Source organism: Elgaria multicarinata, chromosome 1 (genome assembly GCF_023053635.1).
Source record: "Elgaria multicarinata webbii isolate HBS135686 ecotype San Diego chromosome 1, rElgMul1.1.pri, whole genome shotgun sequence".
In the NCBI taxonomy this organism is placed as follows: domain Eukaryota; kingdom Metazoa; phylum Chordata; class Lepidosauria; order Squamata; family Anguidae; genus Elgaria; species Elgaria multicarinata.
In genome coordinates, this window is record NC_086171.1 from 208,232,533 (window position 1) to 208,354,428 (window position 121,896).

Consider the following 121,896-nt stretch of genomic DNA (forward strand, 5'->3'; position numbering starts at 1 on the left):
TTGCATTTAAATTGGCCCACTCCCTTATTGGTACCTATGGGACTCCAACTCCCATCAGAACGCTGCCAGCATGGCCAATGGGCAGGGATGGTGGGAGTGGTACTCCCAACATAATCTGGGGTGTCACAAGCCCCCTGCCCTACTTTACACTGGAAGTTTAGTATTTGATTGGGGAACTCCAGAAACAATCCTTTGAAAAGCAGAGTAGTGCCCGTGACGCCATTCCAATGTCGTTCCTCTACAGCCCTCAGCTACTTATCTATACAGACACTACAGTTCCCACTATCTGTGATATCGGAGGGTGCTGTTGCACCTGTGTCCTGCTTGTGGGTCCCTGGTCGACGGCTGGTTGGCCACCATGTGAACAGAGTGCTGGACGACATGGAACCCTTGGTCTGATCCAGCACAGCTCTTCTTCTGCTCTGCCTGACAGAAGAGTTGTATGGGCTGAGGACAAACTTGCCAGTAATTGGCAGGGATCAGAATCATAGAAACAACGCATCTGATCTCCATAAAATGGCCTGAGCTTATGGCCCGCAAAGCGGATCCTTTGACTGCCTAAAGCAGAGCCTTCCAAACTTTTCATGTTGGTGACACACTTTTTAGACAATGCATCATTTCGCGACATAGTAATTCGGTTTTACTAGCAAACCGGAGGTTAAACTAACCCCTTATAAGAGACACTGACACATACATAAATTGTAATAACGAAATGTATGGGGACGCAACATATCTCATGAAAACCTTTCATTTATATTTTAAAAAATATATGATTTGTAAGATAATAACATACATTTCCAAGATTGTTGTCGTTTATGAGTTAACAAAATGTAAATATGTGCAAGAATTAAATTTTTTTGAATAACACCAATAACTACTTACCATTTTAATGAGATGTATGAGGTTGAAGGGATGAACACAGCTTTTGAATATTTGGTGGAATATTAGACAAAGACACTCTCATTTCGTCATCAAGCATTTTTAAACTTCCACGTTTCAGTGTCTTTAAGTTTGCCATCGTTGAAAAGGATACTTCACAAATGTATGTAGCAGAAAACTGCAGAAAATTTTTAACACTTTTTTACCTATGTTTGGATGCATTTTTGAAACGCGAATCCAAAAGCTGTCTAAGTCACCCTCTTCATACATCATTAACAGACTTCGTTACGTTCGGGCGACACACCTACACACTGCAGCCGACACACAGTTTGGAAAGCTCTGACCTAAAGGGTTGGACAGATAGGCAACAGTTCTATATATGCAGCTATAGCAGCCTTCTCCAACCTGATGTCCTCCAGATGTTTTGGACTACAGCTCCCACCACTCATGACCATGGCCGATGCTGTGTGGGGATGATGGGAGTTGAAGTCCAAAACATCTGATGGGCGCCAGGCTGGGGAAGGCTGACATAACCCATTGCAACCAAGGGCTTGCATACAGGTAGCTCTGTCTTTTGCCCATGTCATCTGAGGCATAACCTTTCGTATGATTCCGTTTCAGTATATGCGTCGCTGGGAAGCCTGGCAAAAGCAACTGAAAAGCCAAGCAGTAAGGAGAAAGAGAGGAGCTCCTCTGAATCTGGGTCCAAAGAAGGAGCAGATAAGAGAAAGCGGAACCGAGTCACTGAGAAAGTCCTGAATGCAAACAGCAACCCTTCCAGTCCGAGCGCTGCAAAACGACGCAGAACCTAAGCAAGGGTGAAGCAAAGACGGGAGCATGTTTTAACTGTGGAGCCAAGGTAGTGAAACGTTTGTAGAGTTCTACTTTAGCACAAGGGGAAGAAATGAGTGATAAATGAACAGGCTCTGTGGGGTAGGCATGAGTTTGTCTGTCTCGCCTCAGAGCAGATGGGTTTGCTGGTCAGCAGAAAGGAGTGAACAGTGCCTTTATCCGCAGAATGTTGGGACCAGGAGGAGGCTGGAAGCTTTACAAACCTGTGCATTTACTGAGCAAGTCCGGGGGTGGCATTTTTAACATTTATTTTTGCATCCCAGTGGCTCACTTCATTTTTAACACCACTCCTGAAACAAGCATTTGTGGAAACGAGGATGAATGGCTGATTCAGCTCTGAGTGACTTTTGCATCTAGTGCCGCAGTTGCTAATGTTGGTGACAGCAGTAGGGACGTACCCAGCCATGTTCATCTGCAGCATAACATTTAGCCCTGGCAGAACCGGTTCCCTCTCTCCCCTGCAGCCCTCCAAATTTGCTCTGGATAGCGGTGGGACTCTCCAGAGCAAATGGGGAGGGGGGGGTCACAGGGTGCTTCAGGTGGGGAGGAGGAGAAGGGCAGAGTCCGTTGCATGGGCAGGCGTCCTCTGACAAGCCATTGGATGTTGGCCATAGTGTCTTAATGGATTATTGCTCTCTGAAAATTCATTATATTAAACGCCAGTGAGTATTGCTGAGAAACAATACCCATATAAAGGCCACCTGCAAATGAAGAAGGAGCATTCTCTGCTTCAATTACGATCGTTTTTGTCTCCTGGAAACTGGAAGTATAAGCTATTTTTTCCCCCAGCCTGTAGAAGCAAAACAAAGAAGGTAGTATTTCTAGATAAAATAGCTGATGAAACATCTTAAAAACAAGCTGAACACTGCTGCCTCATGTCTGGTTTACATGTTATCTATAGGAGGCTTAAAGTAAAATACTGTAAATATGAGGGAAGGTTCAGCACAACCTGGTAAGAGTAGAAGAAATGGGGCCCTTGCCTCAACTACTTGTACTGTATGAATTACCTAGTTGCAAGTGTGAGTCGTTCCATTAAAGTCAGAGAAATCACTTGAATGGGAGGCATTTGCCTGACTGAGACAATAATATAAAAATGTATTTTGTATTCGTTATTTAATTCAATTTTTTTTTTAAAAAAAGCATTATTTTTGTCAGGAGTTCTTAAATAGCGACAAGGTTGAAAATGGAAACTTTGTCATGTTACTCTACTTCCAAAAGTAGTTTTAACTTTTAAGTGTTTGGGATTTATATGCAAAGTTAAAAATAGAGATCATTTATTATTTCTGGATGATCAGATAGTAAAATTTCTCCATCTTATTTTGGTGGACTTTGAAAATGTATATTTTATAAGGAAAACAAAACAAGCAGAGGAATGAAGGTGGCTAAAACGTTGCCCAATTTTACCTTTGTGTTAATCTTTGCTATTCAATAAAAGAGATCCAACCCATGTGTGTGGTGTTGCTGTGCCTCTCCTCTTAATCAATGGGAACATAGCAGTTGCACTTTAATTTTAATGCATATATCAAGTTAAGTTCATTCCAGAGACCTACACAAACAAGAGTCAATCTTTCCCAACTTTTTGACTAAAGCCTAGGTCTTAGTAACAGCAGATGAGCTAATGAAACCTGTGCAGGCTTTTCTCCCTCGTTTATTAGAATTAGCCATATGGTAAGTAAGTATTTGCATCAGACTGTAACTGTGATGAAAGCCATAGTACAAAGAGAGGCTATCTATTATGATATTCTGTGATCTTGAATTCCAGATAGGGTCTGTCATGTCATAAGATTTAGAGTCTCCTTTGTTTCAAAACAAGTTTTCTAGCCCTGATAGTTTTTTTAGGCTGATGCCCAATCCTTGCTATTGCAGGAGCTCCAATGCAAACTTGGAGCTCCCTGTACATAAGGGGTTCCCCATTCACTTTAATAATAATAATAATAATAATAATAATAATAATAATAATAATACTTTATTTCTTACCCTCCTCTTCATTTTGATTGAGGCGAGGAACAGCAGTAAGTAGGGGTGTGCACGGAACTCCCAATCCGCTTCGTGGCCCGATCCGGAAAATCTGGATCGGGCCCGATCCTCTTTGCGCCGCTCTGCCTGTCTCCCGCTCCGCTCTGCGGAGCGAGATCTGGTTTCACCGCCGTCGCTACATGGACGGCGGCAGCGGCACAAAATAAGGCAAACACACACCCGCCCCCTTACCTGCATCCATCACGGGCTTCAATTGAGGCCCCGGTTAAAGCTGGAAGAGGCCTCGGCCTTCACTTCCGCCTTCAACCGGGGCCTCAATTGAAGCCCGCAACGGAGGCAGGTAAGCGTCCCTGCTCCCTTACCTGGCACTGCCGCCGCCGCCAGGTAGGCCAGCCCCCTTACCTGCATCCGTCACGGGCTTCAATTGAGGCCCCGGTTGAAGCCGGAAGAGGCCACTGGTAGGCGGAAGTGAAGGCCGAGGCCTCTTCCGGCTTCAACCGGGGCCTCAATTGAAGCCCGCGACGGAGGCAGGTAAGCGTCCCTCCTCCCTGCTCCCTTACCTGGTGCCGCCGCCACCACCACCACATGGACGGCAGCGCCAGATTAGTCCCCCCCCCCCCACTTACCTGCAGGCGAAGTTCCGGATTGAGGCGATCCTCTTCGCCTCGATCCGCAGCCCCCCTGACTCTCTTTGCCTCCGCCTTTTCCAGAGGCAAATTAGGCAGCCTCGCTCCTGCTTCTCTGAACCGAAGAGAAGCAGAGCACATTCCTAGCAGTAAGTATAAAATACATAAAATACTGATTAAAAACATAGTATACGTTGTTAAAACATCCTAAAAGCGTACTAAAATTCCACTGGATAGGCCTGCCGGAAGAGATCAGTCTTGATAGCTTTCTTGAATGCTAAAAGACTGTCAAGCTAATGAGTCTCCTCCAGCAGGCTATTCCACAGTCTGGGAGCAGCAGAAAAGAAGGTCCTCTGAGTTATGGTTGTCAGCCTAGCCTTTGCTGACTGAAGTAGATTCTTCCCAGAGGACCTGAGTATGCGGGGAGGATTGTACGGGAAAAGGCGATCCCGCAGGTAGCCTGGATCCAAACCATGTAGGGCTTTAAAGGTGATAACCAACACTTTATACTTCACCCGGAAACTAATTGGCAGCCAGTGAAGAGATTTTAGAACTGGCGTAATGTGGTCAACCCTAGGTGTACCAGTGACCAAACTGGCTGCCATATTTTGAACTAGTTGAAGTTTCTGGACTAGGCACAAAGGTAGCCCTATGTGGAGCGCATTGCAGAAGTTGATCCTTGAAGTTACCAGCACGTGCACTACCGTTTTTAGGTCTTCCGACTCTAGGAAGGGGCGCAGCTGGCGTATCAGCCGAATATGATAGTAGGCACTCCTGGCCATCGCATCTATCTGGGCTGTCATTTGGAGCGACGGATCCAGAAGCACCCCCAAGCTGCGAACACAGTCTTTCAGGGGGAGTGTAACCCCATCCAGAACTGGGTGGGGAAGACACAGAACACACAAAGGGATGCATGAGTAGAGCTACCCTAGTTGCATAGGAGCTCTGCATGGACATGACGTGGGCTTTGAATCGGGGGCAAAAGGCTGACTTACTGAGCTTCAGTGCTCTGACTTGTGACTTCTTCCTCGCTGATGGCCTAATTGTGCATATTCGCCACCTGCTGCAACTATCTTGTAACACATTGGCTTTTTCCTGTTGCTGTAGTGCCCCAAGTCACTTACTGGAAGGCAACCATTGATTTTTTTTTCTCCTTCAATTTGTCTAACCTCCCTTTTAAAGCCATCTAAGCTAATGATCACCATCACATCTTGTGGAAGTGAATCCCACAAATTAATGAAGTGTGTAGGTGTATCTCCTTTTGTCTATCCTAAATCTACTACCAGTTAGCTTTATTGTTGTCCCAATGTTCTAGTACTATGAAGAGGAAAAATATTCTATCCACTGACAAAGTACTGTGAATGTATGAGCCCTGTGCTGACAGTCTTTGCCCATGTACCTGTGCAAATCATGCTGGTGTCGCAATTGCCAACTGTCTAATTGATGTGAGAACCAGTCCAACCTAAACAAGGATTGCTATGCGACTAGATTGTCAGACTTTGACAGGGAGAGACCTAGGTTCAAATTTCCACTTGTGCATGAAGCTCACTGTCTGGTCTTGAACTAGACCCAACTTGTCTCACAGGGCTACGGATAAAATAACTTTATTACATGTATTATTATTATTATTATTATTGTTTAGAATATTTATATACCACTCCCCATTGAAAAATTTCAGAGCGGTGTACAATGTAAAATGAAAATAAAAACAGAAAAAAACAGTTAAAACAAAATTTAAAAAGAAGCAAAAATCAGAAATCCAAGGCTGCGTGTTAAAGAAAGGCTTCTTGGAATAAAGATGTTTTCAGGAGGCGCCGAAAGGAGTACAAGGTCGGAGCCTGTCTGACCTCCAGAGGCAGGGGATTCCACAGGAGGGGCGCCACCACGCTGAAGGCTCTTCCCCTGGTGGATTCCAATTGGAGGATGGATCTAGGTGGAACCACCAGGAGCAGGCCCTCGGATGACCTCAGTGACCGGGCAGGTTGGTGAGGGAGAAGGCGCTCTCTCAGGTATCCTGGTCCCAAGTTGTTTAGGGCTTTGTACACAAGTACAAGAACCTTCAACCTGGCTCGGTAGCGAATAGGCAGCCAGTGCAGTTCCCTCAGCAGAGGAGTTACATGCTGGAAAGGGGCAGCTCCAGACAACAGCTGAGCTGCAGCATTCTGCACTAGCTCCAGCTTCCGGAGCAGCTTCAAGGGCAGCCCCACATAGAGCGTGTTGCAGTAATCCAATCTTGAGGTTACCAATGCCTGTACCACCGTGGTCAAGCTATCCCTGTCCAGGAGAGGCCGTAGTTGGCAAACCAACGGAAGATGGTAAAAGGCACTCCGAGCCGTGGCGGCTACTTGAGCCTCCAACAACAGAAATGGGTCTAAGAGTACCCCCAAACTACGAAACCTGTTCTTTCAGAGGCAGTGCAATCCCATCCAGAACAGGCAATGAGCCTGTCTCCCGGACTCAGGAACCACTCACCCACAGGGCTTCCGTCTTGCCAGGATTCAGTCTCAGTTTATTGGCCCTCATCCAGACCATTACTGAGTCTAGGCACTGGTCCAGGACCTGCACAGCCTCACCTGATTCAGTTGTCACAGGGAGATAGAGCTGCATGTCATCAGCGTATTGATGGCATTTAGCTCCAAATCCCCTAATGACCGCTCCCAATGGCTTCATATAGATGTTAAATAACATTGGGAACAAGGTGGTGCCCTGCGGCACCCCATAGCTCAATTGCCAAGAGGCCGAGGACTGGTCACCCAATGCTACCCTCTGAAAATGACCCCGTAGGTAGGACCAGAACCACTGTAAAACAGTGCCTCCGATGCCCATCCCACAGAGTCGATCCAGGAGGGTACCATGGTCGATGGTATCAAAAGCCGCTGAGAGATCGAGCAGGATTAACAGGGTTGCATTCCCCCTGTCCCTCTCTCGATAAAGGTCATCCATCAGGGCAACCAAGGCTGATTCAGTCCCGTAACCAGATCGGAACCCAGACTGGAATGGATCTAGATAATCAGTATCCTCCAAGAGTGCCTGCAGTTGCTCCGCCACAACCCTCTCAAGTACCTTCCCTAAAAAAGGAGTGCTAGCAATTGAGCGGTAGTTGCCTAATACCATCGGGTCCAGGGTGGGCTTCTTCAGGAGTGGTCGCACTACTGCCTCCTTAAGGACAGCAGGGACCACCCCTTCCCGGAGGGAAGCATTTATCACCCCTTGGACCCACCCAGTCAGACCCCCTCGGCTTGCTTTTATAAGCCAGAAGGGACAGGGATCGAGAGGGCAAGTGGTCGGTCGCACTGCTGCAAGCACCTTGTCCACATCATCAGGCCGCAATAACTGGAATTGGTCCCACAAAATTGGGCAGATGGTGGCATCGGACACCTCAACTGGAGCTGCACTAAAAACGTCAAGCTCACTGAGGAGAGAAGCGATCTTGTCCGCAAAGTGTGATGCAAAAAGGTCACAGTGGGTCCTTGACGGAGCAATAGGCACGATTATGTGTTCTACAGCGTGCTCGGTCATCTTCGCTTCGAGTCTTGCGCCATTTGCGCTCCAGCCGACATCCAGCCTGTTTCATTGACCGCAACTCCTTAGTATACCAAGGAGCAGAGCAGGCTCTACAGGACTGGAGAGGGCACTCAGGTGCGATGAAGTCGATGGCCCTCCGCATCTCACCATTCCACAGTGAGGCTAGGGCCTCGGCTGGATCACCAGCTGTCTCCACTGGAAAATCCCCAAGAGCATTCAGAAATCCATTGGATTCCATCAGTCTCCTGGGGCGGACCATCCGAATGGGTCCCTCACCCTTGCAGGAGGGTAGTAACACCGTGAGTTCAAATCTCACCAAGAAATGGTCTGCCCATGACAATGGGGTTACTTGGACCCCCGCAATCTTCAGACTACCCATCTCACAGCTTGGAGCAAAAACCAAATCAAGGGTATACCCTGCTTTATGTGTTGGGCCAATGACAAACTGAGACAGCCCCATGGTTGTCATGGAGGCCATAAAGTCCCGAGCCGGAGCCCCAGAGACAGCCTCAGCATGAAAGTTGAAGTCGCCCAGAACCACTGTCCTGGGTTCCTCCAACACCACACTCGAGACTGTATTATTGATGTATTTCATCATAGGGCAGCATAATAAGGTTTCCAGATGGTCTCCCATCATGGCACCAACTGGAACCAGACCTGTTTAGCTTCAGCCATGTTGCTCTATCACATACCTTTAGGTTATACCCTGGAAATGCCACCCCACCCAATCTACCAACCTGAGCTCCTCAGAACCAGATAGCATATTACTTAAGTAAATATAATCTTGAGGTATGCATTGAATGCAGACAACCTCCCACCCTTTTAATTGACTGTACCGAAATGATCTATGCTGTTGGAGTGAGATCAATTGGTAAAGCAGATGCCAAATTGGATTTTTGTAAGATGTTGACTGAATGTTGCATCTGAGGCTAAAGTTCTACAACCTTCTTTCCATTACTAAAAAGAATGTTGAATAGCGTTCTCCAGAACCAGTCTTTCTCAACCTTGTCCATTCCAGATGTTTTGGATCACAACTCCCAGCATTCCTGATGATTGCAGCTAATGGGAGTTGAAGTCCAAAATGACTGGAGGAAAAGCTGTCCAAAACAGACAGGGAAAAGTGTGGTTCAGATCTTGGTTTCTAAGAGGAATTTACATTATATGTTGCGGAGAAGAGGAAAACATTAAACCTATAAAATTTACTTGACAACTTGTAAGACTCTGGGAAGCTATAAAAGTAAATTCACAAGCATCTTTAGGGACCAGCTTAAGTCATTGAGTTTTTACAACTAACCTTGTGCTGTTAGTCAAAATGTATTAAAATAACTTTGTCAACTTCAGTATTATCTACCAGTGTATAAATCCACAAAGTGTTTTTCTTTCCCCACTTAGGGCTAAAAATCATACAATAAAAATCATGTAGGTCATATCTTTGATAGTCGAAGCGATCAGATTCTGTGCTGAAACCCCCATGCATTATGAAATTATACATTGTTAAAATTAATAATTCAAATGTGTTTTTCAGAACCTCCTTGCTTCATTTATGACTCATCCTGGAATGGATGCTCAAGCACCTACAAGATTTGGTTTGTGTGTTTTTTTAGCAGGGTGATCCGCTAAGCTGCTAAGAACCAGCATTCTGGACTAGATGGGCCTCTGGTCTTGTTACATGATGTGCTCTCGTTAGACCCATGTACTGAGACTGAGCTGGTTCTTAATCTGATATAGCAAAGGAGAGTTCTTGGGGGATGATGGCTGTACTTGCTGAAAACATTATTTTAACAAAAGATGACTTTACATACTAATGACTCTTAAAGACAGGTGTCCAGGGTGGAGTTCAACAATAGGAACACATTGCAGATGCAAGACCAGATATCACTCTTGCCATCCAGCATTCACATTCTGCTCAGTTCTACCCCCACCTTTGTCTCTGGGGAATGCAATTTAGGAGGTCCATTAGAAACGGAATTGCTTGATCTAGCCTTGTGTGATGGCTCTCAGCCCCATTCCTGTGCCTTTGCCCCATCTCTGAAGCCTTGGCTTTTTGGCTGCCTCAAAATGGAGTCAGTGCTTGCAAGAGAGCTGCTTTGTAACAGTCTGTCCCTCGCAGGACTCTTACGTTCTTCAAGCAGTGTACCTCTTTGCAGTACACAATGGAAAAGGACCATAGCTCAGTGGCAGAACACATTCTTGGCACGCAGGCTCCAGATACAATTCCTAGCATAAAAAAAGGATTAGGTAGCAGGTTATGAGCCCTGTCCAAGACCCTGGAAAGCCAATCGCAGTAGAAACACCTTCCCCGACATCTGGTGCCCTCCAGCTGTGTTGGTTTGCAACTCCCACCTGCAAATGATGGGAATTAGAATCATAGAATCATAGAATAGCAGAGTTGGGAGTGGCCTACGAGGCCATCGAGTCCAACCCCCTGCTCAATGCAGGAATCCACCCTAAAGCATCCCTGACAGAAGGTTGTCCAGCTGCCTCTTGAAGGCCTCTACTGTGGTAGAGCCCACAACCTCCCTAGGTAACTGATTCCATTGTCGTACTGCTCTAACAGTCAGGAAGTTTTTCCTGATGTCCAGCTGGAATCTGGCTTCCTGTAACTTGAGCCTATTATTCCGTGTCCTGCACTCTGGGGGGATCTGTAGAGCACCAGGTTAGGGAAGGCTGCAGTAGACAACAATGGACTTCACAAAATAACTAGCCTGACAGGCAGCTCCCTCTATCCATTTTTCCATACTGTCCTAATGAAGCAGTAATAAGAAAGCTATAAATAATATGGAGCAATAGAGGATCTGTAGGGCCTTTTTGATAATAGTACAATGGAAAATCTCTCTCTCTTTTTCTCTCTCTCTCTCTTTCTCTCTCTCTCTCTAATATGAGAGACAGATTCTCCATCGCACTATTACCAAAAAGGCCCTCCATTGCTCCATATTATATATACACTGTACATAAGTACTGTGCCAAAAATTTCTCCCATGAGAATTTCGACCATTCTCATTCAATTTGATAGAAAAGAAATTGCTTTCAAAAAGAAATTCAAAGGAGAAGAAATTTCAAAGAAATTCTCATGGCTTACTTTACTTATGAAAAGGCTGAGGAGTGTGCATGAGCATCCTGTCTTACACTGCACAATCATTTCTCTGACAGCCTGTAGCCTCCTTGGCTTCCCGCACTTCCCACCCAAGGGAAGATATCATAAACTTATTCCTCCCAAAGGGCCTTTTCAGATCAGGAAGTGCAGGCAGCCTGGGAGACTGTTGAGCAATGGTGAAATGTGTAAAAGAAAGAAAAATATATACAGCACCCTCAACCACCTCACAGTGATTGTTGTTGTTGTTTATTCGTTCAGTCGCTTCCGACTCTTCGTGACTTCATGGACCAGCCCACGCCAGAGCTTTCTGTCGGCCGTTGCCACCCCTAGCTCCCCCAAGGTCAAGTCTGTCACCTCCAGAATATCATCCATCCATCTTGCCCTTGGTCGGCCTCTCTTCCTTTTGCCTTCCACTTTCCCTAGCATCAGCCTCTTCTCCAGGGTATCCTGTCTTCTCATTATGCGGCCAAAGTACAGTTTTGCCTTTAATACCATTCCCTCAAGTGAGCAGTCTGGCTTTATTTCCTGGAGTATGGACTGGTTTGATCATGCAGTCCAAGGCACTCTCAGAATTTTCCTCCAACACCACAGTTCAACAGCATCTATCTTCCTTCGCTCAGCCTTCCTTATGGTCCAGCTCTCGCAGCCATAGGTTACTACGGGGATTAGGTAGTAATGTGATTAGGTAAGATCAAAGACACCACCAGCACACATTCAACATAAATTATAAAATGCCCTGAGAATGAGGCAGAACAATGGAGGCCTCCTTCCCCTCAATGCCCTAGAGTGATGCTAGGGCTATGCGACATTGTGGAGGCTTCAAAATGGCAGCCAGGCTGCCAACACAGTTGATGTAGTGCAAAAAGGAAGAAGCTGTTCTACAACCCTTGCCGATGGTTGGTGTAGTGCAAAAAGAAAGAAAAGAGAAATGCCATGGTGGATCAGACTCAGGGTCCATCTAGTCCAGCACTCTGTTCACCCATTGGCCAAGCAGCTGTCAGCCAGGGACCCACAAGCAGGACACAGGTGCGACAACACCCTTGTGGTTATGTGGGTGAAAGGCCTGTGCTACACGTTTGTACTGGATCCTAAAAACAGGCTGCTTTGGCTCTGTGGTAACTTTTCTTGGGGTGTTTTTGAGGTTGGTTTTATATTTTATGGGTTTCTTTTTAAAGACTTCTACCCATCTTTCAGGGTACACTGCCCTCACAAGGCGGCTTACAGTATTAGAAAAGCATGATTATAGAAATTACAATTAAACACATACACAGTGCAGCAGCAGTAGCTAATGATTTTTAAGCCCCAAATGAGGCCATATGTATGGGGAGGGAGCTAAAGGCCTATTTTACCCAGTTTTTATTATTCCTTTTCAACTTGGGTTTATTGTACAGTGCTGAGCATGTAACCTCTCTAGATAGAGAGCTCCAGTGCTCTGTTCTCGACCTATCCATTAAACATTAAACACATGGGACTTAAGCGGAAACATGCTTTAGATGGTGCTGTATATCCTCTACAATTCTGTGAGCTCCATCAGACGGGCAGAAATCACACTTCCCTACCGTGGCTTCTCTGCCTCGGCTTTCCTTGCTTGATACTTCATCTTTCAAAAGAGGAAGTAAACAATGTGCCCATGGCCCATTCAGTGGGCTGTTCTGATGGCGCTGCTTCTCCTGCACACAGTAGGAGAGAGCAGCACCTTCCGTTTTTAAAAAATATATCAGACTTATATCAGACTTTCTGCATGTTCTTTTGTAGCATGAGGAAGGCCAGATGGGGTGGGAGACGCATGGGAGGCAGACAGCGACGGCCTAATCTACACCAAGCAAGATATTCCACTATGAAAGCAGTACATAAAAGGCAGGAGCCACACTACTGCTTTACAGCGGTATTGAAATACACTGACAACTGTTGGGGCCCATTGACACATGCCATATACTAGTTTCATAAGTGCAATAAATAATTGCATTGCGTCCAGTTCTGGGCTCCACAATTCCAGAAGGATGCAGACAAGCTGGAGCGTGTTCATTTGTAGTATCAGCAATACTACAAATGAGAAGGATCTTGGAATTGTTGTAGATCACAAGCTGAATATGAGCCAACGGTGCGATATGGCTGCAAGAAAGGCAAATGCTATTTTGGGCTGCATTAATAGAAGTATAGCTTCCAAATCACGTGAGGTCCTGGTTGCTCTCTGTTCAGCCCTGGTTAGGCCTCATCTAGAGTATTGTGTCCAGTTCTGGGCTCCACAATTGAAGAAGGATGCAGAGAAGCTGGAGCGTGTTCAGAGAAGGGCAACAGGATGATCAGGGGTCTGGAAACAAAGCCCTATGAAGAGAGACTGAAAGAACTGGGCATGTTTAGCCTGGAGAAGAGGAGATTGAGGGGAGACATGATAGCACTCTTCAAAGACTTAAAAGGTTGTCACCCAGAGGAGGGCCAGGATCTCTTCTCCATCCTCCCAGAGTGCAGGACACAGAATAACGGGCTCAAGTTAAAGGAAGCCAGATTCCAGCTGGACATCAGGAAAAACTTCCTGACTGTTAGAGCAGTACGACAATGGAATCAGTTACCTAGGGAGGTTGTGGGCTCTCCCACACTAGAGGCCTTCAAGAGGCAGCTGGACAACCATCTGTCAGGGATGCTGTAGGATGGATTCCTGCATTGAGCAAGGGGAGTGTGGACTCGATGGCCTTGTAGGCCCCTTCCAACTCTGCTTTTCTATGATTCTATGAAATAAATAAATATATACCGCTTTCCTTGCGCAATACCCTGCTTGGTGTGGATTACGCCACCCTGAGAGGAGCCCACGGAAATCCGTGAGCGCACAGCAACAAGCGTGCAATAAAACGCTCGTCTCCTGAGGCTGAGATCCTATATAGCGCATCCATATCTTACTCAGGTGTAAGACAGCGGGAGTCGCTTCTAATTATGCATAGGATCAAGCCGTAAAGCATCGTTGGCAGGGATTATAGTTTTGGGAGACGGGGCAAACCAGACGACCCTTCCCCAGAAATCGAAGTCGGGAATCAGCAACGGCAGGAGAGATTTCTCCTCCTGCAGCCCGGGTTCGGAACGTTCCACGATGGAACGCGGAGACTCTGCCAGCGTTCGGGAGGAACGCTCGCCAGCCAATGAGAGAGCGTAGCCGGGCCGGCTGCGGTCAGGATTGGGGGGCGGGGCCGTGGGCCTCCTCCTCTTTTCCCCCCACGTGTCTTTCGCTTTGTATCTTCTGGCCGGTGGCCGCTCGGATCCGCTTTTCTTTCGGTTTCCTTTCTTGCCGGCCATTGGAGCCGGCCTGTGTCGGCAATGGCGGCTGCGGCGGAGGCTTCCCCTTCGTTGAGGGGCATGGAGGCAGATCAAGCAAGCCAAGAGGAGGAGGAGGAGGAAGAAGAAGAAGAAGAGGGCGAGGAGGAGGAGGAGGAGGAGGGCGATTGGCAGTACGATTCCACCTGGGAAGAGGAGGAGGAAGAGGAAGAGGAAGGAGGGCAGCCGGAGGGAGATCCGGGAAGCAAGGCTTCGGAGGCGGCTCCCCCAGCAGCGGGGACCGAAGAGGCTAAAAATCGAGAGAAGCAGAGCTGGTGGTTGCCCAGCCCCAAGTGGGCCTCCTTTAGCCAGGTGAGAATCCCGGCCTTGGGGCGAGGAAGGTAACCTCTGATCTCACCCAGAGAGCGAGGCACAACCCTCCTGGCGGTGGGGAGGGGGGGGGAGTCCTGTGTGCTTCGAACACTTCCATTTATTCCGAATTGCAGGAATCTGCATTCTCCCCCGCGCCCAGTATCTGTGTGATAACGGCTCGTAGTCCTGTGGCCCAGCGGATGTGTGTGTGTGTGTGTGTGTAAAGGGAGCCGCCGCCGCCGCCCTCCTCCCACGCCTTGTTTCCAAGATCAACAGTATTCGAGGGAAAAATAGAATGCAAAAAGCCCAGTGAAGGTTGACTCAGTGCAACACAGGTGCAGTTCCCCTCCTGCCGCCCCCCAGAATGGGGTCACACTGTGACAAGATCAATGGCATTTTAAAGGGTCTCCGGGACAATGGTTTCCCAAATATGCTCCCCAATGTGTGGGGAGAGGTTATAGAGTGCGAAGTTGCATTTAATATTCTAGGACTGGTGCCTTTTTATAAGAACAACATCAGTGGTCGTTCCCATTTTGCTATTGGGGAAGAAAAGGTAGTGATTTTGCTTGCGGCCCACTTAGCAAGTCCCTGGCTTAGGTGGCATCTGAACCCACTTTTCTCAAGGGCAAGCCTTGCACGCAGAAGCCTTTCGTTCAAACTGCAGGTGTGAGATAGTATTTTCAAATGCTCAAGCATGTGTTTATATTTTGGTATAATCTTGCATGTAGAAAACTAGTACCTCAGGAAGGAAGGTTCTGGTCTAGTCTTCTTATCACTATGCCATTTTTTCATAAATGGTGAGGTTTTTTCTCCCATGAAGGAGCATTCAAAACATTGTGCCCCCTCCCCCTGCAAAGTCTGAAGGGGTACAAAGGGGCCAAGATGGACTCTACCATGTGATTCAGCAGGACATGTAGGTAAGCCTGAAGTTCTAGGTCAAGGCCAATGTTGCTGTGAGGAGACTGACCATGTGATTCTTTTTATTTTACTTTTCAAAAACGCATTTACATCCTGCCTTTCTATTGAAATAATAAAATCTTTAAGGTAGCAAACAAAATAATTACACAACAGGCTAACGAGTTATAAACGGAATATGTAAGTATGTGTGTTTAACACAACAGTCAGTCAACAGTTTAAGAAGACAGCAACCTAATATATTAGAATCAGAGAATAGTAGAGTTGGAAGGGGCCTACAAGGCCATCAAGTCCAACCCCCTGCTCAAAGCAGGAATCCACCTTAAAGCATACCTGACAGGTGGTTGTCCAGCTGCCTTTTGAAGGCCTCTCGTGTGGGAGAGCCCACCACCTCCCTAGGTCACTGGTTCCATTGTCGTACTGCTCTAACAGTCAGGAAGTTTTTCCTGATGATAAGGCCGGAATCTGGCTTCCTGTAACTTGAGCCCGTTATTCCGTGTCCTGCACTCTGGGATGATACACCAGCAACCAAAAAACAAGCACCATGCACTAGGAAAGCTAGGCCTCAGTTGTCTTACAAGTGACAAGCAAAAATAGACTTCCCTTGGAAAACCATCAGTGGAAAAGGAAGCAGCAGCCAGGCACTGCTCCATCGCGCCTTGATCTGCATGAGACTATTAGAGGGAGAGGGAAAGGAAGCAGCTGCTGAACTTAGCAACTAAGAATCTAGTGCCTGTATTTGCTTCTTTTTTCCCCCTCCTCCCTCCCAATCCCCTTTTCCTTTTGTGTCGTGTTTTTTAGAGTGTAAGCCTGTGGGCAGGGACTGCCTTAAGAAATATTATTGTAAGCCGCCTTGAGACCCTTTTTGGCTAAAGGGCGGGATATAAATAATAATCTCCATGCTTTTTTAAGGCATGACTCCGCATGTGTGGGGAAGATTGAATTTCAGGTATTCTTATTCTGTTGCGTTAACATGAGAAGAACACTGCCAGATCAGACCAGGGGTCCATCTAATCTTGCATTCTGTTCACACTTACTGCCTCTGATGCTAGAGGTACCATATACCCATCAGAACTAGTAGCTATTGATGGCTTTCTTCTCCATGAATTTGTCTAACTCCCATTTAAAACCATCCAAAGTGGTGGCCATCACCACGTCTTCTGGTAAAGTTGTGTTCCAGTTAGAGAACTTCTGCTTTGTTTATAAATCTATTTTTGAATATACTCTTGCTTTCCTTTTTTTTTAAAAAAAAAATACACCTCTTCTAGAAGCCTTGTTTTGTTTTTGCATATATATTTGCCCTCAGACTATGTGATGGGCAGTATTTTCTCTCTTGTAGCATGTTAATTGAAATACAGTTTGGCTGCTTTATGATGCTTGTGGAAAGAGCTATTAAAAAAAATTGTAGGCAGCTGTGTCTATTAGGAAAAAGATCCACTGTAAGACAATAACTTTCATTAACACCAACACACAGCCTTATAAATAGACCAGTAGTCATAGGTGACAATTGTATGCAGGTGAGCATGGGATTCCGTGCAGGTGAGTGAGCGGGCTGTGAAGATGCTCTCCAGTATAGAAATGTGATGGCCAGGAAGGGTCTCCCAATAAATTGAAAAAAAAAAAACCCTGTTTTTTCTTCCCCATTCCCCCATCCCCAGAACAAATAAGTTCTTGAAAAAAGCAGTTAAATATATATTTCCCAGGTTCTCCCTGCCCCCCAGGCCTTCACATCACTAGCCCAGCATAAAGCGAGGTGGAGCTGAGGAGCCTTATGATGAAGGTGAAAGAAGAAAGTGCAAAAGCTGGGTTGCAGTTAAACCTCAAAAAAACCAAGATTATGGCAACCAGCTTGATTGATAACTGGCAAATAGAGGGAGAAAACGTGGAGGCAATGACAGACTTTATTTCTGGGCGCAAAGTTTACTGCAGACGCTGACTGCAGCCAGGAAATCAGAAGACGTTTACTTCTTGGGAGGAGAGCAATGACAAATCTTGATAAAATAGTTAAGAGCAGAGACACCACACTGACAACAAAGGTCCGCATAGTTAAAGCAATGGTATTCCCGGTAGTAACCTATGGCTGCGAGAGCTGGACCATAAGGAAAGCTGAGCGAAGGAAGATAGATGCTTTTGAACTGTGGTGTTGGAGGAAAATTCTGAGAGTGCCTTGGACTGCAAGAAGATCAAACCAGTCCATACTCCAGGAAATAAAGCCAGACTGCTCACTTGAGGGAATGGTATTAAAGGCAAAACTGAAGTACTTTGGCCACATAATGAGAAGACAGGATACCCTGGAGAAGAGGTTGATGCTAGGGAAAGTGGAAGGCAAAAGGAAGAGGGGCCGACCAAGGGCAAGATGGATGGATGATATTCTGGAGGTGACAGACTTGACCTTGGGGGAGCTAGGGGTGGCAACAGCCGACAGAAAGCTCTGGCGTGGGCTGGTCCATGAAGTCACGAAGAGTCGGAAACGACTGAACGAATAAACAACAACATGGTTTCTTTTGGGGTCTTATTTACAAGGCTGCTAGCTAAAGTATCACAAAATAGTAAATGAGTAAGCTTTTGAATTTTCCAGGACTCTTCACCATCAAAAAAGAGGTCTTGTTGACTCCCAGTTGTCCTCCAGAAGAACATATCACTCCCTGATATAAGACAGTTGGACTGATGTGTTTGGAATATATTTGTGAAAGCTTCACTTAAGAGTTGAGAATCAGCCATAATTTACTGGGCTCGAGTGACACAGCAAACAATGGCTTGCTGAGAACTTGGAAATAAGAATTGGAGTGTAGAAGGGAACGTGAGAATGCAAGACTCAGGCCTGTGATTGTGCACGCAGCATCAGTCCATGTTTTAGCATTAGTCTGAACCACATTGCTATATATCAGTCTTCACGTTTGTTGTATGGATCTAGGTACTTTTCCCCGGTTGGCCTGTTTCTGCAGCCTAGGGAAAAAGTGCTTCTCCTGTGTAAGAGAAAAGAAGCAAATACCTTGATTTAGTTCTGTTACGTAACACTGGAGAAACGAAAGTGAGACTTGATAGTAGCATAAACAAACCCAACATAGATTTCATTGAGTCATTAGCTGCAACCGGAATATGGCTGTGCCTGGTTAGAATGTCATTGGAATCAAACGGCAGAATTGCAGATATCAGATTACCCATGTGCTGGAGTTTGACATGCAGGCGTGACTTCTTTTTCCTTTAACGTAGAGAAGAAATCTTGTTTTAAAAAGGAGTTTTCAGATAGCACGTTTGAAGTGTTACTGTGCAGGAACAGTTTGGAACATCACACTGAACTGTGTGCATTTTGTCTTCCCAAGATATTGTTTCCACGCGTACAAGTTAGTGATAAATTGCGCATGCAGTAGTACTTTAAGACACAATCCTATGCGTGTTTAACTGGGAAAAAAATGCCCCAGCTGGGAATTGTAGAATTTTTTCCCCTGTGTAAACATGTATATGATTGGACCTTTAAAGTATTAATAAGCAAGCTTTGGCGTTCCATTGCTCTTTGATGAAGTTTTAAACTTTCAGGACAGTTGTAAACTTTCAGGATAAGATAATCTGGGTAATGAGTGGCAAGTCTCTATAAACAGCCAGAAATATGAATGACCAGACAGTATTTTATGCTCTTGGCCAGTTGCCAGAATTGGTAAATGCAAAGCCAGAAAAAAGTAATTTGTTATTATGCAATAAGAGAGTCGCCTTCCCTGGAAACCATTGTACTTTCTTCTGTATTTGTCCATTGTTTTAAGCAATCATTATTTCCATGCTATTCAGTACACTGTTTAATTACGGATTTCTTGCTTAGATTTTTAACAGGTTCCTGTTTCAAAATATTCCCAAAGTTGTAACAAGTATTACCACTGAGATAACTTACCTTCTGGTACGTTTTCAGTCTTACATTTCTATGATCACTTAACATAGCTCCAAGTAAATAAAACCTAGCTGAAACAAATAAAGAGGGTTTAGTCAGTGAAATGTGTGGATTCTGATTGTTAATATCAGAGGCTGGGATGTTTCTAAAATTCGTTAAAATGTGTGTTTTGTCTTCATGAGAGGCAAAGGCAAAACTTTTCCTTGATGTTTAGAAGATATCAGGTAGAAGGGAAAATAATTTTGTGAGCGCTCTCTTTCTCGAGGTGGGCTATGAATTTTAATGATTTTCCAGACCCAGAGGGTCAACTTTGAGCTTTGAGGAAACTGAGCTTAAATGCTTTTTTCAATTAACTGATAGGCTTAATAACTTGGATGTTTTAGCATGATCACATGAGCAGTTCCGTTAATGTGCATTTATTAGTTCTAGTGTCTCTTTTAACCACTTTTGCTATGAATTGGGAAGTCCCTGGTTTAAAAACTCACATCTAACACGAGCTCGTTGGGTGGTCTTGGACAATCCACTTCTTTCTCAACCTCGGGGTCTTATCTGCAATATGAAGACAAAAATTCTGACCTACCTTACAGGGCTGCCTGTAAGAATCACAACAATAATGTTTGTGAGTCAATGAGTTGGTTATTTTGCGGGTGCTTCCCCGAAGTAACCAACTGTGAGTTTCTTGTAAGCAACTGTGAGTGGATCATTAACCCACAGTGGCTGAGTTCGGACAACACGCTAATCAACGGTTGTTTCCCATGCTGTTCCTATTAGCCCCCCCCCCAGTTGATTAGCATGTCGTCCAAACTCAGCCAGTGTGCTGACTTAACTCGTCCCCCACCCATCCTCCTCTCAGTCCTCCCACTTGTATCCCATCATGTCTTGCTGCTGAAAATAGAGTTCTGCAAATTGAGTAGAGCAGCAGCCGGCACGTTGACTGCCCTTGCTTAACGACTCTCTGGCTGATTAAAATAAACCACAGTGCCCTCTACGTAACAAGATAACCAACTGTGATTTAAATAGCCCACTCTGCATATTGTTGGTTTATTTGCATGGGCAAAATAACCCACCATGGGTTAAAATAAATCCTGGGACACATCACGATAACCGACTGTGGGTAAATAGCCCACCATGGATTGTTTAACCCATCGTAGGTTATCGTGTCATCCAAACCCAGTCAGGATCAGCACCCTAACAGTGCTGTATGGAAAAGGGAGGAGGGAAAAGGATATAGATATCTCTTAAAATGAGGAGGAATACCTTACTTTCTGGACACAGTGATCGTGCAAACTTTATTGGGATAGGGGCCTCCTCTTTCCTTTCCTAGGGTGCTTTTACCCTAGAGAGGGGATATATATAAAGCACCTGCTTAGCATGCAGAAAGCCCCAAGTTCAATCCATGGCATTTTAGGTAGGCCTAGGAAAGAATCATGCCTGAAATCCTAGAGAGCAGCTGCCAGTCAGTGTCAGCAATACTGTGCTTGATGGACCAAAGTTTTGACTCAGTATATGGGAGTGTCCTGGATACCGACCACAAAGTATGGAAGTATCATTAGACGACTTTATCGAAATAATAATTGAGGGCATGGTGAGTGCTGGAAAACCACTTGGCCTTGATGCTTTCAGGGATTCAGCAGCCCATGACGAGCAACTGTGGTTCAGGCACCACCATCCACAGAACTGCTACTTCCTACTTGCTGCGGCTTACCTAAATATATTTGAATGTAATCCTATGGTATGGTGAAATCTGCATACAACCGGAGCAGGGGGTCGATGTGCAAAGAGAGATGAATATGAGTCAGCGTGGTGCTGTGGCTGCAAAGATGCACTTTTAGATTGCGTCAGGAGAAATATAGTTTCAAAACCACAGGAAGTAATAGCTCCCCTCTGCACTGGTCAGTCCTCACTTCAAATACTGTGTCCATTTCTGGTCACCATACTTTAAGAAGGATTTAGATAAACTGGAACAAGTTCAGAGAAGGGCAACAAAGATGATCAGGGGACTAGAAACTTAAGTTCTGCGAGGAAAAATGGAAGGAACTGGGTATGTTTAGCCTTGAGAAAAGAAGACTGAGGGGGGACATGATAGCACTCTTTAAGTACCTAAAGGCTTATCACACAGAAGAGGGTCCCAGCCCATTCTCTATTGAATATTGTAGTACATGGGATAATGGGCTTAAGATACAGGAAGGCAGTTTTTGGCTGAACATCAGGAAAAATGTCCTAAGGTCAGAGCAGTCAGACAATGGAACCGCCTAAGGTGGTGGTGGGCCCTCAGTCACTGGAGGTATTCAAGCAAAGACTGGACAGCCACCTGCCAGGGATGCTTTAACCTAGATTCCTGTACCAGCATAGGGTTTGACCTGATGGCCTAAATGACCCCTTCCAACTCTGTGATTCTATAAACTGTCAAGTGTGCCAACGTTCACCCACCCACCTGGCAACTGAGCATTAAGGTCAAGCCATGCTCTTGTCAGGATCAGGCCCGGTTTCCCTGGTGTATATCCAAAAGCAGACTTGGAGCCTGAAGAAGTAAACCAGCTAAGACAGGAAACGGGGAAGGAACTTAGAATCATAGAATAGTAGAGTTGGAAGGGGCCTATAAGGCCATCGAGCTCAGTGCAGGAATCCATCCTAAAGCATCCCTGACAGATGGTTGTCCAGCTGCCTCTTTAAGGCCTCTAGTGTGGGAGAGCCCACCACCTCCCTAGGTAACTGGTTCCATTGTACTGCTCTAACAGTCAGGAAGTTTTTCCTGATGTCCAGCTGGAATCTGGCTTCCTGTAACTTGAGCCCATTATTCCGTGTCATGCACCCTAACCCTTTTCCCCATGTGCTTTGCTTTCGGTAGAAAATAATAAAACTATTGAATGCCGAGAAGAGATCCTGGCCCTCCTGGCCCAAGACTCTCCAGGAATCAAGGAGGAATCTTCCCAGGAGCTTATTGAACTGGAGCCTCAGGCTCAGAGATCATCCTCCCCGCCCCTGGGAACTCAATCTTTGTCACAGGGGGAGGTAACATCAGAATTGACAGATCCCAGAGTCTGCTGCAGGCGAAGTTGAGAGGAGGTGGGAAGCAGTCCACTAGGTTAGCCACTCGCCAGAGGTTACAATTTGAAGACCCCCCCTGAAGGAGGGGTCTAGTAAAAGTCTGTCGGGCACTGCGGGGCGAAGACTGTCCACTTAGTTGACAGGCAACTGCCTTGCTTCGTTAGGCTAATTAAGCTTTGAGGATAGCTCCTAGCATTCACACTCCCTCTAGGTGTGAAGAGATGTCTCTTTACTGCATAAAGCTTTTGTGGATTGCGCAGCAGGCCAATTTATTGTCTCGTATCTCGCCGGGAGGGCTTGGAATCAGAACAGTTCTCCAAAGACTGGCTACCCAAATTCTCTTCAAGCAAGACGCATGCATGTGTTCAGTGAATGCGTGAGCAGGGCCGTACCAACTAGCTACACCCTCATTGTTGGGGCGGACCCTGGTGCCCACATGGTGATGAGTTGAACACATGAAAAGGGCCTCTCTATTCACTGAGTTGCATGCACAAAAGGCCCCTCTCACGAGCGCCGTGGCAAGGGCAGAGTTGTCCCCCTCTCTGTGCAAACACACAAGTACATCTGCAAAGGTTTTCTCAACTTCTCAGCTTTCACAGCCAAGAATATGGGAGGACCGCATTTTTCTTTGTGCTCATGTGAATTTGTTTTGGTTAAGGATTTAGACCTTTCTGTGGCCCCCTGCCCTTTTTGACACTTGTCTCCTTCTCTCTTCTAGAGCCCATACAGACGCAACTGGACGGCTGCAAAAGATATGCAGAAATATAGGCAGCATTATCCGGTATGGGTCGGGTGAACTTTGTTCTTAACAGAGACTGTTAGCTGATGCAGTTTATTCCTGCAGTGAGCAGGGGGTTGGACTTGATGGCCTTATAGGCCCGTTCCAACTCTACTATTCTATTATTCCATAGAATTCCTTGTTCTATGTATATCAGTCTTGTAAATACCGCCCCCACACACACATACACAATTATTAGGGATGTGCACGGACCCCCCCGATCCTCTTCACGCCCGATCCGCAAATTGTGGATCAGGCCCGCTCTGCCCTGCCTCGATCCGCCTATGGTCCGCTCCGCTCCGCTGCGGAGCTCCGGCTCAGCGGCAGGGAGTGGCACCAGGTAAGGCCCTCCTCCCCCTTACCTTTGTCCGTCCCGGCCCATCCCAGCTTCACTAGAGCCCACAGCTCAACCAGGAAATGTAGGCCCCGATTGCGGCCTACACTTCTTGGTTGAGCTGCGGGCTCTAGTGAAGGTGGCGACAAGCCGCGACGGACGCAGGTAAGACCCCCTTCCCCCTTACCTGGCTCTGCCACCATCGCCGCACGGGCGGCTACAGCTGCAGGGCCAGGTAAACCCCCCTCCCTCCTCCCCCTTACCTGCGTCCGTCCACGGACCCATGGCTGCTTCAACTCAGCCTGAGGACTCAGTTGAAGCAGCCATGGGACCGCGGGCGGATGCAGGTAAAAACCCCTTACCTGGCTCTGCCACCGTCTCCGCATGGGCGGCAGCGGCAGGGCCAAGTAAACCCCCCTTACCTTTTTTGCAGAGCTCCGGATCGAGGCGAAGGATCCACCTTCACCTTGATACGCTCCGCTGCTCCCCTGATCCTCTTCGCTCCGCCTTAAGGGGAGGCGAAGCCCCCCCCCCGATCCGCTTCTGCTTCTCCAGTCCGAGGAGAAGCGGAGCACATCCCTAACAATTATTAGCCTTCCCCAGCCTGGGGCACTTCCGATGTGTTAGACTACATCTCCCAGAATCCCCCAGCCCTAAACACCTTTTAGCAAGCCAGCCAAGAGGCTTTGTAGCCTATGTTTCCACGCTGGACATGGAGGAAGGGAGGCCTCTTCCTCCATGGCCAACATGGAAATGCAATAACCCTGTTCAGACGACACGTGGTGGTTAAGCATTTTGAATTAAATATTATGGCTTAGCATGTCGTGTGAACCATTCTTAACCCTGGTGGCTACATAAACGATGGTTTAAACACGCTCACTAACCGTTTTGCTGCAAAAGGGTTCTTGGCCTAGCCATGGCTTAGTGCATTGTGTGAATGGACCCAGTGGGTTGGAGGAGGAGGAGGAGTTAGAGGGAAGGCGTGCCTGCCCTCTTCCTCCTCTGCCAGCCCTCACTTACATGGAAATCCTTTGTCGCCTGTGGCAGCCAGGCAGGCTTTTAATACAAGGCTGGTCTACATGATAAACCAGTTTCCTGCTTGACAGCTTTCAGCCTGCAAGCTAGGCATAAAGGCCAAAGTTAGGAAAGAAACTGTTAACATGTCAACCTGGGTCTGATACCCTAGAGGATGCAAGTTGCTTTCTCTTTGTGATTTGGCTTACTTTCTCGAGCTATCTTCCCCAAAGTGTCCCTTGGGGGAATGGAGTGGCAAGACCCATCCCTTTAGGGGCTACAGGGTTGCACCAGTTTAGGGAACGTGCAGTTTTCTCCTCACTCGGACGGGGCAGGCACAAAAATCCCACATTCATGATTTTAAGTTTGCTTGTAGGCTTTGCTGTTATTCAGCTAAAGACTGTTCCAACCCATACTAGTCCATTTGCTAGTTTTTATGATCAAGGTCCAAGAGGTCGTGCTTTCTGTGGCTTTGTGTACCTTTCTCTTTAGAGAAGGAGATAAATTAATCCCGTCCCTCCTAAGTGGTGGTGGCCAAACCGATAATGACCAGGCCTGAGTTGGGTTCTCACCTACTTGTGGGTCTAGACTCGCCAGCCGAAGCCCAGTGGGCTGGTGGTGACTATTCTAACTCTGCAATTGTTTGATATTTCTAAATGTATTTATATGCTGCTATTTAGCCCTAAAAATCCCTCCCAGCAGCTTACAAGTTATAATACCAGCAACAGCCACAGCTCAATTAAATGTAGAGAGAAGACATTTAAATCCAAATTAAAAGCTAGGCCATGGGGAGGGAGAGTATTGACAGTTTGGCCAAAGCTTGAGGGAGAGGGGCAACCGTATGTCTTTCTAGAGCGGGAGTTGTGCAACCTGGGTGCCACGACAGGGAAGGCCCTGCCTCATGTGGTAACCACCCAACCTGCTGGGAATGGTCGGACCCACAACAAGGGCATTGGAGTTGAGCACAGCAGGATGGTTTGGGTGGAGCTGTGCCTTCAGTCATCCTGGTCCCAAACTCTATAGGCAAAGAGTAGCGCTTTTAACTGGACCTCATTATTAATGGAGCTGCCTTTTCAGAAAGCAATTTCTGCTGTTCACTGATGCCTCTCTCTCTCTCTCTCTCTCTCTCTCTCTCTCTCTCTCTCCGCTTCAGGGTTTGGAAGAAACTGAAATCAAAGAGGAGGAAATGTGGAATCTGAGCTTTTACAAAAACGAGATTCATTTCTTGCCTCGTGGTACGGCTTTCGATATTGTTTTGTTTTCAAAGGGAAGCAGTAGCTGTCAAGATTGGTTTCCACCACCGGCCCTTGACATGGGATTAAATTGCATTTGGTTAGAAAGTGTTTTCCTTTTTCTAACCAGACACAAAACGACTTGCAGGAACTAACCTCTACAAAGGCTGCCTGTCTCTCTCCCGACAGAAATACCTCAAGGCCTCTACGGCCCCTATAGTTATTTTCCCCTGGGAGGCAAAATTAAACTGCACAGGGAAGCCATTGTATTCGGATGCTGCAAGGAATAGGATTAATTCTCGTTTCCTGGGCCCAAAGATCTCTTTCTCTCTTTCATGTGTGTATACAGTAGTGGCCAAAATTATGGCCTATTTCTGGGGGGGGGGGGGACTCATTTCCCCCAAATTTTTTCAGTTTTTTTCCCGGGCCTTCATATCTCTATGTTCTGTTGAATATTTGATCTGTTTGGCTTGACCATACCTTTTCAGGCCTCTATAAAAAGACCCTCAAGAGGGAGAGAGGGAGGGTGTGTGTGTGAGAGAGTGAGAGAGAGAGAGAGATTATATGTAATGTATACAAACTTTCACATAACTACACATGTTTTGTCTGTAAGCACTCATATGCCCGCAGACATCTCTTGGTACCCGCCAGGCTCTCTACTCCTCCTGGCTTTTATTTTCACCGGGAGGCTGGCGTTGCCCTGTGGCGCCATCTTTATTTCGGTTTCCAAAGAGCGGCATTGTATTTTGGCCTCTGCCTTGTATTTAGGTTCTTTGTTACTTTTCTTCGCAATGAGCGTTTGTGACCAGCCATGGCCACTATGGCGGCCATTTTATTTTCTCCCCCTCCCCATTGAAGCCATTTTGTGAAAGCACCCGCAACACTAAGACAAAATCCAGATACACCCAAGGGCCAAAAATGCTTTGGGACTTCCGCAATAGAGTAAGCAAGAGGTTAAGAGCACAGAAGATTCATGTCTCTTGTACCTGTTAGTCAAAGATAATTTAGAACTCTCCTCCTTGCTTTCATTTTGTTACACGACTTGGGACCACAATACCTGACGGAACGCTTCTCCCAACATGAACCTACCCGTACACTGCGCTCAACATCCAAGGTCCTCCTCCGGGTGCCTACTCTGAGGGAAGCTCGGAGGATGGCAACAAGAGATAGGGCCTTTCCTGTGGTGGCCCCCCAATTGTGGAACAATCTCCCTGACGAGGCCCAACTGGCGCCGATATTGCTTTCTTTTTGGCACCAGGTCAAGACTTTTCTCCCAGGCATTTAGCAATATGTAATTAGCATGGGTTTGTTTTTGTATGTTTTTGTGGTTTTAAATTGTATGTTTTTGTGATTTAATTTTTTTGTATATTTTAAGTCTTTTTATCGTATGTAAACAGCCCAGAGAGCCTCGGCTATGGGGCGGTATACAGATGATGATGATGATGATGATGATGATGATGATGATGGTGATGATGATAGGATCAGGATTTTTCAAACAGTACTTCCTTACTGTAGAGCAAAGGGTGGGCAACTCATGGCCCTACAGACAATGTTGGACAGCAACTTCCATCAACAGGCAACATTGGTTGTGGTGGCTAGAGCTACTCAAGAGTTACAATCCAACAACATCTGGAGATCCACACTCCTGGTGTTGAGCATTCAGTCCTCAGTGAGACAAGTTCAGGTCCACAAAAAGCTAGATGTTCTGTGCTCAATAAATGAAGCAAATTTCCATAGATTTGCTTATTTTGCATAATGCTACTTTTGTGTAGCATGATGCCAGGTGTGGAAGAACACGACTGAGCACTTGAAGCTTGGAACTGAAGTTTTGTTTGTGTTTGGAATCGGGCACTGTCACTGTGTTCAAGCTCTTTTTCCATTGGCCTATGGGCTAGAAACTTGGGTTTCTGTTCTGTTTTTCTTAATTGAGGAGCTGAGCTTAAATTGCATAGCATGATTTCAAGATCACTTACAAACCAAATCTAGTCCACAAACTGGGAAAACAAGGGTTCTAATCCTCTCCCCGCTGCTGTTCGAACTAAAACAAAATTAATAGGGGTAATTTTGATTGGTAGTGGTCACTCCAGTGAGCTTTGCAAAGCTGTTCAGCTTTCCAAAATCAGTGGAAAAGGAAGGGGCGCAAAGCCGCCTTCTCTGCTGCCTCAGTTGGGAAAAATTTGGAGTAAGCCAGAAAGTTGGGGACCAGCTCTGATCAGTAGGAGAAATTGAGATTCTGGGAATAGATAGCATCTTCTGAGATTTGTATGTGCTCATGTACATGCCATTTATTGCATGTATCTTGCCTGTTGGATTTATGGACCTGAATTTAGCTGCTAGGATTAAGAAGCTTTTGTTTTTATGTGAGATCACAACTTTCCTGCAGACAGGAGAATTGATATGCATACTTATCGCCCAAGGTCATCACCTGAAAAGCTTGCCATTTTCAAGCATATCCTGCCATGAATGTGTGAATCTTTCTATCCATCCATCAATAACTTTGTTCCATTTCTTCTAGGCCTCTATATTGAAGACCTCCTTGAGATGTGGCAGAATGACTATGCAACTCTGGAGGAAAACCATTCATATATTCAGTGGTAAACCGCCTACATCACCTTTTCTAAGGGTACATGGGAAGATGCTTGGGCTGCCGGAGACTCTCCAAAACCTGAGCCAGACCATCTTCCCAAGAAGCTGTAATCCACTTTGTTTTGATAGGCCTGTAATGAAAAATGAGGTTATCTTTAGTTGTATTCTTTTACTGGTCAAATCCAACTTGCATTCTAAAAAACAACAGACATGTCCCTGGCTACCATTGTAAGCCCAATCATTTAATTATTCTTCCATTTATTAACATCTCTGTACTACACAAGAGCCGAAGCTCTCTGGGTGGTTTACAAAGATTAAAAACCATTAAAAATAATATTTAAAAAATCCAACTAAATGTAATAAGGGAGACCCCCTGTCTTGCTCCTGGCCTTACAGACCTGGTTGCTGCTGTGATCTCTACGGAATATATACTTTAGGATAGGAGCGGGGACTTTTTTCTGCCAAGGGTCAGTTCCTTAAATGGTCATCTGTTGGGGACTGCACTCCAGCAGTGGGCAGGACTAAAGCCAGCAGTGGGTGTGGCCAGACCCAAAATTGGTTGGGGCCAACCCTCGCCCGCTCTTTCTCTTTCCAGCAGGCTTCCAGGGGCAGGAGAGATGACTTACCAGAGATCTGACCTGATTGATTACAGAAGGCGGTTGGAATAAGGTTTAGAATCATAGAATAGTAGAGCTGGAAGATCTACTAGATCTACTAGATCCTCCAGTTGACCCTATGGCCATCCAGTCCAGCTCAATGCAGGAATCCACCTTAAAGCATCCCTGACAGACGGTTGTCCAGTCCAGCTGCATCTTGAATGCCTCTAGTGTGGGAGAGGCCACGACCTCCCTAGGTCACTGGTTCCATTGTCGTACTTCTCTAACAGTCATGAAGCTTTTCCTGATGTGCAGCCAGAATCTAGCTTCCTGTAACTTGAGCCCATTATTCCGTGTCCTGCACTCTGGGAGGATCAAGAAGAGATCCTGGCCTTCCTCTGTGTGACAACCTTTCAAGTACTTGAGGGGTGCTGTCATGTCTCCCCTCAGTCTTCTCTTCTCCAAGCTAAAGATGCCCAATTGTTTCAGTCTCTCATTATAGGGCTTTGTTTCAAGTGCTGCCTGCTACTTCAAAAAGTTTGTGTGGGCCTCCATGGTGAGGCAAATCTCAGGTTATGAGTTCTGGCCATTAGATGTTAATTTATATATTATATTAATATATTATTAACTGTCTTTGAGATATAGTGGGGCATCAATATAAATCAGTTGACCTATTTTCGGACTTCTCTAACATTGCCTCGGGTCTGTCTACGAAAATTTAAAATTTCTATGCAACGTGGAAGAACCCTGAGTAACTTCTGCCACCCTGTGCCAAACATGTGGTACTTGTCCAGCTGACCCTTGACAATCTCTGCTACTCGCCCTGAACCAGAGGAATTGGCTGGGCTATATGTTTAGCAAAGCCAGCCTTTGCCAACTTGGTGCCCACCAGATGTTTGGGGACTACCATTCCCATAACTCCTGTCCATTGGCTAGAGCTGGTGGGAAATGTAGTCCAAAACAACTGGGTAGCACCAGGTTTGGAGAAGCCAAGCTAAACAGTCCAGGCTTCCATCTGTCCTCGGGGTAAATGCTTTCCAAACTTTTAAGTCTTGCTCTTTTTGTAGTGCCAACTTGCTTTAAGCAGACCTCCTTTCTCCGCTGCATTTTGTTTGACAGGCAAATGTCCCTTCCTTCCTTCTAGGCTGTTCCCTTTGCGTGAGCAGGGGATGAACTGGCGTGCAAGGCTCCTGACATGCCAGGAAATAGAGGTAGGAGGATTCTTTCGCTCCTTGAAAATGGACTTTAAAAGACCGCTCCTTCCCCTAGGTTTATATTACTCTGTTCTCTTTCCCGTTCCTCTATGAAATGAGAACTCCTCTGGCTGTGAGAGTTTGGTTGTGGTGCCTGCTTGGGGCCCACGTCCCTACAGAAGGGTGAATTAGCCTGGGTCCCCCATCCCTCCCCCCTCCAAAGCACTGACCGCAGAAAGTGTTTTGAAAGCTGACAAGCTGCGTCGGCTGACTGGCTTGGGGTCGTAGTTGGATCAGGGCAGCAGCACTGGTGGAAGGAAGGTGACGCCTGTTTCCCTCTTCCATGCCGTGTCTCTTTTGGGCATTTTAGGCCTTCAAGAAATCTAAGCAGGTCATGGATCGGTTTGTCCGGGCGTACAAGCTCATGCTGGGATTTTATGGAATCGAGCTGGCCGACGAGGAAACGGGAGAATTGAGGCGCGCGGAGAATTGGCGCGAGAGGTTTGAGAACCTCAACCGGTGAGTTGCGCCGTTGACAGGCTCTCTGGGACAATTCAGGAAAGGGGGGGGCAGGGGAAGGGGCCGTCTGCGGACTCCCGGATGGGTGAATTGGTTACCCCAGTTCTACTTAGTTCTTTTTCTCTCTCCCCCTCCAGATACAGCCATAATAATTTGCGGATCACTCGCATTTTGAAATGCTTGGGAGAGATGGGCTACGAACACTACCAAGTGCACTTGGTAAAGTTCTTCCTAAGACAGACCCTGGTTTGTCAGGAGCTCCCGAGGGTGCGGAGAAGCACCTTGGACTACTTCATGTTCACTGTCCGAAGCAAGGAGAGGCGGCGGGAGTTGGTGCACTTTGCGTGGCGACACTTCAAGCCGAAAAGGGAGTTTGTCTGGGGGCCTCGAAGGAAGCTCCGGAGATTCAAACTTCCGTCCCCAGAGGTCTTGAGCGACCGGGGGCTCGGAAGAGACCGAGAGCCTAGCAGGAAGGACGCTGGAGAAGCAGAGGAGAAAAACGAGACTGAGACGCCAAATCAAGTATGCCAGAGACTCGACGAAGAGCCTACAAAGGAAGGAGTTGGAGAAGGAGAAGAGGGGAAGGATGGAGCTGAGCTGCAAAACCAGACAGAGAGCATAATGGATAAGAATCCAAGCAGGCAGCCTGTATCCGAAGCTAGCTCCGAGCTGAGCGTTTCGTCCAATGACTCTGCACCAGATGAAGTTAGCAAGAGTGAACCTCTCTCCACTATAGAAGGTGATGGGTTGCAGGCTGGAGATGCTACAGAGCCCCAAGCGGGGCCGGCAAGCGAATGTAGGCCTTCAGAAAAGACACGCCAACCTAGCCCCCCGTCAACGGCAAACGGCAAAGTGGAGAAGGGCAGCGGTCAAGAAGATGCGGCAGTTTCGCTCCTTCAGTCGGAAAGAAAGGATGTCGCGGACGAGTGCGGGAGCGGAGCAGATGGCGAGGTTGGCAAGGAGTCCAAGAAGAGGAAGTTGAAAGTGGAGAAGTTGAGTGGGGAAAGCGCCGGGTTGTTGAAGAGCCCCAGCGACATTGAGAAGATCTCGGTCAATCTCGGAGAGGTTGTGATTGATCAGGAACACTTGGAGAAGGCAAAACCGCCGCTGCCCGAAGGAGGCGGCGGAGATGATCGAGGTGCAAAGGAGGCCGACTCCGTCGATGCGGTGGCGAAAAGGCGGAAAGTGGAGGCGAAGGCGCCGGAAGGCGGAGCCTCAAACTCGCCTGCCAAGGCGGGCGTTGAGGTGGCGCCCTCTGAGGGCCAAGTAGCAAATGACATCATCCCCACCAGTGAGAGGACAGATCGCGTCTGCGGAGATGGGATCGAAATAGCCGGCGAGGCTTCTGTACACGCCCTGACTGGGTGTACAGCGTCCAGTGTGGATTTACTGGCGAATTCCAAAACTAGCACTGAGCCTGGCTTTGCATTGGCCGGCGGCGGGCCAGACAAAACGAAGGAGCCAGAAATGGCCTCTGCGACGGAAGGCATGGGAGCTCCGCCCTGTGTGACCCTGCCAGCCAATGAGAGGGAGGTGGAGGGTAGCGCAGGAGAAAAAGAGGGGGGCACGGAAGGAGAGGTGGAGGATGCAGCAGATAGGAAGGAAGCGGCTAAAGTGGAGGAGAGCGCAGACACCGTAGCGAGGCCGGAAGGCGGAGAATAGCTGCGTCCCAAACAGTATGTAAGTGTCCCACTGGTCCTAAAGGCAGGTAATAGGGCATATCTTCTAGCAAACTGATCAGAACGGTTCTTTTCACTGTGTGTGTGAGTGTGTGTTTGCTTGGTTGGTTCCCCCCTCCCTGTTTTTTTTGGTGTGTTTTTTTGTATGACTGTTTATAAAGCCAAGACCCCAACGGGGTTACCTTAGCTAAGATGAAGGCTTCAAGATGAAGAACCCCCAGTTTAAGTTGGTGACTTGCATACCCGGGTTTTCTGAATTCTAACAGAATGTGTGTGTGTGTGTGTGTGTGTGTGTGTGTGTGTGCGCGTGTGTGCGCGTGCGTGCTTTTTAAATGATTTCAGACAGCTTTGGTTTTAAAGAGAGTTGGGGATGGGTTTTTTTTTTTAGCAGTTGAATACAATTTAAGCCACTTTGTGGGCGTATTTTTCAGTGTTTACTAGATGATCCAAAAGAAACTCTTTGTTAAATTAACTTTGTTTTTGTTAAATAAATGGCTTAACTTTTGGATGCAAAGCTTCCGGTCTCCTTTCTTCATCTTTGAACTGCGCATGGTTGAGAGAGGAAAGCCGGGGGGTGGGGGGTGGCTAAACAATCCTGCAGAGCTCTTCGGAGGGAAGAATATTTTGAGATATCTGATGTATATTCTTAAATATACAGCAGCTTAAAACAGCAGCTGCTTTCTTCTTTGTAGCCCAGTCTTTGATTTTGACCACATTTTGATTTTCTTTCCTGTGTCATCTTGTGTGCATACATTAATAATAATAATAAGAGTAAGGGCAGCAGCATTTAGGTAGTGATTTCAGATGGTGAAAGTGCTTAGTGTACAATAGCTTGTAATCACAACGACACTGAAAGTTAACTTACTATTTATTTTATTTATTTATTTCATTTTTATACTGCCCAATAGCCAAAGCTCTCTGGGCGGTTTACAAAAATTAAAGCCGTAAAAACCATTCAAAATATAAAACAGTATAAAAGCATAACATAAAATACAATATAAAAACACAACCAGGATAAAATCGAGCAGCAATGCAGAAATTAATACAGATTTAAAATGCAAATTTTAAACAGCAAAGTCATCATCATTATCCCCCATTATAAAAGGAGCTCTGGGGAAATAGTTGCTTATAGAATCATAGAATAGTAGCATTGGAAGGGGCCTATGAGGCCATCGAGTCCAACCCCCTGTTCAATGCAAGAATCCACCTTAAAGCATCCCTGACAGATGGTTGTCCAGCTGCCTCTTGAAGGCCTCTAGTGTGGGAGAGCCCACAACCTCCCTAGGTAACTGGTTCCATTGTTATACTGCTCTAACAGTCAGGAAGTTTTCCTGATGTCCAGCCAGAATCTGGATTCCTGAAACTTGAGCCCATTATTCAGTGTCCTGCGCTCTGGGATGATTGAGAAGAGATCATGGCCCTCCTTTGGGTGACAACCTTTTTAGTATTTGAAGAGTGCTATCATGTCTCCCCACCAGCCAATCTTCTCTTCTCCAGGCTAAACATGCCCAGTTCTTTCAGTCTCTCTTCATAGGGCTTTGTTTCCAGACCCCTGATCATCCTGGCTGCCCTCTTCTGAACACGCTCCAGCTTGTCTGCATCCTTCTTGAAAAGTGGTGCCCAGAACTGGACGCAATACTCTAGATGAGTCCTAACCAGGGCCGAATAGAGAGGAACCAGGACCTCACGTGATTTGGTAGCTCTACTTCTATTAATGCAGCCCAAAATAGCATTTGCCTTTCTTGCAGCCATATCGCACTGTTGGCTCATATTCAGCTTGTGATCTACAACAACTCCAAGATCCTTCTCGCTTGTAGTATTGCTGAGCCAAGTATCCCCCATCTTGTAACTCTGCCTTTGGTTTCTATTTCTTAGATGTTAGATGTAGAACTTGGCATTTATCCCTATTAAATTTCGTTCTGTTGTTTTCAGCCCAGCGCTCCAGCCTATCAAGATCACTTTGAAGTTTGTTTCTGTCTTCCAGCGTATTAGCTATCCCACCCAATTTTGGGTGATCTGCAAATTTATCTAAGTCCCTCTCCTCCCCACCCCACCCCCCCGCCAAGTGAGTACATGAGAATTGAATTGGGCCCTTAGAGATTCATGGTTAGCTGTGTAATCCTATGTGTGTCTACTCATAAGCAAGTCCTATTGAATTCAAGTACACTTCCTCCCAGGAAACACTATACCAAGTGGGCTTTTGCATTATGTGCAGTTGTACATAAAGGGCTTCCTGTGATCAAGGCTGAGTGTATTCTGTGGGAAGACCGAGGCAGTCATGAGACCTTTATTTAAAAATCTTACCTTGACCCAGGAGATGTGTCTAACTTATAGGCCAATCTCAAATGTATCATGGTTCTATAAGGAGATTAAGAAGGCGGTGGCATTGCAATTCCAGCTACATCTGGGTAGCACTGACTATCTGGACCCATTTCAGTCGGGCATCTAGCTGGGCCATGGCACTGAGACTGACCTGGACTGGGGAGCTCAACTTGATTTCCCCAAGACCTTTCAAAGGCTTATGATGCCATCAACCATGGTATCCTTCTGGATTGCCTGATGGAGCTGGACATGGGAAGGGTTCTGTTGCTCTTCGTCAGCTAACACCAAAGAAGCCACAGAATGCTAGATTAGCTGCAAAAGACTCTAAAACGAAAGCGGAAATTCCTTGGGAATCTGAATTCTTCTCAAATTTAGGGTGCATGTGGAGACAAGGCAAGTTTTTAGCTCCGCAGCAGCAGCCACATGGAAGAATAACTGAAAACTACAAGGTTTGAGTGCCCCATGCGCACGAACTGAGAAATGCTCAGAATGGAACCCCCAGGATTGTGGGTTTCTGGGTGTTTAGCAGCAGCATTTCAGTGACCCCATTGTCCTGAGTGGTGAGTACTTCCAGAGGCACAGCCCTTCACAGGATTGCTTAACTTGTGAGAACAGAAATTTCTGGAGACCTTGTGATCTGCTTTAAAGTATACAAGCTGAGCATGGGGAGAAGAGCCAGCCAGCTGTAGACTCTGTATCAGCATCTACTCTCTAAAAGAGAATGGCAGGACCTCAGGATACTTCTTGCCTACCAGCTGTGTGTGCGTGTTTCCCATTCCTAACCACGGGGCTTGGTGGAGGGACATGCAGCAGTAGCCGTTAGCCAGCAATATTCATCTAAAGAAACGTTGCCTAGCCATCTGTCATTTGTATAGGCAAAAAAACTAATTCAGTCGTCCCCAATCTGGTGGTATTCAGATGTGTTGCCCCACGAGTCCCATCATCCCCATCCAGCTCAACCATAAAAAGGCTGCTTCTCTCACTTGAATATTCTGAATTGCATCAGCCAAGACATCTACCCCGGGGGTCCACAATGCTCACCCCTCAGGGACCTCCACTGACACCTGTGGAGCTCTCTACTCCCTTCAACAAAATTATTTTAAATTTAAAAGAACTTGAAAAACATCAGGTTCTTCCTGTTCCTGAACCTGCCACCAGTCAGCTGTTCAGCAAGTAGGAAAAAGGGGGGGGGGAGAGTTCTTTCCTTGCCCCATCCAAGCTTCTGACCACACAGACCTTTCCCCTATGCTCTCCCTATCTCTCCAACCCCTTTCCTTGCTAATTCCCTTCCTTGTCCCTAGCCTTCTTTGTCTCCTTTCCTAGCCTTGCTCTTTCTCTCCTACTTGCCCCTTCGTCTTGCTGTTTCTCTCCATTAGCAGCCTCTAGCCTTGCTATTCCTTCCTGCCTCTTTACTTCACTGTTTCTCTCCACTCCTAGCCTCTAGCCTTGCTAATTATCTCCCTGCCACCTCTTGAGTAGCCAGGTCCCAATTTCAGCCATTATGCAACCAGTGAGATCCTCTGGGGGCCATTTTGTGGTGGTGCCCACAGCTGTTCCTCAAATTTCCAAATGTGCCCATGGGTCCGAAAAGGTTGCAGACCCCTTGGTTTATACTTTCCCCTTCCTGTACCTTGTGGCAGGTACAGAAGAACATGCTGGCAAGGTGCCACACCCCAAAACAGCATGACTCAAGCTTTGCAGTCAGAACTTCCTGTAGTATGGATTCCCTGGTATGGCGCTCAAGGGCACTGTGGGTTTCCCAGCAAGGTTGATCCCCTGTATGAAAGCCCAACTCACAAAAGGTGTTCTTAATGGGTTGGGGAACACAACTGAGACGCATTTGTTTTAAGGATCAATCAACTTGAAATCAGTAGCTTTTGGAAAGACCAGGGCTGCTTTTTCTGTCTTTCACCTGGGATGAGTGCTTGTGTCAGCAATAAGAGGAGAATCGTCTGTGACAGATCAAGAAGCATAACATCCTTTGAATGATCTGAGAACAGATCTACATGAGTGATTTATTGCATGGTCGCGATTACTCATGGAAGTTTGCAGGTCCTTTAGGTGATGTCGTCAATCTCCAGGACATCTCCCACGCTTTCCCCAAATCAGCCCCGTGTAAAATTAGCCCCATTGGCATTGTGCTAAAATGCCACCACTAGATGGCACTGTTTCATTGAAGTGAATGGAGCTCACAGAGAGGAAGTATTCAATTCAAACCACATGGCTGCCCATGTAATGGTGCTGATCATAATCCCAGAAAGAAAGCAAAAGCAGAAAGCCCCAGTAAGGCAGTGGGATTTTTTAAAATGTAGAGAAGTTCTCTGTTGCCAGAAGTTAAATGATTTAACAGATTCACCTGATATGCTTCATCTGTTCTTTTAGCTTGAGTTACACAATCTTCTGAACTTGGTGCCCTCCAGATGTTTTGGTCTACAACTCCCATCATCCCTGGCCATTGGCCACACTGACTGGCAGTCATGGGAGTTGTAGTCCAAAACATCTGAAGGGCACCAGTTAGAGAAGGCTGCCACATAAGAAATATGTGCAATTTCTTCTAAGAGGACATGTTAAATTCCAGGAGTACAACAAGCTAGCTGAAATTTTAGCTCCTTTTCCTTAATGATTTTAGGCTGGTTCTCACATGATGTATACATCAAGTCTTGGGGGTAGTTGCACATGATACCTTATAGTGAGTTTGACCACTTGTCCGTGTAGCCTAGAATTGACCGTTTTGACTTGTCCGTGACTCCTGTGTATGTCTGGTGAGTTCCATGTGTGAATGGACCATCACACATCTGACACTCCAGGGAGAACCCTTGTGCATTCAGGGAACTTGAGCAGCATACAAGCATGTGCGAAACCAACTCCTAGCGCTGGACATGTTGAAAAGGCTCTTGTGAGAATTACTGCATTAGAATTTTTTGTATCGCTGGTCATCACCCGCAGACCCTGGCGGTTGATCTCCAGTGAATCTGGCTGATTCACACATGCAGCTCATCACTGTTCTTGCCATCATATGGGGATCAATCAACACAAGACAAACTCTCCCTTGCTGCCTGTTTGCTCAGCCTGCCTTTTCTTCACTCAAGCAGACCTGATTATCCGTTCTCATGAATGAGCAAGATGTGTGCGTTGTGCCATTACAGATAGGGCTGGCAGTGATTCCAATCACTGTGATCGCAGGAATTGACGCCATGACTTTCTGTGAGTTGATGTATTACTCACAGTGTATTACTGAGATGTATTACTCACATGAATGTATTACATTCATCTGTGTGAACAGTGTCAAACAAAGATCTGCATGGAGAAACAGATCATCTTTCTGTAAACCGCCCGGAGAGCCCTGGCTATGGGAGCGGTATATAAGTGTAATAAATAATAATGTCTAGCTCCTTCCTATCTCTCCTCTCTCATCTCACACTATTGCCCCGCTCGTGCTCTTCGCTCCTCTGATGCCATGTTTCTCGCCTGCCCAAGGGTCTCTACTTCCCTTGCTCGGCTTCGTCCATTTTCTTCTGCTGCCCCTTATGCCTGGAACGCTCTTCCAGAACATTTGAGAACTACAAGTTCAACCGCAGCTTTTAAAGCTCAGCTAAAAACTTTTCTTTTTCCTAAAGCTTTTAAAACTTGATGTTGTGCAGACTTTATACTGTTAGTTCTACCCTACCCTGTGCCTGCTTACCCTACCCTGTGCCTGTTTGCATTCTCTTCCCCTCCTTATTGTTTTACTATGATTTTATTAGATTGTAAGCCTATGCGGCAGAGTCTTGCTATTTACTGTTTTACTCTGTACAGCACCATGTACATTGATGGTGCTATATAAATAAATTAATAATAATAATCTTGTGTGGACAGGCTATATGTCTGCAAAGTCAAACAAATCCTCCTTCTCTTCCTCTGCGCGTGGGCCCCTGCTCCTCTCCGGCTGGAACACAGCAGGCTAACAAATCCCTTGAGCTGTGAATGTACACTTACATTCATTGCTTGTCACTCTACAGTCTGTCCAGCCCCTTCCTCCTCCTTTTTCTCCATGACCTGGTCTCTTTCTCCATCTGAGTGCTGTACCCTGAGCCTGCTGGCTGGTCTGTCTCTCCCCATTTAGCCAGGAGACGCAGGTTTCTCTGGAGGTGGAGGGGACCTGTTTAGGAGTGGAGATTTGAGAAGCTGAAGACGGGCGAATTGCTACCCGGTGGAAGAAGGACAGGAGAAGCTTTCTGCTTTTTCTTTTTGGAGCTGAGAAGAATTAAATTGTGACAACTATGGCTGGATTCTCAGCCCTTGGATTACTTTTTCTCTTCCAACTGCTGGCCACCTCCTCGGCTCAGGTAAGGATTTGTCCTCCTATGCTTTTCAAAAGAGCAAACTTTTACAACTTATGCATTGGAGACATCTACCAGGTTGCAGCAACTCCGTTGTCGAGAACTAACATCTGCATCTTGCACACACAAAACAGAGAAGGCATCACTCTTAACTTCTGTGTATCGGTATATGAGGCTGCAATCCTACGCACAATTGACCAGGAGCAAGTCCCCCTGAAAGCAGTGGGGGTTACTTCTGGATCAACATGAAAAGGATTGGCCTGTAAGAACAGAGACTTCATTAAATAGCAATTAATCTGCCATATTCTCCTTCTTGTACACACAATTGGATTAGTAAAAGAACAGGAGTGAACTTATTCTTCCAAGATACACTTATGGTTATGGCTGAAAAAGTAGACCGTGGTAGTATTGTTGGGTTTTCATGTATTTCATTTATTTTGGCATTGATGTTGGATGGTATGTATTTAAATCACAGGCTACATCACAAACAAACTGCATTATAACTTTCACAGTCCACTCACCTCTATTTTTTCTTCTTCACTAGGCAATACAGAGGGAGACTGAAAGGAGGGGGGAATTGACTTGAAAGGAACCATTTTTGTTTAACATAGAAGCGTAAGGTTTCACACTGAACAAAAACTCCAGTGTTCTGTATTTTCAGACCTTCTCCCCTCCACACACACAGAGCTTCCTTTCTCATCAAACCATATACTTTGAACTCCCATTTAAGGGGAAGAAAACATTCTATCAAGTCATTCACCCTGTGAAAAGCGCAGTTGATCTAAATACATACCATCCAATATCAATGCAAAATAACAGCTGAGTAGCGGAGAAATTATAAGGATCCTTTTCTCTTAAAGTTCCCCGGTGAACTTTTTCCGCAGCCAGGTTGAGGAATCTGTAGCTGCCCTACCTCAGCTATGAGCAAACCTTGCGGTACAATGAAAGCTCTGTTACTCCCAACCTGGTTGCAAGTTACTCTCTGGGGCTTCCTCCCCCGCTCCCGCCCCACATAGAAAGACATTTATAGAGTTTTCCCTCTCCTTGAAACCGAAAATCAAACACTGCCTGCATTCAGGGTTTCCATCCCCGTAGAATTCAACGCAGCTCATTGGCAATTAATGACATGCCTCTCCTGCCTCCTGGTCTTATTTGTAAGAAGACAATTTGCACATTATTGTAATTTTAGGTGTACCCCGTTATTCGAAGGTGGCTACTTTAAGTTCACCGTCTGTAAAAGTCGACACAATCCGGCTTAAAGTGTCCAATTAAAAAGTAATTGGGACTTCAGTATCCTCTATTTTTTTCTGCATTGCAAGCCTTGTTCTAGCAAGGAGGCCCCTGGCTTATTATCCAGGATGGGGAGGGGAGGGGCAGTTTTTGAATCCCTTTGAACCTACTGAGACAGAAACCAATCTAAACAGGGATGGATGAGCAGCCATACCGATGAGAGATGGGGACTAAAGGAAATCTTTTGAGGGCCCATGGGGGGTGGGGTGGATAGTGTGTTGTGCTGCACTGGCAAGACCAGGGTTCAAATCCCCGCTCGGCTACAAAGGTTATTCGGTGGTCCTGGGTAAATTGCTGGCTCTCTTAGCCTGACCTACCTGCCGTGGTGGTAATTTGGCTAAACTTGGTGGAAGGGCAAAAATACAAGTGCCATAAATTCTAACTGGTTGGGCAACTTGTAGAGTAGCTTTTCTCATTTCTGGGGAAAAGTTGGAGGGGTGGCAGTAAATGTAAGGTCTGGATTTATGCGTGGGTGGCATGTGTGCGTCTGGATTAGTGTGTGCATTTTAAAGCATGATGTCTGTTTCAAAGATGACTCCCCTTAGTAAAAACTAACCACCTATAACAGTCTTCCCCAACCTGGTCTCCTCCAGATGGTCTGGACTTCAGTACCCATCAGCCCCAGCCAACATGGCCAATGGTCAGGCATGCCGGGAGTTGTACTCCAAGACATCTGGAGGTCACCAGGTTGTGGAACGCTGCCCTAGAAAAGGAGTAAAAATGGGTGCAATAAGTTTTATCAAAAACTGGAAGCTGGAGTTTCCTTAGGATCTGAACACGTTTGAGGATCTAGAATCCCCCGGTGCCTGCCCCAAACCGGGAATTTGAAGTCTCTTGTTGCTTCTGACATTTCCAATCTATTTCCATGTTCCGTCAGTTGCAAGACCTCACTCTTCTTCTCTCTCACTTCCCAGAGGCCAGGTCCACGAGGCCCTCCTGGACCACGAGGACTCCCGGGAACACCTGGCAAGGATGGCATAGATGTAAGTACTGGGCAGCTCAGGATTGGACCAAGCTAGAGGGAGAAAGGGGTGGAGCACTGGCTGGGCAACCTAATAGGTTGATTAGAACTGCTGATGGTTGTAGAAGGAAGGACCAACCCCCTGCCTGGCCCGAGGACTTCTGTGTGATTGTGTAGAACTCGTCTCTTTCATTTCTCCTTTCTGAGAGAACCTGAAGCCATTTTTCTTCAAGCACAGAACATCTCGCTCATTTCAAACATACCTTCCGATCAAGACATCTCCCTTGGGAGAAAAATGGCCACAGTTTCTCTGATGGTCACCTGCTTTTGTTGACTAAATGCAAGAATGGCGATCAACAATTCTTTACAACTCAAATCTGCATCTTCACAACTAGGTTGGACATTTTCAAGGGTGCACTTTGTGAAAAGGGCTTGTTTTAGGTTTTGATCACCCCAGATGTGGCCTAATTAAACCACATTTGCCGTCCCGGTTGCGACAGCAAGCAGTGCGCAAAGCTCCTCCTTGCGCCAGCCGAATCGACTCCCTTCATGCTGGAGGAAGTGAAAATGGGCAGAGGGGCAGGACAATGATATCAGTGGGCAAGGCCATGCCCACGGATGTCATCCGGCCCATGGAAATCCCATGAGGGGCAATTTGACCTGCCACCAAAAATCAGTTCTGCACCCCTGATCTCAAGGGCCAGGTTTTGGAGCTGTGCATAAGGAGGAAAGAGCAGCTCTTTCACCCATGTGAGTGGAATTGAATTCTGCTTGGGTGATGGGAAATTGGGATCCAAGCCTGAGTTTCTCTACTTCATTGGCTGCCACTTATTGGGGTGAAGAAGTCCAGAGCATCACAACAATACGTTACTGCATGGATCACCAGAGATGACCAAGAACTGGGGTGGCAGGGGAGAGTGCAGGGGTGCTGTTTCCAGTAGCAGGTGGCTACCAGGAGCAGGGCCTTCTCTGCCGTGGCACCCCGGCTGTGGAATGAGCTCCCTAACGAGTTTGCCCGGCACCTACGCTATACTCTTTTAGAAGCCAGGTAAAGACCTTTTTTTTAATTTTCTCAGCATTTTAACAGTTAAGCAATTTAATTTTAACTTTGCTGTTTTAAATTTGTATTTTAAATCTGTATTGATTTCTGCATTGCTGCTTGATTTTATCCTGGTTGTGGTTTTATATTGTGTTTTATATTATGCTTTTATACTGTTTGTTTTATATTTTGAATGGTTTTTATGGTTTTAATTTTTGTAAACCGCACAGAGAACTTCGGCTATTGGTTGGTATAAAAATGCAATTTATTTATTTATTTATTACATTTCTATACCGCCCAATAGCCGGAGCTCTCTGGGCGGTTCACAAATAAATAAATAAATAAAAGGTGCCTGAAAGCACACAACTACCCAACACACTAGTGAAGAGAGATGATCAACAAGAAACCCATTTATTATTATGCAAAAGTTATAAAAAGGCTGATGTATCCCACATTTGTTTAACAATAGTGGTGTTGGGTACTATAATACAATAAACCAATAATTGGAATAATATTCCTACTTAAAGACTATACAAGTCTATAATATAGCCCAACAAAATCACACTAACACACTTTAGTATATTTGACACATATTTGTGGTTTTAATTTTTGTACACCGCCCAGAGAGCTTCGGCTATTGGTTGGTATAAAAATGCAATAAATAAATAGCCATTTCAAATTAGTAGGAAATAAGAAACATGTATTTATTTATTATTTATCTCTTGTCTTTCTGCCACAAATGGCAGACAACAATAACAAAATGCAGGTTAAAAACAAAAGCTTAATTAAAATATGATATAAAACAGATCCATAAACCGCAATTAAAACTCACAACAAAAGAGATAGAAAGCACTCAACCAATTAAAAAACAAACTAGCAACAGGCCAGTATACATACCAAAGGCCTGCCTCAATAAAAGCATATTTGCCTGCTGGCGGAAGGACAACAGAGAGGGGCCAACCTAGCTTTTCTCCGCAGGGACTCCCAAAGTCTGGGAGCGTTCACCAAGAAGGCCCTGTCTCGTATCCCCACCAGATGCACCCTTAATGGCAGCGGTACTGAGAGAAGAGCCTCTCCCAGTGATCCAAAAACCCAGGCAAGTATGGGAGATATCAGGTAGCCTGGTCCCAAGCTGTGTAGGGCGTTAGAGGTCCTAACGTGCACGTTAACTGAGCCCAGAAACAGGCTGGTAGCCAAAGAAGCTGTTGTAACAAGCGAGTCATGTGCTCCCTGTAACTGACCCTTGTCAACATTCTGGACCAGCTGAAGTTTCTGACTTTGCAATGGCAAACCACCACGTTCAGCGCATCACAGTAGTCCAAACAGGCTGTAATTATGGCATGCATGGCTGTGGCCAGATCAGACATCTCCAGGAATGGGCCCAGTTGGCTCATGAGCCTCAAATGCACCCCTAGCCACCACCAAGACCTGGGCATCCAAATTCAGGACTGAGTTCAGGAGTACATCCAAACTGCCAGCCTGAGTCTTCGGGGAAGTGTAACCTCTGATTAACACACTCGTTTAGAAAAGCTGTTATTTCCTTCATAGAGAGCCTGCTCTAGCTAAAAAGGAGTTTGAATTGCAATGGAATTATATGTTTTTGCAGGAAGGTTTTGCATCTCTTATGACTGTAAATATATCCCCATGGTAATCCACTTAAAATATATTCCAGCAGGGTGTTGGACTAGATGGCCTTATAGGGCCCTTCCAACTCTACTAGACCGTTTTACTGCTTTTTAGTTGGAATAGGATCTCTCTAGATGAAATAAGAGTTTTTCTACATGAGGCTACTCGGCTGTTAATTCACTGTACTTTCAGTTTCATCACAGAATTGAGATCTGAGCACTACACTAGGAGCGTTTCCTTTCCTGCTTTTATCACCACATAAGCTCTAGGTGGCACTGTGGTATAGTGGAATATTGCAAATACATAAGAAGAAATCACACTTTCTTTTGCTTTCACAATTCCATGCTGCATTTTCCCCATGCTAATGACATTTGCCAAAAGTGATGCTTAGACACAGAAGTGAAAATAGAGAATCACTTAGTTGACTAAAGAACCTGCAAACATCTGTGAGTAGGGCATGGCAAGCACACAATAAATTTATTTATATTATTTATTTATTTAAGGATTTTTATGCCGCCACTCAGCCAAAAAAGGCTCTCACGGCGGCTTACAAAAGTATTTCTTGACAGTCCCTGCCCACAGGCTTACAATCTAAAAGACATGACACAAAAGGAAAAGGGATTGGGAGGGAGGAGGAGGGGGGGAAAGCAAAGCAAATTCAGGCACTACAATCTTAGTTGCAAAGTTCAGCAGTGACAGTTGGCAGCAGGAGGGAGGGGGCTCTCAGCTGGAGCTGGACCCAGGCACGATGGAGAGGTGCCTGGCTGCTGCTTCCTCCTGCACTGGTGGCCTCTGCAGAGACAGTTGGCAGCAGGAAGGAGGGAGCTCTCAGCTGGAGCTGGACCCAGGCACGATGGAGAGGTGCCTGGCTGCTGCTTCCTCCCACACTGGTGGCCTCTGCAGAGACAGTTGGCAGCAGGAGGGAGGGTGCTCTCAGCTGGAAAGCCTTGTGTAAATGCCTTGTGTAGCAAAGCCCTATGTCTCTGAATAAGTTGTCCCAGGTAACATAGTAACATAAATGATGCTCTGGTATTTCCTTAAGTTTTAACCCAAAATTTGGCATATAGACATGGTCCAAGCAGCTGCAAAGATGAGTATGTATTTTTCCTCACTTCTGGATCAGAGATGAGAAACCAGCAAGCAGTTATGAGCAAAGGGATAATTCCAAAAATGCTTACATTAGTAAATAAAATTAGTAAATTAATTTTTGTGAACCGCCCAGAGAGCTCCAGCTACTGGGCGGTATAGAAATGTAATAAATAAATAAATAAAATTGGAGAGCCACCATTTTGGTGAACCCAACATGCTCCATCTTAAGCACTTTCTTGTCTCAGTGTTGCCTTTGAGAACAGAAATACTTTTATGACTTTGTTTCAGCCCCATAAAGTTTGGGACAATAAACCCCTAAAAAAAAAAAAAAAAAAAGCTGGTGTGCTTGACATAATCTAACAAGGTAATTGCTTAGCTCTTAAGAACAGAAAGGCTCTGCTGTCAATCAAATGGGAATTGATTTAACTGACTTCAAAGATTTTAATGTGTCTGAGGGTTTTTAAAAGTCTATTTTAAAAAAAAGAAAGATAAAAAGGAGGAAGCAATTTTTACCTTTTATGTGAACTGAAGATAAATTTCCTGGGAATAAAAGGAATTTGTGCTGGGATCCCTTAATTGCAGTCTATTAATGGATGATGGTTATGACCTGACTTCTTTCTCTTAATATGTTTTCCTGTTCTATGAAGCATAAGAAGGATGGATTCGAGGCTAAAGTACACGTTAAATGTGTTGGATGTAGGTGATCCTAATTTTTTTTTGTTTTACTTTATTTAGTGTAGGTGCATGGGCCCATGTTCTGGATCAGGAGCGCTGTGCACTGGTGGGGTTTTTTTTAAAAGCCTTCCCACTTATCCACTTTCTCCTTCTAAAATGAAAGCCAGGGTGGCGCAATGGTTAGAGTGTTGGACTGGGACTCGGGAGTTCTGTGTTCTAACCCCCACTTGGCCATAAAGGTTTGGGCCAGTCATAGACTCTCAGCCTAACCTACCTCACAAGGTTGTTGTGAGCGTTATATATGCAGCCTTGGTTTCCTTGGAGGAAAAAAAGGTGCAGGATATAAATGTAATAAATAAATAAAAATAAATAAATAAAATTACCTCCTCCTCTCACACACACACGGAAGCTTTGGGGGGAACCTCCATGGGCTCCAATAGCCTTAAAAAAAAAGGACTCTCTCTATCAAAGAGGACACCTCACTACCCTACGGTTCATCACTTCAGGAGATCTGACAACCCTACTATCTCCTCTTCCCAACCTGCAATGCAAGTAAAGAGTACTCCATCTTTTGTGTCAGCATTGCTGTGAATCATTGGGACAACACTTCTGTTTGAAGGACATTTGGCTTCCCTGACATTCCTTCTTATGTCATGCTGTCAATCACTCTTTTCTTTGATCCCCATCAGAAGAACTGTGCTGAATTAGGCCAAAGGCCTATCTGGCCCACCATTCTGTTCCCTCAGTGGGCAACCAGATATCCCTGGGAAGCCCACAAACGGGACATGAGCATAATTGCCTCACTCTATTGTTACTTCCCATGGAGTTTTCCAAAAGCCACCATGGCTAGTAGCCCCTGATAGATCTCCCCTCCTCCATGAATTTGTCTACTCCCCCTTTAAAGCCCTCTAACTTGGTGGGCCGACTTAGCTTGTTCTTGGCAGCTTAAATGTTGGTGCTTGGTGGGCTTTGAGGACAACTTTATGAAATCCTCAAAAATGATGATGGTAATAGCTGGATTAACATTATAGAATCATAGAATAGTAGAGTTAGAAGGGACCTATAGAACTGTGCAGGGCTCATGATCCCATTGTTGATGCACATAATAACCTAGAATCATAGAATAGCAGAGTTGGAAGGGGCCTACAAGGCCATCGAGTCCAACCCCCTGCTCAATGCAGGAATCCACCCTAAAGCATCCCTGACAGATGGTTGTCCAGCTGCCTCTTGAAGGCCTCTAGTGTGGGAGAGGCCACAACCTCACCAGGCAACTGATTCCATTGTCGTATTGAAATTCTTATATGCTCGATTGGTCTTTGGGGATGAGGTAGGGAACATATTCCCACATGGAGAAAGCCATGGAATTTCTAACATTCAAAATCAGTAGTGTTTTTCCCGAGCAACATCCCAAAATTTAGCTCATGGTGTCATATTGCCACTGGATGTAAATATGGCAACTATATAGAGGCAGTAACCTATGTATTAATTCTACTGTCTTTTATTACATATTTAGGGAGAGCCCGGTCCCCCTGGCTTGCCTGGTCCAGCGGTAAGTATTTCTCTCATTCATTTTGCCCATGGGAGAGTTCAACAAGGGTACTGTGTACACATGGGGAAAGCCCCATGGTGGCTGTGGATCTGAGCCCCATCGGTTAGACAATGCAGGCACAGCTTTGCAGCTGCATTTTGAAAAAGTTGGGGATTTACCCCAACTTTTTCAAGGGGAGCGACATCAACACAGGGCTTTCACCATGTAATATGGCTCCACAGCCAATCCGGGGCCAACCCAGGGGCGGAGACACAAGGAAGAGGGTGGGAGCGACTCTCCGACCTGGACAGCTGCCCAGAAACCCTGCGTTCCCTCCTCGGTGTGGGATTATTCATGCCACAGCCTTCCCATGGCCCATTGCTCTCTGCATGACTCAAGAGGAGAAAAAGGGAATTTTGTAAATTCATCACACGTTGTAAAATGTTGAGGTTTGAGTGAATTTATTCTAAGCAGCTCTTTGTCAGATGTTACTATAGAGTTAGTGCCTTAAGAAAGTATTAACTCTGTATGCCAAATCATCGTGTTATATCTCTGCAATTGTTATATTAACAGTGCCTGCCTAATTAATCTGGTTTAGGGGCCTAAAGGGGCACCAGGGAGACTCGGGAAGACGGGGGATGCAGGATTACCTGGCCTTCCAGGAGTAGATGTAAGTATGAAAGTTTCCCCCTTTCCCCCACATTCATGAGAGTATTTTCCATATTTCCCAGAATGCTTTGTTGACCTATCAGGGCTGTATTCTAGTGTTCAAATTATGGACAGGATGCGGGAAAATAGAGGGACACATATTGAAAACCTCAAATGTCAAATATTGCCTGACTCACCCCACTTTTAGCAAAATCATGCCTTCCATAGTCTTCTAAAAACAATAGAAAGGGGGCTGCCCCCGTTCTTCCTGTAATTTGAGCATGATTGCAATTGATGAGTAATGTTCGATTGTGCTTTTGCATTCCCTGCGTCTGCAATTTGAGTGAACACATCCTCTCTATTCATTCATTTTCCAAGTGTGGATGGTTAAGGAGCCAAATTGGCATCTGCCATTCACAAAAGGGGAACTACCAGCATGTTCTGGGAAATCCCAAAGTTTGCAGAAATAGAATAGAATATTTTTGGGGAGGGCTTAAAGGGGGCAGGGGAGAACACCCCCCCCAAAAAAAAACAGTCCAAGGAGGACTGAGCATATTCAGTGGATAAGGGATGTTAATTGCTTATTGACTATTGACTGGGGGGATGGGAAGTGGGGAGGATGGAAAGCTGTGGGGGTGGGTGAGAAATGGACTAAATTGGAAGAGGGCATGGCTGGCTGGCTGGAAACCTGAATAGGAGAGAACTCTGTACTGCAACATTATGTTGCAGGTCCCACTTATTGTCTAGAACAGGAGTGGACAACCTGGTGCCCTTCAGATATTTTGGACTACAACTCCCATAATCCCTGACCATCCCTGGGAGTTGTTGGCCAAAAATCTGGAGGGCACCAGGGTGCCTTATCCTGGTTTAGAATGTGCATTTGGGTTTTATTTTTGCTTTTTTCGTCTGTCCTAGAATCTAAATGAATTTGAGCAAATACACAGCTCAAAACTCTCATTTTGTGAATTTGGGCAAGTCTTTTTCATTTTCTCAAAAGTACCTGAATTATTCCGAGTGATTATTGTCTAGAACAAGTCTCCCTTGAGAAGTAGCTAACCCCAAAGGGTGCCTATAAATACTGAATTAAAGAAATATTTATAGACAATTGAGCTAGAGAAGGTGTCAGTGCAGGGCTGTGTACTGCTAAGCATGTGGGCATCTACCTGAAGCCTGAGATCCTGGCAGGGTTGGGGCTGGAATTGGATGGAGCAGTGAGGGTCAATGCAGAGGCTAGGTCTGCTGCAGGCCTAAAACCAAGGAATCTCTCCAAAGGAGGGCTGGAGGAAGGATACAAGTGAGAAGTAGCAAAGTGGATAGCGAAATGGAAAGACGGAGCTTTTCTCCACGAGGCATTTATTGTGCGCTCGTGATTCCGTACAGTTGTTTACCAGTTCTTAAAATGACATCTTTCAGGTTCACTTCATTTTTTTCAGAGCATTTTCCCAGTATTTTTTTTTTTTCAGTACAGAGGGGGGGGGGGAAATGGGGTATTATTTCTGAGAGCGCTGTTTCTACTGGTGTATTTGCGCTATGGCACAGCTCCACCTAGAGGTTATGTAGCAGAAAAGCAGCGAAGGAAAAGCTCTTTTTGTGCAGAGCTCGGATTTGCAATGAAATACTGCAATGAAACCGAAAGTAGATACAGAGTTTAACAGCCTTGGGTAAAAATGCTCTGGGACAGGGACCAGCAAGCAGGGGAATGCAGGAAGAGGGTTGCATCTTATGTCAGTCCTAATGTTAGTCCCGTTCATTTCAATGGGTCTACTCTAATCAGATACAACCCAGAATAAACAAGCTGGTAGCAAGAGGTATGCAGAACAAGACTGTGGAGGTACACAACAAGGAAAGTCTGAGTGTTGCAAAGGCTTCACCCAGGAGCATTTATAGCCAGGTCAGTTCAGGAGGAACCAATAGCTTGTCTCGAGAGTTGCAGGGGTGGAGCTAGGAGGCCATTACTGCCCCTTCGTCCTTCTGTTCTGCAGCCTGGAGTGCCTTACCATCAGAATGCACAAGCGCAGTGCCTGTGAGGTTCTTGGTTTGAATCCTGGCCAGTCCTGACAGACGACTACTATGACATGATAAATACTTATTCCCTTTTTTTAAAAAAAAATGTTATTTTAGATCAGCTTTCCCTAATCTAGTGCCCTCCATATGTGTTGGATTGTAACTCCCATTATTTCCAGCCAGCATTTGGCCATACTGCCTGGGGATGATGGGATTTGGAGTCCCATGCATCTGGAGGGCACTACGTTGGGGCAAGGTGTCCTAGATGGCCATTCTTAGATCTGTCGTTTTTGTTCCTAATCGTATTTGATCTGCTGCTCTGCCTTTTTCTTAGGGTTTAACAGGATCTGATGGCCCACCTGGGCCAAATGGACCACCGGGAGACAGAGTAAGTACCAGAACTTTAAAAACTAGGAGGCGGAATGAGCCATAGCACCATCAGTGGCAAAATGTCCCTTGATTGAAATAGTATTGTAACAGTACCCTATACTAGGGATGTGCTCCGCTTCTAATCGGACCAGCGAATTAGAAGCGGAGCAGGGTGCTTCGCCTCCCCTTAAGGCGGAGACGAAGAGGATTGGGGGGCTGGCGGAGGGTGGCGAAGAGGATCGAGGTGAAGGCGGATCCTTTGCCTCGATCCGGAGCTCCGCCGGAAAGGTAAGTGGGGTTTACCGGGCCCTGCCGCTGTCACTGTCGCAGATAAGGCCCCCCTCCCCCTTGGTCCCTTACCGGGCTCTGCCGCCGTTGCCGCACGGGCAGCGACGGCGGCAGGGCCCGGTAACCCCCCCCCGCCCTCCTCTCCCGGCCTTACCTGGTACCACTCCCCTCCACTGCGGAGCTCCGATTCAGAGCTGGAGCTCCGCGGCGAAGAGGAGCAGAGTATGGGCGGAGCGGCGCAGAGCGGGCCGATCGGAAATTTTCGGATCGGCCCGCAGGGTGGAGCGGGGGGTCCGTGCACACCCCTACCCTATACATTATTGCACAGAAGAATGTATCAGTGGCACTACAGGTGGTGCAGCCAGTGAAAACTTGTGGCACCAGGAGCCGTGGCTCCACCTGTGGTAGAGGCTTGGTTCTCTCTGTGATGGTAAATCTTGTCTGGAGGGGACTGTACCACTTCAGACTACAGGTGGAGGTTCAAATCCTTCCCCGTACAAAAATATTTCTTGTATATAGCAAACTTAGCATGTTAGGGAACAAGGTGGGTTACAAATGTTTCCCCTGAAATGCTAGTTTTATGTATGGAGAGTTTGGGGTTGATATATATATGGTAGAACATTCGACACGTAAGCTACCATCTCAAGTGGTACAGTCCAGCCACAAGTTTACCACGCCTAATAAGAACTCAGCTTCCTCGAAAGGAACCCAAGATGAGGAGTTACCCTGGTTCTTCTTCATAACAACCAGTAAAGGGAACCACGTTCAAAGCTTTCCACTAACTGTCATGATCAAACAGGGATTTGAATCGAGATCTCTCCGAAATCCAAGACTACACTGGTTCCCCTGTCCTATTTGCTTTTTCAGAAATTATAACTCCCGGTGTAAAAACAACAACAGCGCATGGTGCAATCGGTTTTTGATGGTAGCATCAGGAATGTAGCTTCAGGAAGCATAAATAGCTATGGTCAGAACCCTGAATTACCTTAGGTTTTGAGGATTAATCCAGCCTTAGTGATGTCCACTGACTTTTAAAGTCCTACCAACTTTCTCTAATAGGACATTTTCATAGCAAAGAACATCAATTTACCCTCTGCATATTAAAGGATTAAAGAGATCTTCTAAAATTCCATCACTGGTTTCTTGTGAGAACTAGCAGCTTATATTGGGGGACTTTTTCATTTATTCAACCATTACAGAGGAAGGCAATGCAGACAATTTCCGAACTAGCCAGGGATGCAATCAGTTTAGGATCCATGAGAAGTAGACCAGGGGGAAAAACAACAACATGAAACCTGGATAAAATAAATAAATAAAATGCTAAGCTGGCATTTGTAAACAAAGTTAATCTTTATAGGATTACAGCCTGATCTTAACCGGGTGGGATTAATTATGCTTTTGAACTCTCAGAATCTGTCCGTCTGATTAAAGAGTTTTCTTTAAATTTAATAGAAAACAAAACCATTCTAATCTGGTTTGGTATGCAGAATGCCAGGGTGCCTTCCTTCTGATTTCCAAATAAATCATCCAGTATTCAGATGTTTCCCAGATCTAAGTCTCTCTCTGTCCTTCTAAACGCTTGATATAATTTCCCAAGATCCAAAAGAGCCCCAGAGAATATCTTCCAATGCTATCGTTAAAATATTTTGCACTTATAAACTTGAAAGGCGTCTTCAAAGTTGTTTGGAAGGCCTTCTGTTGTGTGATTGATAAACTCCCCCAGTGGAGGGAATTTTCTGAGGGGGGCAGGGGGTCATTTTCTGTTTTGTTATTGGAGCCAAATTGCCTCATGCATGAGTGAAAGTCTCTTCAGTCCGTAGAAGCAGGGCTTGCCAGTTTCACCCCCAACTACTGCCCACCCCAGCTCATCACATGCCATTCTGGAAGTTTCTCCCCACCCCACATTTGTGGAGTTTCAGTGAGAAGGGCAGCAGGAATGCACCCTTGTGTTCCTGGAATGCCACCCACTTCCCTAGGGTGACCCTATGGAAAGGAGGACAGAGCTTCTGTATCTTTAACAGTTGTATTGAAAAGGGAATTTCAGCAGGTGCTGCATGCATACAAATGACACCTGAAATTCCCTTTTCGATGCAACTGTTAAAGATACAGAAGCCCTGTCCTCCTTTTCATATGGTCACCCTACACTTCCCCTCCATTAATCCAAACTCCCCTTTCTCTCTGGCCTGGTTTGGGCATAACACCAAGCAGGTGCCCTTCAGATATGTTGGACTACAACTCCCATCATATGGGGGTTGTAGTCTGACATATCTGGAAGGCACTGGGTTGGGGAACACTGCATTAAACCATGGTGGGCTTGTTCAGACAACACTGAGGTCTCTGTGGTTAGCTTAACCATGCTTCTCTGTGGTTAGCGCTAACCACAAGCAGTACGCTCACACACGACGCCATTAACCCTGTCCAGTTCCTGATTTCCTTAACCACATGCTAACCACAAAGCAGTTAGATGAGCTCCTGAGTCCTCTGAATGCTCTTCCCCGTATCCCATCAGCCCTTGCGCTAAGAGACGATAGTTGCATGATTTAGGCTATTTAGGTCGCTCTACACTGCTAGCTCTATGATTTTGGCCCTTAATTTATTTTTATTTTATTTTATTTTATTTATTACATTTTTATACTGCCCAATAGCCAAAGCTCTCTGGGCGGTTCACAAAAATTTAAAACCATAATAAAACAACCAACAGGTCAAAAATACAAAATACAGTATAAAAAGCACAACCAGGATAAAACCACGCAGCAAAATTGATATAAGATTAAAATACAGAGTTAGAACAGTAAAATTTAAATTTAAGTTAAAATTAAGTGTTAAAATACTGAGAGAATAAAAAGGTCTTCAGCTGGCGACAAAAAGAGTACAGTGTAGGCACCAGGCGGACCTCTCTGGGGAGCTCATTCCACAGCCAGGGTGCCACAGCGGAGAAAGCCCTGCTCCTAGTAGCCACCTGCCTCACTTCCTTTGGCAGGGGCTCACGGAGAAGGACCCCTGTAGATGATCTTAAGGTCTGGCCAGGTACGTATGGGAGGAGTTGCATCGCATAAAACGCCTTAAGCCAAAGTTAGTGTCACTGTCCCTGCTGCAGAACAGAGTTGGTGAAGCCAACCACAATGTGCTTAGCGGAGGCACCTGGTTAAGGAAATCTCATATCAGACAAGGCTTTTAATCCTGTTGCTTAAACTGAAACCCTTAACCAGCACGATTAATGGGGTCGTCTGAACGGGGCCGGTGTGGTTTGTTGAAAGCTGGCTTGTCAGTGACTTGGTTCACACTTGACCACAAAACCTTGCTCCAAGACGTTCACGCTCTCAAAATAGATCCATCCCTATATTTGCCGATATAATAGGAATGCAGGGAGGAGACATTTGCAAAGGATGGGCAGGTGGGGTACTTAACTCCTCCTGGACCTCTTGATTCTCACCTGCACAACCATCCCAGCCTCCCTCCCCACCCAACGTATTCACACCGTTTGCTTATTCAGCCCCCACTCCCACCAGCCAAATTTGCAGCTCTGGCTGGCTGCTTTCCGTGGTAACGGCACTGAATTTGCAACATGAAAGAGGACTTCGTTCCGTTTTTTTTTTGTGTTGTCCACCTCCGTTTTTTCAGAGCTTTCAAACCTGTGATTCGTTTTACAATCCGCTTGTCGCAGCCTCATTTTTTTTAGCACAGCCAAAGTATTATTAAAAGTGCACATCTGCCTCCCTCTCCCCCATCCCTCCACCATTAAAGCTTTTAATTAGGCAAAATCGAAAGGACCCCGACAGCGATACAAGTTCAGAGTCCAATATAAGAGTGCCAAGTGTGCTCTCCGAAGCAGAACTTACATTTGAGAATTTGATCAAGGCGAAAGAAGACAAAGCAGCCCAGAAGCTCCGGCTATTGGGCGGTATAGGAATGTAATAAATAAATAAATAAATAAACCTGACGTGTATAGATGTACCTGGCAAAATTAATAGTTCGAGATGCAGGACAAGTTAGTTAATTTATTATTTACTTTAAGTATTTATTTATTTTAATCCTCGCTCTTCAGCCAAAAGTGGCTTACATGCAACCAGTAAAACATGTCACTCCCAGACTTACAATTTAAAAAGATACAACAGAAGAGGAAAAGGGGATGGGGCCAGAAGAAGAAAAAAATTAAGCCATGTTTTTAGCAGGGGTGGTGGAATGTACAGTGACCCTATGAAAGGAGGACAGGGCTTCTGTATTTTTAACAGTTGTATAGAAAAGGGAATGTCAGCAGGTGTCATTTGTATGCATGCAGCACCTGGTGAAATTCCCTCTTCATCACAACAGTTAAAGCTGCAGGAGCCCTTCTCTCTTTTGTATCTGGTCAACAGGACAGGGCTCCTGCAGCTTTAATTGTTGTGATGAACAGGGAATTTCACCAGGTGCTCCATGCATGCAAATAACGCCTGGTGAAATTCCCTTTTCTGTGCGACAAACAGAAACCAGAAACTGGCTTTTATATATGCCACAGTGAACGATGGTTTTCCATATGAATGCTGACATTCCCAGATGAATGCCGTGACTGTCCAAAAGCTTGGAGGTGGACCACTGAACGTTCGTAGGCACTGTTGGCCACCATTCGTCCACCTGAGAAGTAGGGAAATGTTTAAATAATTATTTCAGAGCAAAGACCAAGTCTCCATGAAAATTTGATGTAGCACTAATTTTATGTTTCGTTCTGGCAGGGTGCCATGGGACCTGCGGGGCCAGCTGGACCAGCGGTAAGTGGAACTCTGGTTTTATATTCCTTGTGGGTAATTATGGTGTATTACTCTGCAGTACGATGTCAGTAGGGATCTTTCAAAGTCCCGTTTCTGAAATCATAGCAATAAAGTAAGACCATTAAAAGGTGTCAGGTTCAGGCATGGTCTCTCTGGTGTGTATCTCGAATTGGGCGAAGAGGAAGAGGAGGATTTTAAGCCCTCTCAGCAGGAGGGCTTAGAATCATGACAATAGGTGGCAGAGCACATATTTTACATTTATTTATTTATTTATTTATTGCATTTTTATACCACCCAATAAACGAAGCTCTCTGGGCGGTTTACAAAAATTAAAACCATAAAAACCATTCAAAATATAAAACAAACAGTAGAAAAGCATAATATAAAATACCTGCAGAAAGTTCCAGGTGCAGCCCCTAGCATCTCCAGTTAAAAGGGTCAGGTAGGACCTCTCCCTGTGACCTTGGAGGCCCACTGCCAATCAGAATAGACAATGTTTTCTATCTTCTCTGTAGTACGTTAGATCGCTTTGATGTAAATTACTATGTCAACTGAGATACTGCTGCTTAGAAAGATTTCATATGAGAATATATACTGAATTGGATGAGGACTTGACTGTTCATGATTAACTGTGGTTTATCATGAGCTCGTTCCCATCGTAATTGATCATGGTTTATCATGATGGGAATGAGCCCAGGCAATCACATCCTCTGTCCCCTCTCCTTCAGTGCAGCCATGAGGAAGAATGTAGAACCTTTCATTTTCACTGCAGCCTACCATTTCATCCAGAGCTGACAAACTGTAGTTAATCTAAAGTATGGTTTATTTGAAACTAGCCAACTTCAAACCATGGATTATGAAGCTGGTTGGTTTCAACAAACAGTAGTTAAGTTTAAACGCAGTTTAGGGTTTGGTTGTAACGCTAAACTGTGGTTAATCAAAAAACGGAAGCAGGCTTTTCCAGTCTCCTCCTTGTGGGCAGAGATGGGCAGAGGAGGATTGCACTTGAGCCCAAGGCCTGCCTAGGTTCATTCCCATCACGATAAACCAAAGTTTATTGTGATGTCTCAATACAGCGAATGTGTATGCAGTCTGGTGATGTATGCACAGTTCCTTCCCCAGACAGCTGCTATGGCTGTGCATTTAGCTGCAGTTGGGTAGTCTGCAATGGCATGCATCAGCCCTTCTGGATGAAAAGCTGTTGGCTAGATTTAGTCGTCTCCATCGAACAGCTGATCTGTGCAATTGCTGTTCTTCCTGACGGGGCCTGCACTGTCAGATATTCCCTTGATTCTGTGTGACCGTTCTCACTTTCCACACATCCGTTTTCCATTCTTCTCTTCCCAAATAAAAAAACCCATCTGTGTTGTATGGTGAAATACTTACCTGGGAGAGGATAGTTTGCTAAACAGGATTAAATATATAAAAAATGTGAATGAAACGCAGGAGAAGGGTGGAGGAAAAAGATTTTCAAGTTTTGATCTGTTTTAATGAATTATTCATTTAAAAATAAAAATGTTGTTTTGATCTACTTTTCAGGGCAAAGGACTTCCAGGACCTCCAGTAAGTAAGATCAGCTCTTTAGGAAGAAGAATAAATAGCGGCAACACTGTTTTAGAAATATTTCATTCATACAGTTTTTCTTTAAAAGGGACCTATTGATACAAAACATGGCAGCCATCGTGATCGGTCCTTGTTCTCAAGTTGAGATAACACCATGGCGCTATTCTCATCTTCTCAATCGCATAGAATCATAGAATAGCAGAGTTGGAAGGGACCTACAAGGCCATCGAGTCCAACCCCCTGCTCAATGCAGGAATCCACCCTAAAGCATCCCTGACAGATGCTTGTCCAGCTGCCTCTTGAAGGCCTCTAGTGTGGGAGAGCCCACAACCTCCCTAGGTAACTGATTCCATTGTCGTACTGCTCTGTCAGTCAGGAAGTTTTTCCTGATGTCCAGCTGGAATCTGGCTTCTTTTAACTTGAGCCCGTTATTCCATGTCCTGCACTCTGGGAGGATCAAGAAGAGATCCTGGCCCTCCTCTGTGTGACAACCTTTTAAGTATTTGAAGAGTGCTCTCATGTCTCCCCTCAATCTTCTCTTCTCCATGCTAAACATGCCCAGTTCTTTCAGTCTCTCTTCATAGGGCTTCATAGGCATGTACTGAACATGTGGAGCAGAAAGCAGGATTGCACCCATTGCCTTTGCTCTTGGCCTCTGCGCACGCAGTGGAAGGTTGTGAACAGGGCCCCATGGGTGTGCACTTGCATGCGCAGTCCACGCCCTGGATCACACAGGATTTCCAATTGCATCTACAAATGTATGCGCATATACAAAGTTGTACTGGCATAGAGCCCTGTTCACACCAGTTGTAATGCATGCAGATTGTGGAAGGGGTGATCCTGTACTCCCCTCCATGTTTGTTTGTTTATTTATTATATTTATATCCTGCCTTTTTTCCTACTTAAGGCAGCATACATAATCCTCCTCCTCTTCCTCTCCATTTTATCCTCACAAAAACAACCTTGTGAGGTAGGCTGGGCGGAGAGTCTGTGACTGGCCCAAAGTCACCCAGTGGGTTTCCATGGCTGAGTGGGGACTAGAACCCGGATCTTCCGACTCCCAGTCCAACACTCTAACCACTACACCACACTGTTCTCTGTCAACATGATTTAGAACAGCTTTCTCCAACCAGATTTATTGGGCACTGGTTGGGGAAGGCAGTTTTACAAGATGAGAATAGAGCTTCGAGAAGAGTCTACAGAGACCAGTGGAGGCTCGTGGCTCTGATATCAGTGGGGTTGTGAATCCATTCTGGGTTTCAGTCAGAACTCTAAAAGATCTATCCAGGGTGCAAAACATCCTTCTTCAACATGTGAAGCACCTTGGATAGCTCCTGACTGGCTCTGACTGAAACCCAGAGAGGAGTCACCACCCCAATGACACGGGAGCCACCAGCCTCTGCTGACTGAGACAGAATATTTGGTCTGCTTTGCATTCAGATGATTTTTCAAGGCTGCTGCTGCTGCTGCTGCTAACCCAGTGCTGCCCCCTTGATCCTTTCACAGAAGTTAGTTTGTCTGTTTAAACCCCACATTTTCAGATCAGTAGCTGCAAAAGCTCAGACTTTTCCCCTATTCAAACTTACCTGCAGCAGTTCCATAAGGAACGGTTTCTTATTTGTATGTCTTAGCCAATGTTTTCATGAAAACAGTCTTGAGTTCCTTGGTGGATTTATTATCTGTCCTTCTGTTATGAAGATATCATATAATAAATAATACTCGTAAGGTTCCTAAGGTTTCTTGGTTCAGGCGCAGTGTATCACTGAATGCCATTTATTATTATTATTATTATTTATTTATATAGCACCATCAATGTACATGGTGCTGTACAGAGTAAAACAGTAAATAGCAAGACTCTGCCGCATAGGCTTACAAGCAGCACTGGCAGAGACCTATTACCGTATTTCTCCGATTCTAAGACACACTTTTTCCCCTAAATTAACAGCTCTAAAAATGGACTGCGTCTTAGAATCGATGGCGTCTTAGAATCGAAGCAATACGGTATTGTCCTTTGTTTTAGTACGTCCCGTCACCGATTTGGATGGCTCAAAAGCGGGTTTGATAAATCCTCTGAGGAGAAGGCTACCCAAAGCTATTTAGTCCTGGTGGTTAAGTTCCTCTGCAGGGGCGTTGCTTTTCCTTCCTGGAAACCTGCTGCTGCTTTAACCTCTGAGCTCCAACGAGGGTTAACGACTGAATCCACCCCCCCTATATGAGGGTTTGGTGGGGGGTGGCGGCACTTAGGAGGACCTTTTGCTTGAGGCGGCGCAGAAGTCACTCCGAGTCAATAAAGGAAACGGAGCCATTCGCGTCTTCCCCGCCCCTTCTCCCTCCCTTCTTAGGCGCGAAACCAAACTCTGGCGTTTCCCACCCTGGATGCAGCGGAGAGCGGCTGGAGGCCTTTCGGGGTTCGTCTCCCCCTCTGTGCTCAGGACCCCCGAACCTTTCAGGCCGGCCCCCTCCTGCCCGCAGCTCCTTCCTGCCGCGACCCTGGGCTCAGCGGGGAGGAAGCAGAAGGGTGGCAGAAGGGCTCTGGCTTCGTCCTGCGTTTGTTGTGGGGTTTTGCTTTGCAGCAGAAACAAAACTCCGAGATGGAGGGCAGACACAGACAGGAAATTCAGGCAGCTTTTGACAGGAAACAAACTCCCGTATTTCTTTGATTCTAAGATGCCCCTTTTCCCCCCAAATTAACATCTCTAAAAATGGGGTGCGCCTTAGAATCGATGGCGTCTTAGAATCGAAGAAATACGTAGTATTAGCAGTAGTAGCAATAGTAATATTTAATTAATTAATTAATTTCTTTACCACCCACTAGCCGAAACTCTCTGGGCGGTTCACATTAACCACGCGGACATGCATCCATTTGACTCCATGCCCTACATGCCGCTGTTGACTCCATGCCCTACAGAGGGATCTAACTGGTTGGTGTGAGGAGCAGGATGTTAGAGAAGAAGGGCCTTTGCAGAGCCAGCCCTGCCATGAAGCAGGATGAGGTGCCTGCATCAGGCAGGAGAGTGCTGGGAGAGGCAAATTGCAGTGGTGCATGTTCTCCCTCGCCTTGGGCGGCAAGCGAGCTTGCACTGGAGTTGACTTCTGCTCTGATTCAGCAGGGCTGCACTGAAGCCCTTATGATGTATAGGGATGGACGGACTCACCTGCGTCCGATTCGTCAGACGCTTCCCTTGCCATCTCCTACCTTTGCCCATGGTGCTGAATGAGCTTCTGATGACGTTGCGAGCCTGTCCACCCTTCATCTGGAGCCTCCATTGTGTGCAACAACGGAGTCTCCGGAAATGATGTTTTCCCCCCATTTACAAACGGGGAGGGGAATGTGTGATTTCCAGAGCCTCCACTGTTGCGCACAATGGAGGCTCTGGACAAGGGCGGACAGCTGCCAGGCGCTCGTCAGGCTGAGCAGGCATTTGAAGCCCAGGCCTGCGAATGTGCTGCGGGGGCCCAACCAGGTCCAGGGGAGATGCAGGGGGAATACGCCGGACTCCTGGATCCAGTTGGGCACCTGCAACTGCAACCCAAACCAGTGGAATTTTAAGATGTTTTAAAATGTTTTTAGGATGTTTTTAACAATGCATATTATGTTTTAATTGAGTATTATGTATTTTATCATTTATTGTTGTTCCCCGTCTCGATCAAAATGGCGAGGGGGGCAAGAAATATTATTATTATTATTATTATTATTATTATTATTATTATTATTATTATTATTATTGATGTACCTAGGGAAAGGCTGACACAGTAGGAAGGCAGGCCTCTAATGGTTCCCACCGTCACCCCTATCAACTCTGAAGGCTTACAAGATATGTTTGGGGGGGAGGAGGAGGAGGAGGAGGAGGAGGGAGGCATCTTAAAATTCCTGCATGCCGGGAATTGGATGTACAAGACCGTTTTGTGTTCACAGTCCCTAGGCCTGCCTTTCAGTTTTGTTGTCACGATTAAATGCTTGTTTTAACATTTCACTTTCTAATGTGTGTAGCATGCTGGAGTCCATTATTGCAGGGTACAGAACCTCAGGACTGGGGGCCGAATCCAGCCCTCTGGGGGTTCCCCAACAGGCCACGCCTCCTTCTTGTGGCTCCACCAACCGCTGATAGTTTGATTGTTTCCTGGCTTTTCTGTGGTGTTTTCCCCATTCTTAAACTATCTAAATGCCTCTCCCAAGACTTAGTTTCTGGCTGTAAGAGCATTAAGGTAAAATACGCGAGTATTCTTGGTATTTGGGGGGGCACCCTTTTTGGCTTTAGCCCCGCCCAACACTGGAATGCGCCCCCTGAGAGCATCACCAAAATGGAATTCGGCCCTCACGGTGAAAGAGGTACAACACCCCTGCATTATTAGATGAACAGCAGTCTAGAATTATGAATGAATAAATGAATGAATGAATGAATGAATGAATGAATACTGGTTTACGTAACGGATCCTCTCTCTTTTCCAGGGACCTCCAGGCCCCAGTGGGCTCCCAGGTGGAAACGGCTTTCATGGGCCATCTGTGAGTTTCCCTTCCTTCTGATGTTCTCCATACCATGTACCCCAAAGGGATACATTTCCTGGCTTGCTCTTCCACGTTATTCAGGGTAGAGGAGGCAGTGCTCACACCACCGTATGTCCAGACCAGCAGATGGTGCTGCTTCCTCTTCAATGCCCACTGCCATAATAGCTCCAGAACCCTAGTATAGCCAAATGTTGGAGCTGTTCAAATACAGGCTGCTGTGTTTCTCTCTGGAGTGGCTGAAGAGTGAGCAAGGTCATTGCCTTTTGAATGCTACAGAACAGGGTAGCATCCAGTTGAGTCAATCCGCCAATAGAACAAGGTCCACCAGTGGAGTGGATTCCCCCTCCTCTCTGCAGCCTCCCAAAATGTGCTCTCGGGGTTTGAGGGACCCTCTGGGGGAGATATTGGGGGGCAGATGGAGGTCCGCAGGGGAGAGGAAAGGTCAGGACAGCATGTCTTTAGCATACAGAGATAGGGCAACTATTACACAATAGCCCAGCTTGTTTGAAATTTTGCTTGGGTGAAGACAACCTTGTGGCGATTTGGGATGCCTTTGGATACCCATGAAAAAAGTCGCTCTCCTATCATGTTTTTTTGCTCCACAGCGTACCTCTTTTGCCACTTATTTGTAAGTCAGCTGAGCCCAGAATTCCATAATCGAATGATGGAACTGCATACAAAATTGCATAGAAATCTACATGCATTAGGAGAAATGTGCATTAAAAGGGATATGCCAATTTTTAAAAAAAGATCTCAAAGTTCGGGATGAATTCAAGTTAAGATTGGAAAAATGAGAAACTGAAAGAAACCGTCATTGACAGATTGGGATGGGCTGAAACACACTTCACTGAACCTTTTACATCATCATAACTGCAATGTTTTCCCCGCTCTAAAGATCTTTTGATGAATACATATGTCCTTCTAAGGCAGAGTCCAAAGAATGCTCTCTCTCTCTCACACACACACACACACTGTCAGGGCCTTGGTTTCTTACTCTGTTCCTAGAGTTTGGGCTTGTAAAATTGCCCCTGATGAAGGAGCTCTTGGTTCCAAAATTCACTGGGTTCATTAACAAAATAACTTTCATTCATACCTTTGAGAACATGTTCTCTTAGATTTTATATAAACCATCCAGTATAAATGACTGAATTGGGATTTGTATTATTTCTCATTCTCTTTAGGGACCATCAGGACTGCCAGGTTTTCCGGGACCACCAGGACCTCCGGGACCACCAGTACGTTTAGATATTTCTAATCAAATTGCTGTTTTCAGAAGAAAATTGCTGGCTTTACTGCCCTGTGCCCATCTCCTACTTCCATTTTGTTTTAGGGGCTCCCATGCTAGGGATATTATTTCTTTAGCAAAACCATTGTTTTCAGTAAAGCAATAGCTTTCCTGGCTGACAGCAGATGAAAAACATAATGCACTTCAATGCACATTAGTGCTGTTCAGCTGATGCTAATGCACTTTGAATGAAGACACAAATCTCCCAGTTCTTTGGGAGAGGTGAAAATATTAAGTGCGCTAAAGTCAAGTATTATCCTATTTGTATTTAAATGTGCTCTGCTTGCCCTTGGTGGGTGTATGTATTTTTGTGACATATTTAAAGTCCCAAACTCTCCTGGTTGCAGGGTACTCCTGGAGTTCTTCCCGACGGCAATGGTGACCTTCAGGTAGAGTTTCCCTTTCACATTCTATCAAACCGTTCGAGCAGTTATCCGTATATATTTGGGAGTTGCACCAGGCCCATTTTAAAGAATGATCCCTTTCAAATTAATGTCTTTACTCAAATGTCTACTTGGCACTTCTTTTGTCAGTCAAAGATTTATTGTAGAACTCATGTTTAAAGGTCCCTCATGGTGATTCTTCTCAGACACAGCTTCTGTTTTGAGATTCCTCCCAATGACCCTGTAAGGTAGGTCACTATTATTCCCATTTTACAGGTGAGGAGTGGAATCTCAGAGAGAAATGACATCTCCGGGGCCATTCATTGTGGCTGAGGTGGAGCTCCACCTGAGATGGTCTCCAAGAGTTCTACATCCACTTGGCACGAAAGCGTAGCTAAGGCACAAACTCCGTGGCTGTATTCGGATGAGTTATTAGCAGTACAGCTGCAGGGCAGCTTCACTGCTGGTGGCAATAAATCGGAAGTGCTGGAAAAATGCCCAGAAAGAAAAGTACAAAAATTGCTCAGTGGTTTGTTCCACAGTCCCTTGCTCTGGACTGTGCTACCCAATGCTGATCTCGTCAGTCACCAAATCTGTTTATTGGGACTAGTGAAAATCATAATTTCCATGTATTAAAGGAGTCTACTGGGTGGAATAATTTCCCAAAGAATCCTCTTACCCTGTTTCCCCGAAAATAAGACAGTGTCTTATATTAATTTTTGCTCCCAAAGATGCGCTAGGTCTTATTTTCAGGGGATGTCTTATTTTTCCATGAGGAAGAATACCTTATATTACAGCGAGGGGCAAAACTGGAAGTAGGTCTTATTTTTGGGGGATGTCTTACTTTCGGGGAAACAGGGTACATGGAAACACCTGTCTGGCCCGTCTTCCTCAAAACACCAACAACCAAACACATGTTAAGAAACAGCACCAACACAACTACCCCACTGGAGTCCACAGATCACAGTGAGCCCAAGGCCTCATCTACACCAAGCAGGATATTCCACTATGAAAGCGGTGTATAAGAGGCAGGAGCCACACTACTGCTTTTATAGCGGCATTGAAGTGCACTGACAACTGTTGGGGCCCTTGACACTACATACCGCTTTCATTGTGCAATATCCTGCTTGGTGTAGATTAGGCCCAAGTTCAAATAATCTCAGACAGTCCAACAGGAAGCAGAAACAGAGTTTTCAAGTCCAGTGGTATATTCCAAGACAGGATCCCAAGGCATGGTATTCAAGGCATGCGACAGTTCAGGGTTCAAGAGTAGTCCAAGCAACACAGTGTCCAGTACCAGTGACATTGCATCCACAAACCTCTTTTGCCAGCTTTTATGTGGGGATGGGGCGATTAGATTTCCTTGCTTGTCAATTCTAGCCCTACAGAGAATCTTAGCCTGGAGTTGAGAACTTTGTCTTGCTGGACATTTTTACCCTTGCCTTTTCAACTGCCGATGTTGTCTAGGAGACATCCTTGGCCACACCCCTTCCTCGACCGAGTCTCCTCTTGAACGTTCCTCAGGCTGTGACGACTTGGGTGCTGCTTCCAAGGCTAACTCTGGCTGCAATTGTGAAGGAGTAGCTGCGTCTCTCTGATTGCACTCCGCTGTGAAACCAGACAGAGACGAATTCCCAGCACCCTGATATTCCACATCTTGACTAGCCCCCAAATCAGATCTTTCCATCTGTGAATCAGATTCTTCCTCTGAGACAGTGGCATCAGGGGAAGGCATGACAACACTGTGGATCCAATGGAAGCTGGTGGCTTTGGGCATGGCTAGACGGGGCAACATGACGCACAGGGGATCCCAGGAGCAGGGAGGGAAGATCCCTCCCTTTCCCCGGGATATGGCCCTACACTTTAATCCTGGTTGTTCCCGTGGTCCCTGGATGATCCCAAGACTGTGGGAGGTGTGGCCGGGCATCCTGTTTTCGTCCCGGCTCCTCGCGAGTAACCGCAAGAAGCTGGGACCTGGGCATGGGGCATGGAGCTCTTCAGGAGCTCTGTGCCCATCGGTGGTGGTGGGGGAACAGGAGTAATTTTTTTTAAAAAAAATACTTACCTTTTCGAAGGAGTGCTCACCTTCAGTAAAAAAAAAAAAATCTAAAATGGCGGGCGCAACATCCACCGTCCTCCCGGGATGCCGCGCGCCATGTGTAGACTTAGGGGGAGGATCTCACAATCACCATATCGCGAGATCCTCCCTCCCCAGCCCCCTAGTGTAGACATGCCCTCTGATGTCAGTGTGGATGGTGGATCCACTCCCAGAACTCTAAAGGAGCTATCCAAGGCGTGGAGCACTTTGCATATACTACTTTGCATGCAAAGCACTTTGCATAGAGCACCTTTAGAGTTCTGACTGAAACCCAAAGTGGATGCACCGGGGCCACTGACATCACAGCCACCGCTAGCCTCCACTGGTTTACGTCAGAGAGAAAGTGGTTTTTTATAGTAGTAGTAGTAGTAGAAGAAGAAGAAGAAGAAGAAGAAGAAGAAGAAGAAGAAGAAGAAGAAGCTTAGTCTTTCCCATGGTATACTTCTTTTGTTTGTTCAGGAAGATTCACTGCTTTGCTTTCTAAGTGCTGCCACGATCTCCTTGGTCGATTGTTTTGTGTTGCAGTTTTTCCAAAATTGATTGATTTTTTTTTTTAAAAATGTTGCATATGCCACCCAAAGTGGTGCTTTTGCACCAAAAGGGGCAGGTTATGCCTGTCTTCATAAATAATAGAAGTACATATTAAGTGTGGTTTAAAGAACCCCACACCCACCCACACACACACACACACACGTATGCTGAAGTGGCATGGCTCCATGAAGAGTGTCCTGTGTGCCATAATGAATGTTTGTTTCTTGGCTTGGTTTGGATTGGATTCAATCCTCTAGTGAGCAGAAGTCCACTCACTCAACAGAACTTCCCCATCCTGGAGCCCCCATGCCCCAGATCTGCTTTGAAGGGTGCCCCAATCCTCCAGAGCAGATTTGGGGGCATTGGGGGCAAGTGGTCTGCAGGAAGGGGGGCAGATGCGGGGGTAGGGGCAGGTGGTCTGTTCCACCAGTGGTAACCTTCTGCTGGCAGAATGACGTCATTGGATACAATCCCCAAATATTAATCCACCCAACAGCAAAAGTTCTGTTTGCAAAGTTTACATGATTTCTTTAAAAAAGAAAGAAAGAGAGAATTCAAGTCACTTCAGACAATAACGCACATATTAATAGTAATCTTCTGGCTAGCATTTGTTGCGTGGATCTGCTAGTGGCACCTTTATAAAGACAGTTGACCATGTCATTTTTTCTCTTCTTTCTCATCTTGTCTTTTTTAAAATCACCACTTTCAAGCTCAGCATTTGAAATAGGAAAGGTCAAACATGCTTTGACATTTATTTCCGTGTGCCCTGTTCCCATGGGCAAGGGGAGGGGGCTGTTTGTTCTTTGCGTTTTCAGCCCCCCCCCAAAAAAAAGTCTTGATTCTTTGCGATGAAATAAACATGACATTAACGAGAGTTGGCGAGCAACATTTCAAGACTTCACATCTGTTGTTGTGACAGCTTCCTGAGTTCCCTAATTGGAATACTCAAGGAGAAGCTGGTAATTTCCCCGTACCGCCTTATTGAAAAACCTCGTAGAGGTTGGACAGAAAATGATGCCGTTTCTTGTTTACTTTTTTTGCCTTAAAAAGAACATTCCACGGAAGTTAATCGAAAATTATACCCTTGGCATGAAATTACATATTTGGGAGGGGGAAACAGCAAGGAAAACATCTTGCTTTAAGGCCTGGAGATTTGTAGAGTAATAATCAGAAAATCTCTCTCCAGCGTCCATGTAATGTTGAACAAAGATAAGTGAAGCTTAAAACTAGCGCTGTGCTGAAATTTGCCATCTATTTTGGGGAACTTTTTCTCTCCGTGAAAAAGAGGCATTGTTTTCTCAGGGAGGGGGAGAATTTCAGAGAATTTTCTCCTTGGGGAGGAAGATAGGGTTTCCACATTCCTTTTAAAAGTGTATTTGGTTGTTGAGGGGGGGTCGTCTTTCTATTTTTAAAAAAACACTCCTATCACTTGGGGGAGCCTGGCAGTTCTTCCTGAATGCCTACTGGAGACCAAGTGACCTCTTCCTCTCCAGTAGGCTTTCAGGAAGAACTCCTGGGCTCTTGAAAGTTCCCGGGGTGTTTTTTAAAAATAAAAAAAATAGAAGGAAGACCCCTCAACAACTGCCTACACTTAAAAAAGTATGGGGAAACCCTGTCTTCCTACACAAGGAGAAAATTCTCTGAAATTCTCCCCCTCCCTAAGAAAGAAGCAGAAAAAACAACATCTCTTTTGCAGGGAGAGAAAAATTCTCCAAAATTCTCAGTTCTCCCAACCTTTTACCAGAGTTTTCATTTTTCGCGCCCCCCCCTCCACTAAATGCTGAAAATGGAATAATCAGAATTTTTGGCACAGCACTACTTAAAACCATGAATTACTGGTGCTGAAACAACCAGGAAAGGCAGCTTACCTTTTTGGTGTTGGCCCCCTTGGTTTCAGGAATGGGCCGTGGCTCATTGGTAGAGCATCTGCTTTGCATGCCAAAGATCCCAGGTTTGATCTGCAGCATCTCCCGGAAGCGCTGGGAAAACTCCTGCTTGAAACCCTGGAGAGAGGGCAAAGTGATGCTAACCAGCATACAAACTGCAATACTAAATATGAGCAAACATTGGGGTAATAGATTCAAAGAAACAATTTAATTAGCATCTGTCACGTATTATTTAGTGTTCAGACCAAACAAAAGTATTTTATAATAATGAAACACTTAACGTGAGATACTTGCTTTATTTACAGTATCAAGGCACGTAGTATTTAATGCTCAAAACAAACGAAATTAGTTATTAAATGGAAAACGCCTAACAAGAGATTATATTGAACAAAGTCATAAATAGTTACTAGACCAGTCGTTCCCAAAGTGGGCGGTACTGCCCCCTTGGGGGGGTGGGATTGCATAGGGGGGCGCTAAGAGGCAAAGGGGCGGCAGGGGGGCGCTCAAGGTGGTCTTTTCCGAGAAGCGCCTCTCCAGAAGGTCTTAAAACCCAGGGACATTTTTATAGAGAAGGCAGTTTGGTCCCAAGCTATATAGGGGAAGAATCCACACATGTTTAAGAAGAGTCCTTTTAACGGTGAATTGAAATGTTTCAAAAGCACTAGAATGCTAATGAAGTGACATACACTGCTTGGTGTGCCCCGTCACGCCGGCTGCAAAACAGGAGGCGTTCGCTCTCTTTTCCCTCCCTCCCTCGGCAAGCCTGTGGCGGGTGCTTTGGATTTTGAATAAATATTCAATTAATTGTTACTGTTTTGAATTTCATTGTTATTATCTTCCTTAGTGGGTCGTTGAAAACCGCCATTCTGAATATTGATTTTTATAGGGTGGGGGGCACTGGGCATGAGTTTGTGGAACCAAGGGGGCGGTGACCTGAAAAAGTTTGGGAACCACTGTACTAGACTATGGCTTGATGTGAGGCTTATACAATAGCTTGTAAATAGACGTAAATAAACAAAAGTCATAGATGATTGTGAACCACTTGATAAGAAGCTTGTATGATATGCGAGATGCTTGATAGGAAGCTTGTAACAGGCTGCCGACAATATAAAAACCCGTTTCGCATAATGCTTCATCAGACACCATTAGAGCGTTTATTGCAATGGGAGAGGGGAGGAATAATTGAATTCTTTCTTCAAATTGAACAGTTTGTCATCATCCAAGATAGGTATTTATTCTTGACTCTCGACCAAAGCATACAGATTCTTTGGAGCAGTGTAATCTTGCCCAGCTGTGGGTTAGACGGACCAAGGCTCTGGCTCAGTATAAGGCAGCTTTCCTAAGTTTCAAAAACCTTAGGGTGAACGTGATTTAGCAAAATGGGGTGGAGTCAGGGGATAAAACTTGTGGACTTTATTAAGGGCCACCCATATAAGAGAGGTGGGTAGAAGTTCATTTGGATCTGCTGGTAGAACTCTCTGGGTGATTTTCAGGAGATTGGCGTGGATATGGGACTCCGAGTTGTTTTACAGGAGCAGCAACAAAGTAATTCCCCCTCCTGCCCTAAATTATACTGCAGAAACAAAGAAGCTTGAGGTAACCAGGGGGTGTCTATACGACGTTGCTTTGGAAGGTTGTCAGCTCAAAAGCCGGCAGCATCGCCGCTGTGAGGTTAAATCCCTAAATCTAGACGGAGCAGGAAGGAGAGCGGATTTCTGGCCAGAAAAGCCCGCCTCCTGCCGTGTGTTCCCGCACTTTCCCATCAAGAACAACAAAAAACTCAGTCTCTCACTTGGAACATCTTCTCAATGCCTTCTGGATAAACCAGAGGAAAGGTAAACATCGCCATAAATCAGCACTTCGGAAACGCGCGGTTTTGGGAGGGAAATCCCGATGTGACTGTGAGTAGGCAGCTGCGTCATTTAAACAGCGCAGCACCACTACGCAGCCATGACGGGGTTAATAGAGCATATATAGACACCTCCCAGGAGGGCTTTAATTTATTAGTTAGCATCTAGCCCAGGGGTGGAGAACTTCTTTTGGCTCGAGGGCCGAATTCAGTTCCAGAGATGATCCCAGGGCAGGGGGTGAAGCCAAAGGTAAAAAGGGGTGGAACTAAAATTGCCCCAAAAAATACCAGCCAGTTTTAGCTTGAATGTCTTGCTGCCACTAACTAAGCCTTAGGAACGCCATTTCAAATGGAGTGGAGGGGGGGAAACCGTACAAAAACTGGGAAGTCACCGAATGATCAGTGGGGCCAGGGGGAGTGGGTGTGGCCATTTGGGGAACCCTAGAGGGCTGGATTGGGTCCCTGGGACTGAAGTTCCCACCCCAGTCTAGGCCTATTCAGGGATGATATTTATTGGTAAGCTGAACACGGAAGCAGGGACTGAAGCAACACCAAGTAACTCTCCTTTTGACATTGCACATGTCAAATAGCCTCTCCTTTTGACATTGCACATGTCAAATAGCCTCTCCTTTTGACATTGCACATGTCAAATAGCCTCTCCTTTTGACATTGCACATGTCAAATAGCCTCTCCTTTTGACATTGCACATGTCAAATAGCCTCTCCTTTTGACATTGCACATGTCAAATAGCCTCTCCTTTTGACATTGCACATGTCAAATAGCCTCTCCTTTTGACATTGCACATGTCAAATAGCCTCTCCTTTTGACATTGCACATGTCAAATAGCCTCTCCTTTTGACATTGCACGTGTCAAATAGCCTCTCCTTTTGACATTGCACATGTCAAATAGCCTCTCCTCCTGACTTCCGTACCTTCAGTGCAAATGCCAGGGGCCGAGGCTACCCGGCGTGCGTGACATTGGCAGCATAGCTATTCCCTGTACCCTAACTATACTTCCTGAATAGGACTTCTATGGCCTAGAGGTGAGAAACCTGGGTCTTGGTTCCCCTCCTCCTACCCACAAAGAAAACACACCCATTAATCTCAGCACACATAAACTAGTTTACCAGTGAGATGGATTGTAAGGCTATAAGGAGAGCCATGCTGGATCAGACCAAGGGTCCATCTAGTCCAGCACTCTGTTCACACAGTGGCCAACCAGCTGTAGCCTTGGCTTCTCCCCGAGGTTCTGGTTTTACTCTTTGTAGGGAATTATGGAGGAGAATTCCATCATGTGGGCCTTCTACAAAAACTCAAATCCTGGCAGAAGGGGGTGAGCGGAAGGTGACATATCTGCCCTCCCTCCATCACCACCCCAGGTCTCCAGAACGCCTCTCCTGAAGATTGAGGGACTTTGCTGAACGGGGTGGGCTGTGATGTTCCAGAACGAGAAGGTAACCAAAAATCAGGCCAAGGAAATTTCTATGAGCAGAGCTCCCAATTGTGGACAGCACTTCTACCCGATTTTTGTCAGGATCCTATCCAACCCAGACCCCCAAAGAAATCTCTTCAGAAGAAGAGGGTTGGAGATTTACAGAACGTCCTCGTCCTGGTGCATTCCAGCTATGTGTCTCTCTACCGATCTATCTAAATGTTTGTTTGTTTGCTTGTTTTGGGTACAGTGTCCAGCTCTCTGTCCACCTGGCCCTCCAGGACCACCAGGAATACCCGGATTCAAGGTATGGAATAATCTTTGGCTGGAATGGTCTATTGACTGCAATAAACTGTTGTTGTAATCTTTGGTGAATTGTACGCATCTGTAGCCAGTGGCAGCTGGTGGCTCCAATATCAGTGGGGCGACGAATCCGCTCCGGGTTTCAGTCAGAACTCTAAAGGAGTTATCCAAGGCTCCTTTAGAGTTCTGTCTGGTTCTAAATGAAATCTGGAGCATATTGACCACCCACTGACATCAGAGCCACCAGCCTCTACTGTCCATAGCACTGTAATTGACAGGTAGCTACTAGATGCTGATGGTCAAACAGCAGCAGAAGGCTGCTATTATTATTATTGTTGTTATTATTGTTATTATTGTTATTTTCATTTCTATAATGCCCACTAGCCGAAGCTCTCTAGGCAGTTCACAAAAAATACACATTAAAAATACAAGATAATAAAAAGATAGATAAAATTAATTAACATACAAAATAAACAGCTAAGCATAAAATATTAGACCTGATGAAGACAGCTGACATAAATGTTGGGGAGTGACACTTTGGTGCCAGGAGGGTCTCACCAGGCGCCTGTGGGGAGATTATTCTGTAACCGTGGAGCCACCACTGAGAAGGCCCTCTCTCTTTTTGCCACCTTCAGAGGAAGGCCTTTGATGTTGATTACAATGTCCAGATAGGTTCATGTCAGGAGAGGCGCTCCCTCAGGTATTGCCCTCAGGCCCCGCTTGCGGGCTTCTTGAGGGTGTCTGGTTAGCCTCATTTAAAAGCAGCATGCTGGATTGGATGGCTGCAACAGCAGGGTTTTTCTAGAGAAGGGGTGAAGTAATTTTTCAAGGCACAATGTGGCATTTGTATATCAGTACTTACCTCTACAGCCTCATGTTATGGACGTTTTTGGGAAAAGGCATCTATTAGGGATGACTAAAATGATGAATAGTGGGCAGAGCTAAAACTTGGAATTGGATCCAGATGTAGTCATTGAAATCAATGGGTTAGTCATGACTGACTTGTTCTATTGATTTCAGTGGGTCTACTCTAGGTATGACTAATGCCTAACTTACACCAAGCATGATATTGCACTATGAAAGCAGGTATATAAAAGGCAAGAGCCACACTACTGCTTTATAGTGGTATTGAAGTGCCCTGACAACTGTTGGGGCCCATATACCGCTTTCATACCACTATATTCTGCTTCGTGTGGCTCCTGCCTTTTGTATACCACTTTCATACCGCTTTCATAGTGCAATATCCTGCTTAGTGCAGATTAGGCCAAAGTCTGGATCCAACCCTTGATGCCTTGGGGTGTTCATCCAGCCTGTCAATCCTCCAGCCCACAGCTGTGCAGAAATTGACTACGTTGAATTCAGTTTTGTCCAAAAAAACCTGTAAGACTTGCAGTAATGTGATTTTGATTCCTCTGGATTTATTTTTAGGGGCATACTGGACACAAAGGAGAGCCTGGGGAATTAGGCAAGGATGGCGAGAAGGTAAACACTTTTATTTAAATAATTTTCAGTTAAAAATTCAACAGGATTGTATTTTTAGGGAGAAAAGAGACTGGAATCAACAATATTATGACTGGCTACTTGTGTTCCTAAAAGAAACTCCTGCCCAGTGATGAGGCAGCTGTCTGGATTGCAAGAGAATTTGGTGCCATTCTGCCCACTACGTTCCAAATGGTGGCAGAAATGGCGTTGGAATGTGAGAGCGTTGTGTAGGCCCAAAGGCACCCAAGGCCTGTGTTAGCGGGTGAGGCTTGTGTAACACTGCTATTCACTTGATTTCACTAATCTAGGGCAGGGTTGGGCAACCTCAGGAGGCTGGGTGGCCAGTTTTGTCCTTCTCCCCGGACACCCCCTCCCCTCCTCTCCACTCAGTGCTGAAAAAATAAAAACGGTATCCAGAGGATCAGATAGGACGTTGAAAGGCTCAAAAATGCTTCAGAATGCCCACTCTGGACGCCATTTTGTGGGTGGGTGGATACTTTTTTTTTTTTTTACAATTTTGGGAGCCAGCCAGGGGCAACAGGAGCTGCATGTTGTCCACCTCTACTCTAAGGTAAAGACAGCCCTCGGATGGGTGGGGATGGAGGAAGGGAATACTTCAGTGACACAATCTAGCTGTGCAAATCCTTCTCTAGAATTCCTCCCCATTCGTAGAAATGATGGACGCAGGAGCAAAGCTAGAGGGTGTTTCTGGGGTGGGGGGAAGGTACATGGCAGGAAGGGGAGTGTGTTGCAGTAGATAAGCTGCAGTGTTTAGATGCGGGAGGTCTCAGTCCCAGTCCATTCCCAGTCTTGACGCTCTGCAAAGGACTAGTGGTCTGAACCGGTTTAAGCATATGTTTTGAGGAGGGGCCACAGCTATGTGGCCGAGCATGTGCTTTGCAGGACCCACAATCCATGGGATTCTGTTAAAAGCAGCCTTCCCCGACTGGGGGCCTGCCATAGGCATTGGAGTTCAACTCCCATCACCCCCAGCCAGCATGCCTATTACGCCATGCTGACTATGGGTTATGTGAGCTGTGGGCAAACATCTGGAGGGCACCTGGTTTGGGGAAGGCTGTGTTAAAGAAACTTAGATGTGACTTTAATGCCGTCCTTGAATTCCTTTCTTTTTCATTATTAAAAAAAGCAACTTGGGAAGGTGTGGAGGAGGAAGGGGTTAAGGTCGTTTCCCCCCCCCCCCGTCATGCTGATGAAAACCGCCCCTCCCTTGATGCTGGCATATGCTGAAAATAGCAGCTGGGAGGGGCAATTTTCAGGAGGAAAGCGATGGGGAAGCGTTAACTCCCCCTTTGCGCTGCAGTCCATGCATGGCTGTTGGGTTTTTAAGGGGGAGAAACGTAGGGAATCCCATGCGCAGTATTTCAAACAGGCCAATAAATTACTGTCTAGTTTGGCACCTGGATAGTAGAATTGGGAATGGTCCATGCCTGGCTGGGGAACCTGAAGAACAGCTCTCAGCCAGACTTCGCAGTACCCAACTGACTGGAGCCCATGATCTGGCATATTATAAAGTTGCTTCTCATGTTGCTTAGAATCATAGAATCATAGAATAGCAGAGTTGGAAGGGGCCTACAAGGCCATCGAGTCCAACCCCCTGCTCAATGCAGGAATCCACCTTAATGCATCCCTGACAGATGGCTGTCCAGCTGCCTCTTGAATGCCTCTAGTGTGGGAGAGCCCACAACCTCCCTAGGTAACTGGTTCCATTGTCGTAGGTGGCACTGGACAAGGCATGCTCTCCCTTAAAGCTTTTCTACATCACTGTATCTACTTTCGGTTTTGAGATCCAAGCTCTAGACAAAGAGCTTTTCCTTTTCTGCTTTTCAACTCCGTAACCTCTAGGTGGAGCTGTGGTATAGCAGAATAGCACAAATACACCAGTCAAAATAGTGCTTCCAGAAATAATACCCCATTTTCTCCTTTCCAAAAATATCCGGGAACGTGCTCTGAAAAAACACATGTGAAACTGGAGGCTCACAGCATCATCTAAAGAACCCATAATCCACTGTGAGCAAGGGATCACAAGTGCACAATAAATGCCTCTTGTAGGAAAAATGTTAATCTAAACCTGTCTCCTACATTTGTTGCCAGGATGAAATGAGAATAGAAATTGCGAACCACTTTGTTAAAAAGAACGTCTGCATAAATTAGAAATAGTTATCATTGCCCAAACCTTCTTTTAAAGGAGGTGTGAGCGCACCTTGTTTCATTCATTCATTATTCTCTTCTCCCAGGGTTTGCCAGGCCCCCCAGGTCCTGCGGGACCTCCAGGAACTGTCGGCTTACAGGTAAATTAAATAGACTCCTTAAAATCTGAGAACTTCCGCAACCCTTTTTACAGAATTCACCAGTGGAGCCCAGCTCAGATGAAGTCCCCCTGGCTCTTATTATTAACAATTAGAAGGTATTTTGCAGCTATTCTATCTTTTCTTCCTTAATGGATTTTATTTCTAGTAAGAAAAAAAATGGAAGAAGCTATGGGGAAACAGGGGGAGGTTAAAAGGGAACATAACGTCGTCCGGCTTTGTGGCGTTACACCCCACAAGTCAATTCCCAAAGGTATGCCTGCAATTTGTAAGTCTCTGGTTTGTAGAAAGTTAGCCTGAGTGGGCAGAGTTAGAATGTCTTGGGAGGGGGGAGGAGTGATATGTAAGGGCATGACTGAGGGGATTGTGAGTTCTGTTCTTGTTCTTTTCAGGAAAGCTTTTCAGGGAGACTTGTTAGGGACTCTTAGAGTCTGTAGTGCTCGCTGTATTTATGGTACTTAAGTTCTGGGAAATTTGAGAGTCAGTGTAGTGAGTGGTGTCTTTAGAGTGTGGTGTGCACGTAGAGGAAGTATATCAATCAATACTGATAATAAAGAAAGTTCAAGAGTGAGTGTGTGAGAGAAAGGAAAGCGCGAATGTGAGAGTGACAGGATTGTATGGAAGGTTTCAAAAAGGTTTTTAAATGTTGTTATTTGAAACAAAGCTTATGAACTTTTAAAAATAAATTTTGATTGTTTCTTTTAAAACTACCACAAAAATCCCACGTGTCTGTTTGGCATTTATCATCTTAAGTTTACACATTTAACACCCACTCTGACAATCATTCACCTAAGCAGGTATAACTCACAGTGCATTATTATATATATTAAAATCCTTCTCCATTTTAAACCCCTTTCTCCACATAGTTTGGAGGAAGGTGGGCTTTATCCCTTGCCTCAGGCGTATCAAGCAGTGGTGTTTGGCTTGAGAAGGGAGTAGCCTCGGCCAGGTCTGTTGTTCAGAGCCTGTGTTGCCCCATAATAAGTGGTGGCAGACGTGAGGTCTGGTGTTCAGGGCCTGTGTCGTGGCAGGCTCCCCCTGTAAACATTCCATGAATGAGGCACAATGAAAGACTCAGAGGGAAGCACCCCCAGACTTTGATCGCTTTCACTTCCCACCCCTAAATAATGCTTTGATTTGAATTGCTTTTCTTTTTCAGGGGCTACGAGGATTAAGAGGCCTCATCGGGCCAGTTGGTCCTGTCGGAGACAGGGTAAGTCTGGTGCCGTTCCCCTGCAACTTTCTCAAATCCGTGCGTCTTATTGCTCAAAGAGAACCCATTTTCTTTCCAACGCTTCGGGGAACTGCTCTGGGTAACATGGTGGCTTCGTAGTGTGAACTGAGAAGTTGCACAGTTGAGACTTCACCTTGGCTGCAAATGTACGAGGTGGCCTTCCATGTGCAGTCTGACTGCAATAGCAATACTGGCTTACCTTCGAAGAATATTGTGACTGTTACTGAGAATGACATTTGTGAAGTGCTTTGCTCCGTGTGCTTTCTTGCTGTTTAATTGTAGTTTGCTTATCAAGGATAATTTTGACTTCTAGACGAAGATTTTATAATGCTGGCTCTTTGTTTTCAGGGATCCATCGGTTTCAGAGGACCACCTGGAGTTCCAGGACCTCCAGGGAAGGCGGTATGTCCCATATATATAGTATTTATCTGACAACTCAGTTAGCTTCATAAATAACTGCATGTCTCGCCATAGAATTACAGCATTTACCACTTAGAAGATACAGACACAGAATACCTAGCAATGAGAGAAGAGTGTGTGGAAGGCCTGGGTTTCAATTAAATCTTAGGTTTCTGATTTACTTACTAAAAGAGGTCTCCCTTCAGCTGAAAATCAAGGTTCTACTTTGTAGCTGTATCCATCTACTAAATGAATAATTTTAGTTGATTTATCTCTCTCTTTTTTTTAAGCAATTCAACTACCAATTGATAAATTAATGGCACAATCCTATGTATGTTAAGACAGAAAAAGTCCTACAACTTCCAGTATTATTATTATTATTATTATTTATTTATTTATTTATTTATATAGCACCATCAATGTACATGGTGCTGTACAGAGTAAAACAGTAAATAGCAAGACCCTGCCGCATAGGCTTACAATCTAATAAAATCATAGTAAAACAATAAGGAGGGGAAGAGAATGCAAACAGGTACAGGGAAGGGTAAGCAGGCACAGGGTAGGGAAAAACTAACAGTAGAAAGTAACAGTAGAAGTCTGCACAACATCAAGTTTTAAAAGCTTTAGGAAAAAGAAAAGTTTTTAGCTGAGCTTTAAAAGCTGCGGTTGAACTTGTAGTTCTCAAATGTTCTGGAAGAGCGTTCCAGGCGTAAGGGGCAGCAGACGAAAATGGGCGAAGCCGAGCAAGGGAAGTAGAGGCCCTTGGGCAGGCGAGAAACATGGCATCAGAGGAGCGAAGAGCACGAGCGGGGCAATAGTGTGAGATGAGAGAGGAGAGATAGGAAGGAGCTAGACCGTGAAAAGCTTTGAAGGTTAACAGGAGAAGTTTATATTGGATTCTGAAGTGAATTGGAAGCCAATGAAGAGATTTCAGAAGCGGAGTAACATGGTCGGAGCGGCGAGCTAAGAAGATGATCTTTGCGGCAGAGTGGTGAACAGAAACCAACGGACTGATGTGAGAAGAAGGAAGGCCAGAGAGAAGAAGGTTGCAGTAGTCCAACCGTGAAATAACCAGTGCATGAACAAGCGTCTTGGCAGAAGAGACAGACAAAAATGATCGAATCCTGGCAATATTATACAGGAAAAATCGACAAGATTTAGCTACTGCCTCAATATGAGGAATAAAGGAGAGCGAGGAGTCGAAGATAAAGCCAAGGCTACGAGCTTCCTTGACCGGAGTAAGCGTAACATCATTGACAGTAAGAGAGAATGAGAGATGAGGAGAAGGTTTAGGAGGAAAAACAAGCAATTCAGTCTTTGCCATGTTAAGCTTCAAGCGACGATGAAGCAGCCAAGCTGAGATATCTGAAAGACATGCCGAGATACGATCGTGAACATCAGGAGAAAGTTCCGGAGATGACAGATATAGTTGTGTATCATCGGCGTACAGATGATATTGGAGGCCATGAGATTGAATAAGCTTGCCCAAGGGCAACATGTATAAGGAAAACAACAACGGGCCAAGCACCGAGCCTTGCGGAACCCCTACTGAAAGGGGAAAGGAGGAAGACGAGTATCCCTCATGCTGTCCCTTTTTTATATTGATCTATCCTATCAGCTATATACAGATGACCAAGTTCTGTCCCAATAAATATAGGGGCCATAGCAAAGAGGAGATCACATGGTTCGCATGAACCAGCAAGTTCGGCAAGAACGTATGTTCGCATCTACTTGTTGCTCATTTTTTTAGGAGATGCAAGTATCTCTTTCTGCTTCTGTTGCAGGGTAATGCTGCCTTTTTCCCACCATGTAAGCCACAATACCTTATTAGGAGGACAATAGGGTTGATTCCCCCTCCCTCAATACCACAATTGCGATCGCCACTGCTATGTGTCGGGATGTGGTTGCGGAGGTGTCACAAGCACCTATTGGTTGGTAACTGTGATGTTACAGGAGCAGCAGCAGCAGCAGCGGTTCCCCCATACCTGTGCTGTTTTCTGACCAATTTTAAATTTTGCTTTATTGTTTATTTTAAAGCTGAGCATTCTCTTGCAGTACCACTTGACTGCACAGTCACATGTGCAGCCACCCACCCACCCACCCTCTTTTAAGATCAATGCCAGTAAAAACAATGCTGTGCAGCGAAAGAGTAGGCTAGAGGTGTGGAGAAGGGGCAAATTTCTCAGGCTTTTCAGCCCAGAGTTCGGGGAAGCCTCTTCAAAGAGGGAGACTGAACCTAAACCATATAATATTCAAGCGGAAATGTAAACCCATTCTTGCCATGCGTTTGAATACTGATACATGTTTCTTTTAAATACAACAGTCACTCATTTTTGAAAATCACATTCTTCCTTTTACAAGGAAGAAATGAAATGGAAGAAGAAACAAAAGGAAGAGATGAAATGAATGGTGCCTGTTTTTGGAAACTCTTAAATAGCACATCAAGCACGTCATCAGATGAGTGTTTTATCACATGCTCGTTACTGGCCACTCAGTTTTTCACGGTTCCTTTTGACAACACCATCTGCCTCCTGCGCATCCCTGCTCCATCTGGTCTTTTTTTCCATCATAAAATAAGACAGAAAAAAATCCGATTTTGGGGGCTATAGTGAAACTTGCAGCCATTGCCTGCTGTGTACAGGAGAAGCAGTGCACACAGCAGGAAATGGGGGACACTTGGCTCAGCAATACTACAAACGAGAAGGATCTTGGAATTGTTGTAGATCACAAGCTGAATATGAGTCAACAGTGTAATGTGGCCACAAAAAAAGCAAATGCTATTTTGGGGTTCATAAATAGAAGTATAACTTCCAAATCACGCAAAGTACTGGTTCCCCTCTATTCAGCACTGGTTAGGCCACATCTTGAGTACTGTGTCCAGTTCTGAGCACCACATTTCAAGAAGGATACAGACAAGCTGGAGCGTGTTCAGAGGAGGGCAACCAGGATGATCAGGGGTCTGGAAACAAAGCCCTATGAAGAGAGACTGAAAGAACTGGGCCTGTTTAGCCTGGAGAAGAGAAGATTGAGGGGAGACATGAGAGCACTCTCCAAATACTTAAAAGGTTGTCACACAGAGCAGGGCCAGGATCTCTTCTCGATCCTCCCAGAGTGCAGGACACGTAATCATGATCTCAAGCTACAGGAAGCCAGATTCTGGCTGGACATCAGGATAAACATCCTGACTGTAAGAGCAGTACGACGATGGAACCCATGACCTAGGGAGGTCATGGGCTCTCCCACACTAGAGGTCTTCAAGAGGCAGCTGGACAATCATCTGTCAGGAATGCTTTGAGGTAGATTCCTGCATTGATCAGGGGGTTGGATTCGAAGGCCTTATAGGCCTGTTCCAACTCTACTATTCTATGATAAAAATGCCCATGTGGTCATTGCTTGCTTTCTCTTTCTTCGTGTGGAAAAAAAAAAGCTGTTCATTGCTATTGCGGGACAGGAGCAGGAGGCCAAAGCGACAGTAGGAAACATCGTCCCCCCACCCTGTCTGATGACGTTCATAATCATCCTTCAAGAAAGTCACGTAGCCAAAGAAAATAGCAAAATCAAGTGTATTTAGTGCCTGAGAGTAGTTAAAAAAAACAACACCCAAAGTGTATATGTAAAAAGTATTGATATTACTGAACAGGATCCAAAACATCTTGGAAAGGGTGCTTTGTAAGATGAATTATTTTAAGGTACTTCTGTATACATTGAAGTGACAAGGTTATTTTAATGGTTTTGAGAGTGGACAGACCCAAAGAAAATAGGTTTTAAGATATGGTAGAGACACTGCCAATCTTGGCTCGCCAATGAGTATATGTGCATGGTACTCATGTTTGCTTGCAAATACAAATTTGCCTCCAGACTTTACATTTTCAATGTGTATATGCAAAAAACTGGAGGCTTGCACCCAAACAAATGTCATGTGTGAATCCGGTCTTGGTCAATACAAAAAGGGCAATGGTTTCTGCTTTGTAATTTCAGGGACCCCGTGGAGACCGAGGGCCTCAGGGATTCCGAGGGCCCAAAGGGGATACCGTAAGTACAAGGGAAACCCCACTTTCTTAAAAGTTAAAACAGGTGGCTTTTTAAACCTGTGAAGCAGAATAAACTTTGCATCATTCTGTAGGTTTCCCCACCACAACCATAAAGAAAGATTCTGAAGGGAAATTCAGTATTCATCCTGAACAAGGCTCTCGTTGTTACATCTGAATAGTGTAAAAATGCAATCAATAAATAAATATCTGGTGGTATTTCATTGGCCATTAATACTACTTAAGAATTTTCTTGCTTTCTACTTCTAGGGTAGACCTGGACCTAAAGGAATGCCAGGGACAGCTGGTCCCATAGGAGAACCCGTAAGTCCTTCTTTTTTAAAAGAAAAGAAAAAAAAGAAGAAAAACTAGGAAGCTATTTTTCATACTGAATTCACTGCAATGGAACATACACCATTTCTGTATGGTAGAAAATTCAATGACTTTTGAATCCCGTGTTTCTCTCTCCCTTTTGTTTTAACTAACAGCAACTGCAGGAGGCCAATTTGGATTGAGACCATGGAGCAGGGGAGAGGGGATGTTTAACCCCTTTTTTCCTAAGCCATTTTTCCTGCTATTAGTTGCCCCCAAAGCTGCTAATGGCGGGCATCACAGCTGCTACTCAGGGATTTCAAAGACATGTTTAGCTGCACATGTGAGCCAACCTTTCGATACAGGATACGTTACCATGAACATGAATAACACTTAGCAAAGTCTCCCATGGTGCAGCTCTTGTTAGACTGCAGGAAGGGAAATGGCGCGTTTTAATGCTCCTCTCTGTAAAACAAGAAATCATGCACAGACAACTAGATTTCAGAGAGATGCTTCCTAGCCTCGCTTTCTCAAAGACCTCTAGGGATCAAGAAGCATTCCCCAGCTCGTCCCAGAAGGGATAAAGCCTTTGCATGTGTCTGGAGTGAATCCACAGAGGGCATTCAAGAAACGCCCAGCCTGATTCCTCCCCTTTTATGTGAATTTAACAAAACAGAACTGAAAACAAATTGGCGTGGGGTGAGGGAGAACACAAATTACATGCGTAGAAGTGTCATTTTTTTCATTAGATACACCATTTAAAAAAGGGAGTTATGTATCGTTATCAAGACAAGCAGACCAAATATCCTTGTATTTATCCACTCGCAAGTGGCGTCTATATACCACCCGTTCAAATGTTGATAGCGTTGTGAAGTCCTAAGTCCATTGCATTATGGGAGGTGAACGTTTATCCTTCCAACATCATAATATCCGTCTTTTAGCTGTCATAAGGGCTCAGAAAATCCATTTGCACCAACCATGCGTTAACTTCCAAGTAACCGGTATGTAGTTTAGGAGGACATGCACGTCATTCCTTGTTAAAGACTGTTTCAATACAAAGTTTATCCTTATTATAATTTCCTCCAGAAAGGGGGCAGCTACTGGGCATTGGCAAAACATATGAATAAAAGAACCATTAGGTGCATTACGTCTCCAACAGTTATGCAAGTTAGACAGATCCTTATTAAAAAGGCAATGTGGAGTCCAATAAACCTGAAATATTATTTATTTTGCTGAATAAGGCTTAGCCTAAGATCAGCAGAAGCTTCAGATACAGACGCGAAGGCAACAATTTATTGATTAGGCAAAATAGGACGCTCCAATTCTCTATTCCAATCCTGACTTAGACCTTAGGTATCATATTTAATTACTGATACTGTATGTGTGTGTGTGTGTGTGTATATATATATATGAATGAATCGTGGGTCAATACACCTGTTCAGCTGCTATAAGTGTTTCCAACAGTAATGGAGGCTCTGAAGTTGTAAAAGCGGCCAGACCAAACCTAGGTTCCAGCAAGTGTTGCAATGGCAAGTATTGCCATTCAGCCGTAGTAGGTAAATTGTATTTAGTATGCCTATTTCCACCGCTGTCTTTCCCTGGCTGAAGACTAGGGACCGTTTGCCAACTCTGATAAGAAGAAGGAAAGAGGCGGAGGAAGAAGAAGTAAGAGGAGGAGACATATTCTGAGCATGTGCAGTTTCACATTTTACGCTCACCCAAATCATAGCCCCAACATGACTATAGGCATAAGGAAGCATCTGCTTCTGCCACCCTGACGCTCAAGACATTTACTTGGGAATAAGCACAGTTTTGTTGTGGGGAAGAATAATAGATATTTAAAGTAAAAATAATAAAATGAACATCTGTAGCAATGTACACGCTCTCCAGGCTCCCACCTGACTGCAATTTTTTTAAAAAAACATTAGAATTAGAAAGGTTGCTGCAAGAAGCAGCACTGACTCCAATAAAGCCCCATCCAGGTCCACATGCTGACACCGGGCCTGTTTTCAACCCCATCCATGACCTGCCCCTCTCTGGGTGATCATTTGGACTGGTCTCGAGGCCCAGCCCTAAATGCATCACTGACTTCTTTTGTTCCCTCCTTCGACCTGCTTAACGTGGTGTTCTGCTTTGTTTCAGGGCATGCCTGGAAAAGACGGGAGAGATGGCACACATGGACTCGATGGTGAGAAGGTTTGTAGTCCTGTTTAAAAACTCAATCCAAAAGAGGCGTTTAGGGCCAGGACCGGCTCCAGGTTTATGGCAAGACACCTTCGAAGAGCCCCCTCCCTCTTTGGGCATGTCTACACCAGGGGAGGGGGAGGATCTCACGATATGCTGATCGCGAGATCCTCCCCCTCAGCCCACATACAGCACGTGACGTCCCGCAAAGAAGGAGGACGTCGCGGACGCCATTTTTTTAAATTATTGAAGATGAGCGCACAAGCGCTCCAACGAAAAGGTTAGGGGTTTTTTTTTAAAAAAAAGATCCCTCTCCCACCTCTGATTGGCACAGAACTCCTGAAGAGCTCTGTACCCCATGTCTGGTTCCCTGCTCTTCGAATTTACTCGCGAGGAGTCAGGATGAAACCCGCAGTCTTGGGACGATCCCAAGACCGCAGGAAAAGTTGAGATTAAAGCAGTCCCTGTTATCCCGGGGAAAGGGAGGGATCATTCCTCCCTGCTCTTGGGATCCCCTGTGTGTCATGTGGACGCACAGGGATGATCCAGGGGCGATCCCCAGGATAAGCCATCTCTAGACATGCCCTCTGAGTCCACCTCCTCATTGCCATGGTCGCCAGCTTCTCTTGCTCCTCATCCTCTTCCTCATTATTGCTACCGCTCGCTTGCTTGACCGGCAGGAAGCCAGTGAACAGGTAGGCAGCGGCATCCACTGCTGCTCCTTCTTCTCATCCCCACTGTTCTCTGGGCCAGAGCGAGCAGCAGGTGAACAAGCAGATTTCAATGGTGAGGAGGAGGAGCAACTCCAGGGAGCTCTTGTCAGTGGGTCCTTGATGGCATGTGGGCCCCCAGCCAGTGCCCAACTAAGCCAAGCCTTGACACCAGCCTTGTTTAGGGCACCAAGGTAGTTTCTACGCCTGCCTTTTTTCCAGGGATCGTCCCGGGATCGCATGGAAATGACACACAGGGGATCCCGGAAGCAGGCAGGGACGATCCCTCCATTTTCTGGGGATAATCCTTAGGTGTAGAAAGGGCCAAAGACCTGGCTTGCTGGCTCAAATCAAAGCTCCAGCTAAGCTCATAAGAAAGCTTAGAATTAGGGCTGTGCTGAAATTGCTCCACCTTCCACAGTGGGGTTGAAACTAGTAATTTTGGTGGTGTGGAAATTTGTTCTGAAAAACATAGGTTGTGCGAATACTCACCCTTTTCTGAGCCTATTCAGCACCAGCGTTTTCCCAAGCTGTTGCTTCTGCCTCCATCTTGGAATAGCCACATGGGGGATCTCACCCTATCAGGGATCATGTAATGAACAGGAAGTGTTCATAAACAATCAGGGTTGGCTATGTGACGTCAGCACTGAGTACAAGTGAGGGCCAATTGAGAGTGAGGGGCATTTTTAAAAACAAATAAGGCTGCAAAGCCTATACACACTTACCTGTGAGTAAGCCCCATGGGAATTATTTCTCAGTATTCAATTGTGCTATCAGTGAATATTTTTGCTAGGATTGGTGGAAAAGATAGAAAATGGGTCTGTGCTTTCTGGCACTGCTGAAAATGCTTGCAAAAAGGGCAAGTAATATCTATAGCCAGCCTTCCAAAGCAGCCACAGAGGGAGCAGACGGGTTGTCTTCAGTATGGGCCATTGTCTAAAATGTAGGTGTGCCGAATGGGGGGGAAAGTGTTTGTGTTCATTTTTAAATATCCATTCATTTTATTTTTCATTGGTTGGAATTGCGTTTGTTAGTTTTTTTAATTGATTTCAGCAGAAGACCCAGTCAGTCTTCCGCTGCCTGTAACTTCTGTGTTTTTGAAACTGATGCCATGAAATTTGAAGACATATCTTCCCTGCAGGGCGTAATAGCTGCCAAATTTCAGATAGGACAACAAAGGGGACTTTTTTTGGTCCTACCTGAAATATATATATATATATATATATATATATATATATATATATATATATATATGAAGGTGCAGCTGCATTTTGATAATATTGGCACAACATTTTCAGATCTATAAGAGAGGTCCCTATTATATCCCTCCAGGTCTCCTGGAGCTTTAACTGTGGTGATGAAGAGGGAATTTCACCAGGTGCTGCATGCATACAAATGACACCTGCTGAAATTCCCTTTTTCTATACAACTGTTAAAAATACAGGAGCCCGGTCCTCCTTTTCCATAGGGTCACCCTAGTTTAGACAACTTCATGGTAGAGAAGGCTATCAATGGCTACTAGTCCTGATGGCTTTATGCTACTTCCAGTGTCAAATGCAGTATGCCTATGTACACCAGTTCCTGGGGAACTTGGACGGGAGGGTGTTATTGCATAGGATTTTATAAAATAAAGAAATATTTATTAATTACAGCATTAAGGTGCTAAACAGTAAATAAGTTTCTATCTATATAAATCCTCGCACCAGCCTTTAAAAGCTACATACTTATGTTTCTATATACTGTCTTCTGTATTTCTACTCTGTGATATTAAATAAATGAATTGATACTCCCACTTGAAGTGTACTCATGGAACACCCAAAAGAACCACGAAGCACATGAGGCAACTCAGAAATGCCATACAATAATATTCTTTAGAAATGCACAGTGAGCTAAATGGGCTGACCTCATATAACTATTGTGCATTCCTTCATTTTCTGAAAAGGAACAACCCTATTAATATTATGAATAATTCTTAATTATCTTATTAGTAAATACAACTGTTAACGATGCCTTCAGTAGTTCCAGTAACTTGCCCATATCGTAATCTCTTGCTGTTCACAGGGTGACGCCGCTCGCTTTGGTGTTCCAGGAGAAAAAGGGCCAAATGGACTTCCTGTGAGTATGCTCCCATGAAAATCAGAGCACAAAGCATGGGTGTTAAACCTTTCCCGTTCAAATGCTGATCTGGGAATTCTCACAACATGCCTCAGACCTCTTAGAAGTCAAGGAGAGCCATCATGCGGAGACATCCGTACAGTTCATTAGGCTCCAGTGGACTGAAGGCCAGGCAATTGGCCATTCAAATTGTCATTCATAGGAAGAGGGAGGACCTGCCTCATAGCATTTCTTATTTATTTATGGTGCTTTTTGCTCCGTCAGATGAGCGTTTTATTGCACATTCATTACTCAGTACTCACGGATTTTTGCCAGTCCCTCATGACGTCATCTGCCTGACGCCCCTTCTAGCCTTCTTTGCGCTACAAAAAAACCCCACCCCAGTAACACCGACTTATTTTTTGACACTGAAGTTGCTGCTATCTCCTGCTGTGGGATCAAAACAGCGGGATCAAAACAGCCCACAGAATGGGCCACGTGCAGGTTGTTTACTTCCTCTTTCAAAAGAGGAAGTAATGCGGGAGAAACACGTGGGTGGAGAAGCAATGGTAAGCAAACACGATTTCCCCCCTGTGTGATGACACCCTAAGGGCATGTCTAGACCTCCCGGCTTTCTGGGAGGGAGGGGGGAAGATCTCGTGATATAGTGATCGCAGGATCCTCTCCCTCTGTCTACATGCGGTGCCGACGTCCCGGGAGGATGGAGGATGTTGTGCCTGGCATTTTGTTTTTGTTTTTTTATCGCAAATGAGCACAGGAGCGCTCCTGTGCAAAGATATAGATAGATATATCTCCCCGTACCCCCCACCCCATCCCCGATGGGTACGGAGCTCCGTGCCCAGTTCCCGGCTCCTCGTAGTTGCCCGCGAGGAACCGGGACAAACCGGGATGGCAGGCCACATGTCTTGCGGTCTCGGGATCATCCTGAGACCGCGGGAAAAACCGGGATTAAAGGGACGCACAGGGACGATCCCCGGGATATCGCCCTGTCTAGACATGCCCGCTATCTTTTCGGCATTGTGACCACAACCCCTTCTCTGCAACAGTTGCCAAAAGCGTAGGGGACCATCACCAAATTGGCTCTTAAAGCCCCTAAAGAAATTGTGCAAATGAGGAGGTGGAGTTCTGCCTTCAAGGAATCTATCAACCATGGGAACTGAAGTATGTAAGAGTCTCCAAAAACAGAGGGTTGCCAGCTCTCCCTGCTCATCATTAAGCTGCAAAGTATACCAGGGCTTATTAAATGCTGCTTAAGGGACGAACACAAGATGTAGTGCTCTACAAAACAGAGAGTTTATTTTCTGCCATCTTCTCATTGAATTTTAACACACACCCTTGACATTACATGCCTCTCTTTTCAGCATTTCTTGTTTTCTAGAACACTAAATAGTAAATTTAATTCCTTACTGACTCCCATTTTTTTTCTGATATTTGTGATACATTTTCCCATCAGGGATTACCTGGAAGAGCAGGAACTAAAGGCGAAAAAGGTCAACTAGTAAGTAAATCCTCTTCTTTTAATGGCTTTCCATTAGGAACGTATGAGTCCAATTAAGCTGACACAATGAAAAGATCTTCCCTTTGGAGGATGCAGTTATCAAATGGTGTCCTGGTTCAACTAGCGTCACCTGGTAGTAATAACAAGCTGAAATGGTCTGATCTGCAAACAGTTATCTCTGCCTTGGTGGCATCATGGTTAGACTATTGCATTGTGCTCTACGTGTGGCTGTTTTTTTGAAGAGCATCAGGAATCTTCAGTCATTGCAAAATTTGTCAGCAAAGCTGCGTAGCAGTACCGTGATCCTATCACCCCAATGCGGAAACATCTGCCCTGGTTACCAATTGTTTTCTGGGCCCAATTCAAGCTTCAGTGCTCCAAATGACTTCGGCCCTTGTCTATCTGAGGCAGAGGCCCATTGGTCATGCACTTAGGAAAGGGCTTTCTCCTGTATTTCTCCCAAACACTGGAACACGCTCCCTATGGAGTTGCCTTTTGAGAGGGAGAAAACGTGGAGGCAGTGACAGACTTTGTATTTCTGGGCGCAAAGATTACTGCAGACGCTGACGGCAGCCAGGAAATCAGAAGACGTTTACTTCTTGGGAGGAAAGCAATGACAAATCTTGATAAAATAGTTCAGAGCAGAGACACCACACTGACAACAAAGGTCCGCATAGTTAAAGCAATGGTATTCCCCGTAGTAACCTATGGCTGCGAGAGCTGGACCATAAGGAAAGCTGAGCGAAGGAAGATAGATGCTTTTGAACTGTGGTGTTGGAGGAAAATTCTGAGAGTGCCTTGGACTGCAAGAAGATCAAACCAGTCCATACTCCAGGAAATAAAGCCAGACTGCTCACTTGAGGGAATGGTATTAAAGGCAAAACTGAAGTACTTTGGCCACATAATGAGAAGACAGGACACCCTGGAGAAGAGGCTGATGCTAGGGAAAGTGGAAGGCAAAAGGAAGAGGGGCCGACCAAGGGCAAGATGGAGGGATGATATTCTGGAGGTGACGGACTTGACCTTGGGGGAGCTAGGGGTGGCGACGGCCGACAGAAAGCTCTGGCGTGGGCTGGTCCATGAAGTCACAAAGAGTCGGAAGCGACTGATCAAATAAACAACAAACCTCTGTACTCACAAAGAGGACTGAGGCACAAATATTTTTAACTTGCCTTTTTAAACTGCAGTAATTGTGGTGGTGGCTTTTTGAGGTTGTTTTGAACATTTTCTATGTATTTCTGCGTTTTTGTTTCCTGGTTTTTTGTAAACTGGCTCGGTTGCTTCTAGAAAGGCAGTACAGAAATGTAACCAACAAACAAATGGCATCTCTTTTCGTTACAACTCGGCTTTGTTCCTCTGTTTTTCAACCGTGTTACTAACGGTTACTAACAGGGACTGGCCGATGAGACCACATCACGCCAGTCCTTTTCCAGCTTCATTGGCTGCCAGTCTGGACCCAATTCAAAGTGCTGGTATTAACATTTAAAGCCCTAAACGGCTTGGGGCCAGGCTATCTGAAGGAACGCCTCCTCCCGTATGTACATGCCCGGACCCTAAGGTCATCCTCAGGGGTCCTTCTCCGCGAGCCCCTGCCAAAGAAAGTGAGGCAGGTGGCTACCAGGAGAAGGGTCTGTGGCACCCCGGCTGTGGAATGAGCTCCCTAAGGAGGTTCGCTTGGCACCTACATTATATGCTTTTAGACGCCAGGTGGAGACCTTTTTAGTCTCCCAGCATTTTAACAGTTTATAAATAAATTTTAACTTGGTGTTTTAAATTTGTAATTTTGCATTGCTGCTGTTTTTATCTGGTTGAGCTTTTATATTGTATTTTATATTATGGTTTTATACTGTTGTTTTATACTTTGAATGTTTTTAATTTTTGTGAACCGCCCAGAGAGCTCCGGCTATTGGGCGGTATAGAAATGTAATAAATAAATAAATATAAATAAATAAACTGTGGGAGCGGCATTGGTTTTCATCTGACTGGGTGGCTAATTTTCGTAAAAGAGAAGGTAGATATCTAGAAATGCCTGGCTCACTTCTTATTCTCCTTCCCTCTTTGTAGGGCAGTCCTGGAGAGATGGGGGAGTCGGGTCCTTCAGGAGAACCAGGTATACCTGTACGTATTCCATCCACGCATGCACCGTGTTTGTTGATAGAAATGTTTCTCTGTGTCACTCACTGATAAACTCCTTGGCAAGCTTATATCCCAATGTATCTTCTGCTCACCACAGATTTAGGACAGTTGCTGTGAGTGAAAAGTTGGGCTAATGTATTGGTAAACACACCACGTGACCTTACACTTTTATTCTCAGGGAGATCGTGGAATCGCTGGGGAGAGAGGTGATCCTGGTCCAAGAGGGTCTTCTGTAAGTAACCGATAGACTGACTTAAACCACTGCAGACTGTTTTTAGGGCTGACCAGGACTTAACGAGAACTCTGAATGATTGTGGTGGTCATGGTGCTACTTCCAGTATCCAAGGCAGTAAGCCTGCGTGCACCAGTTGCTGGGGAACATGGGTGGGAGGGTGCTGTTGCACCATGTCCTGCTTTGTTGGTCCCTGGCCGATGGCTGGTTGGCCACTGTGTGCACAGAGTGCTGGATTAGATGGAGCCTCGGTCTGATCCAGAATGTTCTTATGGTGGTGCCATCAATATGAACAGCACTCAACAAAGTACACAAGGATAGGTCCCTGCCCCAAGGATTTTACAGTGTGGAGTCCCTGAACTGATTTTCAGACTCCAGACCTCTGGAGCAGAAGGCTTGGGCAGAATCCACCCCAGGCAGCAGGGGTGGGTTGAAGGTTGTTTGAGGGCTAGACAACCCTCAGATAACCCTAAAACAAGCCATGTGTGAACAGGCTCAGTGTTTGAGGCCACAACATGAAATTCTGATGTAGGAGAGAACAATGAGGACTATCAGAAAGTTCATAACACAATGGTTATATACAGTGGAGGCTGGTGGCTCCAATTTCAGTGGGGCTGGTTTTCAGTGAGAAACAGCCAGAACTCTAAAGGAGCTATCCAAGATCTGTATCCCATTTTGTGGATATGATTTAGCACATTGCAGAGCTCCTTTAGAATTCTAGCTGGTTCTGATTAAAACCCAGGGTGGATTCACAGCCCCACCGAGATCTGAGCCACCAGCCTCTACCGGTTATATATTAAAACGCTCCTCAGCCGTTGAGTTGCTGAAAGAATATCCTGGTAGGAGACAGAATGAGATGCTTTGAACCCAGGAATGTCACCCAGCCTCTGCTTTTGGAAGATTTACAAGAACAATATGTTCAACATGGGTCATTCTGAGCTTCGCGAAGTGATCATGGGGAATGGTCAGTCTTAGGTTATTGCCACGAATATTCATCTGTTTTTTCCCCTTCTTCCTTTTCAGGGAGCCCTTGGTCTCCAAGGCCCCATGGGAGCTTCAGGTGTGAGAGGCCATCAGGTCAGTCCATTATCAACAGCAATAAATTAGAAATGGCCCAAGAACCTTTCCCGCATTGTGGACTTCAGGTCATGAACATTTAATAGGGATAAATGCCAAGTTCCACATCTAGGAAATAGAAACCAAATGCACAGTTACAAGATGGGGGATACTTGGCTCAGCAATACTACAAACGAGAAGGATCATATTCTTGGCTCATATTCACAAGCTGAATATGAGCCAACAGTGCGATATGGCTGCAAGAAAGGCAAATGCTATTTTGGGCTGCATTAATAGAAGTATAGCTTTCAAATCACGTGAGGTCCTGGTTCCTCTCTGTTCAGCCCTGGTTAGGCCTCATCTAGAGTATTGTGTCCAGTTCTGGGCTCCACAATTCAAGAAGGATGCAGAGAAGCTGGAGCGTGTTCAGAGGAGGGCAACAGGATGATCAGGGGTCTGGAAACAAAGCCCTATGAAGAGAGACTGAAAGAACTGGGCATGTTTAGCCTGGAGAAGAGTTGATTGAGGGGAGACATGATAGCACTCTTCAAATACTTAAAAGGTTGTCACCCAGAGGAGGGCCAGGATCTCTTCTCGATCATCCCAGAGTGCAGGACACGGAATAACGGGCTCAAGTTAAAGGAAGCCAGATTCCAGCTGGACATCAGGAAAAACGTCCTGACTGTTAGAGCAGTACGACAATGGAACCAGTTACCTAGGGAGGTTGTGGGCTCTCCCACACTAGAGGCCTTCAAGAGGCAGCTTGACAACCATCTGTCAGGTATGCTTTAGGGTGGGTTCCTGCACTGAGCAGGGGGTTGGACTCAATGGCCTTATAGGCCCCTTCCAACTCTACTATTCTATGATTCTATGACACATTTTGGGAACCTACCAGAAGGAAATAGCTAGTCTTTGCCCAACGGACCCAAACCATCTACGTACAATACATCATGTCCTCTTTGCCCCCAACTCATGCCTTCTGACTCGGGGCATAACTGGAGATCTCCTCTGTTAGTAGGGTGGGGCAGCTGTCAGGGCTTGTACCCATTAAGGAGCCCCCCAGACCAAGAGCCAGTACCATTTTGGCAATTGCTTGGCACTGGGACTGGCCAGAACAGAGGCGGAGTTTACTGTCTCCATCCTGTTCAAGCCCTCTATCCATTAAAGCTGCACCCCAGGCAACCTAGGGCATCTGAAGGTTTCTCTCCATTCATAGACCTGCTCCGCTTTGTCCATGTTCAGCTTTGTCCATCTACCTTCCCCTCCCACTTCTCCCTTCCTCCAGATAGCAAATAATGGGCCCTTCTAGGCCAAGTTGTCCCAGGGCCTCCAAGACCTCGAGTTGGCCCTGCCTCCAATTCCATGATTGCCATTTCCCTCTGTTTCCTTAAAATTTCTGTGCTGGGATTTCCTTGCCTTTTATCCTCTGGCCTTAAGTCCCAGCCTGGCTGAGAAAAGAATCATAGATTAGTAGAGTTGGAAGGGGCCTATAAGGCCATCGAGTCCAACCCCCTGCTCAGTGCAGGAGTGAAGATAGTTTGAGGGCAGGATCCTCTTAGCTGGATCCAACCTACCAACTTGGCTCTGCAGAGGCAGAACCAGGGCGTGCTGATGGAACAGCTGAGCTTTTAACGCTAGTTGCTGGGAAACCTGGGCGGGGGCTGCTGTTGCACTCATGTCCTGCTTGTGGATTTCTTGTGGGCAGCTGGTTAGCCATAGTGTGAACAAAATACTGGACTCGATGGACCCTGGGTCTGATCCAGCAGGGTGCTTCTTATGTGCCTAATGTAATGGTCTCCTGCAATAAATGTTTTTAAAATAGCACAGGAGTCATGGCAAAGCAAAATGATTCATTAGGATATGTAAACGTGGGGTAGCCAGATTGCAACCTGGTAACTTGTTAACTATTCCAAGGTGTGGATGGAGTTGTAGCTGCTGTGAGGACTTTCAGACAGGGGGAAATTGTGTTTCCTTACCGTTGCTCTGCTTCCTGCTTCTTGTCCTTATTTGAAACAACCTGAATTACATGGGAAGAGAGCAGCGACCACAGGGCCTGTAATTTAAAAGCTCCTATCCCACATAGTTCAATAGGACAGCGACCTTTAGAGGGCATTTTATAGCGCAACTTTAACTGCACATGACAGCAAATCCCGACATATTTCAGAAGAATTGGGTTTTCTGAGGTTTGTTTTTTAATGGATTAATTGGGGAAAGGAGTGGGAGACATGCAGGAAGCACACTACGTCGTCAAAATGACTAGCGAACTTCCGTGATCCTAATCTTTTAAATTACTCTAGTGTAAGCATGTGGGCCTCCGATCCAGATCAGGATCACCATGTGCAGGATGTGTCTGTTAAACCTTCCCATCCAGCCAGTGTTTTTAAATTAAACTACCTCCCCCTGCCCCAATAGGAAGGCTAAAGAAAGAGAGAAAGAAATCTCCATTGGAGGTCTTTTCTTTCTTTCTTTCTTTCAACTTTACAACGGGGTGAAGTTAAATGGGGGGGGGGAGTGGCTGGATGGGAAGGTTTTGCCCCTGCAACCTGCATGCAGTGGTCCTGATTTGAGATCCACATGCTTACACAGTGTAAATACAAACATAATGGACACCTACACGCTAGCATATAGTTTAGCCCTAAGAGCAACTGCCTGGCGACTGTTTCTCCAAATGCCTCTCTTTTCCTTCCAGGGTCGTAAAGGTGCAAGTGGAGAGCCAGGCCTTCCTGGACCCACTGGGGTCCGTGGCGAGTCCGGCGACAGGGTAAGAGGAAAAAAGCCTCTGTGATATGAAAAATTGATCAAATGTGGTCTAGTTAACTTCATCAGAAATAACACAAGGCTGGGAAATCACCCAACGGCTGGTGGTTGGGTGAAAGGGGATGGGAACTGAGGAAGGGGAGCCAGATTTGACCCTTGGACCAGAGTTTCTGCACCCCGGCCCTGCCACAAGGGGCAGCTAAAACTTTCCCCTTCATCTTTGCCCCATTTCCCCCTGGCTCCTGAACACATTTCTACAGCGTACACACCTGGGGGCTGTCTTCACGGCACCGAGTTGGTGCCGTTCTACTTCCAAACCTCACGATATCGCTGCTGTGAGGTGGTGGCAAGTAGTACGGATGCAGGGAGGCAGCGTGAGCTTTCTGGTGGCCATTGGGCTCACGGCCCCACCCTCTGCCCAGGTGGACAGCAACCAATCAGGAGTTGCTATCTGCATGGCCACACCTCCGCTGCGACTCCGGAGCGAGGCTAGACGGCAGTTATGCCATTCTTGCCTCGCTCTGGAGAAAAAGGTCGGGTAAGTCCCTGGTTTTTATTTATTGATTTTATTTAATTATTACATTTCTATACCGCCCAATAGCCGAAGCTCTCTGGGCGGTTCACAAAAATTAAAATCATAGTAAAACAATCAACAGGTTAAAAGCACAAATACACAATACAATATAAAAAGCACAACCAGAATAAAAACCACACAGCAAAATTGATATAAAATTAAAATGCAGAGTTAAAACAGTAAAATTTAAATTTAAGTTAAAATTAAGTGTTAAAATACTGGGAGAATAAAAAGGTCTTCAGCTGGCGACGAAAGGAGTACAGTGTAGGCGCCAGGCGGACCTCTCTGGGGAGCTCATTCCACAGCCGGGGTGCCACAGCGGAGAAAGCCCTCCTCCTAGTAGCCACCTGCCTCACTTCCTTTGGCAGGGGCTCACGGAGAAGGGCCCCTGAAGATGATCTTAAGGTCCGGGCAGGTACATTTTCCCGGGTGCAGCTTTGCTGGAAAGCCCCAGGGTGGCTGTGCGGTGGCTGCTGCGTCGTATAATCAACGCAGTGCCTCTGTGCACCTACTCCGGGGTTTTACGTGTGTTTAGACAGCCCCCTGGTAAGAAAAAGAAAACCTGAGCCATCATGCCTGCTTACTTTAAAAGCAAAGGCATGGTTAGTTTTGAACCTGTCTCTTCCCTTGCTGCACCCTGAGAAGCATCCCTAGAACCAACACGATGCCACCGTAATCCTGTAGCCCGAATAATTTCTGTGCTCATTCCCTTCTTGTTCCCAGGGCCCCGGTGGAGTTTCTGGACCCAAAGGGAACCAGGTAAGCTAAGATTTCGATTCTCTACATCCTTAATACCACTTTATCACACCTGTCCATCTGAGGAGCGAGTTCTGCAGGACGTATTGGGCGCGATTCTGGTGCGTTTTGCTTTGTTTTAAAGGCAGGGCCAGGGTAAAGGTTTTCAGGACAATTAAGTATGAGGCAGCCGTGGGGGGGGGGGGGGAAATCTAGCACATCCTCACTTCTGGCAGCTCCCTGGCACGTACCAAGTTGAGCCACATTTCAGGTGGTTTGTAGTGGTGGGTTAAAAGCTGCACCAGCTACTGGCGTAACGCAATGACAGCTGCAGAGGAAATACTTCCGATCTAATTTATGGTCTGTTTGAGACACAGTCAAAAACCCTCAGGCAGGCAGTGAGAGGTGGAGAAATCTCTTATGGGCTCCGTGATTTCTCACATACCTGAACCACAAACGCCCTCTTTTGGTTTAATAAGGAAAGGCTGCATGTACAAAATGGAGGAAAAAAAACCGCCCGAGATTAGATACACACCAGCCTGTTGAACAGCGGCCGGAATTCATCAAACAAACTCCCTCTCCTGTCTTTCCACCTGCAGGAAAAGAAATTTTAATTCAAACAGGCCTTGGGCATGTAAGCTGGTCTGCTGCTATATTATTATTATTATTATTATTATTATTATTATTATTATTATTATTATTATCCCGCCTTTTGCCCAATACTGGGCCTCAAGGCGGCCTTACAAAATTTAAAACATATACATTTTAAACCTAGGAAAAGAAATGTACAAAAATTAAAATTAAAAAAGACCTTAACATAGATGGAGGACCGGATTATTCTCCAAACGCCTGTCGGAACAAACAAGTTTTAGCCTGCTTCCGAAAGCCCATCAAGGAGGGAGCCAGCTTAGCTTCCCCGGGAAGAGAGTTCCAAAGCACCGGAGCAGCCACCGAGAAGGCCCTCTCCCACGTTCCCACCAAGCGCGCCTGTGAAGATGGTGGGACTGAAAGAAGGGCTTCTCCAGAAGATCTCAAAGCACGGGCAGGCTCATAAATAAGGGAGAATACGGTCTTTCAGTAAAGCAGGTTCTCTTGGGTTTTGCTTTCTTCTGATTGTTGTGCGTTTCAACTGTGCTTTTAAACTATTTGTTTTAAGGACTGTTTATCTTCGAAGAGTAGTCAGACCAGTCCCCAAAGCATTCCTAAAAAGGTTTGCATGGACTAGTGGTGTGAAGACCAACCAACGAGGAGTGAGGTGGGTCTCCTTGGGGTGGGAGCACCACAGCTTTGGTGCCACCACAGAGGAGGCCTGCGAAGGAGATTTCCTATTAGAAGGTCTTGGGTGAACGTCTGCCGTATGCTGAGAGCTCTCAACGCCCAAGAGATATTGGAAATGCCCAGTGCCTCTCGAAGAAAGCAGCATGGCTTGAGATTTCTTTTCTTCTTCTTTTTAATAATGGCAATTCCCATGTTGCGTTTTCACCTCTAGGGCATCGCAGGAGCAGATGGACTTCCAGGTGATAAAGGAGAGCTGGTACGTGGTATTAACATCTAGCAACTCACAATGCATAGAAGAGATGAGTCCAGAGATTCCAGAAAATGTTACTTCTCTAATGCAGTCTTCGGTGGGATCACCATAAAATTAGCTCTCCCCAGGCCTTAAGTTGTGTAGACTGAAGTGGGGTTGTTGGCTCAGGCAAGATCCGAAGTGTCCCCTTTCACAGCCCCCCCCTTCCAGCCTTGCTTTCCCCAACTTCTCCCCCATATCTCCCCACTGCTAGGTGGATGCCTGGTGCAACCAGGACACACCAAAGTCCAAACCCGCAGCGATGCCTGTGACCCACCTGAATTGCCGGTGCAGTGCGACGCTCCGACATCACAGTCCATTGATCCACCTCTAGTTCTACCCTTACATCTGCAGGGCAAACCCATTTACAGTACGATAATGGAATCAGTTACCTAGGGAGGTTGTGGGCTCTCCTACACTAGAGGCCTTCAAGAGGCAGCTGGACAACCATCTGTCAGGGATGCTTTAGGGTGGATTCCTGCATTGAGCAGGGGGTTGGACTCGATGGCCTTGTAGGCCCCTTCCGGCTCTGCTATTCTATGATTCTATGATTGATTGCTTTTGCCACCCTTAGCTCAGTGGTAGAGCACATGATTTGCATGCAGAAAGCCCCAGTTTCAATCCCTGGCTTCTGTAGGAAAGGCTGGAAAAGTTCCTGTTGGGATGTGTAGAAATGGAAAACCTGGGCAGGGGCAGGGGATGGAATGGAATATCCTGGAAAAGGGCATGGCTGGCTGGTTAGAACAGGAACAGCTCAACCTGCAAGATTTTGTTGCATGTCTCAGTTGTTGTTTAGACATTTTATTTTCTGTTTCTTTCTTATTTTTCCTAGGGTCCTTTTGGCCCTCCTGGGCAAAAGGGGGAGGTAAGTTTCATATATTGAATGTTTAGTTGTAACTTCTTGATTAAGAAAATAAAATGTGATTTGAATCTCTCTCTCTCTCTCTCTCTCTCTCTCTCTCTCTCTCTCTCTCTCTCTCTCTCTCTCTCTGCAGTTTATATTCTAATTTACCAAACCTTACTCTTCAAAATAACTTAATTCTTAAAATGGTGCATTATTTTCCTTGCCATGCCACAAATCGGCCTTTTCCAACCTGGTGAACTCCAAATCTATTAGCCTACAACTCCTATTACTCCCAACTTCATGGACACTTTTGGGGGATGATAGGAGTTATTGTCAAGCATGATTAGGTACTAGGAGCTTTTCGAAATGAGACTGTTAATTGGCTGTTAATTCAGTGTATCAACTTTTGGTTTTGCAGCAGAATTGAGATCTGAGCACTACATGAAGAGAGTTGCCTTTCCTGCTTTCCCACTACATAACCTTTAGGTGGCACTATGTTATAGCAGAATAGTGTAAATACACACATGGAAAAAGTGGTTTCTTTTGCTTTCAAAATTAAATGCTTGCTCTACCAAAACTCAAAGCCCTGGTTAGATTCAGAAGTGAAACTAGAGGTCATGTCATCTAAAGAACTCACAAACAACTGTGAATAGGGAATGATGAGCACATAATAAATGCCATGTGTAGAAAAGCCCTAGGTTAGAGAAAGCAGTTACAGACGTTCCATTTTTTACTTCTTAGTCATTTCTTCTTAGCCAATTTGTTACACTTACAATGATTTTTTTTATGATGTCACCTTAAAAAACAAGAACAATTTAATCTTGCATACCTGAACTCTCCTTCAGAGGCAACCTTAAACTTCCCCTCACTTTGTAAATAGAAATTAAAGCATCATAAAAAAAAAATCACTGCAGTTATACCATATGATTTGTATGTACTATAGACTGCACTTAAGAGGAAATGAATAATAATTTGCAATGGAGGGCATGCATGAACGCTACACGCTTCATCTCTTAACCCCTGGCAAACCAAAGCCCTGGTTCACACATGCACGTGGTGGGATAACAGCTTTTGACAATGGAAACACGTGGCTTGCATCTTGTGTGGAGGGGCCTCCCCAGTAGTTCTCGTGGTCACCACCCCCCACCATGGTGCAGTAAACTGCCCCCCTCAAAAAATGTGGGGGGATTGTTACTTCATGGTGGAAATCCTTTCTGGATCCTTTCCCTTTTCATTTTAAATCTGCATTTTGCCTTTCACCAAAATGGGTCTCAAAGCAGCTCACGACATGAACAGGGAAACACAGTGATGCAAACGAAACCTTAAGATTTAAAACAACAATGGCCATGTTCAGACAACACGCTAAACCATGATGGTTAAGTGTTTTGAGCTAACCGTTACGGCTTATCTGTCATGTGAACCATTCCTAACCATGCTGGATAGTTCAAACACACTTACTAACCATTTGTTGCAAAAGGGTTAGCAGCCTAAACACGGCTTTGCGTGTTGTCCGAACTGGCCCAGTGTGAAACTTATCAAACACATCCATGGAAGACAATCTACAACAGAGGTGCCGAACTTCCGGTCCAGGGGCCACTTTTGGGCCACCAGGGCTCCCAACCCAACCCTTCCCCTGAATGCTGATTGTTTGTTGGGTTTCACCACTTTTTGCATGCTTTTTCCCCCCATTCTAAAAGGCTACCATGCCTTTCCTAAGGCTTAGTTACAGGCAGAAAAAGGTTTAAGCTAAAATATCCTGTTATTTTTGACCCCGTCCGTGATGACGTCTCTCTTGGGGTTTCTTTTGTTCTTCTCTATAATCAAAGGATCCCAACTAGGAATCTAATCAGAATGCTGCTCACTGACTCTGTGATTTACTGATCCTGTTTGGCTTCACAGCAACCAGCCCAGCACTCTCTATTCACCCTTTCCCTACACCACTGCAACCGTACAACACTATACCTTACCTCAGGTGCTTCAAGAACCCAGTCCACTTTATGGAACAGAATTTTGGCCCCATTCAGAAGACACCTTAAACTACGCCTTTAACCATGGTGGTTAAGCCAGAAAGCCGAGCCATGTTCAGAAGACACCAACCATGGCTTTAACCACAGTGAATAAGGTTTTCTGTCTTAACCACCATGGTTAAGGCTGTGGTTTAAGGTGTCTTCTGAAAGGGGCCAATGTTTATTTAACAATAAGTAAGTTTATGCAGTTTACAAAGCTGGTCATTTCATTTGCCGCACTATTGTTTCAATACAGTTTAATATGTAACTCTGCCTACGCTACCCACTAGCCTACACTACCTCTTATTGTTCACTCTGTTCCCAAAATAATAAAAGATGTTGTTCCTACTCTGTTTTAGATCCTTTTGCAGACAACCCTAGACTCTAACTTCTCTCTACGGACAACTCTGAACGGCTCTTCTTTTAACTCCTCCCTCTCACTGCTAACTGCCAATCTAAACCTTTGAACCACCAGCCAATCAGCATTCACTTTACATTCTATGCACTCGCTCCCCCTCTTTACAGAATTAACTACTTACCCGAGAGCTTCTCTGAAATGGAATTTGGCCCTCGGGCTGAAAGCGTTTCAACACCTCTGACACACAGGATTTCCCCAACAACCTGAAAGCCCAACTGTGTGAATGCAATTAACGTCCGCAAGGGCTGCAGCGGGTGGAGAGGAGCGAGAGTTTTAACCTCACTCTGCCCCTAGAGGTGTGCAAAATTAGACGTGGTGTGGAGAACGTGGAGAGGGAGACATTTTTCTCCCTCTCTCATAAATGCTAGAACCCAAAGGGGCCATCCCATAAAGTTCATTGGTGGGAGATTCAGGGCAGATAAAAGGAAGGACTTCTTCACACAGCGCATAGTTAAATTATGGAATTCACTACCACAAGACGTAGTGATGGCCGCCCATTTGGATGCCTTTAAAAGGGGGTTGGATAACTTCCTGGAGGAGGAGGCTATCAACAGCTACTAGTCCTGACAGCTATCTCCAGTATTAGACATTGTATGCCTATGTACACCAGCTGCTGGGGAACATGGATGGGAGGGTGCTGTTGCACTCATGTCCTGCTTGTGGATTCCTGGTCAACAGCTGTTGGCCATTGTATGAACAGAATGCTGGACTAGATGGAGCTTTGGTCTGATCCAGCATGGCTTTTCTTATGATCTCCTATGACGGCCCTGCCAAAAATTGCCTCTCTGAAGCTATTTGCATGGGAGGGAAGCCTCCAATTGGTTTCCCAGCCAAGATGCTAGAAGAGGATGCAGCAAGAATGGTTCCTCACTACAACATTGTTATTTACTTCTTCTATTTATGTCCCATCTTCCTTTTGTCCATACGTTGGGGTGGGGTGGGTGAACATCCGAGGCAGTCTCCCATCCAAGCATTGACCAAACCAAGACTTGCTTTGGTTCAGCAAGGGTGCTGCATCATGTGCCTTCAGTCCACGCCCTGGAATCAGGGTATTGGGATCCTTGTCCGACCGTTTCTCTGCTTTGCTTTTCCGTAGGCAGGAAAAAGGGGCGAGCTGGGTCCCAAGGGAGTTCAAGGCCCCAACGGAACAGCAGGGGTGTCCGGAATTCCTGGTCACCCGGGCAAAATGGGTCTTCAAGGCGAACAAGGAGTCCCTGGGATCACTGGGAAAACTGGCCCTCCAGTAAGTAGCCTACACATCTCTTTTGCAATCACACCTTTGCGGCAGGCTGCTCAGCAGTCACTTTGCCAGGCACTACACCTCTTAGCCAAGATGTTGACCAATTAAAGATTCCTTGCGAAGCAATGCTAACTTTCTGGGAGGGGGCATCTGTAGCACAACCCAGAGTATTGTCAGCTTGCAAAGGCCAGCATGGATGGGCGGCCTTTTTTTTCTTTGCAAATTTCCCTCCTGTTAACCACAATGGGAGGAAATTAAGTTTGCCAGCCCCAGGGCCAGGACACCTATTTGGCCTTTCGGAGGCTCCTGCAGATCCATGGCCTCCCCAGACACTATCCCCAACACACCCTATTCCTGGCCTCACCACTTGCCATGAACTGCCTGGCTCACCAGCACTGGCAGCAGAGTTCTCCACTGTTGCTCTAGGAAGACCTCAGACTGCAGAGTTTCTTCTCTGACATGGAGAGGGAGGTCTCCAGTATCCACTAGCCCCTTGGCTGACCTTCCCGGGAGCTTAGGATTGCTTCCTTTGTTGATTAATTGCATTAATTTGAATTAATTAATTCCATTGATTTTAAATGTGTATATGAGTAGTTCTTACTGGACAAACATTATTTGTTTTACGGTTATGTAAGCGTGTGTTGCAGTAAGCACCATCTTACAAGAGTCATTCCCTCCCTGTGTGTGAGAGAAGACACAACATTGCTTCTAAGTTGGAGCTGTTACCTGGGCCTTTTTAAAGAGTTCTGGTTTTGAAAAGTTAACAATAGCTCCCTTGACACCCTTTTTTAAAAAATTGGCCTAAAAGTTCTTAGTAATGAATAGGCTAATTTAATTGATTACGGTGCTGTAGACGTTCGAACAGCTGCTACAAATTTAATAACCAAAGTCTTCCCCCCGTGGTGGGAGAGAATCATGCAGACCAGAGTCATTCAGTGTTCTTGCCCGTGACAAGTCTGCTCTGCAGGGTTGGATTGGTGCCAATTTCTGAGCTCCGAGGAATGACATAACCACGAGGGGGTTGCTGAAATAGCACAAAGAGCCGTGGTCCTAAACCAATAAAGATTGGTCAGGTAAAAAAACGAAACCAAAAAGTGCACAAAGACAAGAGCAGATAAAAGCAGACAAGCAATGACTGGGCAGTGCGAAAAGTCCCCCGCAGCTGCCTGAATATGGTTGCAGGATTCCCTCGAAGCAGATCCGACGTCTCGTGCTGCTGGCTTAATCGAAATGCTTTTGGCTTTTTCTAGGGTTTGGCCAGTGACCACTTCATAACAAGGCCCTACTTACTATGACTGTGTTGTGGCAATTTATCTTTGCTTAATTTCAGGGGAAAGAAGCCAGTGAGCAACACATAAGAGAACTCTGTGGTGGAATGATCAGTGGTGAGTAGAGGCAAGGGCTACCGGATTTCCAGGCTGGAAGAGTTCCAGACATTACGTTTTGAAGATGCACACCTGTTCTTTAAAGTGTGCATCTGAGAATGTGATGTGTAAACAAAGGCAGATACTTTTGGAAACATAGCCAATGTGGTGTAGTGGTTAGTGTGTTGTTCCGGGAAGACCTGGGTTCAAGACCACAGTTGGCCATGGAGCTTATTGGGTGACTATGGGCCTGACACTGACTCTCTACCTCAAAGGGTTGTTGTGAGGATGAAGTAGAGAGGTGACCATGTAAGATGCCTTTCATTCCTTACAAGAGGGAAAAGGGGTGGTTGTAAATGCTAAATAAATAAATAAATAGCCTTCGTTCCCTGCCTCCTGGACATTCTAGAGTCATCTGGTGGGCTACCGCAGGAAACGGCATGCTAGTCTAGATGATCCTTTGCTCTGATGCAATCAGGATGTTCTTATAGGCATCATATACACCAGTTGCTGGGGAACATGGGCCAGAGGGTGCTGTTGCACTCATGTTCTGCTTGTGGGCTTCCCACTGGGGGCATCTGGTTGGTCACTATGTGAAAAGAATGTTGGACTAGATAGGCCCTTGGTCTACAAGCAATGGAGAGGCCATTGGATCCTGCAGATCTTGGCCTCTTCCCTCTTTTCCCCACCCACCCGAATGCCCCCTTTTCAACCTCTATGAGGTCATCCAAGGTCATTGTTGCAACTCGGCCAGTAGCCACCATGGTTCTTTCTGCAGTGGCTGCAAGGGGAGAGGGGAAGGATCCAATGTCAGACTGCCCCTACCAAGGCTGTAGGAGTGCCGTAGGATTGTTCTGCTAGTTACTTACTCATTTGTTCAAGTATTTTTATAACACCCTTCAATCATATTCTCATGATCGGCCACAAAATATATATAAAAGCACCATGAAAGAGCAGGATTAATATTGTACCTAAATAGCTTGTGCAAATAGAAAGCCAATAGGTAGAACCTCTTAGGGGAATGTATGGAATTACCCTATGGTGTACATAGATTCATATGGACAAAAGCCAACCAGCACTTCTGTTTTGTTTGCGCTTTTTTTTTTTTAATTCCAGAGCAAATTGCACTGTTAGCTGCTAACTTGAGGAAGCCCTTGGCTCCTGGACTCACAGGCCGGGCTGGTCCTGCCGGCCCCCCAGGCCCTCCTGGGGGAATGGGAGTTGTTGGACACCCTGGTGCTCGAGGCCCACCTGGGTACAGAGGACCAACCGGGGACCTGGGAGATCCTGGTCCTAGAGGTGAGTCGGATGTAGCAGACCAGAGCTCTGTATCTCCATCCCAATGAAAGACAACCATTTTGGGTACTTTCCCCCCATGTCAGTTGCTGGGAATCTAACAATTTACAAAGACATTCATATATGTTTCCCGTGAGTAATTAGTGAATGACAGTAGAAGATGGAAAGTTCCCTCAAAAGAGAGGGAATGTTGAGGTTAAGGTAATGCTACTTCTGCCCTGAATGGTAGACTAGAAATATTTTAAATAATTATACCACCTTTCTGCCAAAGACCTGTAAAGCCATATACAACATAACATAAAACATCAGGATAAAACAGGTAATCAAATACAAAAAAAACCCCACTCAAATTCTGTATTAAAATAAGCAAAAATCAAGCAGCAGAAAAACCAAATCAGCAGCAACCTAGTATCAAATGAACAGCAAACAAGGATAAATTTCTTTTTAAATAAATAAACAAACTTTTCCAGCCTGAAAGCCAAATGAACCAATATGGTTTTAGCTAATTAGCTGATTGTAAAGCGGTGTGTGGACAAGTTCCCTAAGGGAGGAGGTTCAGAGATGTCTTAGGTGCCACAGCCACAAGGGCCCTTTGCCGTTTCCCCACCAATTGGTTTTCAGTGCAATCCTCTCATCCTTTGGAGGTGCCCAAGGGGCCATAGGATACTGTGACCCTCCCCTCCAGTGGCAGAGAGGAAGATCCGCCCACAGAGTCCGCCCAGTGTGGAACTTTCTGCTGCCGTGGCATGGGTTCTTTGTCCTCTGCCCTATAAGATTGCTCTGTAAATGGATGAATCATAAACCGAACAACTTGCTTTATCCACATAGCTGCTTTTGCCAAGAGAGCTTCCTATTCTTTGACTGAAGAGTAATCTTTCCCTAGTCTCATGTTAATTTTATCTTTTTGTATGGCATTATAGGTGACCATGGTGAGAGGGGAGACAAAGGTTCCACTGGCAAAGGTGTGGATGGACCCGATGGTGATCAAGGACCACAAGGTAAGATGACAATCAATACTCTTGTCTGCTCCCCACTTCACTGAGTAGCAAAAGATTCCATGGGCAGTGCAACCTGGGTTTGCTTTCCTTTGGCAGAGAGAGCACTGAGAAGCTATGGTGCATTTGCCACGTTTACTTTATTTACAGCTATGCAAGTTGGGCAGAAGTGAAGGCAAACAGCATGTGCTCTTATCAGGCAGCAGATCTATTACCCCAAAACAAATCCCCCAGAGAGAAGCTCTGCTAATCCTGACGTCTTCCATCCTTTGGCTACCTCTTGGCACTCTCTCCCTCTCTCTGCTCCAATCAGAATCAGGCCCATGATGCACAAGGAGGATGGTTTGTTTTCCAGTGTTTCTCAAGTGTGTGGATGGGCTCATTGTTTTATTATTCTTCCCCGCCCCCAGGTTCTTTGCAAGTGCGCAAATGCTCAGATTCGCCTGTCTGCTATGTACAATCTGCAGTAGTACAGTCAGCTTGTCAATTTCTTTGTAAATTACCTGTTCCACTTCAGCACTTCCCTTGACAGGGAAACACCAAAGTGGAGTAGGTAATTTGTAGGGAAATTGACAAAGTGACTGTATTACTGCAGACTGTACATAGTTGACAGGCGAATCTGTGCACTTGCAAAGGACAGGGGGAGAAAAACACAATAAAATATTACGAACGCATTTCCACACTTGAGAAGCATCCAAAAAGAACAGAAATGCAAATGAAATAATTGCTCCAAAAGGGGTTGTGGCTGGGGAGGTGGGGTGGGGGGGAAGCCAATAAACTCACACTTGTCAATTTCATCCTCCAGTATGTCTTGAACTCAAAGTTGTCGGTGTGTTCCCCCCACCCCCAGCGCTGGCACTTCCCTTTACCTGACTGCAGGGTATGGGGGCAAAAATGGGTTCCTTTTTAGTTTAATTTGATTTTTCGCCCTTTCATACAACAATAGTAATAAAGCCATTTTCGTAGTAAGTGTGGCCATACATCCCCAGTGAGTTCATTCATACTCCTGCAGTAATTACACCTGTCCGCTCCAATAGCTCCACCCTGTTCAGCTGCTGCTTTCAGTGTTCAATACTGACATAGGGGAGGAAACTGACAAGGGTCAGTTGAAGACAATACATTGAGAGCATGAAATTGACAAGTGGGAATTCGACTCCTATAGAGGAGATATTGATCTGTGCTGCTGAAGGAAGTAAATAGTGGGCAGGTAAATGCTGCAAAACCACACAGAAAAGGGGTAGTGATCAGAGCGGGGAAGGAAGCTCATCCCTCAACTGTAGAGATGAGGATACAAGTGGGGTTGTGTCACAGAGGCCCATGGGATACATGCTGGGAGTAGACAGGTGGACTAAGGAGGAAGCATGCCACTGCAAGCCACAGAGCTCCCCATTGTTGGTTGGGAGTAACGCGGGTTAGTGAGCAACCCACCAACCCATCATGGCTTATAACTCAGTTACATATGCTATACCTTAATTTTTAAACATGTAAGAAGAGGGATGGATCCTATTTTAACTGGTGGGCTGGGATTGGGTGGAGGGAGAACAGTAGTGTAGATGGGCCGTTCTTCTGGAGGAAAACCAATGACAGGGCCAAGAACAGTCACAAGTTAGAAAGCAAAGTGTGATGACAGTTTTATCTAAGAAAAAGTGTAGAATATTATGCTGAATGTTTACTTTTTTCCCTTCCCCCAAGGGCCACCAGGTGTTCCTGGAACTAGTAAAGATGGTCAGGATGGTTCCCCTGGTGAACCTGGATTGCCAGGAGATCCTGGAAGAGCGGGTGCAATCGGAGTTCAGGGAACTCCAGGAGTCTGTGACACATCAGCCTGCATGGGAGCTGCTGCTGGAATGCAATCCAAAAAGGGTTGAAGTTGGAAAAGGGAACTGAGTATTTAAGTGAATTGTTTATACGTGAACACAGAAATACCCTCCAAATGAAAGGAAAATTGGAGGGTCAGTTCTCCTGTAAAAATGAATAAAATGGACTCTGACACTATATTCAATGAAACAGGAAATCATCAGATGGAAACTTATACAAAGTAGCATATCCCCTACAGTTCTTTTCTTTTTTTTACACTTTTCACCACACTTTTATTTGTTCCTTGTACCATTAAAGAGATACCCCTAATTCCTGAAGTATGAGGTACTTTCCATTTAATATACAATCCACCCACCCACCCCAGTCTCCAACTGGGCTAGGCTTATAGCAATTTTTGTGATGGCTTGATCCTGCATTAATTTATGTTAACAGTGAATTCTGTTTTATTTCTGGGCTGTATTCCAACTGTACATCAGTGCAACTGCCAGGGCTGCACATACTGATCATATAACCCTTGACAGAGAAAAATGGTCCTTACCATCTTGCCAGGGTTATGCACACACAGCCCCGTCGGCTGGGCAAGGACAGGAACTGTATGCACAACACATGGCTGTGCACATTGTTCTTTATAGGTAAGGAATTGAGCATGGATGGCCCTAGTTGGATTATACAAGTATGTGTCTTGTCCTAGCAGCACAGGGAACTGCTCCTGCAAAGGTGTCTTTGCTGTATATGGCCTTATCTCTTTGATATCTACAGTAGCTAGAAATGAACATTTTCCAAATTGACTCTTCATGAGGTTGAATATGTATACATCTATTTTACAATGGATATTTTTGACATTTCCATATCATACAGGATATTCAGTAGTCACATTTTATGCCCTCTGTATACTGTTTGTGAAAGACCCCTATATTTCAGGAAATGATCTCTATCCAAATTTAGTATATGCATTATTGTAAAAAATATTTTTAAAAAATCTTTTTGTAACATTGTACATGCCTATATTTTTTAATAGGGTTGTTTTACGAATTCATTATTTCCCCCCCTGCTGATTGGAAATAAAGGTGCTACACAAGTGTGAATATCCGTGATTTAAACAGTATTTATTTTTGGATGAGTTCTCTATAAGAAATACCTGTTAGCATCATCTCTTTTGATAGATAAATAAAGCCACTTTCAATTCAATAAATATACTATTCTCAAATACTTCAGGTTTCCTAACAAGTATAGCTAATGCTTTTTTTAAAAAAAAGAAAATATTATGTGCACTTAAAAATCATGTACTGTTTACAAAATACCACTTTTGCACTGAAAGGATGCAATTGACTGGTGATTTTTCCTATGGGAAGTCCCACTGAAATGAATGAGACTTGCACCTGAGCATATACCATGCATTTCAGGGGACCTTTGTGCAGGAGAAGACTCCCTTGGCTGTATCCTGTACTAGAAATGGTTGGAAAGTGCAATCAATTTTAAATAGTATTGCATTTGTAACACACTGTCAACAGTTTTTTCTATATATTTCGGTTTCACAGGGATGAACATTTGGAAATGGAAGGCAAATCTGAGTTACTATATACAAGTTACTACCTTTTATATAATTGATAAACTATTTGAATTTTTTCTTCCAATAGCAAACTGGTTGTCACGACATTCTAATAATTTATATTAATACAAGTGTGTTTAGGATTTAAAAGGACAAGCTGCTGTTCTATAACACATCAGACTTACTTCATATTTGGAAAACAAAACCAAAAGAATAGGGTGGGTGGTGGAGAGTAGCATTTTCTAGCTTGTGATATTGCTTTCTTCTTGCCTCTGGTGCGATGCCTTTCTTAGGGCAGTACTGCTAAATAAATGTTGTTGTTGACTTCCTTTTTACCCCTTTGTTTTGAATAAAGTGTGTCGTTTCTTCAATGTTTATGTATTTTTCAAACTATACTAAGTCACAAAAGAAGTCCAACTGGTGAGTTTGGAAATAGAAGTTCACAGAGATCCTAGTGTGTTCACACTTTCCACCAGCTGTTGAATACAGAAGTCAAATTATTTTATCTCCATAGACGTACCATTCTGTGTAATCTCCTGCGCTGGACATGCTCCTATTGAATCTGACCTTGTTAGTTTTAGTCTTCGGCCTGTTTTACCACAGAACACAGTCTCAAATTCCTAAAAATAGAACACAACAGAATAATTACAATATGACCTATGAATGAGCATGTTCCTTAAGACAAAGTTATCCCTAAAGCAAATTATAAGCAACCTTTAGGTGTTCGCGCCTTATCTCAGCAACAAAAACATGGTGCTTCAGTGCAAGAGTGCTGCCTTATTCATTTCAACGTGGAGCGGCGTCCATGAATGAGGAGTCACTTTTGTAAATGAATGGGGCAGCTAGTGCAGACATGGAGCTTCCTAACCTGGGGTGACAGTACAGACGTGGAAATACTGCCTGTGAAAGAGCATTTCCAAAATTTTGATAACATGGCCAAATTAAATTTAAAATATGCATGTAACCTTTAAATCCACAGAAGTGTAACCCTTACACCTCTGTAAGGGCAGTATAATTATCCTCATGAAAATAAGGGGAAATAACGCTGAGTGTGTAGCTTGCTTAAGACCACCAACTGCAGTGTTTTGTTCAGCAACATGTAACGTATTAACTGAACTACTGAGCAGAGAGTTCATAGCTCACAGTCACTTCATTGATCATAGAATCATAGAATCATAGAATAGCAGAGTTGGAAGGGGCCTACAAGGCCATCGAGTCCAACCCCCTGCTCAATGCAGGAATCCACCCTAAAGCATCCCTGACAGATGGTTGTCCAGCTGCCTCTTGAATGCCTCTAGTGTGGGAGAGCCCACAACCTCCCTAGGTAGCTGATTCCACCGTCGCACTGCTCTAACAGTCAGGAAGTTTTTCCTGATGTCCAGCTCTGAAACATCAGTTACACATTCTATGCTTTAGATGTACATGACCCGAAGAGGGACACACAAATCCTTGAAATAAAGTAATAAGTCCTTTACAGAGTTAGCTCCCCAGCGATTGTTTCTTTGAATCTTACTCAATGCTAGGAGCCAAACTGATTCGGTAGGCCAGAGGGTGAGCTCCTTACCAGCTCCTAACGTCTTATTTCCTTCTAGCCTGGAATCATGCTTTCACCTTCCCCAGCCTCGTCTAGAATCTACCATGGTTTCTGAGTATCAAAATTAGACCAATCATGTATGAAAACTTGTTATCTGTTTCAAAGCAAATGCAGTTTATAGCATGATCAGAAACCATGCAAATTGCTAGACGTTACAATATCTTGATCAGTTAGGAGGCTGAGCAGGGGCTACAGGGTTGTGCCCTCTCTCTCACTGGTCCCTTCTCTCATGGGAATTCCTCCACCCTGCCTGGCTTAACTAGTTTCATGTTAGGTACAATATTATACGCAGGTAACATTAATGAGGTTCCTTCAACAATGGAAAAAGCCTCAAATCTTGGTTTCAAACCTTGATTAAGAGGGAATCCCAGTTAAGGCTGGCATGAGAAATTTGAACCAGAGAAGGGAAGAAGCTTGCAATCCTCACAACTCCCAATTTATTATTATATGTCCTGCTGTTTTTAAAACTGCTACTTGTTTTTAACTGTCGTTACTTTTGTTGTTTTGGTCTGTTTGGGTTTTTTTTAGGTTGTATTTAGTTTTGTTTTCATACTGTCTTGATTTTGTATAAGCCATTTCGTATATTTTTGCCGAAAGGTGTGGTATAAATTCAATGATGATGATGATATCTAACTTTTCCCTTTGAACTTATGAATGTATTTTTTAAGAAACAGTTAATACTGCAAGAGTTAAAAGCACCTGTAGTTCTTGTCTAAGGAGGACATAAATTTTCTGCTCTGCCGGATCACCACAGAATCTCAGCAGCACAAGGCATGCCAGTGTCCTTAGCTCTGATGTTAAGAAATTGCATTGCATTTATATCCTGCCTTTTTTCCTCTGAGGAACTCGAGGCGGTGTACATAATCCTCCTCTCCATTTTTATCCTCACAACAACCCTGTGAGGTAGGTTGATAATGGCCTATGGAATGACATATGGAGGGCAAAGCATTGCTGCTCTGTATAGCTCATCTTGCAAGCGACAACCACAGCTATAGGGTGGCACCGATGAAGATGCATAGAGAACAAAAAAGTATGTTCCTGTAAATCGTCAACAAAAGTAGCTATCAAGATTCAACGAGACATTTCTTTATTGCTTTAACTTTCATATTGTAGCATTGTGTTGTATGTTTGCATTGAACTTATTGACCTTCTTCAGAGAATCACTATGCCGTTCCTGAATATATTTTAGAAATGCTGTTGTCCATTGTAAAGTTGTTGCCTTATCAGTATCTGAAGTGCAGAATGGAACAAGAAGATTCAGTTCATCACAGCAAATCCTGATTCTGCGCCTAGAAGGAGATACAACACGATCAGTTCTAGAACCATGGTTGTTGTGTGTTTTTTTTAAACCCATTAAGTGGTGGTATCATTGTGGGGGGAAAAAAGCAAAAGGGAACATGTTCCCGGTGCTGGTGAAATGATTCTCATCATCATCATCATCATCATCATCATCATCACCACAATGCGTTTTGGAACATTAATCTCTTATTCCTCAGGAGCAGTAATCTTCAACAATGAGAAGTCCTTCACACAAAAGCACAAACAAATCTTCCAGCTTTTACAGACTGCCATTTACAATCTTTTGTACAAGCTAGAAGGTTCATTTGTGCTTGTAAGTCGAAAGAGGGATGTCTCATTGCTGAAATTTATTGCTCCTGAGGAAGGAGAGATTAATTCTCCAAAATGCATTGAACTATTAATAACAATAAGGAGAATGATATCACCAGCACCAGGGACCCATTCTCTCTTCTCTTCTTGGTTATCTGGTATTGTTCTCTCACTCACCTTAGAGTATACCCAGTTATTTTATATTTTAAGCAAGGTGGCAGAAAAGCAGTTTATAAAATTATTTATTTATAGAGTCATTTATATGCTACCTTTTGACACACCTACAAAGGTGGTTCAATAATAACATAGTCCTGATACAATAGGGTTCATCAGATGAGCGTTTTATCACACACTCGCTACTGCCCACTCACGTTTTTCCACGTGACCTTTAGATGTTGGCCTCCCACTCCTTCTTGCCTTCTTTCCATCACAAAATAGACCCCCCAAAATCTGACTTTTTTTTTTTAATGGAACATGCCACGATTTCCTTCTGTGTGCAGGAAAAGTGGCACGATAAAAACAGCCCCTGAATGGGTTGAGTGGTCTTTGCTTACTTCCTCTTTCTTCTCCAAGAAGAAAGAGGAAGTATTGAGTAACAAAAGCAGGGGCGGAGAAGCAACGGTAGAGAACCATGATTTCCCCTGTCTGATGATGCTCAATAACAGCTGAGAACAGTAACAGCATCATCAGATGGGGAGGGGGGCAGAATCACAGTTCCTTACCATCACTTCTCTGCCCCCGCTCCTGTCCCAGTAGCGAGCATGTGATATAACACTCATCTGATGAACCCCTTAAACTACTATATAAACAACAGCCAGCAAGGTTAACATGCAATAAAACCTGGGGTACTTCCAGATGAGGCTTTCATCTTATAATCACCCTACCTCAAAACATGGGAGGGGGAATTGAGGGGGGGAACCAGTCATCATTGTCACATTAGTTAACCTTTCTATGTTTTCCCACCACTTCTTCCACAGAAAAAGGGACATTCTGGAGAATGGCAATGATGGTAAATCTTCTTCCCCAGCCTTCCTGGTGTTTCAGCCACTAGCGCTGGTCCTATTACACCCCACTAAGGCAGAGATCCTGTACCCATAGCATTCCAGAAACAAAAAGGGTGTGATTCTTAATGCAAGGGAAAGAATGTTTGTTGTGGAGTGGCAAGAAGCCTGCTGTTTCCCCCTCACTTTAAACTGTTTAGGTTTGTGTGTGTGTGTTAATTCAGTGAAGACAAATAAAAACTAGTCATTTGACACAAACCTTCCAAATAATTTTATTAACTGAAGGCACAATGTTTTTCATTTTAAAAGTGAAAATGACTGGCTGTAAAACTAAGAACAGTGTGCATTGCTCCTAGAAAGGAAGTAGCATTGCTAGTACTAATGTCTAAAAGATTATGGAAATATGTTTTTGTGGTATAGCTTGTTTGTCCAGGGCTACTACATAAGCTCTTAGATAGGTAACGCTTTACTAGATATCATTTCACTCCTCCATACATACCTCGCAGTTATGGGACTCTCCTCTAATTAATTTGGGGCCCATTCTTTCAGGATCTCGGATGGAATAGGGTCTGACAACATCCCAGATTTCAGACCATCAGTAGGTGGAGATCTTCAGGCTATAAGATTTATTTCCAGCCATTGTTATTTATTTGTTTAAACCACAGGCCCCAGCCTCAACTCAGTTTGGACGTGTGGACACACAGCATCCAACATCCATTGGGTTTGAGTCTGTTATTTTTTTATCCGGATGGGGTTCCCACATGAGTTTGGGAGACAGACTAAGCATTACCTTGGGTTGGCAAGACAAGTATTTTGTGGGAAGAACTCATCCTGATAATTGAGTGTGAGAAGTTGCATGCCCCCCAGATGCTGTGGTCATTCAGGGTGTGAAAGACCTGGGGAAATTGAAAGTCTCCAAGTTCATTGGACTGGAGGCTTGGCCAGTTCCAGGATTCGTGGTCAGACCTCCCAGAGAGGCATGTGTGGTAGTGGGCTGCAGATGTCAGAAGGGTCAACAGAGCCAAGAAGAAAGTAAACAAAACCATGAGTTGCTTTGTAGCACTTGTGGAGGTTAGGGTGTTAGATGGTGCAGCATCAGGGCAACTCCTTTAAATGTTCAGAATTGTTCAGACTTGACGGCATTTATTTCTCAGCTGTTGGCTGGGTGATATTTTTAAAGGCCTCCTGAACTGGTTGCAGTTGATTTCAGTTTAGCAATGGACAGAGCAGGCTCAGCTGCTGGTCTCTTGTGGCACTGGAGGCATTGGGCCAGATCAGGAGTAAACAGGAGTTGAGGCTCTTCCATTCTCCAAAAGGGTTTGGGAGGGGTGCTTTAACGCTTCATTCCAATTCACAGTCTAACATGCTGCCACACACCCAAGTTGAAGAAAGGGCCCACGATATTGGTTCATGCAATGGTGGGGTTGAGATTCCTGTAATTCTCAGCAGTTACCCCGGCAGATAAAATAGGGTGATTAAACGGCTAGAAATCAGGCTGCCTGATGGCTGGATCCTTCCCCTATGCCATACCAAACTCTGTGAGCTGTAACCAATAAACATTGTGGCTGTTACTTTTCCCATTCTTTTCTATGTGTGGCTTTTGCCCCAGACCCTCTGTCCCACTCTCATTTGCACTGCTGATGCAAGCTCAAATTAGTACTAGATGGAACCACACTCAATAGTTAAGAAGTTTTTTGGGGGAAGCGCTATACAAATGTATAGAAGATAGCCGAATTTATGCTTCTCACACATCATAGTAAATGTCATAAGCAAACAAATAAATGGGACTTGTTTGTGCAAAAGCTTTACACACAAAATGACACAATGGCTCAGTTCAGACAACACGTTTCTCAATGGTGGTTTTAGAACACCACGGTGGAGTTCTAAATGGCGAGAAAACTTCACGCAAAGGGGGAGTTTTTTGGGAGAAATACTCCATGAAGAATATCAGCGCTGTGCAGAGGAGAGTTCCTGTACAATGGTTGGGTTGTGTGTTGGGTGGGGGGCTCCATGGAATTTTCTGTTGCATTGAGTTGACTGTTCCCAGGAGTGCCGCTCTAGGAAAGCCACCAGGGTTGTTTTTTCGCAGCAACGGCTGAGGTCAAGGGGAGGAGAGAGGGCGGAGGAGCTGTCAATCAAATGTCGCATTGACTTTTACTCAACTCCACGGTAGCCCAGTCACACAATGGCAGAGTTAGAACATGTTGTGTGGGGAGGACCCCCTAAAATCTCAACCATTGAGTGGAGTTTTCACACAGTGTTGACTAATGTGTTGTCTGAACTGAGCCATTCTTTCACAAAGACCTGCTATGTTCTTTTCAGAGACCACCAATAGCAATTACCTTCTGTCTCTTTCCATCCGGTTATGCCTCTCCCGACGCTGTGATACACCACCTTGGGTTCCACTTTGTGTGCTCTGAGTTGGCTGTGCTGCTTGCCACGTACCCTGTGCTGGACCTGCGCTTTGGTTATCACACACATTTTGAATATCACCAAGAGGTTTGCGCTGTACATTGGTGTCCAAGGAGTGTATTCGACTGCGGCTCCTTTTGTTTATTGTTTGCTTGCATAAAGCCTCCCCTTAGCAATAATAATAGCAACAACAAGAGAGGAAAATGCAGTACTTCATCATTTTTGTACGTACATAAAAATAGTGGTTGAAATGAAACTTCATGCTGTAATGTTCTTATCTCTGGCTTATTTATTCTAAGGCCGTCCATTACTTTAATATTTTTGGTTGATTAATTGCTTGCATTTGATGAGGGGCTTGTCTAGACGATGGGTTTGCCACGGGGTGGATCCACAGTGGTGGCAGGTCATATACATGATGCAGCCGCCATTGCGAAGCCATCCAGGGGCAAACTCCAGAAACTCCGCTGAAAAAAAGTTGGGCACTTACTCTGACTTTTTTGTCTGTAGAGGTGTGCCACAGCCAATGGCACCCCCTGATTTGTTGCCATCGGCTGGACAGAGAAGGAGGTGGACCTCTAGGAGCTAAGGAGAGCCCCCTGGTAAAAAAATAAAAATAAATAAAACCCGGGGGGGGGGAGTATAGGAACGGGCCCCGTTCCTATACTCCCCCACCCCATTTTTTATCTGTGAAGCTGTGCAGATACAGATAATGATTACAAAAACCACCAGGGGGAAAGGAACGGGCAGCCAGAGAAAGGTCAGAGGGAGGAAAGGTGGTTCGGGCACCCTGCGTCCCTCTCCTCATCCTCCTCTGGCTGCCTCATTCCTCTCTCATCCCTCCCGGTGCTCAGCGCAGTGGCAGCTGCGGTGGAAATCTGCATGTGCATTCCTTTCTGTGTAGATGCCAGGAAAGAATACAAGTGCGGGAGCTGGAGGCCTCACGGCGCCAAAGCGCCGCTGTTGTGGGAGCCAGATTAATCAATTACATGTAAATAAAATTTCAATACATTTGCATCTTCACAAAACCTTAATATAGGTATCACCTTCAGATACTGAAGTATGAGACATTAAATTTCAGACTGATTGCCATTTATATTCCCTATTGCAGCATCACATCACAATCAAAATAACCTTAAAGATAAACAACCTCCACTGTTTAAATTGATCCCTACTAATTAGTAAGCTGAGGTTTATACATACTTCCAAACAATTGCAATTACTGTGAAATTGCCCTGCCTTATTCATGGAATTCTTCAGGGGGTGGTAATGATATTGGACCTGTTCGGACAACATTCTAAGCCATGGTTAGGCCACTAACCCTTTTGCGGCAAAAGGTTAGTGAGCATGTTTAAACCATGGTTATGTAGCCAACATGGTTAGGAATGGTTCACACGACATGCTAAATCATGGTTCAAATGACACACTAAGCCATAATGTTTAGCTCAAAATGCTTAACCTCCGTGGCTTAGCGTGTTGCCTGAGCAGAGTCATTGTCTTCAATTTCTAACCCTCCTGTGCTTTCTCACTGTTTCCTCCAGGAAAAAAAAAATATTAAGGAGAATAAGACAAAATAGCTGCACATAGCCTTTTGAATGGTTAGTTAATATACCAGCCCGAGTCCCCTCTGAGTGATAGTACAATCCTCTACATGTCTGCTCAGAAGATATCTCATGGGGTTGAATTCAGATTTATGCTGGATCAATTATGACAATGAAAGTGGGCTTCCCCACCACCTCTTTCCAGGGCAGCCTCTCCAACTCCTCCACCATTTACCTCCCAGTTTAATCCAAACGTGTTCAGGCACAGCCTTATTTCTAGGACCAAGTGTCTGTTTTGTTGCTTCAATTTCCTGTTGGTAACAGATAGAAAAACTTCGAGGCAATCCAAGTTCTTGATGTTTGGTAGCTTCCAAAACAGAGGCTCCAGAGCTCTAAGAAAGAGAAATTGGTATTATGGAAAACTAAAATTTGTAAATAACGTTAGGTTTGTTCCCTTTTTATTAAATAAGAATTTCAAGCAGCTTCTGAATAATCAGCTTCCTTTGGAAGTGGAAAAGCACTAGAGACTAAGAGCTTCTTTAGACAAGAGTTTTATAGCATGCTGCACATCTTTCACTCCTTCTGCTGTTTTTTCGTTACAAAATAAGACTCCAAAAACCCGACTCTCCTGAAGAAGTTGCATTATAAAATGGCCACTAGCGGGCACTGTCCCCTTAAACTGAATGGGCCATGTGGGCACTGCTTTCTTTCCTTTTCTTCCCTGTGTGACTCTGCTTGTTCCTATTGCAGGAAGCAGAGCAACAGTAATGAAATGTGATTCTCCCCGCCCCCACCGGCTGAAAATCCTCAATATGCTTGAATACACATTACATGGGAGATCTATGACTGGATTTCCTGTTGAAATTCTCTTCTAAAACCGGCTGGGGAATGGGGGGGCTCCGATTTGCATCAGATGGAGGACAATCTAATACTTTCTCTCCCATGTCCCAATCTAAATCCCCCTCCCCAGCTGCTATTAGCTGCAGTGCCTGGATGTTATCTCCTTTGCACTTAATAGCAATTCTGGGGAGACAATTTGGTTTGATGTTGTAGTGTAGAGGGAAATATTTAAACTACCCTTCTCCCAACACAAATCAGACCTTGTAGCTGGCTTCAGAAGAGGGAAGTTATGGGAGGAAATCCAATTGTAGGTCTCCCACATAATGTGTAGTAAAATCCTTAGGCCAGAACAAGACATTACCTTGGCAAATCCGTGACCCCAACCCTACATCTGCTAAGGCAATGTGAGTATCTAGACCGCCTTCTCCCATATGAATCTGCCTGGCAATTAAGAACTTCAGCTTAGATCCTTCTCTGGATGCTCCCATCTTTGGAGTTTAGTTGGCTATTGGATGAGGCCATTTTCTCTGGTGACATCCTGGCTGTGAAGTTCCCTCCCTAGACATATTTGGGAGATGTAATAAAGATTTCAACCAAAGGTAAGACTGTGCCAAATGAAGATTACAAGGAGGAATATAGAGGAAGTTTCCAAAAAGAAATCAGAAATCTAACGTTCGCTTGTGTTCATGGTTCTTTGAATCCTGGCCAACACAAATTAATTGGTTCCATCAAATTGTATCAAACAAGTGTTAAATAGTTTTAAGATTCAAAACTCAAATTGTCAGTTCCCCTTACCGTATCTTCATTAGATTTGCAATTAAAAAAACTTGAAACAAAAAGGCTGCAATAAAAAACAGCAACACCAACCTGCGTTTGTGAAGGGTTTGCATTTCCAGTTGCAGCAGCAGCAGCATTTGAGTTGAATAGTGGACATGTAAACTGTAAGGCAGTAGTAGTTGCAGCAGCAGTCTTATTTTTCACTAATGTGGTACATTTATTCTGCTGGTGGTGGAGAGGAACACCCATCACTTCTGATGGATGGCGGATGAGGGTTACTAAACTATGAAATAAATTAATAAACAAGGGCACTTGTTTGAAATGCTTGAATTCCAAAAGCCATATGTTGCACACACTTTAGTATCAGTGACTATTCCAGTGTAGGTTCAGAGTTCTAGTTTAATTTGTGTCAAACATACATCCAAATACATACTTAAATGGATTATTATTCTATATACCTAAAGAAGCACGCTCCATTGTTTCTTTTCTTACCATTTAAAAAGATTGACTAAGCATTGTAACAATCTCTAAATCATAATTATTTGCATATGTAACATTTATTTTTAATTCATGGGTAGGCAGTGTTTCTTCACAGGAGATACGTTGCTTGAATTGTATTATTCACAGCTTTCCTTTTTGCTTTTGTACATATAAAATATAAGCCTAAACCATGTTGTAGATAATATGTACTAAAAGCTCAGGTGGCAAAAAAAAGGAAACACTTTACAAATACAAACAAAACAACCATTTAAATTATATGGACCTGATTTCTTCCAAGCTCAGATCACTAAGGGAATAGCTGAACCAAGAGTTAAAAGTGCATAGTATAACTACGGCTTAATCTACACCAAGCAGGATATTGCACTATGAAAGCAGTATATAAAAGGCAGGAGCCAAACTACTGCTTTACAGCAGTACCGAAGTGCACTGACAACTGTTGGGGCCTATTGACACATACCATATACCGCTTTCAGAGTGCAATATCCTGCTTAGTGTGGCTCCTGCCTTTCATATACCGCTTTCATAGTGCAATATCCTGCTTGGTGTAGATTAGGACTATACATGCTAAAAAAGTAGTGGACAGGCACTATCACTGCTGCCCTAGTGCAGTATCACAGCGTGTGGGGGCGCCAGCCAATCTACGATGTAACAGAGGCAAAAAGATAAAACACTGCTAGTGCCCAGAAGATGCACCACAGATCTAGTTAACTTTATTACACTGCACCTGTCTACATGCAAAATATCAGCCCTGAGGCTAGGAATTCTCCTACAGAGTATAAAATCCCTCCTAGGTGAATAGGCAAGCCCATTTCTCTGGCTGCTCCTGAGACACTTAGAGCTAATTCACATATTATGTTTTTAGGTATATATGTATCATAAAGCTACACCCATCAGATAGTCAGCATCGGTTGCAGCTTCCTAATGTGTACATTTGGGGCTCATCTACCCCAAGCAGGATATTCCACCATGAAAATGGTGTGAAAGTGGTATATAAAAGGCAGGAGCCACACTACTGCCTTATAACAGTATTGAAATGCACTTACAACTGTTGGGGCCCATTGACACGTACCATATGCCACTTTCGTAGTGTTATATCCTGCTTGGTGTAGATGTGTCATGGGCCCCAACTGTTGTCAGTGCACTTCAGTACCACTATAAAGCAATAGTGTAGATCCTGCAGTGCACTTCAATACTGCTATAGAGCAGTAGTGTAGCTCCTGCATTTTATATACCGCTTTCATAGTGGAATATCCTGCTTGGTGTAGATGAGCCCTTAGTAGCAAAACTGGCTTTGCCGACACATTTTATGGAATGTCTTTGGGCCAAAATCTGTGGATCTTTTGTATTTATTGGCAGTGCTATGATATATAGTAACAATCACTTCAACCGGATTGCTACTGAGAGTACATTGTTGGGCTTTTCTCACGTGATGTGCACAGCATTTTAGGACTAGAGTAAAAAAGAATAGTGCAGCACATCTCCCATCTGAGGCCTGGCATTAGCCATGTTCATACAAATGAAGATAGTCACACATAAATAAAAGAAGCAAATTAGGAGAGTTCTTTTCAGTTGAACAAGTTTCCCACTGCGTTTTTTTTAGAGTGAGAGTTTGCAAATGAATTCATTTGTAGTCAGATAATATAGAACTGAAGCTACAGTTCTAACATCCACAGACTGCAACACTGATCTGGAGTTTTGCCACTGATTTCAGATGTATATGAATTGCACCTTCGGTCAGAATCCTATAGATATTTAGACAGAAAAAAAGTCCTACAAATCCCAACACTGCCCTAGCCAGCCATGTTGGCAGGGCAATGCTGGGAGTTGTTTAAGCAGGGGGTGGGGGGAATCCTACATGCAGAGGATTGTGCCTTTAATGTTCTTGTGCCAGGTTTCGCAAACTGAGCTTGACACAGTATAAAAGCAAAATGTATTGATCCAAAGACGATGAGGAGCATCCTAAAAAAATCACATGTTCCTTAGAGTGGCTCAGTTTAAAGGCTGCAGTTTTTGTAAGAGTTACAGGGAGGGCAACTTGTGGACCTACAGGTGTTTTGGCCTACAGTCCCCATAACCTTCACCTTTGGTTGTGTTGGCTACAAGTTGTAGGCCAAAACATTTGAAGGTCACAAGTTGTCCACCCCTGTTCTAACACCAGGTTAGATCTAGCTCACATATGGGTAAAGATGGTAGTTTAAAATCACTTGCCATTGATAGGTTCACCCATTAGTGAATTTAATCACCTTTTCATAAATATAAACTGGGGGGGGTAGATAAAGTATGGAAATGAAATATTGTTACCCAGTTTATGTAAGCAAAATGGAGAATATATACAATTTAAATTAATTTGAATATAGAACTATGGAATTGCAATTATTCCTTATAAAACACCTCGTACAATCTTGTGTACACAGTGCACCCTAGTATTTCTCTTGTTCAGTTGACAATGGTTAATACATATGACTGAATTATATGCTTTAAAGGAAATATAAATGCAACACACTTGTTAATGGCTACTCCAGTTTCTTGGGTTTCTTGACACCTGGGAATTTCAGTCTGGATACTGTTGAATCTGTCTTCCAACCGAACACGGACTGCAGATTTGGCTCTAGAATCAGGAACTGGTGCTGAATTTTCCAGAAGCACATTTTCTTTATTTATGCCACCCAAGTTTTCACTATGTTTAACTTTAACTAAACTCTGCCCAGAAGTATCTCCAGAGTTACCATTAGGTGTTTTTTCAGCTTGGTTTAGAGGAAGGCTAGATTCACTAAGCAACATCATTCTTAGCTCCTGGAAGTCAATATGACCTAGACACTGATTAGGACCCATGAAACTGCTATCAGAAGCCAAGCCAGACTGGCAGATAATGGGGTAGAGTGACTGGTTCCCAGAGCTGTTTGATGAAAAGCCGCCTTGACTGGTATTACATGATGACAGATATTGTGATTGATTTGCAGTATTACTGGTTGAGAAGCAATTTGAATTTAATCTATTTTCTGTTTCATTTTCATTTGCTTGTGCCTCCATATGGGAATAAAGTATATGTTGAAGTTGTGTGTATTCTATTTCTGTCATCTCTACCAAGTTGAGATCAGTGGTGGTGAAGCTAAGGTTGTGCTCACCAAAAGAGGAATCTGTTGGGCCTTCAGCAACTGGAGCAGTAGAAGCTGGATCCGTAACCACAGCTCGAGGGTTGGAAACTTCAGACTCCTTGGTGGTTGAGTCTGACATGATTCTGAAGAATACTAATAATAACACAAAGTCTTTTGAAAACTGAATGTAGAAACAGTCAATGTCACCTGTTTGATGACCCAAAACTGCACAACACCTGCAGTCAAGAGCAGTACTATTAATACTATTATTCTATGCAATGTGGAGGTTGGATTGCCTCATTCTTCTATTACACACACCCATCTCCACCAGGACGTTACATTCCCAATTCCTGAGAGCACCATCACCAGTTAAAAACATCGACTCATCCAAAAGCAGATGAGTGGATTAATGTTTTAAAAAACAAAACGGCAAGTTCTTCTAAAAGTGCTTGAAGTTAAAGCTGCCAAATAAAATACCCAATCTTCTACTCAAAAAAAAAAAAGGGGGGGGGAGGAGAAAAAAAACCCAAACAGACACACACAAAATATTTGGGGGGGGGGGGTTAGGGGTG

The 121,896-nt window shown here is 45.0% G+C and overlaps 4 protein-coding genes and 1 long non-coding RNA gene across 6 annotated transcripts in view; 4 read left to right on the forward strand and 1 right to left on the reverse strand.

Moving 5' to 3' along the window:
- MRGBP (MRG domain binding protein) overlaps positions 1-3,178 on the forward strand; it is a 15,214-nt gene extending 12,036 nt beyond the window's left edge. The window contains exon 5 of the mRNA XM_063146921.1: positions 1,501-3,178. Within this exon, the coding sequence (XP_063002991.1) occupies positions 1,501-1,691 (191 nt within the window). The 3' untranslated portion in view covers positions 1,692-3,178. The remainder of the gene's footprint in view (positions 1-1,500) is intronic.
- An 11,063-nt stretch (positions 3,179-14,241) lies between these two features.
- On the forward strand, positions 14,242-32,848 carry OGFR (opioid growth factor receptor). Of its 2 annotated transcripts, XM_063146934.1 has the most exons (8): positions 14,242-14,568; positions 19,298-19,372; positions 23,130-23,192; positions 25,691-25,772; positions 28,285-28,363; positions 30,096-30,162; positions 30,515-30,663; positions 30,801-32,848. In XM_063146934.1, exons 1-8 carry the CDS (start codon positions 14,260-14,262, stop codon positions 32,323-32,325), a joined length of 2,349 nt encoding a protein of 782 aa, XP_063003004.1. In that variant the 5' UTR covers positions 14,242-14,259; the 3' UTR covers positions 32,326-32,848. The 2 variants fall into 2 exon arrangements, with proteins under 2 accessions (XP_063003004.1, XP_063003013.1); XM_063146943.1 differs by lacking the exon at positions 19,298-19,372.
- Positions 32,849-38,923: 6,075 nt separating this feature from the next.
- Positions 38,924-50,232, forward strand: LOC134394958 (uncharacterized). The gene is made up of 5 exons (XR_010025213.1): positions 38,924-38,989; positions 41,188-41,256; positions 47,177-47,212; positions 47,790-47,861; positions 50,178-50,232. It is a non-coding gene; the product is annotated as an uncharacterized LOC134394958 (long non-coding RNA).
- Positions 50,233-55,215: 4,983 nt separating this feature from the next.
- On the forward strand, positions 55,216-107,055 carry COL9A3 (collagen type IX alpha 3 chain). The gene is made up of 27 exons (XM_063120864.1): positions 55,216-55,245; positions 56,785-56,808; positions 61,259-61,312; positions 62,497-62,550; positions 62,948-62,989; positions 71,030-71,086; positions 72,511-72,564; positions 74,820-74,873; positions 76,051-76,104; positions 76,474-76,527; positions 80,503-80,556; positions 80,823-80,876; positions 83,007-83,060; positions 85,820-85,873; positions 87,327-87,371; positions 89,436-89,489; positions 89,686-89,739; positions 90,763-90,816; positions 93,485-93,556; positions 94,850-94,885; positions 96,351-96,395; positions 97,261-97,293; positions 100,793-100,939; positions 102,267-102,321; positions 103,417-103,599; positions 104,517-104,594; positions 106,284-107,055. The coding sequence occupies exons 1-27, from the start codon at positions 55,216-55,218 to the stop codon at positions 106,457-106,459; spliced, it is 1,725 nt and encodes a 574-aa protein (XP_062976934.1). The 3' UTR covers positions 106,460-107,055.
- Positions 107,056-108,455: 1,400 nt separating this feature from the next.
- TCFL5 (transcription factor like 5) lies at positions 108,456-121,322 on the reverse strand. Its single transcript, XM_063120878.1, has 6 exons — positions 120,733-121,322; positions 117,813-118,011; positions 116,347-116,503; positions 114,504-114,741; positions 110,700-110,841; positions 108,456-108,578 (listed from the first exon to the last, which is right to left on the reverse strand). Exons 1-6 carry the CDS (start codon positions 121,305-121,307, stop codon positions 108,456-108,458), a joined length of 1,434 nt encoding a protein of 477 aa, XP_062976948.1. The 5' UTR covers positions 121,308-121,322.
- Positions 121,323-121,896: the final 574 nt, after the last annotated feature.

Coding starts and splice junctions, on each gene's coding strand:
- OGFR (XM_063146934.1), top strand. CDS start 14,260: ATGGCGGCTGCGGCGGAGGCTTCCCCTTCGTTGAGGGGCATGGAGGCA. Junction 25,773..28,284: donor GATTCATTTCTTGCCTCGTG/GTACGGCTTTCG, acceptor CATTTCTTCTAG/GCCTCTATATTGAAGACCTC. Junction 30,664..30,800: donor AGGTTTGAGAACCTCAACCG/GTGAGTTGCGCC, acceptor CTCCCCCTCCAG/ATACAGCCATAATAATTTGC.
- COL9A3 (XM_063120864.1), top strand. CDS start 55,216: ATGGGACCTGCGGGGCCAGCTGGACCAGCG. Junction 62,551..62,947: donor CAGGACCTCCGGGACCACCA/GTACGTTTAGAT, acceptor TCCTGGTTGCAG/GGTACTCCTGGAGTTCTTCC. Junction 102,322..103,416: donor CTGTGGTGGAATGATCAGTG/GTGAGTAGAGGC, acceptor TTTTAATTCCAG/AGCAAATTGCACTGTTAGCT.
- TCFL5 (XM_063120878.1), bottom strand. CDS start 121,307: ATGACAGAAATAGAATACACACAACTTCAACATATACTTTATTCCCAT. Junction 118,012..120,732: donor ACTGGAGTAGCCATTAACAA/GTGTGTTGCATT, acceptor TTTATTTCATAG/TTTAGTAACCCTCATCCGCC. Junction 108,579..110,699: donor ATAGTGATTCTCTGAAGAAG/GTCAATAAGTTC, acceptor TTCTATTTTTAG/GAATTTGAGACTGTGTTCTG.